Raw genomic sequence first — 144,179 nt, forward strand, 5'->3', positions numbered from 1 at the left:
GGTTGACCTCTTACCATTAAATTCAGAAGCTGATAGGGGATCTCTTCGTTCAGTTTAGACTTTGAGGAACAAAATGCCTAATGCACTAAGAGTAGACCGATCCCTATCTTTTCCCAGTACTCTTGCCCTAAAGCTATTTGTTGTGTTGTGTGGTTTATGAATGATTGCCTGTTTGACTCTTCCCACTTGTCGTGTAATCCCTGCATATGGAAAGCTACTACATGCTGAACGATTTTGAGGGTCCTTTCAGCAAATTCTATAGTTTTAACTGTGTGACTAAGTACTTTCTTTTGTCCTGAATCTTTCATTGGATGGCCCTGGGATCTAGTATTATGAGGGAGAGAAAAACATCTCCACCCCCCCCACCCCCACAATTTTATACAGCTCTATCATAACCCCTCCTTACTTACTCCCCCCTCCCACCACTAAAAAGCTCCAAATGTTCAACCTTTCCTTATAGGGGAGTTGCTCCAGCCCCTTGATGGTTTTGGTTGTCCTTTTCTGCACCTTTCCCAGGTCCACAGTATACTTTCTGAGGTGTGGTGAACATTATTACACACCATTGAAATTGCAGGTATGCCATAAGATCTGGATAATGGCATTATGACATGGGCAGCTTTATTTTCAACCCTTTCCCTAGCAATCTCTAATTCACCCTTTTCACAGCTGTCGCATCCTGGGTCGATATTTTTATTGAGCTGCCCACCCCTGCCCCCACCACATTTCCTTCTTGTGCTGCCTCCGAGGGGCTCCCAACCTCCTGGAGCAGCTTTTTAGTGGGCACCCAAGGCTGCAAGGAGACGTTGATTGGAGTTGCAGGCAGAACTCTATATTTAGGATGCTCCCACCCAAGATCCCAGCCAAAACCATTCATTTTGTGAATATGATATTGAGTCCTACTATGTGAATATAAATGGAAGTTTTCTGCACTTTGATTTCAGCTAGATGCTGGTGTGCCAGAAAAAATAAGCCTCATTTCCAGAGATGAGAAGAGTGTACTTGTGGTGACGTATAGTGACCTAAAACGCTGCTTTGAAAATACTTTTCAAGAACTGATTGCAGCCGCGAACGGCCAGTTGTAGTACTTGCTGAAAGCATGCAGGACGTTGCTGAAGAACATAACTAATAGCAAATTGCACTACAGCTGATTGTCGTCATCTCATTTCACTTTTTGGGAAACAAAACAGCAGGAGATGTTGCACTTCAGTCAGGTACACTGTTACTTGAAGGGAAGAATGTTTTTGCTTACCCTTGAGCTCTGGCTGCCATTGGAGGCTTTATCTGTGAAGAATTTATTTTAAAATAAGGAACACATCAGGAGTATGGTGTTCCTGCTTTTATTTTTTCCACTCGTATATGCACTAATTTTAATTTTTTTAAGACTTTTCTGATCTCTGATGTTTTGCCACATTGGATACTTACTAAGGGAATCTCTTTGCAAGGACATTTCTGGGATTTTTATTTTTATTTTGCCACTGAATATACTGCGGAATTTATTTGTTTTGATATTATTTGCACCCCAGAATACTATAAAGGACCAGGTGAATAATTTCATAGAAATTGTGTTCTGTAAATTTACAGTGTAGCTTGTAACCTCTGTAAAACCGTGTCTTATGCCACCCACTGTTAGGTTCACCAATCAAAACCAGAAGATGCATATTTTTTTAAAAAGGAAGAAAAAAAATCAAGTTGTGTATTATAGAAATATCACATGTAAAATCCCCTTTTATTTGGCTGAAGCTTTGTCTAAGCAAAGCAGCACCATTTTGAGATCTGTAACTTTGAGAGCATATCCCAATTGCTCTAAACACAACCAGCGCCTTTTAAATAAAATACCTGTTTGTATATTTTCCTGCTAGTCAGATGCATTCACATTTATGCAATTTTTAATAGAATTTTTAAAAGGAATTGTGTTACAGACCTGAGGATTCGGGAGTTTATTCATTTAATTTACTTACGGTATCCTTTTTTTGTATAAAGTTTTGTTCTTTGAACCACAGCTTTATTATGGTACTTTACACTGGATACAGATACAAAGACACTGTTTGGAAGATTAACTACACACAGCAGTTGTCTGGCATCAAGAGCTTTTGAAGTTTTATAGCCTGATTCTGGAAGAATGGTGGTCTGCTGTGCCTTTGCAGTCACTGCTTAGCCCAAAGTAATATTACTTTTGATAATACTCAACACATGATATTCAGTCTTCAAGCCTGGGATTTCTTTCCCCCCAATTAACTTTCTGATACTGGACCTGCATTTGTCCGCAAGCTTGGGTATTCAAGGGAATTTGTAGTGGAACACCTACACTTTGATACTGAAGACTGCCAAATACGTATAATTTTCCCCCTTTCTTAAAGCGGTAGTGAAGACTGTATATCTGCATCCTTTTCCCAGCACTGAATGTTTTAATAGCACTGGGTGCTCACCATGAAGACAATGTGGAAACTCTCTCCAGAAGGTGTCAGGACAGACTCAAAGCACTTGCAACTGATGTTACTGGCACCCATTTTATTAATTCTCAATATTTGTAATTTCAGGTGAATTTTTAATAATTCTGTCCAGTTTTATAAGCTTTAATGATGACACTCCTTTAGATTTGCCTCAAGGAAAGCAGTGCTCTTCAGAAGGAAGGCTGTGGAAGACTAGGGACACCCGTTGCGCCTCTAAATGAGAAATTGCAGAGCCTGCGGCTTGGTAGCATAAATAAAATCAGTTGTTTTATCTGGGGGGGAAACTAAATGGAGCATAATGTTTAATATTGAGAAGATAACAGTTGCCACACTGTTGTTCTTTTTTTAATGTCCAAAGGAACAGGGACTTTGAGATACGAACCTGGCAACCAGTCTTTTATCATTCGCTCATGTATATGAGGAAGAGCAGCTGTCTTTTTATATGTTTTTGAAAAATCATATTGTAATTCTTTTGTACAAAAAGTAGTACTTGTATTCTAGAAGAAATATTGAATGCTTAATTTATATGCGGGCTGAGGCTTTTTCTTTTTTATTTTCCCCACTGTTGTTTTCTTTGAAAATGAAAGGGATCATCTCTTCAGTTGCGGGAATTGTGAACTTTTGACAGATTATTTTGTGGACCAATATTTTGGGAAAAGCAAAAGCGGGGGTGGAGGTGTAATGCAGAGCCTTCAATCTCATCCTTGCTGTACCAACAAGCCCACCTCTGAAACGGCAAGGTGCATTTTGCTAATTTGTCTCATTCTGTAAGTGTACATTGCTTTAGCCCCAGTAATCTCAGGACTTGGTTTAAGGTTAAAAAAAAACAATAATTTTGAAATAGAGAGCAGAGAGCCAATAAGTTTCCATAAGTAAACGCCATCCAAGAAATATCTGCTGTTGGGTAATGCATAGAACACTGTGGAGTATTCTTTGTTTTCATTTGGTCTGTGTTTTGGAATTTTCTGCTTTGGTGTTTTTTTGGGGAGAGCCCTTCTACTCCAATATAATTCCATTTAGAAGGCTGTCCAGAAACTAGCATGTTCCATTCATTGAAAGAGTTATGTATGTAATCCCTAAAACAGCGCAGCAATGTTTTTCTTAAACAAGGCATTCTTTTTTCATGCGGGGAAATGATTCTGACCTTCCTATCTTTACAGCTGAAAGCACAGAAAGGACAACCTTTTGAAATCATGTGATGTTAGTCCATTTAAATTTTCTTACCTGTTCTTAGGTTGCTTGTTTGGGTTTTTGTTTTTGCTACACTGTAAATACTTTATTCGGGGTACATAATGTCTTTCTTTTCCTTCTAATTTTCCCTTGTTCCAGTAAAGTTTTAGACGTGAACAGCTTCCCCTAAAAAGCACCAGTGTTACATTCTGATGTCATGATCCCACTCTGTGTTACCTTTTAATCTTGTTTTTCATTCTTTTCATGTGTACAGCAGTATTTTTAATAAAGAATACCAGAAATAACAGAGCCTTCTTTTGAGCATGCAAAGGTGCGGGTATTGTGTGCCACTTCTTGTGTACTTGACTTAAACTATTTTATGGAGTTGTTTTCTTCATATTTTACTCCACCCCACTCTAATGCAGGGTTTGTGGAACAGTGTTTGGCTTGCAAGCATTGTTTATCTGGTGTTCAGATATAGTATACAGTCTGGAGAGAACAGTTATGTGCATTTCTTGCTGATAGGCCAATGGCAGAGCTGTTCTGTTGGTTATCAAACTGACTCCAGATGCTGAAGTAGTTCGAGCCCTATGAAAAAAATGCTTTTTAAATAACTTCCACTTTTGTTTGAGCTCCCATATCAGATTGATACATTTGGCAATTTACTTCTTGGAAAATTACGCATGAGTTTTATGTAGTTTTCCTCTCTTTTTTTATTTGAACTATTAACTGGAAAAAATATATATTAAGGCATGGTCATGGCCTTTGTACTCTCAAACCTCCCTGTGGTATGTTTTATATAAAGTGTAAAAAGTCATAGAACTTTGTACAATTGCATAAAATTGCCAGTATTCCTTTTTCTTTGCATAAATTCATCTGGACCACCTGTTGCTTGAAATGAATTTTGCTTAGAAAGTTTATTTTGCAAGTAGGCTAAAATGAAAGCTGCAGCAAGTTTTGCTTCATACTCTTTTCTCTGGCAGTCAGAGGGCAGAAAAACTTTAGGATCCTGCCAGATATTTTTTTAAACCTGCAAAAAGTCTGCTAGACCAGTTTTCATCTTTACACCTTCTAAAAGTGCATGCGTTGCCTTGCTGTTCATTGTCCCTGGGTTTTCTTTCTCAAGCTGGAGTGTGCTTAACAGGAGAAGCTCTAAGGGCTTCACCTTGTGTAATATTTTGTAAGCATGGGGGTTGCAAAAGCATGCTTGCACATCATACTGGCCCATGTGCCAGAGGATAAGGCTTGTCTTCAACTCCTTTCTACAGCTACACACGATGGCAAGCACACCTTTCCTGCTGACAGCTTTGAATTCAAACAATGCCTTGGGCAAGTACAGAATTCTATGCATGCAACTGCATATAGACCATGGAGAGACAGAGAAAATCACCTTTAGAAGGGCCCAATGATCCACAGAATAAAGAAGCATCTCTTTATCACACTACCAGTGACATCTTGAATTCATCCCCTCGAAATAAGGTCAATCTTCTGTCAGGCCTTGACAAATACTTTGGCTACTTGAAATTGCTGCTTCAAGCCAAAACCAACCAATTCAATAAGACACTTCTGCAACATTATTGTTTTGCTTGTGTTCATAATAATTCCATAATCTCTCAAATGGAGCTTGGAAATAAATTTTATTGTGAAACTTTAGGAAGCATATGTAAAAATAGACGGTAAAAGTTAAGGCACAAGTAGGAGATATTTACATCCAGTTATCCTTACCAAAGTTCATTTTAAAGAATGCTTTTTAAATTCCAGTTTTTTTAAAGGTTCGTTAAAAGCATTAGATCTGAATATAAAAAAATATTTGTTTTTACAACTACTAATGCCCTACATGAAAATAAGCCCAGGAGTTTCACTCCTCAGCTCTTTATAGATCCATTGGCTTTAATAATAGAATCATATCTGAATAGTTGGCTGATGTTCCATCTGATGAAAGAGCACAAAGGTTACAGACTTATGGCTTTAGAAACTGAGTGTTCTAAAATTCCCCAGCACCCAAACACTCTTCACTCTATTGGCCTTGATCCAGCTAAGGCTAATTGTGACAAATTGTCATTGAAACCAAGGAATCAAGTTTAGGCATAACAAACCTGGAACAGCAGGACCAACATCAGCTGCTATTTAAAGAACAGCCATTGTGGTAGCTTACTGGTCAACCAAGGCAGTGGTTCACTACCCTAACTACCTGCCCCTTGGCAAAATGAACCTAGCAGCACACTCTTAGCACTAAATAAATTCAATAATTGCAATAGCAGCAGCACAAGATTCAACAGGTATTTCAGACAGTGCAAAGCTGCAGCTGGATGCAGGTTTTATTGCTGATTAGCTACAGCAGGTTGGCCTGATGTTTTCTACCTCTGCTGTCACTTGCATCTGGGAGTATAAAAGCAGGCTATAGTATAATAGATACATAGAGAACTGTGTGTTCTCACATGGGAAATACTAAGATGCTGTGCCAGGGAGTCCCCAGTATTGCCTCAAGAAAACCTGAATCCTACCTGTGTTTATTGTGCATATTTACTTTGTGCAGTGTATATGTTGCTTCAGCAAGCTACAAGGTAATGAGCTATGCAGGGAGCTGAGGCCCCAACACCCTCTGTATGGTTTTGAAATGTTTAATAAGGTATTGCAGAGCTACCCTTGCCACTGGAGAGCCAGTGTGGTGTAGTGGTTAAGAGTGGTAGACTCGTAATCTGGTGAACCGGGTTCGCGTCTCCGCTCCTCCACATGCAGCTGCTGGGTGACCTTGGGCTAGCCACACTCCTTTGAAGTCTCTCAGCCCCACTCACCTCACAGAGTGTTTGTTGTGGGGGAGGAAGGGAAAGGAGAATGTTAGCTGCTTTGAGACTCCTTCGGGTAGTGATAAAGCGGGATATCAAATCCAAACTCTTCTTCTCTTCATTGTTTGTGTCCCTGTTACATCTGCTTGAACTGTTTCTACTGAACACACTCCTTCAAAAGCTGAAACAATTCCACAGCAGCACGAGAGCAAAATGGGTATGTATCAACAAAACTCTGCGGGAAAAATAAAAGTGCAATCTCCCATAAGCATATAACTAAGTAGACCAGAAGCAGCTTCTAGCCTGGTCAGCATCACCATCCTCCCATAGCATTGCCTGAGACCAGTGTAAGAATCTGTATTTAGGAAGTGAGAGAAATACAGTCCACAGGGGTCCCTCCCTCCTTGCTGTCCCCTTCTCACATTTGAATAGTTATTGGGTTCCTGCTGTTGGGTGGAAGCTAGTGCTACAGCCCAGAAATAACCTGTACTCTACAGGGGTGCTGTTGGGTCAACGAGTAGCAGGAAGGAGCGTTCACTATTTTAAATGGTGATAGTGGAGAGATGCAGCTCAGTGGAGGAGGAGCTGCTTTGAGTAGTTCAAATTCCTTCCTTGCTACACTGGAGGAGTGGAATAACGAACCACCGAATTATAGCTGGGAGGAGAGAAGCCCTGCATCTGCTTCCCTTCCCAGCTGGTGCTGCCGCGGGTAAATGGCAGAGTCACATCGCTGATGTGGCCGCAGCTGGAACTGTAAACCTTTGGCTTTGTGGTGTCACAAAGGACAGACTCCTTGCTTCGGCTGCCAGAGAGGAGGCTGTAAGCAAAAGCAGACATGTGTTAGATTAAAATTATATATCATTAATATGTTTCCACTATCCTCACCACTACCATAGGGCATGAACTTGTTTGGGAACTGCATTTAGGATTTCTCAAAACAAGACTCATTTTTTTTCTTTTTCTTTATTAAAGCAAGTCTGACCAACTTCCTTACTGTCCATTCACTGCTTAGAATAATTCCTGTTAATACAGCCTTTTAATGGGCAGGCCCTTATTCTCTGGACAGGAGCTAGGCAGAGGAAGGCGGCTAACGCAACATGGCGGAGGGCAGGAACAAAAATGACGCTCTTGCATCCCTCCATTGTCATGTTGCCATTTTAGTATCCTGATTATGTTACGCTGAGTCATGAAAGGGAAGGGGGAAGCGTGCACCCTTCTTGCTCTGTGTCTGCTGCAGTGCAGCTTTGAGCAGTAAGAACAAAATCCACACCTCGCCCCCAGCTCTATAATGTCATTTTTGTATATTGCTAACTCAAACACAAGGCAGGAACCAAATTGAACTATGACTGCAGTGCTGTGGGAGGGGAGGTGTAAATCTTCCTCCTTTTGCAGTCTTCCACCTGCCCATAAAAGCCACCCCATAGAACAAGATATACTCATATGATACTCAATACCCATGGGGCAAACAGCAGATGAATGGAGAGTGGTCTTTCTCGTGAAAATGGCTCACAGGAATAGGGTTAACCCCCTCTTTAAGTGACCGGTTCAATTAGATTCCTAGCAAATGTTACCACTTTGTGTCTTGTTGCATCCACAGCCTGAATAGTGTTGAAATCACATACCCAAAGAAAGTTTGCTTTTGTTTGCTGCCTGTCCATGTAAAACGCTTCAGTTCTTCTGAAGACAGCACCATCCCACTGTCGGCCTGGTAATCCTGAAAGAGAACACACCTTCGGTAATACAACTTTGTTGCTTCTGTGTTAAAGTTTACTACAGTTACACACTCTGAGTAACTCATCATCTACATGGCCCTAGATTGACTTTTTGGTAAAAGTGTAACCACGTAGGGTGTCCAACAACTGTGCAAAATGTGTACCTGTGTATGCAAAGAGTTGAGTTTGTACACCAATATTCACGTGTAACATTCAATGGCCATAAAGTCTGTGTACACAACAGCTTAGCTGTACAAATCAACAAGGGCACACCCACAAATACTCGTATATGTTTAGAGACAGCTTGTACCTGTATTTCGGGTAATATGTGAACAAGCCTTAAGTTAGCTGCAAGAAAAGTGTATGAGCAGTGGTAAAAAAAAAAAGTATAATTGTTCCAAAAATGTGATAAATTATCAAATTGGTAACTATTTCTTGGTTGACAGTCTTCATCCACTGAGATTTAAGTAGGGCTGCACTTTTTAGTGTTATGGTTTAGCATATCTTTACATATCAGGTGTTCTTGGAGTTCGAGTGTTGACTCAGTTACAAGCTTCAGGAACACAAAAAGGAGACCAGGCTCGCGGAAGCAAGTTTTACATATGCCCAATTCTTCTCTGGCTCAGACTAAAGTTCTTAGTTTACCTATCCAACCACCTCATGTCTCATTCATCAGCCCTCTTCCTTCCATAAATTCGACTTGGAGCCCCTTCAAGTCTGTGGTGTTTTTTGCAGGTGTATTCTGCAATGTGTTGGGCTCGTAGCTTCTTGCTGAAATGCTGTAACTTTTCATCCCACATATGTTAATTTTTTTGAAAAATAAAATTTTATTTTCAGTTTTTCTTAAAAATATTTTACATAAATAGAAATCCAATATTACAATACACAAAAATATTCTGTTTCCCCCTCACCCCTTTTGTGGTTTCTTATTTTAATTCATAACACTGCATTTTCTTTGTCATTCTAATTATTAATTACTCCTTCAAATTTCCTTTTAACTGTTTGGTCTAAATTAATCTTGCCGATGAATTTATGTGTGTACAATGACATTTCAAATAATTACAAATTTTCCCCAGTCACTGATAAAGTTTTTCATCCCACAAACGTTCTGGGTGTGTGTGTACATGTCCCCTTTTGGTGTTGCATAATATACCTGCAAAAAAAGCACCAGTTTGGAAGGGCCCTGCCAATAATAGCGCATTAGTGGTGGATTTACACTAGACTGCCTCCTCCGCTGCATTGGTTATTATGTGCTGCTTTTGCCACGTCGTTGCATTATTGCCATCTGGAGGGGGCACTCTTGCACAACAAAATTGGGCAAGAGAGTGGGGAAACAACCCAGAACCTTTGTGGGACAAAAAGTTACAGGATTTCAGCAGGAAGCTATGAGACATGCACTGGTTGGGAATGAAGCAGTATGTCCAAACCTGAGCCTTTTGCAGGCACAGAGAGCACTGGTGGTTTTTGTAAAGAACTATGCAGAAATTCTGGTTTTCGTATGCTGGCTGTTTGGCCTTAATAATAAACATTCAACACCACCGTGAGCACAAATCACTGTGTATGCACAATAAAAATGACATTGGGAGGCGCCCACTCCATGTTGTGATTTGAGTAGATGGGGCAGTGATCCAGCTACAATTAAAAAATTAAAGAACCATTTTTGGTTCACTGCTAATAGCAGTAGAGAAGGCCACCATAGCAATGCTACTTTTAAACTTGTTACACTTGCCATATGCCTCAACCAACTTTTGCACAGCAAAATGAGTCGCTCCTCCCACAACATCGGCCCATCTTGGAGGAAGATGACCACAAAGGACCTGTCGTATTCCTCTTTAGCTCAGCAACACAAGGCTGAATCTCAAACTGCAAACACCACACATTTTAGTAGTTTGACTCTGACTTACATCACATCCAAGTTTGCTTTTGGGTGAAAGTTCCTCAAAGGTCTTGACTTTCATTCTGAAGGCATTAACATATCTCCTTGAAAAGCAAGCAGAAGAAAAAGCTTGTTAGAGACCTCGAAACAAACCCTATATGTACATTATACTCTTCCTACCTGTGAACATCTGAACAAGGGTGAGAAACTCTCTTAACTTTATGGGCAGGACTTAACTAAGTTCTTGCATGAGCAGAATGAGATCCAGTTGTGCAACAGGACTTGGCCCCCATCTTTTCCCTCACATCCCCTAAATCTGTTCTGGATGGTTGGGGAAATTTTAGGGGGCATGCACAAAATCCATGCTGCTAGTCATTACTTTGCTATATATCTTGGTAATCCATCATACCCAGTGTTTTCGATGCTGGTGTAATTCAAGGCTGGTACTGAATGATTTCCCCTCGCATGAGGATTAGGGGAAGTTGGAGAGGAATGGTCAAATTCAGGATCCGCTGATAATATAGTATTCAGAGGGATATAATCTTTGCCATCCTACGTAAACAGAAGTATAAAAATTATCAAACAAACGGGAATAGTGTAAAAAGAACGCCAAGCACTGGAGTCCACAAGCTGCCTAGGGAGTCCATTCCACTGTCAAACAACCATGACCTCCCTGAAACACCACAAACATGGTGCACACTGCATTTTGCTGCTTGCCTGCTTTACGTTTGCTTGAAGTAGATCTCCCAATCTCTCCACCAGCTCAGAGAATCTTGGCCTTTCATTTGGATCCCCTTGCCAGCAATCCAGCATGATCTGATATCTGCCAAAAGCAAAAGACAGTGTATCATGAGGACTACTTCTATGGCTCACACTTGGACAGCAGACTTCAGATCTGGGAGCCACCCTTAACCCAAATTTGCAACATGGGATCCATTTTTAAATTATTTTCTATACACATCCACCCCCTCTCTTTTCTCTCCTACTTTCTAACTTAAACACTCTGATTTTATGTGCTTCAAACAAAATACAGAAATGGTGAAAGTGCTACCGATACCCCCAGAGTTCAGAGCATTTGTGTGCCTTGAAGATCCATCAGTGCCGTGCCATAGAGAACACATCCAACCTCTTGCAGTATTCCAGGCATTTCTACAGAGTTAAGCTACATAGAGTTAACTGTTGCAGTTTTAATTATTTTTCATAGGATTTAGGTTCTGAGGAAAGTGAGGAAGAAGTCAGTACAGTTATGATGAAACTCCTGCTTTTTCATTCTTCCTCTTTCCACATGTGAACGATGAACAAATACTTAAACTCCTCACAAGGCTCCATAGCTTGGTTGCTCGTTTGCCAGACTAATCTCAGGGCTAGAAAAATCTCTGTTGCATTGAAATCTCAAAGCTTCTCTACTGCAGTGTAAGCCCATTATCTCTTGCCCTCCAAGCACCAGTTACGCCATTGCTCACATCAGCCTTTCATGTGTTCGAAAGGTTATCAAGCTGCTGCTTCGACCTTCTCTGGCATAAGCCAAACATCAGGAGCCCCCGGGAGCCTGCATCGCAGATCTCTGCCCCCAATCTCTGATAACCCTTGCTGCTCTTCACTGATTCCTCTCTCAGTTGTTATCCACACACCCACCCCAAAAAGCACACAGGCCTCACAATAACCAAACCAGAAAGTTTCATTCTGTAGTTTTGCCATCATAGGACTATTAATAAATATGGCTGAACAGAGTGACTGTGGAGCATCAAAGGGGGGACGGGATGTTGCACATCTCATGTGGTATCTCTTGAGAATCCTTGCTTTTATTTATCAACCTCCCCATCCCACTTAAGATAGAATTAATACTGTGTGGGCCATGTCTGGTAGATTCACAGATGCAGGGCTTAGGGATTCGTATGCGTAACAAAGGAGGGTTCAGTTGGCTTCAGATGGGAATTTTAACCCTCATGCAACTTTTGGCCTCAGAATTGAGGGCTATTGTTGTTGCAGTTATGACATTTATAAAGTTACATCTGACCCGGTGTGTGTGTACAAAAATACAGAAAAAGAAATAACAGGGAGGGAGGGCCCATACTTGAAGAAGAAGAAGAAGAAGAAGAAGAAGAAGAAGAAGAAGAAGAAGAAGAAGAAGAAGAAGAGTTTGGATTTGATATCCCACTTTATCACTACCCAAAGGAGTCTCAAAGCGGCTAACATTCTCCTTTCCCTTCCTCCCCCACAACAAACACTCTGTGAGGTGAGTGGGGCTGAGAGGCTTCAAAGACGTGTGACTGACCAAGGTCACCCAGCAGCTCCATGTGGAGGAGCGGAGACGCAGACCCGGTTCCCCAGATTACGAGTCTACTGCTCTTAACCACTACGTCACACTGGCTCTCAGTCATGCATGTGCTATGCATTTGAGATGCTAGGGAAGTTCTTCAGACTAGAAACCTAACTTGGGAGGCCTGTAAAAACCCCTTGCAAAAGAAGAGGTGAGTTTTACAAGCCCCAAACGTCTTCTCCTACATAGATGAAAACCCCAGCAGGAGAAGACATCCCGGCTCCACCCAACTTCACACAGGTATGTTTCTGTCATTTGCCTCACCTGTCCCTGCTGCCTTCCCCATACCCAAAGGTCGCCCCCATTTTTCCTACCACAAAACACATTCCCCTGTCCCACCAGCAGGGAGCAGCAACAGTAGAGAAAAAAATATAGGTCTTTCCCCCCCATCCTCTAACAGCATGGCAGGCAAGGAGGATTATTAGAATTGTGGTTCTTCCAAGGTCTCCTGCAAATGCACCTGGATTTAAATTAATTTGGAGCCTGTATTCACTAGGATTCCTAATACCACTGATCCTAACGGGCTGAAGGGTCTCTTGGTGTCATCATATCGCATTGCCATCCATTTGGATTTTTCTGGGATTATCCTGCACATAAGCGGTTGGGAACCTCCAATCCATGGGCTTCAAGATCAGCCCAGCAATTCATTTTTGGGGCACCACACCCATCTTTCTTAGCCTGACGTCATATATGACATCAAGCATGGGAAGGTTCAAGAGGCAGCTGCTGCAAGGGAAGGCAAAATGTAGCACTTCTCGAATTTGTCGCTTTTTTCTTTTGCTCGGAACAGGAACAGAGAAATGGAAAAAGCACAGGATTTTGCCTGCAAAAGAAGAAGGGGCAGTGCATTCATGGTGCACTGCCAATTTTTCCTTTACGGCCACTGCTTGAATTCAAGCTGATGATGCAAAGGAAGACTCTTCCTTTGATGTTCATGCTGTAGCCACAAAGAACAAACCATCCTTTGCAGCCATGGCTTGAATTCAATCCAGTTGCAAAGGAAGAATTGGGAATGCAACTGCAGATTGAAGTTATGTAATATCAGGTGAATGAGAGGATGTGTGGCCTCACCTGTCAAAGTAGTTTGTGGGGGTTCTGGCCACTTCTGGGGCTGGCCCTCTGGCTGAATCCAATTTCCCAGACCCGACTTACAGAATCATCACCCCCAAATTGTTTCGATGTCCCTTGCTGATATGTTCTCCATGAATGTGTCTCCATAGGAATTGCACAAAATCATTCTGATTGTGAGAAGCGCACAGGAACTAGTATACATTCATCCTAAATTGTGTGCATGTGGCCCTCCATGCTGTCTGGAGCTTAGGGGAGCTGAAGTCCAAAACATATGAAAGACCACAGCTTAGGCACCCCTGCCTTAAATCCCAAAACCCAGAGAACAGATCTTAAGGATAAGTTCCTTTAAGGAAAAAAACTAGCTGAAGGCTTAACTAAAACCAAACCCAAATTATGTTTTTAAGGAAAGGGGGGGGGAATGATTCAGGAAGGGGTGAATGAGAATGTGGTGCTTAACCTTTTCACCACCTACAATTTCTCTGTTCCAGTCCCCCACCCTAAAACTAGGTTAACTATCTGCCTGCAGCAGGGGTGGCTAAGCGGTGGCTCTCTAGATATTGTTGGACTACAACTACCAACATCCCTGACCATTGGGCATGCTGGCTGGGGATGATGGGAGCTGGAATTCAACATCTGGATGGCCACAGATTAGCCACCCCCAAATGAGTACCCAGTATTTGTGAGGGTATGAACACATTTGAAACCCTATGGCACGAAAAACAACAGGGGGAAAGGGTGATATCAAGCATAGAAGTAACAGGCTGGGAAGGTTTATGCACCTCTTTCCCAAATCCTATTGTTCTAAATTCCCAAAGCACTTTTTTTTATCCTAATGAAGGTTGATGGCATTTTGTTACATGTGCACACTGGTTTGGTTTGTCCCAAAGTAATGCATGCCAAAAATGATACTGTCCAAAGCACACGTACATCTCTGGGGTTGCAACATCTGGGGCTTTCATTCTTGTGCCTTCTTTTAACTTGTTGAAAAAGTCTTCATCTATCTGAAGACCTGGATAAGGAGATGCACCTAAAAGAGAAGAATTTTTTTTAAAAAAAAAACACTTTGAAATTGGAAGGAGAGAATAACAAAGGAAACCACAGACACTTCTGACATGTGAACCTTTACAACATTTAGAGACTGAGTGTTTTCTAAATCGAGTTGCTAACCTGTGCGGCCTTCCAGAAGTTTTGGACTCCAACTCCCATCAGCCCCAGTCAAGAGGCCACAGGCCAGCCACTTTCCTGCTCTAGAGTAAGCCTGAGATCTATTTTGCTTCCCACCACTCTTCTGATCTGTTTGGGTGATGGGCAATGAGTTCTGAAGTAACATAGGGGCATACTATTTTATATATTATTTTCTTTTAGCTTAGCTTTTCAATTGTTCATCCTTTCTCAGCGTAGTAAGAGTTAATTATGAGGCAAGAGCAATCCCAGCAACAAGTAGGCTACTAAACAACCAAAAGACTGTTTGTCTAAGGAACTGCATGCATGGACCAATTTCCTCTGCTGTTGTGTCTGCCTCTTCTACCATTCTTCTTTGATGAATGAAATTGCTGCTTCCTTTGCAGGACAGATTTTGTATCCTGCATTTTTAAAAAAGATTATTACTATTATTGTTGTTGTTGCCTTGCTCAGCATTTCCATCCTAGATGGCATGCTCACCCGAAGATGATAATTTCGGTGTTTGTTTGCCTGTGAGGAAGCAGCTGTGAATGGCAATGGCCTGGCACTGTGAGATCCGTGGGCTCATTGTGCTTGTGCTGGTGGAGGTTGCTTGTTTGTTTCTTATTAAATTTGCATCTCACCCTTCCTCCCAAAGGAGCCCTGGGTGGCAAACAACAAGTGATGAAACAATAAAAACATCTTAGAATGCTTTAAAAAAAAAAAAAATTCCAGTACAGATGCAGACTGGGAAAGATCTCACAGACTTTATCGCTTATTATGGCCTGCAGAGAAAAGTGCAGGAACGGGTAAGATCTATCTAAAGAAATATTACACAGGTAGATAGATTATCTGACAACAATTTTTAAACCTCTCCTTTCATGTGTCCTACTCTGGTTCCCGTCATTGTAGAGGCACATGGTTCATAGTTTATTTGCCGTTTACAAATAATTGCCATATTTTGTGTGGCATAATAAATACTGATTAACGGACGAATACAATACCACAGTTCTGACGTGAGCAACAGTGAGGTCACTAGATCTTCAAAAGCACAAGGACCTCCTCCTGCCCACCCATGCATTGAAGAAAGTGGTGTTTTTCTCCCCTTTTCCAGTCAATACCCCAGCACTGCATCATAACCAGCCTTAGAATCTTCCGTGCTGAAGGAGCAGCCTGCAGTGTGGCAAGGGAGGAGGCAAGCTGCCTCTCAGAAGCCACACAGCTAACAAGGGCTTACTGCATCATTGCCATTCCAAGGCCTCCTAGACACTGCCTTTCTGGGTTCTGTAAAATGGGGTTAAGCATACAGCAGGTGATTTTAGATTGCACAATTAAAGCAGGGGCTGGGAGAGAAGGTAGGGCAGGGTCCACCAGACAATTTTTGATGGGCCCCTTTACTGCCTGCTAGTTGCTGCCATTCAGGTGAAGAAAATATTCTGAGGTCTTAAGCTCTTGCTTTCTATAGTCAAAACACGTTGGTTTAACTTCTACTAAAACATAAGCAGATCATTGCAAGCCCGTTTCCTATATATAATATTTAAGTTGCAATCCTTAACACACTTAGGTAGGAGTAAGTCACATTGAACTTGTTGAAGATTACTTCTGAGTAGCATGTACTGTACAGGATTGCACTGTTAACGATGAACTGGGTACCGTATCCAATTGATTTTGTTTTCAGAGATCTTAGGATAGGATCAATTCACTTTTTCTTTAAAGAACAACTTACCTAGAGAAAATATTTCCCACAACAGTACTCCATACGACCAAACATCACTTTTGGTACTATAGATTTTATCAAATATAGATTCTGGTGCCATCCATTTGAGGGGGAGACGTGCCTGTAACAAAATCAAAGGGAGGGCCTTACTTTTCAAGCAAAATGAAATTAGCTGTAGATAGAAATGTAAGTGTTTTACAGAGATAGAATTATTGTTTTAGGCTGCACGTGGAAGTTGCCTTCTGCTCACAGAAGGGCCAGAGAGTTGTGCTAGAAAAATGAGATTAAATCCAGAGTTGCAGTTTGTCTTTTACATACAGTACTCCACTTTGACTTTAGAGATTTGGCCAGTTTCAAGCCAGCCATCACAAATATAAGGACTATAAACTTGGTTTTCAAAAGCCGAGAGTCTCAGGAAGCTCGGTTGGGTGCCTGGTGCCAATTACGTTCTTTTTTCCTGCATTTCTACAAAAGCTAAATACAGACAGCAAATTAGTAGGTATGCTGTGATTTCCACTGTATTAAAGAAATGTGCTTTGCATGTGCCTAAAGTTCCTTAATGCTGCTCATATATTCTTCCAGAACATCAAGATCTTTTTTTCAAAGGGGAAGAAAAGTTTTTTTTAAAAAAATTGGGTTTTATAGACAAGAATGTTATACAAATAAGTATACCAAGTTTTCTCATGTCATTTGTATATCACAAAAATAGCATAATAAATCTACAACACGTGTTTCATTATTAGTGGTCAATGTATAAATTCTTGGTTTATGAATTGGTTTAAACAATTAGGAAGAAGAGAGGGGAAGGGGAAGGGGAAGGGCAAGTGACAGGTGGCAGGTGGGGTGGGGTGGTTATGCTTCTATTATTTACTTAGTGTGTGGGGGGGGTTGTGTCAGCGTTACTTGTATGGGTTCTCTTACTATTCACTTGTTGTATTTCCTTGGTGGTGAGAGAGGTTGGGGGCTGCTTAGGGTGTGGTTGGCTGTCTTTGGTTGGCTGTAGTGAGAACTGTTTTTGTGTGTAAGTGGGGTGTGAGTGTGTATTTTTGATGCGTATGCTGTTGGCAGATTCTTGTTGTTGTCTTGTTGGGCTGTGTGTGTGATAAAGGGGAGCCATACCGGGCTGAAGGCATCTTCTTCTATTTGTCCCCGTGCCTGTTTCAGTTCATTGGTTAGTTTTTCTAATAAGGCTGTTTCCCATACTATTTGGGAAGAAAAGTTATTTCACACATTCCAGGGCTGAGTCCTAACAGTGCCAACAAATTCTTGAGCTAAACCAATAGATTCTGGGGGTAAATGACGATGAGCCATAGCTCAAATTAAGCCCCACTCCATCCCCAGTGAAGAAACAAAAACTTCTATTTCTTTTGCAAACAAAGTTTAAGCCTTTTTACTGGTTGGCCTAGCGAGGTTAGCCAAGAAACAAATATCAACATGTAAACTATTCAAAAAAACAGAGCTGGCGAACATTTCCGAGCATTGTTGTGGAGGATGCAAACTGTCACAGCGCATACAACTCATCTGGATCGCTCATCTTCACATAAAAAATGTACAATCACTTCCAGGGGCCTTTTAGAGTGCAGAGAATGTAAACATTTAGAAAAGTTCTCCGTGAGCTGTTCAAAATGATAAACAATGGGGCAAATAAGAAGCATGCTGACTTACATCGCCTTTTCTCACATAATCAGGATTCTTATAAATATCTCTTGCAAGGCCAAAATCACAGATCTTCACAACATTGTTTTCAGACAAAAGGACATTTCTGGCTGCTAAGTCACGATGGATGCACTACAAGAAAACATTAAACAATCTCATTGCTGATCCCAATATGATTCTAGAACACAAAGCTGAATCTTTTCCATGTCCTTTTAAAAAGCATTAACATACATGTTTATGTTTTTAATAGCTCAGTTTACATTTTCTTCTGGAAGTTACCTAAAGTTTACACAGAACTACCATAATGAAATGCTAAGGTGCTTTCCAAAGAAACACTTCAGAATCTAAACATGTGTACCTTTAATCTGTTGAGTTCTACCAAGGGATAAGTCAGACTGCTTTAGGCTTTGTAGGTAATGCATTTGGAAATACATAATAAAATCCAAAATCAATTAGGACTTTGTATAGATTTAGATAAGCATCTACCGGTATTTTTCCTACCACATGAGAATTTGTAGTGGAGTCCACATTAACCAGGCCTGTTTTCAGAGAGCCAAACTGAACTGAACAGAAATCTGGACCAAATCTTTAATTTTCCCCAAACCAGAGACTTGTATTTCTAGAAACACATTTATTTGCAAAAGAAGAGCTGAGATTTATTAGATGCTGTGAACATTAAATCATCTTTCTAGAGATGAAGTACTATGACTGCTGGGTTGGAATATTGTTTAGGGGGGGTTGTTGGTGGGGGGGTTGCTGTTAATGATATGAATTGTTTGTATATTTTTAGAACTTTTTATGATTTATGTCAAAATGGTTCAGTTTGGTTGTGTACTTTTTGATGTGTTTTAGTCAGTTATGACTACTTTTATTATGTTTGTGATTATGCAAATATTTTTGTTGTAAGCCGCCTTGAGCATGGTTTTTCCTGTGGAAAGGCGGCATACAAATAAAATGCTGATGATGACATGCAACAGTCAGCGAAAAATGTCCCACGCAGTGACCCTAACCACATGGAAAGGTGATCATCTGTGCCCTCCTTTACAGAATACAGTTGTCTAGCTGAAGGGCTACCCAGTTCACATCCCATTTAAAGATGAAGAACTGTAAGCAGCCAGTGCCTGGACAGCAAACTAAGAAGGGGCGTGCACACCTGTCTGGTAAGAGGAACTACATTTCTATTTAAATTATAGTAATCCTTTGCAACTGGACGCCTTCATCTGCCCCAGCTGCAACAAAACATGTCTCTCCCATATTGGCCTCTACAACCACAGCAGGCACTGCAACCTTCCAATAGTTTGACTTCACTCCCATTGTCTCCCGAGGCAGACGGATGCCAGCAACGGTTTCCATCTATGCTGATAAACTGGCATTTGCGCATTTCTCACGAAGGCATATCCTCTTTTCTCTCCCTCTCTTTATTTGGCGATGTGGTAAGTGGCCACGCTAGTGGTGACAAGGCATACTTAAGCATGTTGTCAGAGGCTGCAGATGACCATATTCCTGCGTGTTTATTAGTGGCTATTTATGTGGTTCCTGATCACCTGGATCTAACCCCAGGCAGAGGAATAACTGCAATGGATGAACAAGCCTTTTGTTTCTAGTCAGTTGTGTACGCTATGAAGACATGAATAAACATGCATTTATTTATAGGGAGAGCCTCAAAAAGAAAACTGTCCTTCCTTCCTTCCTTTAGGAGTTCTGGGGAACAAAACTGCCATTGAATCACAGAAACCAGTTTGTCTTCGCCATGATGCAATTTCCCTGATGCAGTGAGATGCAAGGAAGATGAGGAGCAGCCTGTGCTTCCTATGTGCAGCAAGTTTCCCAGAGTGCGGGGAAAACCCCTCTTTCTCAATATAGTTTCAGGGAGTAACACAAACATTTTGTATTTAACAAACAGAAATATGATTCTTCGAGGCGTTGTTACATCACAAACTTAAAGTGGTACAAGAACTACCTTGGGTAGTGCTGTGAAAGGGGTTTGGAATCTATGTATTCTTTTATGCCAGGTGGCTAGGGCATGCCGTATGGATAGGTGGCTAACAACTAGCAGTTAAAATTGTGCAAACCACTTAATTTTTTTAAAAATATATATTAGGTGGTGGACATATGCTTCTAATGTATATATGCCTTTAGGGTCACTGGCTCCCTACTCCACCCCACCCTACCCCCCAATAAGGACTCTGTCTTAACAAACAGGCAACAATTTAAAAGATGCATTTTACAAAGGTGACAGAAAAGCTGCACCTGTTGAATTTCTGTCTGTCGTGCAGCTATTAAGGGCATAGCTCCTCTGCCAGGAAAAAAGGCTAGAGGGCAATATGGGGGTAACATTCCCAGCCTATTATACAGTAGGCTGTTGGAAGCATAATGCATGCAAAACATTGTTGTTGTTGTTGTTCAGTCGTTCAGTCGTGTCCGACTCTTCGTGACCCCATGGACCAGAGCACGCCAGGCACGCCTATCCTTCACTGCCTCTCGCAGTTTGGCCAAACTCATGTTAGTAGCTTCAAGAACACTGTCCAACCATCTCATCCTCTGTCGTCCCCTTCTCCTTGTGCCCTCCATCTTTCCCAACATCAGGGTCTTTTCTAGGGATTCTTCTCTTCTCATGAGGTGGCCAAAGTACTGGAGCCTCAACTTCAGGATCTGTCCTTCTAGTGAGTACTCAGGGCTGATTTCTTTGAGAATGGATAGGTTTGATCTTCTTGCAGTCCACGGGACTCTCAAGAGTCTCCTCCAGCACCATAATTCAAAAGCATCAATTCTACGGCGATCAGCCTTCTTTATGGTCCAGCTCTCACTTCCGTACATTACTACTGGGAAAACCATAGCTTTAACTATACGGACTTTTGTCGGCAAGGTGATGTCTTTGCTTTTTAAGATGCTGTCTAATGCAAAACATTACCCTGTTATTATTAATTTTCCAGAGGGAAAATGCACAGGAGGAAAACTAACCTTTTGAGACGATAAGAACTCCATGCCTCTGGCCACCTGAAAACTGTAAGAAATTAGATCTTCCATGGTGAGGGGCCACTTGTAAAATTCATCAGAATCTGAAATCAATTCAGCGCATACGAGGTTAACATGACTTTGTGCTGCCCACAGTACAATGGAGTGCCTGAAACTTAGTTTACTAGTGAGAACAAAAAACAATTATTAGGAAGTGTTGAGCACTTCCCCAAGGTTAAGGAAGAGACCATAGAAACAGTCACACATCTTCCTGTCCGATTGAGTAACATTGTAAATAAGCTTATTTTAAACCATCTTTTCTTGGATCTGAGTATCTCCCAAGGATGTTTATGAGGGTGATAAATGGGGAAAGAAAATGTCAAAGATGCAGATCATGCAGTAAAAATATCCACAGGCTGCATAGAAAGAGGAAGGAATTAATACATACCCTCCTCTTCCTCTTCCACATCACTTAAACTTTTATCTTCCTGAAATCCAGAGCTTGCTAGGCTCTCTCGACTTGGGACGCTCTCCAGCCTTTTTTTCTTACCACCAATGGGCTCCACATCCTTCTCCTCTGTCACCAGCTCTCCTTGAATAGAGGCATCCTTCAGAGAAAAGGAGAGGGAAAAATTGGCACAAGATGGAACAGAAGATATTCCAGCCAAAGTTAAGCACTTTTGAGCCCAGCTGATTTCAGCAGGAAAGTTAAGCATGTGCTTTTATCCCTCCTGTTCAATATATGTATTTTTATTAAAGATCTCCTGTTAAATAAATGTAATCCAAAAGTGCTTAACTGTAGCTAGATTGTACCCCATGGAGTTTGTGGTCTTTCCATTCAATTACTTTTTAAATGTGCTGGTGAGGTCCTGGGACAATGTCCCTTAGAAAATGATTAAAGCAAGGGAGTGGAACCACACATCATGTAGCCAGCTTCTCCTGCTGGAAATATACCGGTACTTTAAATTTTACCTTTCGCAATAGGCTATTTTCTGCACACACCTTGCTGTTCTTCATCCAGGCAAACCAAAGTTCAAGGACACATTCCAGCCAGGCAAAGATACTCAAGGGGTGTGTGAAGTAGGGGGGTGGGAGGTAGAGCTTGGGGAAAGGAGAGTCCTATCTATCTCATATTTTTCACTTTGATTTAAATTTAGTGGAGCCAAGAGCAGATGGATAGAATTGCTTTGGTGGCCAGATCTGGCCCATGGGCAAAGGGCTGATGTGCATCTGGAGTTGTACTCCTGCTCCACATTTTTGAGTTAACGGTCTTGTCCTATGGCTTCAACACTGCGCCTATGTGCAAGGATAGGAAGTCCCAGGGTCATGTTGCATAGAATTGCACTTAGGCTGACCCAGAGATTACATATCCTTCCTTACATATCCAAAATACATCGCTGCTGAACCCTGCAATGAAGTCTTGCACTGGGGAAGGTACAACCTTATGAAATTCTTGAGTTACTGCATTGCTGCAACAACCTGGTTATTTTTCTATATCTGTACATTAAAGCAACTCAGATTTGCACTGGTCAAAAGGCATTTGCACACCTGTTCCTATTTGTACTGTGCAGCAAAATAAAATTAATTTGATTATTTCAGTCGACGGTGAAATGAAAAAATAAAACACGGCATTTGGGGACATTACCTTGTTGGAAGAAAAGAAACTCCTTTTGCTCTTAAGGTAGCTTGATAAATTTCCATATTTGCAATATTCAACTATCACCATTAGTGGCCCTGTGAACAAGATGATAAACATTTTGGTGGGGAAAAGTGACAATTTTGTGTCATTGTTCAAGTGCCTGTTTCCAGCAGCACAGCAGAATTACTTAAATCAGAATGCAATTGAAAGAAATTCATAATATTTCCCCTAAAGTCCCTACTCTCGTCTTTGTTTCACACCGATTGCTAGGAAAGTTTGATCTGTGTGTGATTTAATTCAGGCCCGCATCTCAAAAATGTATTTTCACACAGTTGTATCAAGTCATGGTTTAACTCTTGAAGTTAAAACAAGGACGAAGCCCAGCGCATCTTAGCATTAAGAACCATCTTTCCAGCCTGTGATAAATACAAAAAAGTAAAGCTATATTTTAAATAAAAGTAAATAAAATATAAACCAGAACACCATGTTTTTGTCATAGTTGTCCGTACCTCCGTTTTTTGTGCAAGCGCCCAGCAGATTCACAACATTCAGATGATGACCGATATGTGTCAAGATCTTCAGCTCAGTCATCAGAGCTTTATACTCGCTGGCGGTGGCTCCTTCTGCAAGGCCAAGCAATATGGTTTACTTATTACTTAGGGCACTTCTTACCTGGAGATTTCTTGCCCTGGCTCCTGTCACCACTTGTTGTTGATCACCAGCTGCATTCTTTTGGTTGTGAGGATGCTTTCAGCTAACCTGAACCCTAGGCAGGAACAGCACTATATGTCCAGAAGCCTGTAACTGCACCGTTTGGGCTGCAGGCTGCCGTACTTCAGTCCAGCTCAGAGTACTGATTCCTCTAGCTCATTGTTGTCTACATGAAACTTCTGCAAACTGGTATCCTGCAGATGTTCTGGACGACAATCCCAGGTTCCCCGACCACTGATTATGCTAGCTGGAGCTGATGGGGGCTGTATTCCAAAATGTGGAGGGCACCAGTTTGAGGAAGGCCAGTCAAGACCAACTGGCAGCATCTTTCTTGGCTTTCAGGCAGCAGCCTTACTCCACTCTGCCTGGAGGACCTAGGAACTGAACCTGTGAGCTTCCGCCTGCAAAGATGGCTCTCTACCATTGGGCTATGGTCCCTGGCTCAAATGGCAACAGGATTTCAGCTTTACTACAGATGCAGGACAGCTGAAAATGGTTGCCCACACAGTCTGGACACTACAAAGTGAAAGCGGAATTGTTCTACACCATACGTACCTTTCAGCATTTTTACAGCAACTACTTTGTACGTGGGTGATTTTTTAATTCCAAAAGCGGCTGCTTGTACTACTTTCCCATAAGCACCTCGTCCAAGGGTCTTTCCTGCATCAAAAAAAACAAATCATAGTTGCTGGTTAGAGAGACATCATCAGATAAACTCATAGTATTAAACTTTTCGTTATGTTTAAAGTTCTGACTGGGTGAGAATACACGGAGAGCTCCTGAATTTATATGCAACAAATTATACCACTTCCACAGACCTATGCTCAAAGCAATTCACAATATAAATGAAACCCTAAGTAGTCAAACAAATGATGGAAGTGTGAGCACAGCTGCAAAAGGGGGGAGATTATCACACCTGGCTGCTTCTGATCCAGAGCCTTTCAAAGTAATTGTTGTGTTTTGGGCTGTGTACACATCATATATTTAAAGTACACCCCCCCCCAAGAATCCTGGGAACTGTTGTTGTTTGTTTGGGATTCTGGGAAGTGTAGTTCTGTGAGACGTTAACTACAATTCCCAGGATTCTTTGGCATGGAGAATGTGCTTTAAATGTATGGCGTGTCTGCATTCTTAGGAATAACAGAAACTGAGCCACGCCAGCTAAGATATATTAACTTGCTAGAACTGGTCTGAAAAATCCAGGGGAGTAACTTGCAAGAGTTGGGATACAAGACAACAAATATTTAACACATATAAGCTTATGCTTCAAACTTAGCCCACTGTCAAACCCTAAGAATGACATTGTAGCGATGGCTATGCTGCCTCAAGGCAGAGGCTGTATTAACAACCAAAATGTTGCAAAACTGCTGCAAAATTCTGGCATGAAGCACTCTGCTGCTGCTGCTGAAAAATGCCACAAGGCACAACAGTAACCACCAGTGCTAGCTCTTGTTTCATTCATTCATTTCTTCTGCAAGGATTGGAATGGCCTTTAGTGCTTGTCTGGCACTCTGTTATGTCATCCGCCTCTTGGTCAGAGATGGCCTAAGATATTTTGCTGGACAGGTCAAGAAATTAAATGGTTGTAAAATAATGGAATTTTGCTGGCCTTTAAGCATGCCTCCCATAATCTACTATTCCCATTGATATTTGCAAGTATTGGGATGGGGGGCAAATTCCAGCTGGGATCTCGGCAAGAGCAAAGGATTAAAGCTACATCCCCCCAGCTACTTATTTTTTAAAAAAGACATCAGCTACATAAGTGCAAACTAGATGGCAACATCATACTTAGTTTGGGCATTAGACCAGTGTTTTTCAACCACTGTTCCGTGGCACACTAGTGTGCCGCAAGATGTTGCCTAGTGTGCCGTGGGAAAAATTGAAAAATTCAAGAGAATTACTTTATATATGGTCAATATAGGCACAGAGTTAAATTTTTTAACATTTTCTAATGGTGGTGTGCCTCGTGATTTTTTTCATGAAACAAGTGTGCCTTTGCCCAAAAAAGGTTGAAAAACACTGCATTAGACCATTTCTCCCAACCTAAGGGTTGCACCAATCAGATCCAAGCTGGACCTTTCACTTTTCCATTTTGTCATCTCCCTGCTTCATTAATTTCCCTTCTTTCCCCTGATTGGACAGGGTTGCTCGGGTTTTACCACATATCAGGTGAAGACGTGTGGTAAAATGTGTGTTCATCTGATCATCTGTCCACCTGGATTCACAGAATCACGAGGACATCAGTAAAGGGAAGGGGATAGAGGGCACAGAAACCTGTTGCTTGTGTTGCAGTAGCCTGATTCTGTCATGGAGCCCTCAGGACCCCCATACAGACCAGGCATCCATCTGTTCTAAACATAACTCCTGAAAGCTCAATGTTTTCTGAGAATTTTGCATTTGTTTTGATCAATAATAGTCCATTTACTTAGGACATTGGAATAAGCAACTTGTAAACTCTCTCTGTACTCAGTAAAACACCACAGGGGTATTGTATTCGGACACTGGCATGTTTTCCAGATATCTTTTCCATCTGAACAATCTCCGTTTCATGGAAAACTAATAAACCTCTCCCCACCCCCCACCCCGCTTTAAAAAGCCTCTAATATTCTGGTTTCAGTTACATTATGTTTCAGTGCCAAACATTGGCTCCTAAGAACTTGTAGAGAGTATTTGGATATTTGAATTCTTGGACCAAATTCTCATCACTTTACAAGCCACAGAAAATCCCTCCAGCAGCTTCAGAAGATAATGGCACACAGAGCAGCGTTATTAGGAATGTAAGGTGCAATTTATGTCCCACTGAAATCTATTTTCCCCTCCCCCCCCCCTTTTCACCTGGCACAGCAGTACTGAAAGCGGGATCATGTCTATTGGCCCCAATACTAGCGTGAATATAAATCGTCATGAATACACAATAAAGAGGACATCTGGAAGGGCAATTGAAAAGCAGAGCAAGGGAAAATCAAAGGCATAAGGTCTCGCCTTAGCCTATAATAGATAATCCTAATATTTAACTCAATCTCTTAGGGGTCATGTTACTACTACACAGGCTGGTTTTTCCCCACCCCACAACTCCAGGTTCACTTAGGGTAACTGAGATCATGAAAAAGCCACTCTGAGTTAGGGGGAATGTTGTGTGTGAGCAGCTTTTTGGACTCCAACAACTACACTCTTTGAGGGAGCCACACACACACACACAGAGAGAGAGAGAGAGAGAGAGAGAGAGAGAGAGAGAGAGAGAGAGAGATTTGCTCTTTTTTCTTAAAACAAGCTGTAATTCTTTCAATGCAGACAGCGCTTGTTATGCCACAATTAAAGATCCAATTAAAATAAAAATCCTAGGTGGGGTAAAAGAGCTCCCTAGGTTGGGTAGTACACTCAATGATTCCACACTGGCTACAGGGCTGTGCAAATTCAGGGGGTCTGTTTTCTGCTTGACACAAAGCTATTTCCTGATTGAATAACTGAATGGTTAGAGCGCACTGACATTTTTAAAAAGGCCTAAATTGGAGGGGGGGGGTTGATCTGCCATACTGTTTGCAGCTTAATGGGTATCATATTGTATGCTTACAGCCGCCATAAGCAAGGGTAGCATAGAACCCTTTGCATATGTTTCTTCTGTAACCATAGTCATTTGTTTTCTAAATGTTTGCAATTTGATATCTGTTGCAGAGAGCCAAATTCTGATATACCGTATTTTTCGCTCCATAAGACGCACCTTTTTCCTCCTAAAAAGTAAGGGGAAATACCTGTGCGTCTTATGGAGCGAATGGTGGTCCCTGGAGCTGAATTGCCCAGGGGCCAAAAGCAGGTTGTGCTTTTTATTTTACAAAGAGAAAAGGGAGTGTTGAAAGGACCCCGCTCAGCAGCTGATCAGCAAGAGATCGGGAGAGAGATAAGAGTCCCGGCTCCCTTTCAGCCCCGCCCTCCTTTGTTGAATGTGCTGCAGAGGGAGGTTGTTTGTTTCCCCAGGACATGTGACTGGCTGATTAGATTATCTGTCTGGAAACAGTAGAAAAGGCTCCCTTTCCTTAAGATTTTTCAGAAATGTGAGTTAAACCCCATAAAAATGGGGCTTTTCCTCTTTGCTTTTCCCCCTTTGCAAAAGCTTTGCTTTTTCCCCTTTGCAAAAAAGCTGCAAAACCTTTAGCTGATCCTAAAAAAACAAACAAAAAAAACCCCAGGGCTTTTCCCTTTGCAAAAAAAGCTGCAAAACTTTTAGCTGATCCTAAAAAAAAAATGCCTTTTGCCTTTGCAAAAACAGCTGCAAAACTTTTAGCTGATCCTCAAAAAAAAATGCCTTTTGCCTTTGCAAAAAAGCTCCAAAACTTTTAGCTGATCCTCAAAACACAAAAAACCAGGGCTTTTAGAGGAGGAAAACCAGAAAAATATTTTTTCCCTTGTTTCCTCCTCTAAAAATGAGGTGCGCCCTATGGTCCGGTGCGTCCTATGGAGCGAAAAATACGGTATACTCACACTAGGTTAATGGCCAGCTCACATCCTGAAGCTTCTCACACCTTGTGTAGAGACCAGCATATGTAAGTCTAGCTACCATTAAAATCTACTTTACATCTGAATGGATGCCATCAAGATAATGGGGGGGAACTTTGAGACAGGAGGCAGACAAGGATGGCCAGTTGTAGTCATTGCCCACTAGGATTGTATTCCTTCAACTTTTATTAAGCAAATAAGCAAAGTGGGAAATAGGCAGGAAACTCTGAAATAAATTCAACGGAACAATAAAACCATTGGAATTATAGTAATTGCTCATCTCAAAGCCCCCCTCCCTTCTCCATTAGATGACATTGGATTAAAAGCCTTAGATTCTCAATGTTTAGTTAGCTCTCCTAGCTCCAACAAAAAAAATTACTCAGAACTCTCAAAGCTCCAATGAAAATTCTACTCAGTGCCCTCAAGGAATCCAAAAATCATTCTGCCTGAAGGACAGGTATACCCTTCTTTCCCCTTCTCCATTTCTTAACTTGCTTTCAACTGTGGTTTCTATGGCAAAATTGCCACACTTTCTTTCCTGTAGGCTTTCCTGTAGGTTAGATTTTTCACTCTTTAGATCAAGGTGTGCATACATTGTAGGATTTGCTATCCGATTTATTTTTGCTGTCTTCATTTCATATAATAAACCAAGCTTTATTTATTCCTTTTGTGTAATAACTTCTTGTGGGCATAAGATTACTAGATATTTCACAAATGATTAAAAAAAAATGAAAAATTAAAAAATGAAAACGTATGAGATTTTACAGAGCTAATGGAAAAGTTGGAGAAAGAATGACCGATAAAAAATTATCACTAATCACCTAGCAAAAGGAAGATGGCCAGCCCTGTTAACACTTACTCCCATGTAGAGACAAGGAGTATTGCCTTCAATCAAGTCCTTATGACTTTCCTTGCCATCTGAGACAGTTTCCAGATGGGAGAACTTCTCCTATATAATAAAACTGCATATGGCTAACATTATGCTAGTGCTAGTTAATATATATTTCTCATCCAATGAAAATGATTGGCAGATGATTCAGGACAGACAAAAAGAAGTTACTTCTTCACACAACACCTAATTAGTTTATGAAATTCACCACCACAGGATGTGGGGATGGGATGGCCAGTAGCTTTAAACAGGGATTCGACAAATTCACAGACTATAAGTAACAATGGACACTTAAAAAGCCAAGGCTGCTATGTTGATCCTTAAGCAGGGGGTGGTGGTGGGGAAGAGTCAACACTCACAATTGGGCAATACCTTTATTAGGAACAACCGAAATGTCACTAAACCATAAGCAAACTTTCAAATGCTCCAAAATGCTTCATCAGGCCAGGTGCTACAAAGAGTTGGGAGTGGGGTGGTGTGGGGTGGGGAGTACAAAAAATAGGTTAGATGTCCTAGCAATGAGGTCTGCATTTAGACTCGTTTCCAAGATGGAGACTGGAGGTTGAATTAAACCTTTCTAGGTGCTGCAGATGGTGGAGGTGGAGAAAGAAATTCAATTCAGTTCACATTTAAAGGTGACCCACCCAATTTGCATTTTTCCAAAACAAAATGCAAGCCAAACACAGCCATCCTCCGAAATTTGCATTTCTCCAAATTTAGCAGTTCAGTTCTCCAGCCAAGCGATGTGCACAAAAATGCACACATGAGGGTAAAGTGTGCATAAAAAGCATACATTCATGGCAACAATGCATTGCAAAATGCTTTGCAAAAATATGTATACATGGCAAACTTGCATATTAGGAGAAATTTGTAGTCAAATGCTGATGAATTTTCACAGAACATTTTTTAAATTGCAAACTGATGTGGAAATGTGGAGAACTGAATTTAAGATGGGAAAAATGAGAAACTAAAATGGACATATTCACACCCATTCCTAGGAATTCTGACAGGTTTTACCTGCAGGTATCAGGTTACATAACTAACTTTTTAGGATAAAGGAACAATAGCTGATCCAAATTTTTGAAAACATATAGCCTGGCTGTTACCCAGATTAAAATTTGGAGGCAGTATGCCATTAAATAGCAGTTGCTAGAGAGAGCTGTTGCCTTCAGTTCTGCTTCTTGGTTTCTGAGAGGCATCTGGATGGCCACTGTGAGAAACAGCATACTGGAATAGTTGAAACATTAATCCAATCCAGCAGGACTCTACTTGTGCTCTTATCCCCATCTCCACTTGATAGGAAGAGGCCAGGCCAGCCTTGCAACCAGTAAGTAGCATTTCCAGCTATGGGAGTTTGTTGAAGAGACATGAATTCAAGTTTGAACTTTGGTATCTGAAGAACAAAGGAATTGTTAACAGTGTGTCTATGCGTATGCATCCTGTGGTGGGGTAGGGGATGTGATTATTTGAGAAGCTTTTGGTGAACTGAATATATTAGAGAAGGCCCTTCCTTTGGCTACTTTAGGCTCAAATCATTTTAGGACTTTGAAGGTTAAGGCTGCCACCACTGGAGTGCTTGCTGGGGCCACATTGTCTGGCTGGTTCTGTTGTGGCACTGCAGAGCTTCCCTTGCCACAATCAGGAAGAAACTGTCAAGGAAGAAGATGGGAGCTGTAACAAGGAGGAAATTGCATGGAAGACAGCTCCGACAGAAAAAAGAGGATCAGAATTTTGAAGCACTGGAACTAAGAAATCACTTTTATTATCTGTCCAATGAGAGTGGTTCTCAGGATATACCAAGATGGGAAAGGAAGACTCTCAAGCCCTTCAAGGACAGAGATGATTCAGCCACTGACTGCAGGAAGGAGGAGGACAAGGGTGGTGGTGCTTGGGGACTTCCTACTGAGAGGTACAGAGGCAGCTGTGTGCCAACCGGACCTTTTTGTTCATGAAGCACGCTGTCTGCCCGGCACACAGATCCAGGATATGAAGGACAGGTCACCAAGACTTTTCAGGCTCACTGATTATTATCCCTTCTTACTAATCCACAAGGAGACAAATGGCGCCACAAGACACAACTATGAACATATCACATCTGACTCTGAGGCTCTGGGGAGGAAGGTGAAGTACCTTGTGGCTCAGGTGGTGTTCTCGCCAACTATTCCTGTAAAAGACAGAGGACTAAAAAGAAAGAGAAGTATTTCATCTGTGCAGACAGTGTCGACAGGAGAGGGTTGGTTTCTGGGAACACAGTACAAACTTCCTTAACAAAGTACTACAGGCAGGAAATGGGCTGCACCTCATGAGGACTGGAGAAAAATGTGTTTGGCAGAAGCAGGACAAACTTGATCAAGAGGGCTTTAAACTAAATCCATGGGGAATGGAGACAATAGCCCAAAGGTAAATTCAAAGATAAGCACTAAAGATAGAGACTTGGGAGCTACAGGAGAGGCTGGGGAAGCTGTGGCTGGTGCCAGGCAAACTCCACAGGAGAGACATTGAAGTAAAATATCCATGGGTTTCAGTGTGCAGAGGATGGGAAATAAACAAAATGAACTTGAACTCCTCGTACAGGAAGGTGAATACAGCTTGATAGATAAAACTGAGCCTTGGTGGGATAACTCCCAAAACTGGAAATGAAGCAACTGAAACAGAAAGGGAACGTCAACAAAGTGTACCCCTGCACATAAATTGAAAACAGTGGTCATGGTAGCACTGCAAAAAGAACATGGAAAAAAATGAAGAAATTAAAATAATGTTGTGATTGGAATCTATGATATAATGTTGAACCAAGGGGAGGCTGTGGATGACCCTTTCCTGAAGCAAATTGTAGAAGTTTCCAACCAGTGGCTAATGTTCCCTTGTGACAGAGAGGGTGGTGGCCTCTCAGCAGCTTTCAGTACCATTGACCATGGTATAGTACAGCAGTGGAATGACTCTGTGGAATGATAGTTGGAGGCACTGTAATACGGTTATTCCACTCTTATTTCTACTTCTGTAACGGGTTGGATGCCGGAGAACAAACTGAGAGTGAATCCCTATGCAACCAAGGCACTGTGGATTGGTGGTTCCTGAGTCCAGGAATTGGGGGAACTGCCTGCTCTAGAAGGGGGTTGCCCTCCCATTGAAGGAGCTGATTCATAACTTTGGGTCCAAACTTGTCACTGGAGACACTGTTGTCTTTAGTGGCTGACAGTGTCTTTGGCCAACTTCAGTTGCCTCACGAGCCATGTTCATCCCTGGATACAGATAACCTGGCCATGTTAATGCATGCTCTGTAACATGCCATATCTGAAGGTGTCCTGGAAGATAACTTCGAAACTGCAGCTGCTAAACTCTTAAGTGGAGCACTGAACTGGAGCCGCAGGACACTGGTTCTTAAGTAACTGCACAGGCTTCCAATAAGTTTCTGAACTGCATTCAAGATGTTAGGATAAAGCCCTAAATGAAGAAGCACTTCTTTTAGTGTCCTGTCTGATCACAAAGATCTTCTGGAGAGGTCTTCCTCAGCATCCCATCTTTGGATGTTCCACACTATGGGGTATGTAAGAGGGGCCCTTCTCTGTAATGCTGTACCACTTGGGGAATGCCCTCCACTCTCATATCTGTCAAATGTAAATCTTGTTTAAATTTCAGTGCCAGGTTAATGTCTGGTCATTTAATCAAGCTTTGAGTAATAATTAACCCCACTAAAGATTATTTGTTGTTTTATTGTTTATCCACTCCTGATCTCCTATTCACAAACTGCCATAGTTTTAGAACCATAGTATAAGAAACTGTTCTAGGGTATTAATACCTTGATAATCCCAGAAACTGTAGTTCTGTGAATAATTCTTGTTCTTATTTAATGAATTTATACCTTACTCTTCCTGCAAAGGAGGGTTAGGAATCTCTATTAAAGAATTCTCAGTATCCTTGCCAAATTATAATTCCTCATGTTCTTTGAGAGAAGCTATGACCATTAAAAGGGTATAAAATCCAACCTTTCATTCAAGGCATTTACATACCTCACTTAATCATTAGCATTTCTACAACCACCAGTATAGGAAGTTGTAAATATAGGCCCTAAGGACATTTCATCAGTCATGTGAATCAATGGATGAGAGAAGCACAAGATGATTTAGACTTTTAGGATCCATGATTAATGAACATTGGGAGAAGGAAGGAGATCTTGCTCACTGACCCTGCTCCCAACTTCCATGTGTTCACCTCTGGAGGTCTGAATAGAATCTATGCTCATATGTAGACGCTATTGAGAACTTCACATCAATGCATGGAGGGTGGGAATGGGGAGGGTGGGCATAATCCACTGGCTACTTCACATGTTATTTCACATAGCTCTTAATCTCAAAGTTGTGAGCTCGAGCCCCATGTTGGGCAAAAGATTCCTGCATTGCAGGGGGTTGGACTAGATGACCCTCATGCTCCCTTCCAACTCTACAATTCTGAATCCATGATTCAGTAATTCATCATCTGGGAATGAATGTCTGGAAGTCAGGCTTACCCTGCTCACCCTCAGCCCCAGGCAGTTACTGAACTAAGACTAGGCTGCAATCCTAAATATGCATTCCTGGGAGTATGTCCCAGTGAGCTCATCAGTGGAACTTATTTGAGTAAGGTGCTGTTAGCAGTGTTACAAATTAATAGACTTGACTGGTTGACAATTTATAGCTATACATTACAATTTATAGGCCTGATAAAGAAAAGGTGGAAAGTGTAGAAAGAAAATATGTGTGAGACTAAAAAAAAAACTTCCAACAACTAAACAAGAACACGTCGTATTTACAAGATAATAGCAATACAAGCTGCCAAGGTCAATGAGAGGTTGGACTGACTTCCATGTAACTGGGACTTGTCCAGGAGATGATTTAGCAAACATGCTGCACCCAGCCAACTTTTCAGAATCTGGTTTTCATTCATGATCACAGCATTCTTTCCTTGTTTATGCCATTCCACCCCCCTCCACACACACATTTACACTGCTCCCACTCCAGATTTGTGCCTCAGCTCTTACATGCAAGATAGAACTTAAGGAACTGAATTAACTAGTTCCTGCCAGGGAGAGGAATTCCATATTGCATGCTCCAAGTACCTGGTTTGCCAACAAGTGTACGTTGGACAGGGAGCTATAGTCAAGGAGGGGTCCCTGGCAAGTACGTCTCTCTGGTACACATGCATGTATTAGAAAACATGTTTTCTCTCTTCACACTTTGCATGGCTGAGATGTACCCTTTATACCAGGCTTCCTCAAACTCGGCCCTCCAGATGTTTTTGGCCTACAACTCCCATGATCCTAGCTAGCAGGACCAGTAGTCAGGGATGATGGGAACTGTAGTCTCAAAACATCTGGAGGGCCGAGTTTGAGGAAGCCTGCTTTATACAGTCAAACAGGCACATGCTTACTTACGAGCAAGACAAAGAGGTCTGTACGCTTTTGAATATCAGTTGCTGCTGTAAACTGGAGGAGGAGAAAGTGCTCTTGTGTTCAGGTCCTGCTTACAGGCTTCCTATATAGGCATCGGATTGGTCACTGTAAGAACAGGTTGCTGGATTTGATGGGCCTGGATGTTCTTATGTTAAGACCCATCAAATTGAATGGGACTTACCGGTACTTCCTTATATGGGGCACCAAATAGGACAGGTGGGCAGGGCCACCCACCTGCCAGTCACTTGATTTCATAGTGACATCACTGTCTGGACTGATTCCCTTTTATGTTTGGAGGCCAGGGCACAGGTTTGTCTAACTGTTTCTAGGATTTTTGGTCCATGGGTGTCTGATACCCAAGAGGAAACAGGTAATTCCTGTGACACAACTATTCCTCAACACTTCCGAATGCATCCCTTGGAGGAAAACAGTTAACTTACGAATTGGTTATGAAACAATGGTGACCAGTTTAGTTCTGCCCCCCAAAAGGGATGAATTGTGCAGATGCTGTAATCCCTACATCTGGATTCTAAATGCTTCTGCAAAGGCCAGATAGCAACAATTGAACTGAGAGTTATTTTTAAAGCAATTCCGTTTCAGAACAAGAGGGCAACAGTAACAATTAAGGGGCATAATCTTGTTTTCAGAATAAAAACAGTATCCATTAATTGGGGGGGGGGGGAGTTGATAAATAAGAGCTGCTTTGCAGCATTAATCTGCAGTGTTAACCCGCTGCTTAAATCCGTCTTCCCCACCCTGGTGCCCTACAGCATGAGCAGTGGTCAGGATTGACGGGAGTTAATGCAAGGATATGAGAAGAGCCTGCTAGATCATGCCAATGGCCCATCTACTCCAACATCCCAGACTTGCTAATCAGATGCTATGGAAAGCCCACAAGCAGGACTTGAGTGCAACAGAACTCTGTACACCTGCAGTTCTCAGCAACTGGGGATCAAATACGCAGTGGAGAGAGAACATAGCCATCATGGTTAGTAGCCACAAATAGCCTTATCCTCCATGAGTTGCAGTCTAGCAACATCTGGAGGGCACCAGGTTGGGGAAGGCTGGTTGAAACCCACGTTTTATTATTACCAACCTAGAATCGCATGCAATAGTAGAGAAAGAAACACATGATTACCCAGTTTGAGCCTTTCCCGGGCGAACTCCCATTTGCTGGCCTCATAAGGAAGTCGTTCACATTGTTCATCTAAGGGGACTTCTTCGGGATCCATTATGATCGATAAATAATCTGTCTTTATTTCGGAAGAATAAGGCTGGAAAATAATGTTAAGGATCCCCAAGTCACTACAAAATGCACAGCCATCCTGAGCAAGTTCTCCTGGCTTGGGTCAGGAAGGTGATTGGTTAATTGGATATGACTGCCTGCACCTCTTGCCATATGGATATACATTTCATGCTCCAATGTACAATCTGTTAAAGATGCTTCATTTTAACATTGCCATTTCCCCCCCATTCTGGTGATATTTCCACCACCTTCTCTCATATATATATACTGTATTGCATGCTTGATTTCGTCAATTAAATCCATATGAAGACCTCCTCAAATAATTGCCATGTGACAGAGATTCCAGTCTGTACTTTCAGTTGAGTGTATTTTCAGAAAAATGACTAACTACAAGCTCTAAAAATAGCTTTGGCAGACAAACTGTACAAAAGAAAATACTGGCATATGCAACAGATGAGTTCAGCTGTCAATGCTTGTTGCTTAAAAAAAAGTCGCCAAATGCGGGTTGAAAGTTGCGCAAGACTGAGATGTAATCTGCGAAGTATTCACCAGTAACATTTTGTGTACACATTTTTCAAATGTTCAAGAATTCATATTTCCCTGTAGGCTCTTGCCTACGCAATATTATTTCTCCATAGTGATGCCTAGCAAGTAATTTAGACTCATTAGGCTTTTAGAAGGATTAAGGCTGCAATCCGATGCATACTTACATGGGAACAAGCCTTCTCAAACTTGGGAGAGATTTACTTCTGAGTAAATGTGCACAGGGTCAGGCTGCCTATCTAAGATTCAGCGACAAAGGGAGCAGTTTCTTTCCTGTCTTAATGGGACGACCTGAATTGCCTTTTAAAACAGCTAAAATTAGTGCATATAAGCTGTTACCTAGCTAAGAATCTCCCTCAAGCCAACACAAATCAGCACTGAAGATTTATCTTACTTTCAGTAAAAATAAAGCACAATTTGAAATAACACATTTATAACGTGGATAGTTTTGAAATTATTTCACCCCCATAAGCCAAAAGGGACACTGTCAGGTCCATCCACTGTCAGGTGGCTGTTTCCAGTGGATGCCATGTCAGTCTGGATTTCTACCTGTGGTGAAGCATGAATTCAGCAAGCAGCCGGGTATGTGTTGACAGGAATAATGTATGCTGTCATTCACAAGACAGGATGGTTACCTAATATCAGGCTGTCTCCTGACCTCTTCTGTGACCACTGCTCTGCAGTGGTGGACATTTAGTGACAACGTCACTGCTTCACTCCTTGCCAGTGTGAACTGGCTGTCGCAATGGATATAGTGTGGGTATGCCATTCACCTACTACGACAACTGGCAGAGATTCACGTCTTTCAAAAACAGAAAGCAGTTAAGGATATTGTTGCACCTTAAGACAGGGGTCGGCAACCTTTTGGGAGGAGTGCGCACATGTAGAATAACTGTTATGGGGGGGGGCATAACACAAAAAGGCATATCCCATTTGGAAAACCAGAAGAGTCTTCAGTGCCAGTGCCCTTGCCCTCACCTTTTTTAGCTTACGGATGAAGAGCGTTAACAGAAGCCAGAAGAGTGTTGCTGCCACGCAAGTGCATGTCAGTGTTATCAGCTCCAGGTTTGAGCTCTCTGAAATTCCTGAAAAAAATAAAATCACAATTAAAATGTAACACTCCGATATACCACAGTTGTTACTAACTCCTATCATGACATTTCTCTGAGACAGAGAAACAGCACAGTGGATTCTGCTGCACAAGTAACTACTGTTGCATTTGGGAGAGTGATAGTCTGCAAAGGTTACAGTGTGATGTAGTGGTTAAGAGCGGTAGACTCGTAATCTGGTGAACCAGGTTCGCCTCTCCGCTCCTCCACATGCAGCTGCTGGGTGACCTTGGGCTAGTCACACTTCTTGAAGTCTCTCAGCCCCACTCACCTCACAGAGTGCTTGTTGTGGGGGAGGAAGGGAAAGGAGAATGTTAGCCGCTTTGAGACTCCTTTGGGTAGTGATAAAGCGGGATATCAAATCCAAACTCTTTTTACAGGTGGGTAGCCGTGTTGGTCTGCCATAGTCAAAACAAAATTAAATAAAAAATTTCTTCCAGTAGCACCTTAGAGACCAACTAAGTTTGTTCTTGGTATGAGCTATCGTGTGCATGCACACTTCTTCAGCCAAGGCTTTGGTGCTGGGCAGGAAACAGGAGAGGGGCACTTCCGGATTCTGCAAGTGACTGAGCAGTCATGTTTTCAGCTAGCTCTGCACTGTAAATAGTTATGCACAATAAAGTAATCTTTAGTGTAAGAGGACTCATGAGCAACACAGTGGTATATCCTGACAGGTATTATAACAACATGGGGCATATGAAATGTGACCTCAGTCATGTGAAGGCCTCTATTCTGTGAGCAAATCCTGTGTCACTGGGATAACATTTAAAAAATCCAACCTCAGGAGCTGATCACATAGTTTTTTCACTTGGCTTTCTCTTAACATATAGTGCCTGCATATACACTATAACTATAAAGCACATTCAAAGCACCCCAAAGAATCCTGGGAACTGTAGCTTACCCCACATCAGAACTACCATTCCCAGCACCCATAACAAACTACAGTTCCCAAGATTTTGGGTGTGTGTGTGTGTGTGTGTGTGTGTGTGTGTGTGTGTGTGTTGTTAGGGTGTGTTTTAAAGATATAGCATACACAGCCATAGTTTGTTTGTTTTACAAATTTATTGAAAATTTAAAAAACAGTTACCGAACATAAAGTGTTGTTTGTCTTCTAAGACAACTACATGAACAGATACTAAGTCTTGTATACTAAGTCTTGTATTCACATGGCATCAAAACAAACTTGAAAACTCTTTTACATTGTAGATCATCCACAGGGTATAACTTGGATATACCAAACGAATAGCTGAGGGATTGTAGATGCCCAGGGGGAAAAACTCCCAGGACTGGTTCCCAGACTCTGACAATTCCTTTCTTTTACAAACCATTCTCTCCCTTTTGCAAGGCTCAGAGCAACCACAGAAAAGCAGGTGCCTATGCATCTCATTGTTATTAAAACAATGAATATTAATAATCAAATGGAGATGCAATCACAGACCCCTGGGCTAGCCAGTCATATACAAGTAAGTGCCTCTCATCTGTTCGGGTGTGCATCTAATCAGCAATTGATTACATGATATCTTAATATCACTCAAGATCCATTCTGATGATCACATCCACTCGCAACCAATGCTCAAGGTCCATTTGCAGGACCATTTCACTGTACTTCCTGGGGCAAGGGTGGCTTAAGCTGGCCAGATTTCTAAGGCTGTGACAGCATAACCATACTAGTTTCCATTTTCGAAAGGGAAAAAAATGTTCCCCTTTTCTTTTTGCTGCAAGGCTCACGGTGCAGACTCCAATATGGAATCAGTGACTGTCATTACACCACAACAGAAGCCTCCTTACTTCCCTCCCACTTCCTCCCCAGATGTAGCTGCTTGACAGCCTGAGCGGCCTGTAAACACTTGAAAGGAATTTCCTAATTCCTGTCAGGCTGCCCCATAGGGTGTGAAGCGTCATTATATCTGTCCTCAGACTAATTAATCGTTCAACACATGAGAGAGCTTAGTCCAAAATTTCCCTTCCTTTGCATGAGGCTTAGAGAGGTCAGATTGGCTGCTATAAAGCCTGGCATTGTCTAGCATGTTAGATACGGATCAGCCCAATACGCAGTAGGGTTTGGCCATCCCTTCTTCGTACCAGACTGCTTTGCTCTGTTGAAGGCAGGACCCCGGAAATTCAAGAGAGCTCCCACCCCCATTTAGAACTGGCTGACGATGTTTCCTGCTTTCTTCCTGCTTCTTTGTTCTTGGACTAATATGCTTAGGAGCAATGGATTTCAGCCATCTTCCACTCACGTCTGAGCCCACCATTTAAATCCTTTGAAGTAACTTAAAAGAAAAAGACTCTTTGAATAACATGAGATTCCTACCAGGTATCTTATTATCAGTCAAGCAGAGTAGAAATACATTTGAGTAAATGTCATGGAGCCAGCCAGCAATAAATCACACAAAGTAAGTGAAGTTAACTATTTATCAGAAGAAAAACAAGGTCTGCTCAGGAGTGCCAGGCCTAATGAGCACAGCAACTCTTCTTGGTAGGTCTCCCCCCTCCGAGGCACTTGTGGAGACTGAGGGTCCCTGTCTTCCCACAGCTGTCTAAGTCTCCTCTTCTCCTGGGTCCTTCCCAAGCAATCAGAGGCTACAGCAGCATGCCTGTCATTGCTTCTGCCGCTTCATACCTCTCCTGGTCCTGGGAGATCGGGGGAGAGGAGCTTGTCACAGCAGGATGGGGAGACATCCTGGCTTCTTCACCAGCCTGACTCACCTCTGCCTCTTGGCCTCATTTCTCTCCTGCCTCCACTTCTGATTCTTATTCTGGACTTCTCTCCACCACAGACTCTTCATGCTCACTCTTCAGCTTCCAACACTTCCTCCTCTGAGTACCCTCCCTGTTCTCCTTCTGACCACTCATCATTTTCCCACCACCAATCTCTGGGCTCTGAGTCTTCTTCCATTGGGGCTCCCCTGCTGGTGCCTCCCACCATTCCTCTGTCTCTAGCCAGTCCATGACATCAATCTTACCTTTTTTGTTTTTTTAAAGACAGATTTTTAGCTACCTTCTTTTCTCTGAATTTCTTTAAAATCAGTTCATTTTTCTCTGAATCTGCACTGCTATGTCTTTTGGTTTGACCTTGATATATTTTGTTTGATATACAGGTGAAACTTGAAAAATTAGAATATCGTGGAAAAGTCCATTTATGTAAGCAATTGTTTTCATTAGCTACTGGAGTTTAATATATGAGATAGACTCATGACATGCAAAACGAGATATGTCAAGCCTTTGCTTGTTATAATTGTGATGATTATGGCGCACAGCTGATAAAAGCCCCAAAGTTGAAATTGTTAATTTGGGGTTCTCGTCAGCTGTATGCCATAATCATCACAATTATAGCAAATAAAGGCTTGACATATCTCGCTTTGCATGTCATGAGTCTATCTCATATATTAGTTTCACCTTTTAAGTTGAATTACTGAAAGAAATGAACCTTTCCACAATATTCTAATTTTTCGTGTTTCACCTGTAAGTTTTCTGCACTTGCACGACTGACACTCAGATGATTTGAGGGTTTTGGTAAGATAACGGAATCATCCCTGGTGGCTTGGGGCAGAAAACCGCTCGGACCCATGCTTTCTAGGCACAGGACAAGCGGAAGTGTGGGTGAGCCCTCAGATTCCCATCTGCCCATCTCAAAAGCAAAAGCAGCCCTTTCCTAAGTGGTTCTGTGAGGTTAAAGCCTGAAAACATCTCAGGAAAACATACAAATCAATATATGAAGGAAATACAGTGAAGGGGAATGGATCAGCTCAAACAACCAAAGGAGCCTAAATCTGGAAAATATTAGAAGCCAATGAGCACGCTGCACCGGAATATTAGCATCAAAATATTCCCTCCATGCAATTCCTGCAATCACCATAAATATTTCTGAAACAAAATACAGCTTCAGTTCTTACAAGCAAAGCACAAGCTTCAGCTTGTGTCCTAAAAATACTTCTGTAAAAACTCCTTCCATGCCTCTTACTCCAAGTTTCTCTTCAAATGTCATTCCAGTTTAGGACTTAATAAGAGCATGCAGCAAGGAAGAAAAGACTGGCAGAACTAGTTTGGAACATGATTTCCCAGGTTCTCTTCTTGCTGCTCAGGCATCCCAGCTGAGCATCAGTCTTGGCAAAGGAAAGATGGATTATTAATGTCTTCCTTGTGGGGTCCTTGGCTAGCCCAAAGGCCCGTGATGCTTGTTTTTAAGCGAGTCTTCAAACCACTGCTCACATTCTGGATATCTTTCAGCTTTTAGTCACTGCATCTCCAAGACAGGATCTCGGCAAAGTAATAACTTGAGCCTTATTTGTTGCCAGATATTTAAATTAAATCCCATTTTTCCCTCATAAAGAGCAGGAAAATATTAATTCCTGAGTGTTTATTAAGGGAGGTAGCAGCCGACAGTAATTCCCAGTCATGTAAACAGATAGCCTTTTTCTGAGCCAGACTATTGTTCCATATAAATCACAAGCATCTAATAGGGAGGCTGCTAACACATCACCAAAAAGCATCACCAAGGAAAAGAAATACAGATTTGTATAACATTCTGTAAGTCTATGTAAACTAGAAACAATATACTATAATTTAAATAGAAATATAATACCCCTCACCATAGATGACCTGTGTTGAGTCTCCTATCCAGGTGCAAAGCCTTGAGGGGCAACTTCAAGGACCTTGCACTCTCTCCCTTCTGATCATTCTTTACCTTTAAACCAGATCTGGACAAGACTTGGGATGTAATCTGATATTAACATGACTGTTCATTCAGCTTTCCTGAAATCAAGATTGCAGCTGGGAGGTACTTCTTGATCTGGTCCTGACTCTTGATGTCTTCTATGCTTATGGGTAATTCTGTTGGTCTGCTACTTATGCTGTTTTTAATGTGCATTTTATATTGGATGTCCTTTAATAATGTTTTCTTAAGATTTTTTTAAAAAAACTTTGCTTTGTTAAATGTGCATTCTGTAAAGGTAAAGGTAAAGGGACCCCTGACCGTTAGGTCCAGTCACGGACGACTCTGAGGTTGCGGTGCTCATCTCGCTTTATTGGCTGAGGGAGCCGGCATACAGCTTCTGGGTCATGTGGCCAACATGACTAAGCCACTTCAAGCAAACCAGAGCAGCGCATGGAAATGCCGTTTACCTTCTTGCCGGAGCGGTACCTATTTATCTATTTGCACTTTGACGTGCTTTTGAACTGCTAGGTTGGCAGGAGCTGGGACTGAGCAACGGGAGCTCACCCCGTCGCGGGGATTCGAACCGCCAACCTTCTGATCGGCAAGCCCTAGGCTCAGTGGTTTAACCCACAGCGCCACGCGTGTCCCTGTGCATTCTGTAGTTGACCTCTTTTGTAATGTTTTATTTGGAAATCTTTAACATAATATTTAGTTTCCTGTAAATTATGTTCCTTTGAACATATACTTGACTTTCTTCAGTAATGTGTTATTCTGAATTGTTTTATTTGATGCTTTAATGTAGGTTGTAAGCCACTTTGAGATTTTTTTTCTTAAAAACATAAAGTGTTATAGAAATGAAATGAAGAAGAATAATATTGAACACCTCCCAGTTTGCTACAGTTTCCATTTCGTAATATTGTTCTTTCAGTTTCCTGAGCTTCCTGCTGCAGTGAGTTTCACAATCCATTTTAAAATGTTCAAGCCAATTTGCATAACAAGGTGCCAATTTATGAAATCGATTGGGTTGTTTAAGGTTACTTGGGTTGCACGGATGAGACTCTTACCTTTGTACAGTGAGCTACATTCCACCCACACAGAAGTCAGAGGCTTCTATACATGTACACATACCGATCTCCAACCTCTAGGCAAGTAAGAATAATAAAATCATAGAATTGTAGAGCTGGAAGGGATTCCAAGGGTGTTCTAGTCCAATACCCCGAAATTCAGAAATCTCAACTAAAGCATACATGACAGGTGGCCATCCAACCTCTGATTAAAAATCTCCAAGGAAGGAGAGACTCTCACGGGAGTCTGTTCCACTCTCTAGCAGCTCTTACCATCAGAAAGCTCTTCCTAAGTTTTAGTTGGAATCTCCTTTCTTGTAATTTGAACCCATTGGTTCAGGCCCTATCCTGTGGAACAGAAGAAAACAAGCTTGCTTCATCTTCCATTTGACAACCCTTGAGATAATTGAAGATGGCTATCATATCTCCTCTCGGTCACCTCTTTTCCATGCTAAACATACCCAATTCCCATAACCGAGGAAGAATAGTGTGGTACTATTACTTCCTTTGATTGGGACACTATACTTCTGTTGATACAGTCTAGAATAATATTAGCTTTTTGTTGCTGCATCACACTGTTGACTCATGTCAAGCTTGTGGTCTACTGAGAGCTCCAGGTCCTTTTCACATGTACTACTGGCAACTTGGGTGTCCTCCATCTTATATTTGTGCAGCTAGTTCTTTCTGCTCAAGTGCAGAACCTTACCTTTGTCCCTGTTGAAATTCATTTTGTTAGCTTGCACCCAGTTTTACAATCTGTTAAGGACATTTTGAATTCTGATTCTGTCTTCTGCGGCATTAGCTACCCCTCCCAGTTTGGTGCCATCTGCAAATTTTATGAGCATCCCCTCAATTCCTTTATCCAAGGCATTTATAAAGATGTTGAACAACAATGGGCCCAGGACAGAACCCTGTGGCACCCCACTTGTCACTTTTTTCCAGGATGACGAGGAACCATTAATGAGTATTCTTTGAGTTCAGTCCGTCAACCGGCTACAAATCCACCTAACAGTTACCTCATTCAGCCCACATTTTACCAGCTTCCTTGTGAGAATATCATCGGAGACTTTGTCAAAAGCCTTGCTGAAATCAAGATACACTATGTCCACAGCATTTCCCTGATCCACCAAGTTTGTAATTCCATCAAGAAAAGAAATCAGATTGGTCTGGCATGACCTACTTTTGAGAAAGTTTATAAAGGTGTTGAACAACAGTGAGCCCAGGACAGAACCCTGAGGCACCCCACTTGTAACATTTTTCCAGGATGACAAAGAACGGTTAAAACAAAATAAAAAATATAAAAAATTCCTTCCAGTAGCACCTTAGAGACCAACTAAGTTTGTTCAAATCCACCTAACAGATATATTGTCCAGTATCCATTTTACCAGCTTCTTTGCAAGAATATCACAGCGGACATCCTTGGGAATTCCCTGTCTTTGAAGATCCATTGAGCAATGTCTTGCTTCCTTTCAACTTCTGGATGAAAATATTGCTACACACATGACCTTTGTGTGGCTGCTAAATGAACCATTTTGCTACTGTTCAGTTGTATTATTGTAATATTTTTGTGGTTTTATTGTGTATGTTTTTTAAATCCTCCGTTTAAATTTATTTGAAAGCTTACTTTAATGGGAAGCTTACTTTAATTAACATGTGTAACAGCAATTATACCGCCTCCTAAGATAATTGCTAGACAAGGGTGTTTACAGTGCAATCTTCTACTCAAATGTAAGTCCGACTGAATTCAACAAGGCCTATTTCCAGGTAAGTAAGGTTATAAAAAGTTCAACTGAGTCCTACTCTTCATTCATCTCTTCTGGATACAAAAATAGCACCTAGTTCTATCAGCAGAGAGACTAAATAATTTTTAAAGGAAATAAGGAGGGCAGACAGTTTCCTTCCTGCTTGAATCACAAACTGTTTTTCAAATCTTGTCAAACATAGGGACAACCCACGGATGTAATTTCCTTGAAACTACTGGGATTACTGCTGTGTGAATTGTGCATGCACTGGTCTCACAGTCAAATGCATTGTACTTTTTTGTACACTAGTCTGCCATCTTCCAATGAAGTGTGGACTCAAAATGTTGATGATTACCAATAACAATAAATAATAAACTGAACACTCCTGGAAGAAGTAAAACCTATGAACACTGTCCTACATGGGCGTAGCCAGGATTTTTGTTTGGGGGGGCAGGTCTTTTGTTGGGGGAAGCAGGCCTTTTGTTGGGGGTGGGGGAGAACCTCAGTTTGCTATGTATTTTTATTGATTTATGGGGGCAGCTGCTCCTCCCTGCCCCCCCCCGGCCATGCCCATACTGACCTGTCCCCTCCACCCTCTTCCAGTCTTTTTTTTTTGTTCTTTAGTTTGACTTTTTGTTGATAGGGTTGTGCTGATAAAACCTGATAACATTCAATTAAAAATATTAATAGAAAAGAAATTGGGGTGTTCCCAGGGCAGAGCTCTTATCAGGGGCTCAAACTGATGCCAAATTGAGTTGAGGGGCCTTTGCCCATCACTTTACAGGGCTACCACCAACTCCTCCCCTTTGCATCTGCTATAACACATAGTAAACTGTACCCTGTGTCTTCCTGACAGCACCTTTGCATTTCTCTATTCCATGGGTTGCTGTTGGCAGGGACATGGAAATAGAAAATGGGGCGTGGTCAGGAAATAAGGTAAGTTTTACTATGTGTTTTAGAACGGTAAAATTATACATAGAATGGTCGTTTTCAGCAATGGCCTCATGTTTCCTAAAATGTGTAATGTACCTTTCATAGAATCCTAGAATTGTAGAGTTGGAAAGGACCCCAACTCAACAATTCTACGATTCTATGAAAGGCACACTACACATTTGTTTTGTTTTGTTTTATTAATTTTATTCCATTTATGAATTGTTTCCCATAAAATAGCATGGTTAATATTGTAGATCTTTAATTTTGCTGGAAGTACCTTCTGGACAGGGAACATCTACCTTTCATCAATGAGCATCATGTAAACTGCATCCTTAAAACAGGGATGAGAAACCTGTTTTGTCCACTCCAATATTGTTAGTGTGCAACTCCCACAATCCCTGATAAGTCCATGCTGCCTGGGACTGATAAGATCGATAAGCCTCTGAGGGGAAGCGACACAGGTTCCCTATGCCTGAGTTAGAACCTTGGTGGAAAACTGAGGGACTATCTGGGTTCTTTAGCCACTGTTGCTCAATAGTGTAGCCCAAATCTTTTGAGGAAGAGAGGGATCTCACTGTAACTAGAGCACACAATTAGACTGTAAGTTTTACTGACACAATATGTTACTGAAGATGAGAACTCAGCAGGATTTTTTTTAAAAAAAGAGTTAAATACCATTAAGACAAGAGTAAAATAACTCTTAAATGTATTTACCACCAATTGGGCAAATCTTAAGTTGGATCAGTCAGCTCAGTCTACACTGAAATCAAAGACACAAAAATGACAAATATATCTCATCCTGGCCTCTAGCAGACTGGAACAGGAAATGAAGCAGATCGACGTCTTGAAGGAAGCTAAATATACTCACCCTCCTTCTACCCTGACCCTACGTTTGTTGGGTTGCAGCAAAGCTTATTTTCAGGTCAGTATAAACACATTCTGATCTAGCATTTCCCTTTGGCTTCCTTTGTGACCTAGTGCATTTCCTTTAGTTAAGGCTTTGTTTGAAAAATAGTGCAGACAGTCAACAAGCCACTTTACCTGTTCCTCCAGGAAGAGCGAGATCTCTTCCATGAAAAGCAATGGGGACTTCTGAGCAGATCAAAGAGGAAAAACAAATCAAGTAAGACATATGCAATGCTTTACCTTGTATGGTGACGTAAGCTGAACTCTCCACTGTTCCTTTTAGGTTGGTAGCGACACATTGGTAGCGTCCAGCATCATCCTCTTGCACTCTTTCAATCAGTAGACTCTGGCTTCCTGGCCCTAACATTATACCTGTGGAGTGAGGAGTATTTGAAATGAATTATAACAGTGCACAAAGAGGAAGGCTTGTCTGTGTAACAGAATCATCTTCTGTAGGAAGCAACCCGAAAAGAAAGCACATTCTAAGAAGTCTCTTGTGATATTGCCTCTTTTCTAGCCTTTTTCTATAGTTAGAAATGAAAGAGGTTTATTTCATGGGCAGTAATAACTTGGAGGTCAATGGCTTGAAAGCTTCTGGTGGGTGGTGGTGACTGGTGATACACTCACCTGCTTTGAGGCAGGGGTTGGGGGGGGGGAAGGCTGAAGAAAAATGGAAGGTAGTTAACAAAGGAGACAGAAGTCTGAGGATGCTTCCAGACTGCACCAGGTTAGTGAAGGCCACTTGCTTTGTAATATTCTCCCATATATACAGAACTCCCTGTGCACCTTTTGGACTGTATCTGTAGGTTTCCCCCTCTGTGTCAGATAACTGGGGTCAAATAAACGTTGTTTACTTTTTATAATACATGGAAGATGGATCTTCCTCAGGAGGTTGTGGACTCTCCTTCCTTGGAGGTTTCTCAGCAGAGGTTGGGTGGCCATCTGTCATGGATGCTTTAGCTGAGTTACCTACGTTGCAAGGGGTTGGACTAGAAAGATGACCTTTCCACCAGTAAGACAGTGGGGCCACAGGAAGGAAACAAGGTCGGAAGGGGGCCACGGTCAAAAAAATGTTGAGAAACATTGGTCAAGATTGCACCCTGTGCCTTGTGGAGCTGGGCTAACACTGCCTGATGCTGCCAAGGGGCCCTCGGCCGCTCAGCAGCAACAAACGGCCCCGCTCCATTAGGCGCTGGGATGGATTGCACCATTTGCGGAGTCAGGCCCAAGCTGGGCCCAGCATTGGCAGCATCAACAAGCAGCTCCAGCTCTCACAGCCCTACCCATTGTCACCCTGCCATTGCACTTACCTAAGCTGGGGGTTCTGGATGGCGGGCTCTACTGGTCAAAACGGGAGCCTCAGCAATCGCCCTCTCCTGCCAGAAACAAACCAGGACTGCTCCAAGAAAACACACGTGGCAAAAAGGAGCGCTAGGCCCTGGTCGGCCACTCCCTAACCCGCTTTTGATTGGCCAAGCAGATAGCCAGCCAACCAGGATTTTTAAATTCACTTTTCATTTCCCTCTGTGGTGCTCTAGTCTTGTGTCGTGGCCCCCCCCCATTTACACAATTTTCACCAGTGGCCCTCTTTGAATATCCTGGGGGGGGGGGCCATACGCCACCCCCCCTCCAGTTGGGAAACGGTCTAGAGGAGCCCTGAGATTTTGCAACTGGAATCTCAGCCTACGTTGTTTCCTTTGAGCAAGCTACAGCTACTTTGCAACCGGCACACTCTCTGTATGGGAGCGCCTGAGCCTGTCCCTTTCCTGCCCAACGTATTTAGTAAATAAATAGATTTTACACAAATGGTGCAAGACGCTGAACTCTTTCCCCCACAAGGAAACTGACCTTGTGGTGGCTTCCCCCAGAGCTTCTCACTGCCTGGGAAAATGGGGTGGGAGAATGGTACCATTGTAAATGTTCTTGTATGAGGAGACTGGCCTTAAGGAGTTGCCTACGCTATTAAATAGCTAAAAATAGGCGTGGGGGTGTGTGGCACTGGTCATCATGGAGGAAATATGCTATGAGAAGACTCTTCCAGATGTTGCTGCTTTCTCCTCTTTCCTCAACGTAGGCCATAATGATAATGTAATTGCAAGGCAGACATAGCTGTCATTTATAGTATGAGCATGTTTTACAAAGCAGTAGCAAACACACTCCCCATAACACATGTTGCTCTTACTGTTTGTTTCCATAAATACACCCATATAAAGCCCAATGCACGTTGCTGATGTTCTACAAATAATAATTATATATTGTTGACATAAACCACAGCAGCCTCCTCTGTTAAGTATGTCACACTCTTGGACACTCTTGCAGCCTGATCCTTAGTAGTTTGCAATGCTGCTGATAACGCATTCTAAGCTTGAGAAGTGAATATTGTATCATAGAGCTAATCCAACCCTCTGCCAATGCAGGAAATCTGTGTCCCTGGTAGTTGTCCATCTGTTTAAAAACCTCACTCCCCCTTGTTTGATGGTTGCTGTTTTGCTGTATTCGCACTATAAAAATAATAATTCTTATATTTATTGGATGACAGGAAATCTAGAAACATTTTAAATAAAATAAATGACTGGGATGCAGTCTTTGGTCATGCCCAGAAATTTTTGGACTGTACACTTCAGTGTTAAGTGGGGATTTCCCACCCCCTCAGTTTTTTTAAAAAAACCCTGCTCATAGAAAACTTGCACCTGAGGGAAAATACAGGCTATAACGCTTGTCACTGAGATACTAGTTCTCCATGAGGAAGGATTTTCTGGCTGGGGAAGGTGAGCCTTCAATCTTGCAATACTCCATATCTTCCAATGTCAAATTATACTTTCCAGTGAGTATATCGATCTCCAAACTCTGACAGTGTTCTAGGCGGGGGGGGGGGGGCAATGTGGTGCCCCATAAGCATTATGCTTGAGGATAACTGTCAGACTTATGGAGGCAGTCAAGTTTCTTTTTATATGCTGGCGGTCAGGTTTCTTTTATTGGGAGGGTCTTTGGACACTTGCCTGCCAAGAACACATTAGATCTAAGCATTCTTGAAGTACATTTAAGGCACTTCCAGATGGCAGGTCTTCCAGTGATTGCAGGGTGCCAACACAGGAAGTGCGGGAGGAAGTTGCTCATAACTTGTTCTCTGCAAGCCACCCTGGAAAATGTTCTTTGAAGGGTGGGATTAAAAAAAAAATCTGCCATATAAAAACAAACAAGATGTATAGCATGGGGTTTGGAACAGCGATGGCTGGCTTGGTGCTATTGTCACTGCGTTGATCAAAGCTGGATCTGCCAGGAGGAAGAGGGAAGCAGATGATTCAGATGGCTTATTTTGGATGCAGTCAAGGAGCATCAAATGGCCTGTACTCAGTCTATTGTACTTTTAGCTTGGGCCTGTATGAGAGTGCAATTTGGATATTCTACATAAGCACCAAAATATTTTGGCTGGCTCCGTTGTTGAAATGAACTATACCAGTGGTCCAAACAGGAATAAGTGCAGCATCTGTCTGACCAGCGGTTATCACTCGCAAAGGCACTCAGGTTGCTGTGAGGAGCAGTGGCCATCTAGTTCTAAGAGTGGATAAGCCTAGAGATGTGAATTGCAAAGCAGGCACCACGTCACTGTGTCATCTAGAAATGAATTATGGCGAGTATTGCACTCACCTGGCTCTTGCTGTAGCTGTGCGTTGTTTTTGAACCAGGATATCTGAGGTTCTGGCACACCATGAACAAGGCACTCCAGACTAACAGAGTGACTGCTGTTGACAACCTGATCAGTGAGGTTCCGCAGCAGGTACGGTGCTTCCTGAGCTACAAAACACATTGACACATCAGTTAGCATGTTTCTATACCCGTGACCTCCTCCTTTAAAAATACTAAAATAAAAATAAAAATCGCTTGTCCTATAAAGCTATAGCTTTTTCAGCTGTTTGATACTTATTTCTGTTTGATACACACACACACACACACACACACACACACACGCATGCACAGTGTACATCTAAGCAGTTGCTGTAGTAGCTCAAAGAGAATAAGAGTTTCAAAATAGACCAAGTGATGCCTGTTGAATTTGTCCATGTTGTTTCTCTGGGTACATGGAAAATAATATCCTGAATAGACCTTGGTTCTGTAGACAGTATCACTCCATAATCAATCACTACTAACAAGAGGCAGCAGAATACAAATCAGCCAAGCTGGTTGGTGCTTTTATTCAAAATTTGAGGCAACTTCTCTACAAAGAAGAATGCAGGCTTTTCTTTCCAGTTTGAAATGTGTTACAATTCTGGAAATATTTGCTAGCATCATCAACCCAAAGGGTTGCTCTACTAGAGGCACAATAGAATACTGTCTGTCTGTATTGTAAATGTGGTTTGGATTACTGTACTATTATTTAGGCTGCATACACACCATACATTTAAAGCATGTTTAAAGCAAATTACTTCCTCCATAGAACCCTGACAACTGTAGTTTACACTATCAGAGTTATAATTCCAAGTACCCTTAACAAAACTACAGTTCCCAGGAGTCTTGTGGAAGGCAACATTTAAATAAATTGCATAAACTATATAATAATATAATATAATATAATAATGACAGCTATCACTTGAAAACTAAACAGTACAAGCAGGCCTGGGGTGAGAGGCCTTTGGTTAGTTCAACATCAAATAGCCAACAAAAAAACAAGTGAACATCATAACATTGCAACAGGTCAATATGAAGCCTTCAGTGGACTGGAGAGGTTGTTTAGTGAGCTTTGTGAATTCTGCAGCTTGTGCACCTCTCAGAGTAGCTTTACCATTTTTCATCCCTTTTAGTAACATCTGGTTACTAAATGTGTTTTAATAATAGGCTGCCCAGCACATTTAGGCATATAATTCAAGTGCCTTATTCCACACAAGAACCAAGTATAGAATCAATTTGTTTTCAGTGTTCTCTCTGCATAATATGGTTTTGTTCTCCACATGCGCATTACCCAGTCAGTCACCATGTGGGATGTTTTATGGCAGCAACCTCATAAAATATAAATATGAAAAAGATACTAATCTAATTAATTAGCTTTCTATCTTCCAGCCACTCCTCTCATCCTTTGTGGTTGTCTTTCTTCTTAAGCTGTTTTGAACAGCCATCTAGCAAAGATATTTTTCTATGATTGATATTTCTTGTGCCAATTGTGACACAACCCATTTCCACTCAAATGTCCTGTTCGTGTTAATTGATTTAACTACAGATCTCATGAAGATAACTTGCTGCACATGTGGTCCTGAAAAATCATATAGGATCCTGGAATTCTCGCTCCTCTAAGTTCCTTTAGTTCATTTTTCAGGTGCCCCTACCAGAAATCTTTTAGACAATGTTCACTGTGATAATAAAGAATGCTTATTGGTAGAATAAGATGTTGGTAAGATTCTTTTCATTTTGGCAATAATATGCTGCTGTGTGATGTGATCAAGGTCAGAACTGCGCTCACTTGGCTACACAATGGCTTTTCCTCTCTTTGTAGGAGAGCTGCACTCCTACAAAGATCTGATGAGGCTTTCTATCATTAATTATGACAGACCAATTATTTGGAAGAATAACCATTTTTGTAAGCTTCCTTCTGTCCTTTTATATACAGCCTGTTAAAAACGTAACATAAAAAATAGTTTCTAAAAATAATCCCAGTAACTGAACATTATTTCTGCCAAATATTGTGGTACTGATCCTGTGTCCAGCTAGATTATAAACTGCTTGGTGTAGCATAACCAGCAGCTATTTCGTTCCAGAAACTAGTATGAAGTGTAGTTACAGAGCACTTCTTCACAAATGATCAAGACACCCTCCCATGTTTTCTCCTTATTACTTTCTTTTTTGCAATGGATTGTGGAAGTTTATATTCTGTTGACCATTAATTTAATTTCTGTTTCTGCCAAAGTACTATCTATAAAGGCATGATAGTTGAAAATGTGTTTGCCAAGAGAAAAAGATGAATGAACCTAACCACATAGGCAAGTTTTGTGTTCCATGGGTTTCTACAGAAAACAGCAAAACCAAGACACTTGAAACAGTGAAACCATAAAAAAACAGAGGTCACAAAGTCTGTATGTTATTTCTGATTAATTTTAATTTGTTTATAGCCATACACATGTTTTCAATATTGAAAAACGCTTTCTTGCTTAAAGATAAGGTTGCATCACTTTTCACATACTTTCTATTAGGCTATTGCCATAATTAGCCGATTTGGAAATGCTTGATTAAGGCAAGAAATCATGCTTTCCCTTACTCCTACTTCTGTGTTTTATGAATGTAACAGACTGGGAATTCACAAGCACTTCTGACTAGCTTAGCCTCTTTTCATTTGACCTTATGGTAGAAAGAAACCTCTCTTCGATTTCACTTGCAACCATTTAGTCAATTTTGCATACAATTGACAGGGACCTTCTGTATAAATTTCAGTACAGGAGAAGTTCAGAAGGTGCACTGTATCCTTTAACTACGGAAACATGAATGGAATTGCAGAGGGAGTAGAAATTCCTCTGCTACCATCAAATTGGTGGACCTAGGCCTTCGGTAGCAAGAAGAAAATTAACCCTGAGACAGAAAAAAAAAATACCTCATATAAATATGACCAACAAAGAAAACATTAAACATATCTTGGCTCCTTTTTGCACAGCTCATTTCATTTAACAATTGAATCTCTTTATGAGGCAACTTATATTATCAGTTGAATTACCGATTATAAGTCAGCAAATACACATCTGAACTTTTAACATGCACTTAAAGAAATACAAATGTAATTTAAAAGTATTCTCCACATCATATATGGGAATTATAAATCATCCAACAAAGAACAAAATCCATCCCTTTCCAGTGCAACTGCAGTAATCAGTATTAGCAGTGGTATCTATGCATCAGTTACAATGCAAAAAGGACTCCTCTAAACCCCTTTTCTTAAACATTATTATTGAGGTTCTTTCACACATTCCAACATGGGTGGTGATGCAGTAACAATCATTCAAACTATTGTAGCACATGGTTGTTGAAGCTTTGGCCAACTCCAAGCTATGGAATTGCCAGGATACCTTCCTTTCCTTAGGATTTGCTAGAAGGCTTTATTTATTTCCACAGGTGAGTATTGTGCTCTAACCTTTCCATTAGACTGTAAATCAGGCTTATATGCTTGCTATTCCCATTCATCCTGTGGAGCTGGCTCAGAATCAGTGCTTGGTGGATTGAACCCAACGGTCAGCAGCTTCTTTCTCTTCTTCAAACTCCTAAACTATAGTTTTCAGGCTACTACAAATTCATAAAGTCCTGTCATTGCAGCCTACTTCTCGACATAAAATATTTTCTGACATATAACTTCTATAGAGATGGGGCTCTCTCTTCCTGTTTTCCTCCAAGAATGCACAGTGAAATACACTTGCTGACACTGGAATGCAGTTACCAATAATCGGATTGGCTTTGTAACCGTATGAAAAACAGCAGCAGAAAGTTGCTTTGCAAGTATGCATATTGTTTCTGGAAGCTATCATGGTAATATTGAAAAAAGATCTACTGTATACAAAAAGGCTATAGGTGAAATTTCAAGATAGGAACAATAATTCTTTTCTTTACCCTGACAACTTCCAGGTAGCTAATTGTTTTCAAATCATTTTAGGCTCCACGTAACTGGCATGATGGGGAAATGCTATTGTTTACCAGTTCACACTTGACAAAAGCAATTCCCACGTGAACGACAAGCTTGGCTGGGGGACACGGTCCTGCTACCTTGAAGGAGGAAATGGGTGGGTGAGTTCTCAGGCACCAGAAATTGTCATGTTGTCACCCTCTGTTTTAATAGCAAAGCCACTTTTGTTCCCATTTTTGCTGTCGCTATTGTGATCCCCACATGCTTGGCTAAAAGAATTCTATATAATAATTAATCATAAATGAACGCCCCTCCAAATATAATAGATATGCATTGTAAAAAAATAAAATTATCAGATCTATTAAAAATAGTAACTTCTTTCTTATACAGATTTTATAATACACAGAAACACCTTGAAATAAAACCACAAAATAGAAAGACAAGGAATGCTTAAAAGTAACAAAAATTACTTTTAATTCTTCATCAGTAGTTTAGTCATTTTTAAATCCCCATGTTAAATCCTATTATCATTTGCATATGAAAAGCAATGGTGTGTGCATGTGTATAAATAATATATATCTCCTAAAAGCCTTCATTTTAAATTTAGATTTGAACAAATACATTAAACATTTTTCTGTGATGACTGGAATCTCATCAATAGGGGTAAATGTGGTGATTCTCCTTTATAAAGATAGCTATAACAACTATACCATAATGAATCAGGAAAGAGTTTTCCCACTGATGTCAACACACCTTTAACAGTAGCACTGTGATTTATTTGAAAGGGAACCAAAGGGAGGGCACTGGGAAAGCTACCACAGCTTATTTGTTCAAAGAAAGAGGGTCCAACTCTAGTGGGTTTAAATATTCTAATTCATGCAAACAATACAAGAGGGCTGTGCCTTATTTCAACATTTTTATTTCTTATTCTGCATCCTCAGAGCCTTCCCTGAGAATTGTTGGTTTTCTTTTTTAAAAAAGATTAATATATTTAGTGTAGAAAAATGATTTCAAATAAATAAGCATAAGAACTTGCTCAGCAGGCAATATTTATAAATCCACAAAGAGCAGATTGAAGTAAAAAATACTGTAGTCCAGTCAATCTCTCGAACTGAGCCGTGCTTATTCTGCACTTTAAAGTTAAGTTATAAAAATGTCCAATGTTGACCCAAGCCAGCAGTTTTTCTATTTTTTTTTAAAGTGTTTTCAGTTTATGCAGCTTTGACACTTAGGAGGAGGTCGAAATCAAAGCCGAGGAGAAGGTAGTCCAAAGTTTTTCATTAGCACTTGGTGGGAGACTGCAAAGAACAATACAACATAACACACAAAATTCAGTTCAGGGGATGGGGAAGTCTTCCAAATCCCAACTTCCATATCTTTGTCAAAGCAGAACATATCTTCCTGAGCCAAATGCAAGCCCAGGTTTGGGGGTTTGTTGTTTACTTTCTCTCTCTTTTTGGTTCATTTTTGCATGGCTACTCCTCCTATGTCCAAACCTCCCATTTTTTTGGAAGTGTACAGCAGTAATCAATCGAGATTATATGAGAGAACTTTCACTTTTTAGTGAGTCCTTTAATGGTTTATGTTGTGTTGTGTTGTACAATCATTCCTTGCGCTCTTAAATGTGCGGATCCGTGAGAAAACAGCCTTTTTGTTACAGTGCTCACCTCTGACTGTAACGTCTTTCTCTTGAAGCACTTCTTCTCCAGTGTATATGTTCCTTGCTCGGCAGGTGTACGTGCCTGAATGTTCAAGTGAAACATTCTTGATGCTGAGAGTGAGACCAATGGAGTACTCCTTAGTGGCTGCCTTTTTTATTCTTGTTTGGTTGTTAACTGTCCTTGGTAATAACCAGGCAATGTCTTTGTACAGAAATTTGTTGGCTAAACAGGACAACACCAAGGTTTCTCCTTCAATTGGTGCTTTCTTTAAGTTAATATGGAATCCATTTGGCACATCTGTCAAAAAACAAAACATACTTTTTATTCATAAGGCACAGTCCACCTTCTCCCACACAAACTCATCTGAAGCTAACTCTTGCTCTTCCTACCAAGGAAACAATGAAAGGGGACCATGATTTTGAGCTTCTCAAAGGCATCTGGTTTGCTCTAGCAGGGGTCTTACATTCTTATAGAAATCCTTCATCCATTTAAGGAATGAATGTAGTTAATAAAAAGTCACCTATTGCTTTCAGGATTCACCCCATCCAGACATGGAACCTGGGGGCTCCTTGGAGGAGAAAACAAGAGGAGCATGGACCTCAAGCAGATCTCACACCAGTGACCAGCAACCCCAAGGAGCCATCAGATGCAGACATCCTTGCTCCATAACCAGGGAGTCTCACATCACTTGGCCAGCTATTGAACTCTCCTTTGTTAAAAATGTCTAATTTCTTAAGAATATCAGATTCCATTGTGGGTTCAAGGATCAAGTTGATGGTTAGCATTAGGAGTGAGGGCCTCGTGACTCTGTGAGGATTTACAGAGAGTTCAAACTCATCTTCAGCTTTCTCTTTCATAATAAAAACTGGCGTCTAATCATATACGCATAAAATTTCCTTTATAGCCTCTGTATAACTTTAGATTACCCCTTTCAGTAGCCTGATCAATATTTATGCCTTCATTTGATTAGATGAGCATTTGAAATGGATTCTAGATTACCGTACATTTGCTATGTTTACATTATTATACGGATCTTAGCATAAGTAGCAATGGCACTGAGCTAAATTCTGAGCTACACAATATATGGCCTAATGTGAAAGCTACATCTGCCTGCACAGGGATGGGGAACCTCTGGGCCTCCAGATATGCTGGACTACAACTCCCATCATCCCTGGCCATTAGCCATGCTGCTTGGGGCTGATGGGAACTGGAGTCCAACAACATTTGCTGGATTACAGGTTCCCTTTACCATATATATAATGTTACGTAGCTGATGAACAAACAAGGTTATTGCACACAAAGATCAATCAAAAGCTAAGTGACATATCTATGTCTAATCCTGACACAATGTGCACTTCATTTATTATATTTATTTATTACATTTGTATCACCCTTCAACCAGAGATCACAGGACAGTTGATAAAGTAACTATCATAATGTTAAAAAATACTGTCTGGTTTAAAGAGATAATTTGGTATACAGGCTATTTTGAGACATAAGAAACAAAGTGATTTTGGAAGACGACATTACACTAAGTTTCTTCTTTAAAAGACTCTCCTGATTTATAACCACCTCATAGCATTTGTTGAAAGCCTGAGAAAAAGCGGGATAGCGCGTGAGTGGCTGGAATGATGTAAAAGAGTTTTATTTACTGTAGTGATTTGAAACTTCCTGTGGAAATAGCTCCCAGGTTTCCTGATGGAAGATTTTGTTTATCTTTGCCAAGCACCATCAGGAATCTCAAAATAAAATGCCTTTAGTGACACTGGTCAGCCAGGAGATAAGGCTTTGCTGTTCCTGTCTCACCCTCAGTAATTGCAAACACACCCATGGCCCTGCTGTGTGCCAGCAAAACAACCACAAAAATTAGGGGAAGGATCAGGCTTATATTGGATCTAGTGCTTCTACCCTGTGGTCAGAATGTACACATGTCCCAGGACATATTCATCTGGTCCATTTTACAGGCCCTAGAAGACTGAAGGCTTTTTTTTGCCCCAGATATGTTCCTGTCCCCTTCCTGGCATTCTCTGGTGAAGCCAGTCTTCAAATGAGAACAAACTTGAAAGTTGTTGAAAAGCTAACAGCTTCTAGCAATCAGTCTAGCCCTGAAGTATCTATTTTGAATATACTGAAAGGAAATCCTTTTTAGCATCCTGGCCTTTTGTTCACAGCCATCAGCATTTTGTACTGGCATTAGTTTAAAGGTGGTGTGTGTGTTTTTGTGGGGGTTTTTCTCCCTCAGCAAGAGCAGTTGACTGCAAGGAGAAAGTGGTAAGCTTGTTAGAACAACCAAGTGCTTTTCTCATGCTGCAAAGTAATTTCTTAGTTCAGCCCCATAATAGATCCACATGAGTATGTTCATGGATAGAGTCCAGCATGCATCTGCTTTCTTGTAGGGCATGTGAGACCAAGGCTCGTTTAATATCACATTAATTGTACCTCACCTGTTACAAAATAACTAATGTTTCTTTCGTCACTTCCCACTTTATTGGAAGCTATGCAACTGTAGATTCCGGATGACCTGGATTCAGCCACAACCAATATGCTAGCAGTCTGTTAGGGGAAAAGAATAGTTTTAGTTCTTATCCGTTTTTAATAATTATGTTTCAGTGACCCTCCTGACTACTGACACTGATACGATTCAGTTGTTCCGTTAATTCAGTGAAAAGCAGTGCAGCAACTAGGAGGTGCCACCATCATATAAAGCCATGGAAATAATGGAAACATAACAGGAAGGCAGCTTACCCAGGAGACCTTTATATTATCAGAGTCATTATATTCTGAACATTTAGGATTTAACATGGATTTATCTCATTCTCATGATGTACTGATGACAGGTTACAATAAATTAGGTGTGGCACTGTGAGCTGTACCCCACAGGATGCCCAGAGGTCACTCAGCCAGCCAAGGGAGTTGGCAAGAAAAATACTGGAAAATGTAGATACATGTGTGCAACAGAGTAGAAGTTAATTCTTAACTTAAAAAAAAAATTACTATTTTGTATCCTGGTTTTAACATATTAGATGCAATCATGGTCAGTAGCAAAAATCAGCAAAGTCAGGCACTGGCCAAGGGCCAAGGAGCTCAGAAGACTCACAGACATAGGTCTGATCCTGATGAAGTATACATTTGGTTCCACTCACCAGCCACCCTCCTCCCTACTGGTAGCCCAGGACCAACATGTTGGACATGAAGGCATCACTCATGCAGATTATAAATCACTTGTGTGGAGCCCTAAGATGCTGTCACCATCACCTCTCTGTTTCCTACAACAGCAGAGTTTGGAAGCAGATTATTGCACCTGAGGCTGTGAGGGTTTATCCATACTTTATCTTGTCTCACTGCAATGTATACTAAGAATCCCACCCCTGCGCTACACATAGTTAAATAGGTAATTCAGATGGTGTTTTGCTTTGTTGTTGTTTTTTAAACAAAATGACATGCCAAGTATATAGAGCCCATCAAATTTTTTACAACAGGGATGGGGAACCTGTGACCCTCCAGATGGTGCTGGCTTGCAACTTCCATCATGTCAGACATGGCCATGCTGACTGAGACTAACAGGAATCAGGGTCCAACATTACAGATTAGCCACCACTGTTCTATAACAGTGTAAGAAGGAGATTCTGAGGACAAATCTCATGTTGTCCGAAAACAGGAAGGGCATGGGAATGAGAACAGACACCCATTCTTAAATGAAGCTCTTGTATAATCTTGCTAACACTCAAATACTAAAATGTGGCATACTTCAAACTGGTATTCCGGCTATTTCCTCAAGGATAGATCTCGTTCTTGCTCTGAAGGTTTGCTTACAAAGCAAATGTTTCCCTTGTTTGTGATTAGCCACAGATAAGATGAGCAAGTAGCTAACAATGGGAGCAATTATTTTGTAGCATAAAACTCTCAACATCACACCTAAGAAAATCAATCTTTCATGTACTTGTATCTGGGTAAGTTTTTTAAATGCCAGCTGGTTGACATTTTAAAATACATTCTGGAATTCTGAATGCAGATTTCATTATTAGCCATGCTAATATTTCCACTGGTCTGGGAATTCAGCCATTCCCCTCTTGCCATCTCAGAAAATAACAGTACTTTTTGTGTAAAAAGAAACAGTTGTGGCTCTAAGCAGAAGAACAGTGGAGGGCGTACACATGGGAGAGCACAGCTCCAGGATGTTTTTTTCAGAGAGACAGCAATGAAGGCATGTCCTGGGGTGCCAAGATAATTGGAAGACACTCCATGTTTTGGCAAAATGAATGAGGTGACAATGAGGCTTTGAATGTTATTTGTTAAAGATTGGCATATAGGAAGTCAGAGAATGAGGAAAACAATTGAGTGGTGGTGCTGTGGTCTAAACCACTGAGCCTAGGGCTTGCCGATCAGAAGGTTCGAATCCCTGCGACGGGGTGAGCTCCCACTGTTCGGTCCCTGCTCCTGCCCACCTAGCAGTTCGAAAGCACATCAAAGTGCAAGTAGATAAATAGGTACTGCTCTGGTGGGAAGGTAAATGGCGTTTCCGTGCACTGCTCTGGTTCGCCAGAAGCGCCTTAGTCATGCTTAGTCTGCAGACAAACGCCGGCTCCCTCGGCCTATAGACCCCAGAGCCATCCGCGACTGTACCCAACGGTCAGGGGTACCTTTACCTTTACACTAGAAGTTCAAATGGCAACACTTATTTGCAAGATCGTTAGCATTTCTAATTGAAGCTAAATGAATAGTTTGACTACAGTTGCCATGCATTAGCAGCCTCAAGGCTGGATTACTGTAATGCTCTTTATGTGGGGCTACCCTTGAGGTTGCTACAGAGGCTGCAGCTAATGCAGAACATGGCAATAAGGATGGTTGTAAGAATAAACTATTACCAGCATGTCCGTTTACAGTAACACCTTATCTGGGGGATCTACACTGGCTGACCTGCTACTAGTCCATATAAGACTTGATGCAGCTCAGGGCCAGGTTACTTGAGAGACTGCCTTACAACTTACCAGTTGGTCACCGTGTTTGTAGGAAGTTTAGTCACCTAAGTCCCTAAAATGTCAGAACCCTGATCCACAGTAACTTGGAGAAGGGTTTCCAGTGTGGCTATACCCATTTTGTGGAACAGCATCCCTGTCAAGGCACAACAGGTTTTCACCATTCTGGAAACAATATATATTTTTGTTTCAATAGGTTTTCCAGCTGGGTGAAATGATCTATACCTTAGGTGTTTATACTGAATTGTTTTAAACCAAGTGCCTTTTTTGCACTGTTTTTAAAGCTATTTTTAGTTCTTTTCATGTATATAGTCTTGAGACTCATCTAGAAGTTGCTTCATAAATTAATAAAATAAATGAATAATAAATACATTTGAGCTGGCTGAAGAACTTCTGTTAAAGGTTACCATGTTTTTCCAATTGAACCTGCACAGTAAGAAGTAAGCACCACTGAGGACTGCAGTCATGGTGACCCTGATAAATTGAGTATTATTTCCCTAAAATGGATCAGCACAGGTGCCTATATTTTTGGATTCTCCTTTGGGCATGGCTTTGGAGACTGTCACAATGATCTCCTACATGTCAAAATTTACAATTACACCACTGGCTAATAAGCCTGATACTTCAATATATCCCATCCCAATGGGATTTCACTTCCAGCATTTAGGCTGCATACACACAACATTGAAAGCACATTATTTCCCCCAAAAGAATTCTAGAAACTATAGTTTGTTAAGGGTGCTGAGCATTATAGCTCTGTGATGGGAAATTGCAGATGCCGGGATTATCTGAGGGAAATAATGTGCTTTCAATGTATGGTGTGTACATAGCCATAAAGGAGGTGTCATGTTAATTTATAGCACAAAAAGACAAAACATACCCTGGGCATGCTGGAATCATTCTGCACTGCTGTGATATAAACAAAGAAGACTCTTGCCTACACAAGTCTCATTCCAATATGGTAAGACACATACTGAAAAGCCAAACACCTGAGCAGTCATAGACATTTAGTCAGGTTTTATTGTCACCTTCTGAGTTGTTTCTTGCATAGACTCACAGAGAAATTTGACCGGTGTTTTTACATGTTAGGATTAAATTGGATTTTGCTTAACTCCGTCTGCAACACTAAAGTCTAACAAACTTTGGTTAGAAGATGAATTTGATATCTCTTCTATCCCACATTAACAATAGTCAAACTTGACACAAATAGTCTCAAAGGAGAACCAAACTTGCCAAATCACTTCTGATCAAAGGGAAATTTCCATAGTAACACTCAGGCTGGTAAGCCACCCATCATTACCCTTGCCAAAACATTTTAAATGTCAGAGCAAGTTCAAAACTATGAAAGCTTTTTGTTTTTGTTTCAATAGAATCACTCATGTCAGAAAAAAGCAGTTAGTCACTGCCATCTTTGTATCACCCCCTCCTCCAATGTTCAGATGTGCCAGTTGAATGAATCTCTACTGCTCTACAAAAAAAGTATGTTAACTTTTGTCAAGTATTGTTTTAACAACTGATAAACAAGAAACAAAAGTAGAAAATCCCACTAGGGCTTGCAACAAATATCGTTTAGCACCCGATTTGGGGGAAGTCATTTCTGCTTAATGTACTTACAGGTAGGTAGCTGTGTTGGTCTGCCATAGTCAAAACAAAATAAAAAATAAAAAAATCCCTTCCAGTAGCACCTTAGAGACCAACTAAGTTTGTTCTTGGTATGAGCTTTTGTGTGCATGCACACTTCATGTATCTGAAGAAGTGTGCATGCACACGAAAGCTCATACCAAGAACAAACTTACGGTAGTTGGTCTCTAAGGTGCTACTGGAAGGAATTTTTTATTTTTTATTTTGTTCTGCTTAATGTAGAATTAGGTTCCCTGATATCTGTAGTTTCTTCTCAGGGGTGGATCACTTGAGAGAGGCCTTCCACCTCCCTTTTTCCTTCCGTGACTCCATCTGTTTCAGCTCCCTCTTCCACTTTCCACTTTCTACACACTCTCTTCTGCTCTAGGCTTCCCTACCAACATGGAATTAGACCACATGAAGAAAAGCAGAAGTCCACATGCTTTAGACTATTGATTTATTGTTTCACCTGATGTGTAACTATTCTCTCCCAAAACACTATCATTTGCTCAAAAAAGCACTTGATTCAGCTAAGTCAATATAAGTTTGAACATGCTTCTCCTCTTTTTAATTGTCCTCTAGACCAGTGTTTCCCAACCTTGGGCCTCCAGCTGTTTTTGGACTACAATTCCCATCATCCCTGACCACTGGTCTTGCTAGCTAGGGATCATGGGAGTTGTAGTCCAAAAACAGCTGGAGGCCCAAGGTTGGGAAACACTGCTCTAGACACATAGAACAATATAATACACTACCAGGAAGCACCAAAAGAGGAAGCACAAGCGAATACAAAATGGACCATATGCAAATCACTGCCATGGATATTTTCCTGGAGCATGTGTCGTCTGCTGTGCCTCTGTGTGAAAATACTCTAGCATTTTCCAGAATTGCCTCACCCTGGATAAAATTTCAGATTGTGTTGAAACCATCCCCAACTGTCTCTTTTGTAAAATAATCTTCTCTAACCTTCAGATATCCTCAGGACTCTTATCTGAACCCTTTCCAAATTTTTGTGACTACCAAAGTAGCACCGCAGCTATTAACAAATTAACTTCAAAGCCAGATATGTGGGAAGTGGTGCAGAATAGTGTGCCTTGGAATTCAAAGTTGTTTGGTAAGGTTTGCAGTACTGATGGGATTTGATATCATGTAATAGTTTGTTCAATTTGACACATGATGTTTCTCCTATCCAGTCCCAGACAGCATCAAAATGAGAATTTAAGCATCAAAAGAGGCTTCTGCTGCTAATTATTAACAGCCCCTTATTGAGTCACCCAAAGGCACACTACCTTATGGGACCAATCTGCTATTTGCATGGATAGCATGGCCAATATCCACAAGAACTGTGAATAGAATATGCACTTCCGTAATGTGACAACACTACAACAGAAATAAGTTGGGATTTGATTTCTGAAACCTCTTCTCAGCTGTGAAGAGGCTTCCAGCAACTAATCATCCAGCATTAACAACAGCTTATAGTAAGAATACCCAAAGTTGAAGTATTTTATCTTTCAAATTACCATACCTTATTCTTTCCCTCTATTATTGCTGTTTTCTGTGTGATGGTTTCGATTCTGTTTCCAGTAGTGCTCCCAGGTTTCAAGATGAAAGATCTCTCTGGATTGGAGCAAAATTCATACCTATGATGGGAGCAATGAGAGTGAAGCAAGAGTGAAGTAGGACATCAAACTGGTAAGTTATTACAGACAACGGGTTGCAGTTGGGGCCCACTGCACAGGCTTAATTATGAGACATCCACAGCTAAACTTCTTAAAACATTGGTTAGTTATACACTGTAGCATAGATTTAAGTTCAAGATTTGAATTTTATGGTTTATGCTATAATCTGAATTTTATCCCTCACACAAATCTGAGCATGTTTGAGGTAAAGTGTAATATGTGCATTATGTGCCTTATGTAACCTAAAGACATGTGCAGTATGCACACACAGAGAGACTACACAGTGGGCACACCACTTACACAAGGGTTCAGTTCTGGGGGGTCTGTGCACCAAGGCAAAATTATACAAAATCAGGAACACCCAGAACTGACTCTCCTTGATGTGGAGGGCTGCTTAGCAGGAGGGCCCTGTGAGCTTTGCAGGCCCCTCTTGTGACCTTCCCAGAGCTCTCACATCTCCTTCCCAAAAACTGGTAAGGAAGGCACCACCATGATTACTGGGCTTTGGAAAGGTGGCACAAGGGCTTGGGGATGCTGTCAGAGCCCTCCCACTCCTTTCCCAAAGCCCAATAAGCAAGAAAAACTCACTGGGGATGGGGGCAGGAGAAAAATGAATACCCCCCCCAACCCGCGTATAAGGTTGTGATTGTGTAAGCAAGTTGCAGACTTAATGTGTTTACCAAAGAAGGGTTTTAAAGCTCAAGTAAGAAACGTTTAAAATATGAAATCTCCGGTTTCTTTAACTGATTTAAAGTTGCAATCGAAATTATTCAACTCCCATCAGGTTTATTATCAAATTTTACAGACTTTCAGCTGTTTGCAATTGAAATAGCAACACAATGGATGCTTCAAGTGGTTCCCCCAAATTCAGCTGAAATTGCAACTTATAGTGGCTTCTCCAGTTTCACTATTTTTCAACCCCTTCATTGCGAGCATCTTTAGTACTTAGTAGAGAAGCCTTTTGCAGCTATGACCTGCTGCAAGCAAGACGCATAGCCAGACAGCAGCCTCCGGCAGCATTCCTGAGGAATCTTAGCCCATTCCTCATGAGCAACATCTCCAGTTCAATAAATATTGGGTCTGCATGCTGCAACCGCCTTCTTCAAATCCCACCAGAGATTTCCTATGGGGTTCAAGTCAGGTGACGGATGGCCACTGCAGAACCTTCCAGGACTTCTTCTGCAACCAAGCCTTGGGGGGATTTGAGGTATGCTTAGGATCATTGTCGTGTTGGAAGGTCCAATGATGCCCAAGCGTCATCTTCCTCACAGACAACATGATGTTTCCTCCTAGGATTTCCTGATACTTCAATGAATCCTTCCTGCCTTTCATACACTTCAAGTTTCCAGTGCCAGAGGACGCAAAGCAGCCCCACAGCATCACCAAGCCACCACCATGCTTCACTCTAGGCAGAGTGTTCTTTTCAGCATATGCTTCATTCTTCCTCCTCCAGATGTAACGCTGATCCATGGGGCTGAAAAGTTCCAATTTTGTTTCATCGCTCCACAAAACAGAATCCCAAAACTTCTGTGGCTTATTTATATGATTTTGAGCATACTGAAGCCAACTTTTCTTGTGCTTTTGGGCCAGTAGTGGTGTAGAGTTCTGGCATGGAAATCTGTGTTTAATATGTGCCTTAATGTGCTCACTGAAACCTCAGTGCCTGCTGCCACCAAGTCTTGCTGCAGCTTTTTTGCAGTCATTTGAGGATTTTCCCCAGCCTGCTTCTCAGAAATCTGGTTGCTGCCGCAGATAACTTCCTTTTTTTTTGCCCGGTCAAAGTAGTGTAACCAGTGTTACTTTAACTTTGAACTTGCGAACTATGCTTCCAATGGTGTCTCTAGGAACATTCAGTGCCTTCACTATCTTTTTGTATCCTGCTCCTTGTTTGTGAAGGGTGATGATATATTCTCTTACCTTTTTGAACCATTCTCTTCACTTAGCCATATTCCTAACATGCAGCCAAATTTGACCCTCAGCAAACCCAGCTCAGGTATTTCATGTGTTCCAGCTCAAGCACACCTGGTGCAACTAATGAAGCTCTTGATTAGTTGCATCAGATGTGCTTGAGACAACACCTGTTGTATTTGTGCAATTGTGAGGGGTTGAATAATTTTGATTGCAACTGTATATCCCATTCTATTGCTTAGAGTGACAAACAGCAGCTTTTCTAAATGTTAATAGTTTGTCTCCAAGGGAGCTTTCAATCTAAGGATCTATCCAAAACCTTATTTAAACTCTGTTGTGATACAGAAGGCCTGTTTGATTTCTGGTCAAGTGTGTGAGACTGGGATCCAAATTGGCAGTACTGTATTGGGACCTGGACAAACGTGTAGAGTTAACAACCAGATCTTTCTGTATAACTGTCTATGTCTCATAAAAACATCTGTTAGTATTAAGACAGATTCTCCCTTCCAATGCAGACTCTTTTCTTACCATGAAAAACTTGCTTACATTACTCTTTCTTTTGTTCCATGGTTTCAAAAACTAATTAGCAACTTTAGAATAGCCCTGTTCAGGCATTCATAATAGTCAGTTTTAAAGGTAAAGTGTAAAAGGATCCCTGACCATTAGGTCCAGTCGCACACGACTCTGGGGTTGTGGCGCTCATCTCACTTTACTGGCCGAGGGAGCCGGCATACAGCTTCCGGGTCATGTGGCCAGGCCAGCATGACTATGCCGCTTCTGGTGAACCAGAGCAGTGCACAGAAACATTGTTTACCTTCCTGCCGGTATCCCTATTTATCTACTTGCACTTTGTGCTTTTGAACTGCTAGGTTAGCAGGAGCTGGGACCGAGCAACGGGAGCTCACCCCGTCACAGTGATTCGAACCACCAACCTTCCGATTGGCAAGCCCTAGGCTCTGTGGTTTAACCCACAGCGCCATCCACATCAGTTTTAAGTAAAGGTAAAAAAAACGGTAAGGGACCCCTGGACGGTTAAGTCCAGTCAAAGGCTGTGCTCATCTCGCTTTCAGGCCAAGGGAGACAGCATTTGTCCACAGACAGCTTTCTGGGTCATGTAGCCAGCATGACTAAACCACTTCCGGCGCAATGGAACACCATGACAAAAACCAGAGCTCATGGAAACACCATTTACCTTCCCTCCACAGTGGTACCTATTTATCTACTCACACTAGCATGCTTTCAAATTGCTAGGTTGGCAGAAGCTGGGATAATGCAACGGGAGATCATCCCATCGAGTGGATTTGAGCTGCCAACCTTATGATCGGCAAGCCCAAGAGGCTCAGTGGTTTAGATCACAGCACCACCCGCATCCCCAGTCTTAAGTAAACATATGAGGGGGGCTGTGGGAATAAGCACATAAGCTATGCCTGTCATCATTCTTGTCTTCTTAACACTGGATGCGAGCATCTGAAGATGGCTAATGTCTTCTATTTTATATATATATACTAAATTTGGAATAAAGCCCCACAAATTGTGAAAATATGGAAATTTATGTCAAAACATTTTAAATGTCTTCAATCTTGTAGAGGGGAAGGAGAATGCCACAAAGTATTGTTGATTAAGAAATTTCAAGAGTGGGTGGGAATGCTGGTTGTGTTACATAATATCCTGGCTCTTAATCTGCCTTGAACTAATTTATTGTCTTAAACCTAATTTGATGCATATGGTAATAAGTCTATTGGAATGATTGTTACATTGTGTTCATCTCTTTACATTCTTTTGGAGAGGGATTCTTGTTTTGTTTAAAGCTAGGTGTCCACAGTTCCGCTTTGAATGGTACTGCTTTGACTTTGGATCAATGTTTTACTTCTCAAGACCTGGGTGCAAGCTTCTTCAAAACAAATGAATCAAATTCCCGCACCAGTAAGTTACTTTCATATGTAAATCATTGCCTTCAGAAAAGTAGGATTTAAAACCACGAGTTTGTGATCGAATAGCTGGCACTGATCAAAGAAGTACCAATCCTTTCCTAAGGCATTAATTTCCTCAGTCCTTTATGTCACTGAATGAAAACAGCACCTGATCGTTTCATGTAACATGTATCATAATCATTATATGCAGCATCCATTTGGATAGCAGGGAACTCGACATAGAACCCAGCAAAACAAGTGAACAAGGTTACTACAGTAGCACTACTTGACTGAATGTGCTCTTGAACTGCTGAACTCTTAGCAAAACCTCCCAAATAGCTTTTGAAAATTACATTCTACCTTTCCCCCCTCAAGTAATTTGTTTAATTATTTTAAAACACTAATTCTTCAACTGCCCCATATTTAATAAGGGTTTAAACCCCCTATTAAACATCTGGTTGGGGGGTCGGGTAAAGGGGGGGGAGGCCTTCTGCTTCTCTCTCCTCACTGCCAGACCATCCAATTTTGGCAGCCCAGATAGCTCCAGGTGGACTTGATCTGACCCAGGGTGAACTGAGGCTGCTTCAACTCAGTTCAAATCCCAAGTCAACCCAAATAGGCCTGATTTGGTTCAGGATCTGGAATTTGGCCAGATCCAGTGCACAGCCCTAATTTCAGTTACTACTACCGTAATATATAAAATAGTCATTTTGACTCAGAATGTTATTTTAATGCTGTTTTAGTTCACTGTATATTAGTGTTTCATGCTTTTATTTTGTAAATCATCTTGAGAAGGTTGTTACTTCTAAAGGGAATATAAAAGTATAGGCAATCCTTGTTTTGCACAGGGGTTACATTCCATATCCCCGTGCATGTTGGCGTGGCCCACATAAAGTATTCCGCCTTGCCCCCACCCCCATTTTGCCTGCCCCCATTCCATCCTGATGCTTTAGTGATGTTTTCGGGTCACTTCTGGGTTTGGCGCTGTGCACACATGCATGATCGCACATCAGTTGGGTGCAAGTAAATCAATCGTTGCCTTTTTTAATGGGATTTCTTTTGCCAGTTCTCCAAGATTCTATGAAAATGGTACGATTTCCCTTATTTATTTATTTCAATGTTTTCCACTAAAACAAAGATGAGGAACTTGTGGCTCTCCAGATGTTGCTAACCAACAACTTCCATGATTCCTGACATCTTGACTGGAACTAATGAGTTCAACAACAGTTGGGGGGCCACAGATTCCCCATCACTGCACTGAAACTACCGAAAGCATGAGCAGTTTGAAATAATGTCCACCCGCATCTGGTAACTATCTCATTATTACAGTCATTCATTGCATTTATTAGCCACAAGATAATCTACAGATTTCCCTGTGTTAGACTGATCCAGGGTCAGTTTGGGATACATAAAAGAACACAATTTTAAATAAAAGCTTGTTTCACAAAGAATTACATCAGTTCAGTTACTGAAAACTGTTGCTTGAACTAATTCATTCACAATGATCACTAAACAGAGGAAGAGCACACACTTTGCAAACATTAGGTCTCCATGTGAATTGCAGTAATTATCTATCTGTGGAAAGCATACCCAGGAGACTGTACTAACCTAAATGGACCAAAGGTCTGACTCTTATATAAGACAGCTTCATATGTTCAAATTAGCTAAAATGCCTCAAAGAACATCTTTAATGCATTAGAAGATTCAGAGTATGTTGCTATCAAATAAGAGGTGCTGATGTAATTGGGGAAAGCTCCCAGAACAGTTGCGCATGAATGCATGTACTTTCTGAATAGTATCCACTCAATGCAGAACTTCACCATTGATTACAATACACTTCTGATAAAAACACATCCAATCAATTAAAATCAAATAGTGAAAAGCTTAAGTGCAATGGTTTGAACCAAGCAGAAGGCAAACAGATAATGTAGGACCAAAATTAAGCTGCTTTAAGCTCCTTTAATTTCATCAGGAGAGAGTTGAGCACGTTACTATCGCTGTACAAATCTATAATAATTCTACACACTGAGTGCATAGTTTACAAATTATGTTTTTTTTTAAAAAATTGCCCGTTTGTTCCTTATCCACAAGAAATCCCATAAAATCCCATAAAATAATCATCTATATCAAAATACAAAATACTAGTTAAAAATACTAAAAATAGAAGCTGGATCCAAACAGCTACTTTCAGTTACCCAGAGGGTTTGATCTGCCCCTTTTAAAATTCTGGTTGTGGGGGGTAGAACTGGATAACATACAATGAAGGGTAACAAAAATAGGTGACAACGACAACAAGGAGGCTGCATAAGATGACAATGAAATCTCAATAATATTAATATACCTTATACTTAAGAACAAAATTAAGATTTGACATAATAGGGAATTTTTTAAATCCTTTTTTTTGTTTTGGCAAGGGGGGCAGTTTTCCTTTCCCATCACATTGCTAGGTTCAAAAAAGGTCAAGACAGAACTACCAAAGGATATTATTTTGCCTTAAAATATGTAACATGCTTTAATGACAATCTGTGGTCTTTGACATATTAGAAATGGAACTGAAAGCTGATGGAAGCTGGGATTAACCAGGAGAGAATAGCCAAGTTGGAGAGCATGGAAGGGACAGAAACACCTCCTCTTCTTCAAGGGAGCTCAAATGTGTAGGAGATGTGATCTAGGGTGGCCGTTTATAAATTACAAAGAATGTGGAAATGCATCACGCCCAAAATGGTCAAAAGAGGACACCAATTTGCATACAAGGTTATATGAACGGTTGCAATCACAAAAGTAATTATTCTAATTTAAATAAAAATGCAATCCATCTCACCATAGTGAGGAAAACTGTGCCTAGGTAATCTGTGTATCTGTTCAGTCTGCTGTCCAGGTAAAAGGTAAAGGAACCCCTGACCGTTAGGTTCAGTCGCGGATGACTCTGGGGTTGTGGCGCTCATCTTGCTTTATTGGCCGAGGCTCCCTTGGCCAATAAAGCGAGATGAGCGCCACAACCCATGACTAAGTCATGTGGCCAGCATGACTAAGCCACTTCTGGTGAACCAGAGCAGCGCATGGAAACGCTGTTTACCTTCCCGCTGGAGTGGTACCTATTTATCTACTTGCACTTTGATGTGCTTTCGAACTGCTAGGTTGGCAGGAGCAGGGACCGAAGAATGGGAGCTCACCCCGTTGCGGGGATTCAAACCGCCGACCTTCTGATCAGCAAGCCCTAGGCTTCAAGGCCCCTGCTCTCCCTTCTTATAGTTCTTTACCTTTAAAACAGTAAGATATATGATGACAGTGTGGACGGAGAACATGGATCTTATAGGTCTACAGTCAGTTATTCATAAACTAGCCAGGCTCTGTCCAAGTAAGATCCGCCCCAGAACGTTCTGCTGGCACACAGAAAGAGATGGGGTCAGAAAAGAACACTGGGAGCTTCCTCACATCCCAGTCCTCTCACAACTGAGAGCCAAGCTAAAGTTGTCACATCATAAGGCAAACAAGGTCTGCACTCCTGGCAAATCATTGCAAAAAGGGTGTGTATGTGAATTCTCTAAATCTACTTATGGAGATGATAGCCAGGACCGAACCAAGACATTTTGACACTTCAGGCAAACCACAAAATGGTGCCACCACCTGACCATGGAAAAAGGGGAGAATGATGATCTGCATCAGGAACAAAGGGGAGAATAAAAATCTACATCGGAGACAAATGGGTGAGTGAAGCTCTAACCTGGGAATGAGTGGGGGTGGGGGATCAAATCAACCACACCCAGGGATGAAACAAGGCTTTATTTCCTCTGGGTCAAAGACCCAGTTTGGCAACCCTCCACACACATTTGCGTACACACACGCATAGGCTGGGACCTTAATGGCACCCCTCTAGAGGCTTCACTCAGGGCAAAAAAATGTGGCAAGCCCCACACCATAGTTGCAGCACAGTTGAAGTGGGAATCAAAGGATATGCTTTTGCTCTGAATCACACCTGGCAAGTGCAGACCCTAGGAGACCCCAGATGGCAGCCCCTACCATTTCCTCCCTAGGGGTGGGAGGAAGCAAACAAACAGCGCTTCCTATTTGCCAAGAGGCCGTTCTCGAGGTGGCATTGGCAGGGTGGCTAAAGCCAAGGAGGCGGCAGATCTAGCCTCCAAGGAGTATGCAGCAGTGGTGGCATAAGCGGGTGAGGCTTTCCTTGGAGGACGGATCTGCTGCCCCAGTGGATCCTGCTACACGAGGCAGTCACCTCACCTTGCCTCATGGGTGAGCCGGCTCCGATTACAGCTAAGGCAATATTTGAACCAATGTCTTTCTTGTTCATAGCTCAGTAGCCTTGCCACTGCACCAGCTTTCATATTCACGTCTTCAAATTTTAATATTGTTATTTCCAATTCAGTCTTCTGAGGTTGTTGTTCTGACCTTGCAGAACTGGTTGGAGGTGCAAAGTCCCTTGATTTTTATTATGTGGTGCTTTGTGGCAAGTATTTGTGTCAAGTGCAGTTATGTGGGAGATGATAGATTTCTGTGAATGTGTAAAATCCACCATGACTTATTCCAGTTTCACTATGAGTCACCTAGAAATATTGCAAAAATGCATTCATTGTGATACTTAACATTGTCAATCATGGCAATTAATTATCCATGTATTATAAATGGGTCATCCTGTTTGCTAATCAGAAGCACGTATTAGCTCACAGGGATGACTTGTAGCTGGAAAGTATCCAAGAAAAAAAGAGCCGTGCAACAAATGGTGAATATTCAAAAACATTTGAGGATTGTTTAAAAATCCATATCAACAGCAATCATTGATTATATTATTACCCTGCACAACATGGAAATTGTGTACTGTAGACACAGTGGACACAACATATGCATATTAGTTCACAGAGTTTAGTTAGAAATGTGAATCACAAATCTCGCTCTTACTTTGCTGCGCACGCAAACTTGCATGTGTGCATGCTTAGGGATCTGATGGCCAAAATTAGAGAAGCAAGCTATCACTTGGGAAACCAGAAGTCATTAATCCCAATTTAGATTTCCACAGATATTTCAAGAAAGGGGAAGGAACGGTCAGAGCTGTTAATCTGACACTCCGGTCCCCGTCCCCCCCCCCCCGCAGGCACTTGCTGTGTAGTAGTTTTGGACATTTCCAAAGAAGGATCCAATACATTTACTGTGTGTTGGTGTTATAAATCTGTGTATGTATTCCGTATGTCACTGAACCTTAAAAGTGCTTAGGACATAGATGAGCTATTGAGAAGAACTAGAGGACAGAGGGAGGGTGGGGGAAGAAAGACGGTAAGACTCTAAAGGATACATCATACACTTAAGGAAGTAGATTGTGCCATGTTTGAAGATGCAAAGATAATCACTGTGCTGGGAACCGTCTTATATACAGGAGGAAGCCAAACAACAAGAGGAAAGCAGTGTATGCTCCTAATTTCGCACAGGAAGCTCCCAGCACCTCCTGCTTAAGTTAGATAAGAAAACTCCCATGGCCTATTCTGGACAAGGCCACTGTTATCACCCTTAGCTTCACACTGTCCTGTCCCTACTCCACAATTTGCTCCCTTAATGAGATCTTACCTCCATTTGCTTGCAGCTTGCCAAGCACAATAGCATGATATATTTATAACTATGGAGAGGGAAGTTTTCCAAGCTAAGAGTTTACTACATGTCACCTTGTCAATTCAAAATAAAAAATAGCTTCTTGATTGAAATGAGTAGCTTTATTACCACTAAGTCATAGATTCAAATTACTGAATGGGTTTGGATCACAGGGAAATGTATAACTGCTTGCCTCCAATCTAGTCTCATTATATACCTCTTACTTTATCAGAACAAAATTTCAAAAAAAAGAAACAGTCCTGGTCTATACAATGCTATGGGGGGTAATTCCTTCTTGGGTAATCTCTGGCTGCATTGGCACACAATGCTAAGCCAAGGTATGTACTTTGTAGAAACTATACATCAAGGACCACCTCTTCCACCTGGACCCTGAGATCATCCTCTGAGGCCCTTCTTTGTGCACCTCCTCCATGAGAGGTCTGCAGGGTGGCAACACAAGAATGGACCTTTCCTGCAGTGGCTCCCCATTTGTGGAGCTGGGCCTTCATTATACACCTTTAGGCACCAGGCAAAAATGTCTCTCTTCTCCCAGGCCCTAAGCTAACTGAAATCCAATGCCTTTTAATACATTTTTGTTCTTATTTTCATTATGTATTTTGTGGTTTTTATATTGTGATTTTATGTTGTGAACTGCCCTAAGATATACGGGTATAGGACGATATACAGATTTAATTAATTACCTTAATAATATCAGACTGTGGGAGGTTAGACAACCTAAAATATGAAAATAAATATAAGATGTTCCCCACAATGAAGGGCACTTGATAAGTTTAGAAGAAAGCACAGCTATATATCAAGCATGGAAAGAAAGCTAGAAGAGCTCCTTTCCACAGTATTTTAGTCTGCCCCACTTGCAGACCTATTGCTTTAATTTTTTCATAACTTTTAATTTCAATTCAATTTGAATCATTCTACAAAAATTACAAGGACATAGTTGGCACTCCTGCCAGTGAGTGACCTTGGAATGGCCCAAGTTGTCAGTTCACATGTGCCATGCCAGGGGACCTATTTTGCCAGAACTCTACAGTGAGTATTTCTGAGAGCAGACTGCTTTGGAAAACCACTTTTCACCAAAGCATCAGTGCAATTTTTCAGAGTACTCCCTCTGAAATTACACCGTTTATGTGAGCAGAACTGCATATAGTAGCCACCTGCACCAGCCTCAATACATTGCAGCACTGGCAGTCAAACCAAGTCACCTTGGCAGTGTTCCAGTAAAGGTCTGCTCTTTCTTTAACCCTACGCAAGACACTAAACCTCTCAGGGCTCACTGTAGCTGTTATGCTCCTTTGCTTCCTGAATCAATGAGCTAATGTTTCTAAATGCAATGAGATGACATGTCCTACTGATTACAGTACTCAGCACCCTGATGTCTGGTGCTTCAGTGGACTCCACCATGCAGCTAAATACAGTCTCCTGCAGTTTCCCAGAAACTGCTATGTCGTTTATACTCTTTTGTGCATGGATGATCATTATATACAACCAGCTAAATGCTAAAGTTTAATTGATGGGAGTAGGAATGAAGAATTCTAGTCCTTTCTTCAATCACACTCACCTATGATTGCATTTTATTGCACCCTTTTGCAAATGAGCTCACAATGGCTTACATGGTTCCCCATCCCTCTTTTTACGTCCCCCTTTTTATGCTCACAACAACCCTGTGTGGTAGTTTAGGCTGGAAGATGCTCGCAGGCCCAAAGACATTCAGTGGCTGAGTGGGGATTTGAGCATGAGTCTTCCTAGTCCTATGCCCTCTGACACTCTAACCAAACTCTGATGCACTTCAATATATATATATCAAAAATGTGTATAAAAATGTGTATTTTATGATAAAATGCATACAAAAATGTGCATTTGTTTTTTAAAAAGTTTAAAATAATGTGCATTTTCATGCGGCTAAAAAAAAACACTAAACCATAGAAGTTACAGAAATTGTATGCAATACATATGAATGAACGCAGACAAAACTGATATGAACCAGAAATAGACTGATCTATTCACCCCTAAGTCAAACACATCAGAACATATATCAAAAGGAGAGAAGTTGAAAGGGGGGAGATTCTGGCAGTGATCCCAGAAGCAAACTGCCTGCTGTCACATGACGAGGAACAGCCCACACCATTGGCCCTGGCATCCCATGAAGTACCGTAAATAATGTAATGTGTGTGCAAATGGTGGTCACCCTTTTTATGTAGTATTGGGTTACTTTAGCTGCCAAAATTTAACCAGTATTTGTACGCAGTACAGACCCTCAGTCTACTCTCTCCACAGCGAACAACACTCTTTATATGAAATGCTTACTATACAAAAATGGGTTTGATGCTGAGCTTCCCCATGCAAATCCATAAGGATGGACTCATTGGGTAAGACCTGCTTTGAAAGAGTTCTGTCCCCCTGTTGCTTTGTCTCTAGTCTTGTAGTTAAGATATGTATTCATTCTGAATACAAGTTACATTAACTATAGTGGTTGTTATGAACTAGGTTTTTTTTTATTACCCATGGAACTAAGCCACTTAAGATAACAGCCATATGAATAATAGCATCTTATGGCAATGAATCCCATACACTAATTCCCATACACTAAATGTGCACTACATGACTATCTCTTTTGTGTGTTTTCAACCTACTACCAATCAATTTCATTGAACAATTCCACTATCTTGTATTCTAAGAGGACAGTGGCTCTATTTCCTCTTACTGCATGATCCGTAAATCATTTTTCTGATGCCCAACCTTCTTAACAGTTTCTTTAACATGTAAGAAACTAGGAAGTTGAAATACAAACACAAAAAAAGAATGATATTGAAACATAAAATTGAAAACAAGAGGTTAAAAAAAAGCAAGCAAACATTTTACAGTTGAAGTGCTAGTTTTCCTTATCAGGTGAAAAGCTGCATCCCTTGAAAAAATGTATAAGTGCTATTCAATTATGTGCTAGGAAAGGCTAGTATCTTCTCCATTCATAGGGTTCAGCCAAAATAACAGCCAAAACAACTCACTTAGAACCCAAGGCAAATGGCATCCGTGACATTTCCATGTTTTTTTAATTTTTGAAAAGCCCAAAGAAGGGAGAAATTACTCTGCCTTGAAACTGCTTTAAATATGTGTCCCATTCCAGGAAAAACGAAGAGTGAATATTGTTTTTAATATTAAGCACACAAATAATTTCAAGGTCCAGGGAGGGGAACTGATTTCCCACCACAATTAACACATCTGCTGTGAAAACACCAGTGACCATTTGATGCTGCCCCAAGTTCTGCTTTTCTACAGAAAGCTCCCATATTCTTCAGAGAGATTTTTCCAAAAATAATAATAATGAAAGTTTGGGTCCTAATCAAGCTGCAAAACTGCTTACAATGTGATTTGTGGGCTCCCTCTGACACTGTTTCCAGTTTTAAAAGGTAATTTGAGCCACCCAGAGAACCATCTATTGCACAGAATTCCTGGAGCTATGGAGATAACGAAGTATTTTAATGTACAATCTCCCAGAGAGTGGCAGCATGACATCGGGTCCTATCCATGTCATGGAGAATTACAACATTTACATTGTGCATGGCAGCAGAACAGGACCCCGCACACTAATCCACTCCTTTAGGTCATAGGAATTACCCTTTAAAAACTGAAAAAAGACTCAGAAGAAGGACTGCAGATTTCAAAGCGGACACTGGATCTGATCTGGTCATTGCTCTAAGTGGTGCAGATCAGAACCAGAGTTCACTGGATTCCATTTCCATTTCCATTTCCATCCCTATCCCTAACCCTAACCTGTGCTTTGTGCAGAGAATCTAAGCAGACCATTAAAACAATTTCTCCACAGCATTTAGCTATCTTTGCTACATTTTCCCCATCCAAATTAAATCAACCCATCAGTGACTCTAGGAAAAAGACAGCAACAAAATTTATCCTTCTACGCCTTTATGTTTTTATGCTTCATCATCATTTATTAGACTTGGGAAATGATGATGATTTAAAGCACATAGTGATAGAACTTGGTTAATAAAGACCTTGGTTCAATGGAGACACATAAAGAAGCCTTTGACAAAAGTTTCAAGCATATTAGTTGGAAATAATTGGCTGCTGTATTAACTGTGACAAGAACAAGCAATGCAAATTATCATCACTATGTACAGAGAGGTCAATGCTAGTTCCAGTTCTCCAGGGTTATTATTAACAAGAGGCAAATTGCCACAGTCTCCTTGCTTCCTGTTTCATAGAATGAAAGTTGCTGTTCATTAGAAGCTACCAAAATCTGATTCATAATAAAAGGCCAGGGCATATAATTACTTGCTTTATCTTACCATATGTTTAGTCTGAATAAATGCAAATAATTTATTACTTGAATTGTTTTACCTTTTCCTATTTGCCTAAATGGAGAGGGCAGAAATCTCCTTTCTTTTCTTTCCACAAACTTTTTTATTTTTTTCATACCCTATACTTTGTCCCATCTCTATAAAACACATGTTTCTTTTAAAGCTATATGTCAACTGCAGGACTTGGTTCTACCTTACATGATGCTTCCTTCACTGCACACTAAAGAAGTTTAAATATGAATTACATGTATACCCAACTAAAAGACTCCTTTACACTACAAAAGTGGCATAAAGACCCTCTCACCTTGATCTACATTGCATTCACTTGGAAGGAATTCCCATTTATTTCAAAATAACTTATTGTCTTGGGGTCCATGGCAGATGGGGCAAGAATGGCAGGATCCTTCAGGGGAAGATGAGGACCATGGAATTGGAAGTGGGGAGAGTTCAGGCAGTGATGGGAAGGAGGGTTCTGCTGTTGAAAGATGTATCATGAGGAAAGAGAAGCTGGTGGAGTCAGTCCCAATCCACCACTAGAGAACTGCCTCCAGAGAGCGAGCTCCACAAAGTAGCTGAAGAGGCGGTTGAAAGATCAGCAGAGCCGGCTGAGGTGGAGAAACAGAGGCTGGAATCCATTACCAAAGATGTGCAGTCATCTGCATGAACAGACCCAGTATCCTCTTCCCCACCTCCAGAATCACTAACCTGCAAACTCAAGTCTTCTGCCTTATGATGGGAACCACACAGATGATCTATGGATTTTTGAACTGTGTATCTTGTATTGTGAACTGATTCTGAGACCCTGCGCTGACTTCTTAAAGAATGCTTTCTGGTTTTCTTGAGCCGTGAGTTTGAGTACTGTGTCCAAGAGTGGGAGCCAAGACACTTATGTCCTAGTAGCCTTGCGGGCAAATTGCATAAAGCAAAAGCCTCTGAAAGTCACTGATGTGTTGTCCCATCATCCTAGACAACACTTTTCATTATCCTTTACTATTGACCATGCAGGCTGGGATGGATAAGAGTTTGAATGTAGCAGTCAGAGGGCACCATGTAGAATATCCTTGTTATTCATGTTGGTTGGGCCATTGACTACATATAATAAAATCATAGAATTGTGGTTGGAAGGGACCCTGAGGATCACATAGTTCAACACCCTGCAGTGCAGGAATCTCAGCTAAAGCATCTATGAAAGATGGCCATCCAACCTCTACTTAAAAACCTCAAATGAATGAGAGCACACCACCTTCTGAGGGAGTCTGTTCCACTGTCAAACAACCCTTATTGTCAAAGTTATTCTTGACATTTAGTTGGAATCTCCTTTCTGGCCTTCCAGTGGAACCCTCCCTGTGGAACGCCCGTCCATCAGACATCAAACAGATAAACAACTATTTGACTTTTAGAAGACATCTGAAGGCAGCCCTGTATAGGGAAGTTTTTAATATTTGATGCTTTATTGTGTTTTTATATTTTGCTGTAAGCCAACCAGAGTGGCTGGGGCAACCCAGTCAGATGAGCAGCATAAAGATAATAAAATTATTATGATCATTATTATTATTGTTCCTTTGGTTCGGGTCCACAGCAGGAGAAAACAAGCTTGTTCCATCTTCCATGTGACAGCTCTTTATATATTTGAAGATGGCTATATATCTCTGCTCGGTCTCCTTTTAGCTAGGCTAAACATACCCAATCCCTCAACCTTCCTCATACAGCTTGTGACTAGGGAAAGGATGCCAAAGGTGTGTCCAGTGAGTGTGCTGGATTTTCAGGCACCAATAGGACCAGACTATTACCATTATTTCATATAAACATCGACATTCTTAGTGCACCAGATTTTCATATGCTCTTACCTTGAACTAAACCAAGATTTGGAACCATCACCCTACAGGTTTGGCATGGTGAAAGCAGAAACACACACACACACACACACACACACACACACACACTAATGATCTTTCATGTTTGCAGACACCCACAATTAAATTTGGGCAGGTCAATACATTTCTAAACACACACAATTAACACTTGTTCTTGTAATTTTGCATGCTTCATTAGTATTCTAAACTACATTGCCTCTCAACAGCTACCCAAGCACATACTAATGATTCTGTCATTCAGTCTTTTCTTTAATGCCACTTTAAAATAAGTAGTAAAGATTTGTAATTAGACTGGCAGACTATGTTCATATTGAAGGTGATAGGAATTTGACCATTTAGTCTTAGCAAAGTAGTAATGCTGCTAAAACTTCAGCAGTATCTATATTTCTAATACTTTGCTAAATCAAATCCAAATGAAATCAGTGGAGCTCCACAAGTACATTTACTGGACAGAGCTGTTGTTCATTTAGTCTGTGAATATGCAGGACATCTTTCTCGCTGATTTTGTTGAAAGGGTAACAAAAGTTGTCTCTGGACCAAACTAGATGATCACAAAATATATAGCATGCAGCTACAAATTACGTTTTTCTCATGTAATTAAAAGTGGGGGAGGGGGGAATCTTTATTGAGAAGGCAATAAATGGGGAGAGGATTATCTATTTCCAAAGCACTTCCCAAAGTTTTTTAAGAGCATTAGGGGGAAAGGTCCTACTTGAACTAATGGAGAATTTCCCCCCAAGTCTTCTAGCTATTCTGAAGAAGGGGTTATTATTTTGATTGCGCTGTGGAGGGAAGAGATAAGCCTGTCCACCCCATGTGCTTCCTTCCTGATAACAGTTAGCCTCACTGTTCAAGTAGTCAAGTAAAGGGGGGAAAGGCAAGTGTGTGGCTGCATGCTATGCATTTAGTGAACATTTAGTTTGGCCCTCTGTGGGAAAGTAGATGGATGGATTGAAAGTTCTTTACTGATTTTGAACCCAGTTGGTATCTATATAAGATATGAACTGATTTCATATCTGTTTTGTTCCTGTTTTAAATTTGGTTGTTTGTGTGTGTAGTTTTTCACATTGTTTTTATAAAAGCAAATGTTTTCACTCTTTTTATTTCTGCAACTGTTCTCTAAAAGGTAAAGGTAAAGGTACCCCTGACCGTTAGGTCCAGTCGCGGACAACTCTGAGGTTGCGCGCTCATCTTGCTCTATAGGCCGAGGGAGCCAGCGTTTGTCTGCAGACAGCTTCCGGGTCATGTGGCCAGCATGACAAAGCCGCTTCTGGCGAAACCAGAGCAGTGCACAGAAACACTATTTACCTTCCCGCTGGAGCGGTACCTATTTATCTACTTGCACTTGGCATGCTTTTGAACTGCTAGGTGGGCAGGAGCTGGGACCAAACAACGGGATCTTACCCCGTCGCGGAGATTCAAACCGCCAACCTTCTGATCGGCAAGCCCTAGGCTCTGTGGTTTAGACCACAGCGCCACCCACATCCCAAAATGTTCTCTATATGATTTTTTTGTATTGTAAATTGCTTCAGGATGCCTCACGGGAAGCAATTCATAAATTTAATAAATAACTCTGTTACAGAAAATGGATGTTGTGGATGACCAGCGGTTCCACAAGACTGATACAATATCTGCACAGGAGTCTCCACATAGATTGATGCTTGCTTGAAGATATCACCAATCAATCTGGTGATAATATTGTAACTGCAAATCAACTTAACGAACCCTTTGCATAGCTACTAAATTCTTCATTAAGAAGCAATTGTTATAACAGATAGAAAAAAAGTTGTTCTAGCATGAATCCCCCTGCTAATCTATTTGCTTTTTGTAGGACATGCTTCCTAAGAAGAACACTTGGAAACTGATGCAAAGCATTTTTTCTAGATCTTATGCGAGATAAACAAGTCACAGTTCAGACTAATCACTGGTCATCTCACATAGGCTGATATTATTAGTTTTCCTGAGAATCCAAGTCTAGCTGGGCTCTGGCTAATGTCCAAGAGAGTGACTTGGAGCAACAGAAAGCTCTTTCAAACACTTCTGCAGAAGTGAAGACCACACCTTTATTATCTCAGGACAAACATGTGAGAAATGTTCATGTGTTGTGGAAAACATGAAACTACAGCAAGTGCCTTTGAGAACATGCCCTTCCGACGACAAAAAATAAACCACAAGAAAATGTCGTGGACGGGATAATAAGGACAGGCAAAAAGGAGGAAATGTCTCATCCTTTTGATCTTCATCCCACACCAGGGCTTTCAGCCTCAATGGATTTGTCTGTGAGAACAGCCACCCCCACCCCACCCCCACCCTGTCTGGGTTGCAAAGCACCCAATTTGAATATACACTGAAGTGACAGCTGTCCAATCCCTATGAAAGTTGTGAAATCCTAAAGGTGTAAGCCTCTACAGGAACAATATGTGGCTCGGGAAGATTCTTGCCAAGACCTGTTCCTTTCCTGGGTTCAAGGTGGTGAAGAGTTCACCCATCTATGATAGTATCATACAGAAACCCAGCCAGATGAGCGTGGTATAATAAATAAATAAATAAATAAATAAATAAATAAATAAATAAATAAATAAATAAATAAATAAATAATAACTTATTGATATTGTTATTATATCAGGGCCAAAAGGAGTGTAAGAGTGCATGTTTCTTTCCCTTTAGCCTCTGAAGCAATCTCAGGGATGACAGAGATCCTCCCACATGGTTCCTGAAACTGTGAAGGGGTAGTCCCCTTCTCAATTCAAAGCATCATATGGGTTTGGCTCCTTCCTTGCCTTGCTCAACACCGATCTGCCCCAGCCAGTATGGTAAATGGTCTGGGATAATTAGAGCTGTAGTTCAACAACATCTGGTTGGCCACAGGTTAGCCACCCGTGCTCTAAATGGAGGTGGTAAGCCATATTTAGTCCTTTGCCTCTCCAGAAAGCTCAGAGTACAGAGTGGAAATGTGTTGGTTCCTTCACATCCCATGAGTGTGTCCACTTATGCATCATCAAAAAGAAGGAATTTGCATACAATGTACTAAAATTTTAAATAAAAATACAATGCTTCCAATCATAGTGGGAAAGGCTGGAACCCATGTGCTTGCTCAGTCTGCTGACCAGGTTCTAACTGCTGATAGGCAACTTCAAGAACCCGCACTTTAAACCAGACTTTCACTGGACAGCCCTTCGAATAGAGGACACCTTCAAACAGAGGACTGTCCTCTGTAAAGTATGAGACATTGCCACCTTCCACCCCAACAACAGCTTTACACAGGGTTGCTCAAGGGATAAATCTAACCTATCTATCATCACGCCATCAGAGTACTAGGTTCTTGAAGCCAGCTTCCTCCAGCAGGCCTCCAAGCTACCCAGTACATTTGGGCTATACCATCTCCCCCTTCTCTTCTGTCAGGGAACATCCTACATATGCATACTATAAATGCCAATGTCAATAATTCAAAGTATGATTTGTAGCTTTATAACCACAAATTGAGTTACAAATATTGAAGGAGACTTCAGACAACAACATAAAAAGCTAATGGCAGGGTATTGCAAACAAGAAACTAAAATGATCTACCTTGCTGAGGAATTTGTCTGTTGACAAGGTTGCCAGGTCCACTTTATTGTAGGTTGAGGATTACCATACACAACGCAAGTTAGGATTTGCTTACTTCCCAGTTGATGAAGATTAGGACCAGGAATTGATGACACTTTTTCATAGATCTGAGGTTTCACTGTAAAATAAAACCAGCAATACAAGAAAAAACCATCAAATTGTTGAAACAACATGCACCTTATTATCTTTAAAGGTAAAAAAGAAAGGCCCTCAGCTCTTAGGTACTAATGCCGTTGCCAGGCTGAAGTTATTCCAACTAAGAATACAATCCTTATTATTGAGCTATTGGGTTGTCTTTGTTTTTATTATGTATTTTCTGTTTTTTAATATTGTTATTTTATATTGTGAACCACCCTGAGATATACAGGTATAGGGCAGTACAGTCATACCTCTAGATACGATCGCTGCGGGTTGCAAACAGTGTGGGTTATGAACGCGCCGAACCTGGAAGTGCCGGAACAGGTTACTTCTGGGTTCGGCAGTTTGCGCATGCGCAGATGCGTCAAATGACATCACGCGCATGCGCAGAAGCATCGAATCGCAACCTGTGCGTGCACAGAAGTGGCGCTGCGGGTTGCGTTCTGCTCAGGATGTGAACAGGGCTCCGGAACGGATCCCGTCTGTATCCAGAGGTACCACTGTATGCAAATTTAATAAATAATAAAATAATAATAAATAAGTCATTAATGTAAATTGTGTTGTCAACTTACCATTTATTCTCAGAGTGACTGTCAAGTTTTTATACAAGTTCCATTGCTGCGTGCTCAGCAATATAGTGTACTTTCCTGCGTCTTCTTCAGCAACATGTTTTATGATTAGTGAATAACCTTTAATTATATACCGGGCACACATTTCAGCTGCAGGTAACCCATCCTTCAACCTATTAAAAGACAACCAAAATTCATAATTCTGCAACTATTTATGTATATTCCACAAGAAGTATCAGTCAAACATAATCTGTGCTCAAGAAGCAAATTGGGCCCCAAAGCTTATAAATGTTTTAAAACAGTAACGAGAGGGGGTTAATTACATCTTACAAGGAAAGGGTGGCTGTTGATAATTAACATTCTTTCCACACACCTCCTTAGTAACATTTGGAAAAAATATATGTGTAATACAAAGTTGTTGCATGCTGTATTTCTCCAGTCTCTAAAAGACGGCTAATAAATTAAGAGCAGTTGCAGGGAGACAATCAAGCGAGGTGTTTGAAGAGAATGAGAAACATGGGCTAGCTAACAGGAATTCCTGTTGGTTTCTTCTTCTTTTCAGGGCTCCAAAACTAAGGTTTACAATGAACAGCAAAGCTGAATACATAATCAACCAACCAACCCCGCTTTAGTAACATAGTGCTTTCGGAGCACTTGAAATATCTGCACTGATCCCTAAACAGCCTCGGTCCAATATATCTGAAGAAGCATTTCCACCCCCATCGTTCTGCCCGGACACTGAGGTCCAGTTACAAGGGCCTTCTGGCTGTTCCCTTGCTGCGAGAAGCCAAGTTATACAGGGAACCAGGCAGAGGGCCTTCTCGGTAGTGGCACCTGCCCTCCCACCAGATGTCAAAGAGAAAAACAACTACCAGACTTTTAGAAGACATCTGAAGGCAGCCCTGTTTAGGGAAGCTTTTAATGTTTAATAGACTATTGTATTTTTTATATTCTGTTGGAAGCCACCCAGATAATCTTATTTATCAAGACTTTTCTTAAATTCTTGCAGTTTGAGTGGGTTCATTGTGTTTCCTTGTAGTGTGTGACTCATAACACACGAGAGGGTATCTTTGTGTCGTTTTTTAAATAGAATAATGCAGAAATTGAATGAACTTGTAAATGGACGCCTATAAAACTGACATGGCCCAGACATAGACTGATTCGTCCTAGAGATAACCCATGGCATGCAAATAAATATACATTATTTTATCACATTTTTCTCTAGTGGGGAGCTGAGGCCACTAATTGCTCTAACTGTGAAAGAAGTCCATCTATACGCTTTGCATGTTCCAGAGAACACAACAAAACACACAGAGTAGATGAAATGCAAGTGTTAAAATATATGTGCAGCTATGCTAAAAAAAAACAACCCTCCAAAAATAAGTATTGTGAACTAGCACTCTACATGCATGTAGGGAATTGTCCTATTCAGCCTTGTAACACAGCATTTAACAGTAATTAATTCAACCACAGCCGCTGACATTTACAATTATTTAAACAAAAACAAAGACGAAAATGAGATCAAAATTGATAACATTGTTTTCTATTAAAATTATACCAAAGCACTCCTTGAAAGACTTCTTAAGATAGTGTGCAGAAGTTGTATAAAACAAGTTTAGAAAGAATGGGTCACCAAAAATAAATATGTCATCTCTTAAGGCCAAACTAAATGTGACATTAAATGTGTTGCCATCTGCCTCTCCCTTGCCCCCTCCACAGTTAAATATCAGCCATTGTGGGGAGTGGGTTCCTGCGTGGGATTGTGACAACTTTTATTATTAAGACAAATGGCCTTGCAATTAAAATGCTAATGGCAGGTGAAGGCTTAGTTCAAGGTTGCTTTTCAGGCTAAGATGGGTGAATCCAACACAGGGTCTGCCAGAGATTCATTTGAATCCAAGCTTGAACCTTAAATGTTGCACGTGTTTGACTCGTGCGCGACCGCGTATACATGCAGCACCAGGAAATAATTAAATGAATCGGTTTAAATTGCAAAAAAGGGCAAAAGTGACCCCCCAAAGAGTGGGGGAACTGCAAAAAAGGCGCAAAAAGAATGGGGAAATGGCCAGCAAGCCCAAGAACCTTTGCAACTGCAATCCCATGAGCCTTTGCAACAAACTTTGAGGTCTGTGGATGGTTGGAGTTTGTTGTTTCCAAATCATCCTCCAGCAATGAGGAAGACTGAGCGCCACCACTGCCACCATTCATGCCAGTCTGGTAAATGCTGCTGGTTTTTTAAAAGGGTTTCCAAAGGTTTAGAAGGTGTTTGCAGGCTTTTTAGATCGTGTTCCCCACTATATGCAATTTCACACTTATGTGTGGTACCCGATAACATAACCCCCACCTAAGTGGGGAGGTGCCTGTATATTATACCAATTGCCACAGGATTTACTTTTGAATAAGCACACTGAATACAGTAACTGCAGTAACTCCCTGCCTTTGCCCCAAGACAAATATGCAACGAGGTTGCCATATTTCAAAAAGCTTAAATATATTGAGTTTTGTTTTTTGTTTTTTGGCCAAAGTTGTTGACATTTTTCTGACATTCAGCGATTTCTATCCAGACACTGTTTCCAATGGCCGGCTGTGTCCGGGAAGTATGGCAACCCTAAGAGAAATAAACATGGCTACTTCGTAAGCTTTCAAAAAATGCATATTAAGAGTAACAAAAAATTTATTCCAAGTCCATTTCAAGGGCACGTTTAATTCATCTTTTTATTTGGAGGTGCAATGTATAATCCTGAGCAAGCATGTTATATTTCCAAATAAGTAGCTTCTTTCTGTATGCAGAAAAAAAAGTGTAATCCTACCATACAACCTCTGGTGTAGGAAATGCTTTCACTTTCATAGAAAGTCGATAGGACTTCTTGCCAGATATAACGTCCAGTACATTTTTTCTTCTATATTTCAAACTGATGAATGGTTTATCTTAAAAAAAATCAAATAAAATTATGTGTTTAAGATAGTGGTTCTGGACAAGTATAGACAAGTAGAAATGAAGCCACTTGATCACACAGATACCGGTATAACACAAACTGGGACAGATGGGCCATTCCATGAAAAATGAGCCTGATAAAAATGCTAGATGAGCGCTGGACTTGGGTGAGGAAGATTCCAAATGTGCAGTCTAACCATTTTTTTAAAGCTAAAGACAAAAGAAGTTTAGTTTATGGACCTTCTTTTCAAAAGTCCACCCACGTAGTCTTCACAGAAGTGTTCAAGTTAAAAGTTTTCTGATGACTGTCAAAACACGTGACAGCATTTTTTCCTTAATTTTGTATCGTTAAATTTCTTAGACTTAATTTCTGATTGCATAGTTGTAACCAATAAACATAGATTTAAACAGATATGCTGAGTTTATCATTGATTCACCTCCCAACTCACAGTTTTTCCATAAATCAAACTTATCTCAAGCTCCATGTCCTTTTTTTGTCCCACCCATGACAATACTTTAACATTTAATAAAATTGTCAAAAATATCTATAAAAATAATTTAAAAATAGTAAAACGTTCAGTATCTTATTAAGAACATAGTTTAAATTTTGGTTGTTAATTTTTATGTATATTTACATTGTTACACATGTGTGAATACCAAAAAACATGGTCCAAGTGTCCCACCCGTGACAATGGAATGGCCCAGATATAGCACAAACTGGGACAGCAACCCTGGTCTTTTACAAAAAGTAATCTATCACTAAGTATTCCATTCATCGCCCTGGAATATTAATATCATACATTCTGCACACATATAATGTTTCTTACCATAAATATGAACAGTTGTTTTAACTGATCTCACAGATAGGCCACTTGTCACATTGCAGGTATACTCTCCTTTATCAATATCATGGACTTTATCAACAACAATAATACTGTAGAATAGATTGGGTTCATCGTTCCTTGGTATAATGCTTTTAGTTATGGTCCCTCTGTTGCTTGCCTAGACAGGAGAAAAATGTTTACATGGAAAAAAGCTATTAACACAGAACTTCTACCTCACAGGGTTGTTGTGAGGACAACATGGTGAAGGAGAGAGTCATCTATGCCACCTTGTGCTGCTTGAAGGAAAGGTGGGATATAAATATAATGATAAATAAATATAAAATAAAATAAACTGCCATTTGTAGTTTATTCAAGTAATGCTAATTTAACACTTTACAAAGCCCCATTGTGCTGTGTGTTTCACAATTTCAAACAAAGACTATTTCGCTGCAGTTCAGAAGACCAGGCAAATACCGCATTTTCCCGTGTATAAGACTAGGGTTTTTTCCTTTAAAATAATGTAAAAAATTAGGGGGCGTCTTATACACAGGGTAGTCTTATGGATGGAAAAATACGGTACTTCATATAGAAAATTAATTTCTGAAAGGGGCCCACGTATCTATAAAAGAGAAAGATACTATATAGTATTTGTTATTGATGTCTAGGTATTAATTACACTAGCATTAACCTCATCTGATACACTAGCAACCACTTCCAATATTTGTAAATTTTAATAGCTGCTTCTCTCCGGGAATAACAGGAAACTGCAATGCTCACAAACAGCACAAAGAAGATGATGGACTCATAATCTGAGCATGGTGGTAAAGGATATACCAAAGGGTAGCAGTCAGGGTGAGAGTTATTGGGAGACAGCAGCCAGTATATTGGGTTTGACTGTGGCTGTTCAGACCTTTGTGCAGCCACGAAGCTCAATAGTAAGGCTTGGCTATTCTCTCTCAATCTAAAAGGAGAGGATGGATAGAGAAATATAAAATGAGATGGTGATATCCTTGAAACATATGAATTGGCACCACACACAGAGGATCACATTCTTGTACTGTGGGCATCAGGTGCTTTTGGCATTAGAGGTAGAAACTACAGTACATATAGCTCCCTCCCTTCTGGCTAGTAACAACTTCCATCTAATTAACTGACAATCTGACACTCTTTTCTTAAGCTAAATCAATATTGTGGTAGGGATGGTCCTGTTGGAAGTTAACTATGAACTGTTACCTTCCTCTAGCCAAGGTGGTGTCCTCCAGATGTTGCTGGACTCACAATTCCCATCAGCCCTAGCCAGCATGACCAATGGTTAGGGGTGATAGGAGTTGTGCTCCAACAATATCTGTAGATTCAGTGGCTACTACAGTAACTATCATGACTTTAATATTCTTGCACGGAAATCAGATGGGTGAGCAGTTCCCACGTGTTTTTCACCAATGGCAAAGTTTAGCAAGGTTTACTTTGGATTCCTGACAAATACTTTTAAGTGGCAGCTGTTTGTGTGGATGCTCCAGAAATGAAAGCTCACAACTGCTGTTTAAAAATAACTGTTCACATAAAAAGTGAGATCTTGGACATATGAATTGTAATATTTTCCTTAAGGTTGAGTTGAAAAACTGTCTGTTACTTCAAGAAAGATGGCAAAAACGATGTTTTCTTTAAAAAGAATGCTCTTAGCTGGTAATAAGTACCAACATCATGAAATCTAATAAGTTTCATTCATTCATTCATTCATCGGTTGTTATGAAATCAACACAAATGCATTGTGTAAAGCTTGCTTGGTCATTCGAGCGGGAAACTGTAAAAAAAAACACACAAAAAAAGTTCAAGACACTAAGATCATCCCCAGTGCTATTTTTCTAGAAAAAGAGGTGCCAGAACTCCCCATGAACACCTCCTTCATTCTCTTAGAATGGCAATGGCACCCATCCAAGAGGTGCTAGAACTGAGTCCAGTGAGTTCCAGCTGAAAAAAGCCCTGATCACCCCAACGGAATGTAAAATATGGGAAGTGCCTCATTCTGTGGAATTCTATTTTTAGAACAGAGCAAGAGTACCCACCTCACCAGGATAACTCCATGCGATCTGCACTCTTGTGTTCCAGGCGGTAGTGATTGTACAGTTGAGGACAAGCTTGTCTCCTTTTAATAACTTGACTGGTCTTGAGGCATTTAACTGGACACTGCGGATTTCATTGTCTACACAAGACATCAAGAAAGAAAAGTGAATCCGATAATTAATCAATTAAATAACTGAAATTACTGACTGGGGAAACCAAAAGATACTTACTCATCCTGAATGTCAGGTATTTTGTGCTGTATTCATGGCCATTAATACTTGTTTCACAGCTGAGAAGGCCTATGAATTTATATGTTGCATTTGGTATTATAAAGCCCTTTGTACTATCCCAGATTATTGTCTTTCCATCAGGAATGATGTTATCTCCTGGCATCTAAAAATGAAATGAATTCATTACTTCTTTTTATTGCTAGGTGCTTCATCCCTGAAATTAATGAATGGTTAATTTATAAAAGAAATTTTAAAAGTTCCTGAACATAACTAAACATCTATATGAATATATTACTCAGAGGGCTTCCAATAGCACTTTTGTCTCTTAACATAAAAAAATGGTGTAGAATTTCACTATTTCATGGTTCCCCCCCCCAAAAAAAATTCATTATTCATAATTTTGCAATAGCAAAAGGGATTGCTCAGGCTTCCTGTTGACCAATATGGTTCTATCAGAGGATGTTCTTCATTTGCAGATGCATGATCATCACATACCAGAACACTATTTTTGCCTCTAAATTGGCAGTTGGGGGATTTTCTAATGTTGACAGCAGTCCATTCCAGACAAGAAATAAACCTCATAATATGGGAATTTGCAAACACACACACACACACACACACACAGAGAGAGAGAGAGAGAGAGAGAGAGAGAGAGAGAGAGAGAGAGAGAGAGTGTTTTGATATGAAAACATTTAAAGAAGGAAATCCAGCCTATTGTAATATATGGTGGCATGTATATTTGTCAGCATGTCTGTCACATCACAGCACGACTTTGAAGTCACAAATGAGCACACGCGTGGCTTAGTATGCCCTAATGTTCCAAATTCCAGTGGCTTCTCTATGTAGAGCTAACTACAGAGGTCGGCAAGACAGACACCTGCAAATGGCCTCAGAGATCAGCAATATCCACCACCTGCTCAACTGTCTGTAAACTAGGGGGTAGCCAACATTGTGCCCTCCAGAAACTGTGGATTACAACTCCCATCATCCTTAATGGTTGGTCAGCTGGGGCTGATGAAAGCTGTAGACTGTAACACCTAGAGGGCAACACATTGGCTATCCCTGTTGTAAACTGTTATCATCTCATGGCTTTGACTGTGCCAGAAATGAAAGCATCTTAGAATCATAGAGTTGGAAGGGACCCCTAGTCCAACTCCCTGCAAATCAGGAATCTCAATGCATGGTTCCCTATCTAATTTGAAACCATACTGGACCTTGCTTGGCTATGCAAATGTGCTAGCAGTTGCACCACTGGGCATGCTCATGCAAGATCTTAACTTATCCAGGCATGGCAGAGCTCAAGACTGTACCTATGCACAGGAGACCAAAGTGAAGAAGCAAAAAGACACCATCAATTGCGCAGGAAGAGTATGCCAGCTTCCCACAAAACAAGTGAGGTGCTAGAGTGGGAGGGCATTGAGGTCGAGTGCCTTCTAGCTGCCTCTCTGCCCAAGTGAGCACCTGTTGTGCGCATACCAGCTATGTATTGAGTCATGCCACCCACATGAGGAAGCAAGGTGGCAGCAGCAGAGGCTGCACACCAAGGCACCCACGGAGGTGAGTCACTTCTGAATCTCCAGGGCTCACAACAAAAGAAATTTTATGCTCATAATGTTAATGAGGGGGGAAACTATGGTATTATTTTCAGCAACAGGAGCAGAAAGTGAGTTCAATACGCTTATACAGTATCCAGAGTGCATGGGGCAAGGGGGCTAAAGATCTTGTTTACACACCTACCTCCCCTTTCACTGTAAATTTAAGAAATCTCTACTCATGTATGGAAACTAAAGATTGATTGCTGCTATACATAGTACAAGGGAACCTGTGACCTCCTTTTAAAAAGTCTAAAATCCATATACTATTGAAGCATAACAAAGATTTAAACATCAGATAGTATTCAGATACCACAAGTCATCTATTTAGAAGGCACTGAGGTGATGGAACCTGTCTTTACACTGGTTCCTTTGACTATTGCTGTTTTAAAAAGCAGCAAAACATTATTTTATTTTAGTTTTGTTTATTTCATAAAATTTATATACCACTTGACCGTTAAAAACCCCTCAAAGCGCTTCACAAAAAGAATAAAACCATAACATTATCAGTAAAAACCATAAAAGCAACTATTTACTGTAAGTCATTCAAAACATAAAGCCAACAATAAACTAACAACAGATTAAAGCATATAACCCTCATTCTACACGTCTGGGTAGGCTTGTCTAAACAAGAATGTTCATGTCAATAGCCAAGGTGTTCCAGAATATACGGTAGGTGCTAACACATTAAAAAAAAAAAAACAATTATCTCGGGAGTGGAGGAGCAATTGGGCTATAATGAAGGACGTTATACAAATTTAATTAATAATAATTATAATAGTGCAGCATCCAGCACTTAATCTGGTTGGGCAACACCAGTTGTGGGTCAACTATACTCCATGGTATGAAAAGAGGAGGATCTTGGCACCCATTGCTAAGGTGAAAATATATACACATAGGGGTGCTGGGACTGGTCACTGAGCTTGGAGCTTTTGATTTAGACACTTCTGAATCAAAACCTAGAAATCTGCACTGACTGTGACAGTGGAGACTGCTAAGTATACTATTTCTTCTTTCATAAATTCAGTGATCATGGATCACAAAGATCAGAGTTGCAAAGCAAGTCACCTCCCTTCATTCTGTTATTTCCCCAGACAGAAAAAAAAAGTTTTAATAGAATGAACAACAATCACAGCTAACACTAAAGTGACACAGTGGAATATAGGCTACTTCCTTATCTTTACAGCATCTCTGCTAAGAAGCCATAATAACAATTCAAATGATGGGAGGAGTGTGTCCTGCACATACAAATACTTAATGCCAATTTACAGCCTGCTGACTGACTTTCTAAAGTGTCTTGAATTCTAGAGAGCCTATTGTGGTTACTGCTGCTAGATATACCGTATTTTTTGCTCCATAAGACGCACTTTTTTCCTCCTGAAAAGTAAGGGGAAATACCTGTGCGTCTTATGGAGCGAATGATGGTCCCTGGAGCTGAATTGCCCAGGGGCCAAAAGCAGATTGTGCCTTTTATTTTACAAAGAGAAAGGGGAGTGTTGAAAGAACCCAGCTCAGCAGCTGATCAGCAAGAGATCGGGAGAGAGATAAGAGTCCCAGCTCCCTTTCAGCCACGCCCTCCTTTGTTGAATGTGCTGCAGAGGGAGGTTGTTTGTTTCCCCAGGACATGTGACTTGCTGATTAGATTATCTGTCTGCAAACAGTAGAAATGGCTCCCTTTCCTTAAGATTTTTTTCAGAAATGTGAGTTAAACCCCATAAAAATGGGGCTTTTCCTCTTTGCTTTTCCCCCTTTGCAAAAGGAGCTTTGCTTTTCCCCCTTTGCAAAAAAAGCTGCAAAACCTTTAGCTGATCCTAAAAAAAAAAAAAACCAGGGCTTTTCCCTTTGCAAAAAAAGCTACAAAACCTTTAGCTGATCCTCAAAAAACAAAATAAAACCCAGGGCTTTTCCCTTTGCAAAAAAGCTGCAAAACCTTTAGCTGATCCTAAAAAAGGCCTTTTGCCTTTGCAAAAACAGCTGCAAAACTTTTAGCTGATCCTTAAAAAAAACCAAAAACACAAAAAAACCACAAAAAAACACCCAGGGCTTTTAGAGGAGGAAAACCAGAAAAATATTTTTTTCCTTGTTTCCTCCTCTAAAAATGAGGTGCGCCCTATGGTCCGGTGCGTCCAATGGGGCGAAAAATACGGTAAACATTTCCCTTTTGATCCTTCAACTGATTCATCATTGCATATACAGACAATGACAATAAGAGGCATGCATAGCCCACTGTTTCAGGATATTCTGTTGAAGATAAAAAGTTTCCACCAAAGTCATGAATGTCTGCAGGAGGATTGGGAGGCATTCATTTTATAGCGCAATTGTTAATGCTGACTTAGCAATGGTGGTAGATGCATTGGGAGGAAAAGTTTCCTTTGACTTAATATGTACATCTTTAGGAACATTGGATCCATGAAGTGCAACATTATCTACCCTGACTAGAAGCAACTCTCCAGGGTTTCAGGCAGGGGAGATTCCAAGCCCTATCTAGGCCCTTCTGTATACAAGGCCTTCCTGAGCCTAGACCCTTCTCTATACAAGGCAGATTCTCTGCCACTGAGATACAGCCCTTTCCCTCTATCTATCTATCTATCTATCTAATCTAGGCTGGAGAACCTGTGGTGCTCCAGATTTTGTTATACTCCAAACACCCATGATCTCTGACCATTGGCAAGGCTGGCTGGGGCTGATGGAAATTGAACTGGAATGCAAACAGGATTTTAAGGATCCAGTACAATGTATGCGCTTTGGTCCTTCTCTCTACCTGCAAAGGGGGATACAAATTTGCATAAAGTTTGTATGTGCTTTGTGCCACATGCAAATTTATGCGAATCTGCATTTTGAGGGGGCAGAAGTCACACACAAGTAATAAGAGGCTTGAAAGACAGAAAGTAAACAGATGAAACATCACCATAACAGCATTTCCATATTAGGAAAGGTTTAGCCTATTCAATTTCTGTCTGTCACATAACTGTTAAGACACAAGAACCATATTTCTCCTCCAATGTCAGTCCCAAATCATGCAAAGTTCTCAGGTTTCACGAGCTGCAAAACAGTTATATTACTGCAGGTCTTTCCACCATCAGTACAGGAATAGGAATGATATTTCAAATGGGGGTGGGCGGAGAGATTTACAACAACCAAGATTCAGAAAAGATGCTGGTGCTTGGTTAAATTCAAGATTACATTGTTATATAGTACACAGCACATTCCTAATATAAGAGCATTTGTTGTGGTTATTTATTTATACTTCATAACTACAGCAATGTTATCAGCATTGGACAGTCTCCCTTTTCTTTTGTTTTCCTGAGCAAAAAGGGTTTGAGTCTGTCACACAAATATACCTACTTAAATGTTTATCTCAGCAGCAACAATCTACATCCCAAGTTGCTACCACAACCAACTTAACAGCCACGTTACAGCTGTATTTCTCTAAAAAAAAGAACCAACACAAACTGGCTCACAACAATGGATTGCATTGCAGGGTTGCCATATGCTTTGCAGGGTTTAAATAATCCACACTCTCTCAACTACAGAGTTTACTTGCAACACAGATGGACTAATGAAGGACTTTATTTGCATTAAAAAAATTAATGTTTACATTCTCAGAAAAAAATATTATGAGTTGTAGCCAATGCTCACTTGTAAACAGACAGAAATTAATAGGCAAGGTTAACTTAGATTTCAGTGGGTTTACTTGGAGTTTGTATGTGCTTTGTTGGATACAACCCAACATTTTTTGCATGAAATGACTTATCTGCTAAGCAAAGGATTGTTGCTCAGACAACTAAGAGGAATTCATGCTCTTGGTAGCTGAGGTTTAGAGCTATCTTTGCTGCTACTTTTTGCTTTGTGTGGACATCACAGTTACACTAAAATACTGCATTTCTCAATTGTTTTCTCTGGACAACAATCACTTCCTTACCAGAGCAAAGCAAAGAATGGCTTCAAAATAAACCAGGAAGTCCTTTTTCCATTGTCCAAATTGATAGAAAAAGTAGCCACATATGCACCAGAGAAATCCATGACTTCAGAATGGAAATTGTCTTAAGAAGGGACTTCCTGGTTTAGTATGAAGCCTTTTTTTTTTTTTGCCTTCCACAGTGCATGTGTCAGCCCAGTTTTGCCAAAGCATTCCATCAATCACAACTGTGATTTCATACATTGGCTAAAAATACTGCAAGGTGGGAATAGGGTCATTTGTCATGAAGCAATCACTATGTGCGCACATTTTGCTTCATAATTCTTGTTATATATTAGAGAATTACCGGGTAGCTTTAAAAAATAAATAAAGTTCATTGTCTAAGAAATTGGTTCCCAATTAGGGGTCCAGGGACCCCTGAGGGTCTGCAGAATGCACCCAGAAAGTCCGCAGCCCCATCCCTTGCCTCCCCCACCTATATTATTTTCATTTTTGCATGGTAATATCACAAATTTTATGGTCAGTTTTGAAATCACAATGCGATAACAATTTTGACCCGGCAATACGCAGCAATATATCGCTCCTCCCGTGAGGGAGAGCATCGTGATTTATGCTGAACATCATGATTTATGTTGAAAACCAGATATCACTCAACCCTAATCTGTTTTTTAGTATACCTAAAATCCTTTGCTTATAAGGGGCTACCTCAAATTTTGTTCAAAAAATTGCTTTGTGCAGGTAACTACCATAGAGTTATCAAAATTTTCAAAAGTAGGAGGTCCATGGCTTGGCTTTTGAAAAACAGGGTCCTCAGTAATTAGCTAATTGGAAACCACTGATCTAAGACCCACCCCCCACTGAATCTGGATCCAATACAGCAGTACCATCTGTATAAACACACCCTTTTGTTGGGGGTTGAGTCCCAAAACATCTCAAGGGCTACAACTTCGAAAGGATGCATGCAGGCCACCTGAAATCACTGGGTAAGCACTTCAGCACACTTAACATAATTTTAATAACTGAACCACCTATCTGTAAACTAAACCTCAATATATTTCATTGGCTTTTTACTTAGTTTACTGAGTTGAAAAACATTCAAACTTACTGTTCTTAATTTTTCTTAATTACCATACAGCTATGGAAAGCCCCCAGATATATATATATATTTGTGTGGTAAGGTGGTGAGTGCATTTTTTGTGACAAATTGAAAAGAAAATTTTTGAGGAGGGAAGGAGGGTTTAACGTGGGTATGTAAAATCAATTAAAAGAAAGTTATGGGTTGAAAATTGTTAGCTAATGTGCCGTGAGGTAAATACGCAGCTGTAGTTGATCCGAAAGTGGTCAGAATAAAAGAAGCAAGCTTATCCTGTTATTCAAAACAAGTACACAAAGCTTTATATATATATATATATATATATAGTCAAATAGCTTAAGCAACTCCCATGCTCTGCTCTGTGCATTCACAGTTTCACTTGCTGGACCACAAACAACTTGCTAGACTACAAAGAACACTATGAGAAGTATGTAATTTCTTAGGCATGTCTTCAGAAACTCTCTAGAACATGGCAAATATAAAAATGGCTCTCATACGTTGAGACTTGTGGGTAGTAGGTGTGATTGTATGTTATTCAACAGTGGATGTGTTGGGAAGAAAAATAAAATACACTTTTAAAATCTTTGTTATACATCCAGACTGATGACTCCATCAGAAGTGAGGGACTGAAGTACAGACAGTGGGAGGATGGAGACGTCATGGGTGCTAGACAGCATTCGGTCATAGGATGAAGTGGAAGCAGATGGAGCTGTGTCATGCGGTTACTTCAGCAGAAGGCTGACAGGAAAATGAATGCTAAGCCCAGACGACAAGATAACTTGCATTTGTTTAGTGTAATAAGAGTTCAAATTGATTCCAGTGCGTTTGCATTTGACTATTTCCCCCCAGGTCTTCTGTTAGAACTATATTCTGTAAACTGTTGCAGTTGGATTATTGTGAAACAAATGGACTCCTCCTCTGACTGGCTGAATGGCTGTTGTTCATTTATATCCTCCTCTAGAGGGATGTGGCAATCAAAAACACCCCATGAAATATCACCACACAAATTGGCTCTTGCTCGCCTCTTTTTGATGCCTTAATACAAGTTTCTGCTGTCCTCCTTAAGTCTGGCTACATTCTGCACAGCCAATTTTTTTGCTTCAATTTGACACTAGTTCTTTCAATGGAGGTAGAAACATTCACTATACTTGTATAAATAAAAACATTACTCAGCTGCATAAATGGGCCTTCCCCAGTCTGGTCCCCTCCTGATGTTTTGGCACTCAACACACGGGGATCAATGGAAGTTGTAGTCCAAAATATGTGGAGGGCACCAGGTTGGAGAAAGTTAGCATAAACACTGTATAACAGATGTAGGAAGCAATCCAGTTTTACTTAGCAAAATCCAAATACCATTTTTAATGTAACAGGAATATCTGGTACTGTAACTCTGCATGGGATGATAAGTTCTTCTCCATAAAAAACGCGTATCATATCTGGCAGGTCTCTGTTGAGCTTTACAAACGGACTGTGTGTGTCTGCAAGAAGAATAACAGAAAAATTAAGTCACAACGAATGACTTCAGTACACAAATGCAAACAAGACCATTATACAATAGAGAATCATGGACACTTACACCCATTGAATTGTGGTTCATGTTGTTAAATCAGTATGGGACATATCTGCCAGCCAGAAAAATGGGCTGGCTTGAGGAATTTAGGTCAGTGTGTGAAACTGTGTAGCTGGAGCTATGCATAGACCTGAACAAGCGACATATTCAGTGAGAAGCGTTTAATGGTTGCCAATTCTTCACCACACAAGGTCACAATAATTTATTTTGCACATTCTCTCCCCCCCCCTCACATCTGAGCAACTAGGAATCATTTCAATATATTGAAGCCAAAACCCTTACAGCCAAATGTTTTGAAATCCACCGTATGCATCTCCACTTAATTTCTTTCATTGAGTTTATCTACTTTGGGAACTATATTTGCAAAACAATTTTTTCCCTGAAAATCTGTATGTTTTGTGCTTTGATATCTTATTCATCTATCTTCTGCCATATAAAGTATCTCACAATGCAGTACTATACATGGGAAGCCTACCCAGTCATGTAATTTTATTATGTCTTTGAGGTTTAAAGCTACTGATTTTATTTTATTATTTTTTATAATTTTTATTGCATAGTTTTATTTTACAGGAAAATTCAAATTAACGAACAACAGAAGAATAACTTTGTTCCCACATAAATTTCCAGCTTGCATATCAAATGTAAGTAAATATCTTATCCAATGATTTATCGAACCAGCTCGAACCAATACAACATTTTAATAAAATTAAATACAATACTTATTGGTTGTTTGTGTCATATTTTCATCCTTCTGGACCCATTACCTTTTACCACATCCTTTTTTAATGGGGGAAAAAGAGAAAAGGAAAAAAAGGGGGGAAAGGAAAAAAAAAGAAGAAGAGAAAAGAAGAGAAAGAAAAAAAGAAAGAAGAAAAGAAGAAAAATAAAATAATAATACTAAAAAGAATAAGAAAAAAAATAAATATTATTTTAAAAAAGAAAAAAAAACTAAAACCTTTTTATCCAACTTCCTGGCCAATCCCTTTGCTTCAACTAGGTTTCAGTTTGAATGCTTACAACACAACACTTTCTCGTATGATTACTATCCAATGCATTCTGCGAAATTTGTTTACTCCACCGTCTTTCCCTTATCTTACTTCCCTTCCCTTATTTCTCAAATGCTGGCATACTAACAAAACTTTTGTTGTATTTTAGCACATAATTTTTGTAACTTTCCCATTTTCCAATAAATCTTTGCTTGGTATTTCCTCTAATACTATTTGTAAGTAGCTATCAGTAGCTTTAGAAATAGTAAAGCTACTGATTTTATTTCTATTTCAATAAATACAGTGGTACCTCGACTTACGACGATAATGCGTTCCGAAGGCGCCCTCATAGGTCGAAATTTTCGTAAGTCGAAAGGCACTATCTCCGAAGGGAAAAAAATTTCGTCGAGAAAGCTGCATTAAAAAACTCATAAGTCGAGGTATCGCGCCGCCGCTTTCCCTTCGTAAGTTGAAAAATTCGGAAGCGGCGGCCATTTTTTCCATTATGGAACTCATTTGGAAGTCGAAAACGTCGTACGTCGAGGAGCTTGTAAGTCGAGGTACCACTGTATGTCCATTTGTTTCTAAAGTTTTACTTTATCCATATTTTAATGAATATTTTCTATTGTTTTATGTAAACCACTTAGAAGTTTTGCTGACTTCAGTGGGGCTTACTCCCAGGTTAGTGGGTATAGGATTGCAGCCTTAGGTTGCTAATTGCTCTACAGCTATTGTGACTGCCAAGGACTTCTTTGTTTGTTTGTTTTAAGAAGAAGGAGGACAAAAAAATTGCTTAAGTATCAAAACAGACTAACAACATTTCCTTTGCAAGATGATCCAAGGAAAGACGAAAAGTTATCCTGCTTCTACAGTTGTAAAAGAAACACTTTTTTTTCTTTGCAGGGGCTACAGTTATAAAGGGGGGGTCACCAGCTCTTCATATCGCCAGTGAAATGCTACTTGTTACTACTCCCTTGAGACTCATTCATCCTTGTCACAAAATTAAAAGCTATTCTCCAAAACCAGCAAACTTTGCAGAGCAGTTTCCTGTATGTATAACCTGCAGGCCATTTTAAGTATGAGGAAGAGCTGCCCTAAAGATTGACCGTAGTGTCTGCAGACACAGTGTCACCACTGGCTGATGCCAATAATGTACTAGTGGGGGGAGGGGAGTCATCTTGAGCCTTGCATCCCTTTTAAAGAGAGCGACAGGAAACCAGTACAATATGTAAAGAACATTCTAACTTTAACGGATACATTCATGTCACCAGTTCCACACTTGAGGTGACAGTCATGGGCCACTGAATGGCATTGTCTTTCTCCAACAATACTAATAACTGTATATATTCAAAAGTAATTTTTCCTTCCGCTTACAAACCACAGCTACACATTTAAACACATTTAAACACAAACAACCTTCCAGATATAATAATCCCATGTTAATATATCTGTAGCCTTCTTTGCTATAAAAAATAATAAAAAGTAACAGAGTACTGAACTCAAAAACTTTGAAGGGAAGAAGAACGGAGGCAGTTTTGAAGGGATGCAACACATTTTTCTTTTCTTTTTATTCCCTGGATTTTTTCTAAAAAAAATTCCAACAGGAGTGAAATAAATTACACCAGCTCCAGATCTGCCAAACTTTGCCACCAGTTCTGGAATCAGATCAGGGGGTGGGAGTGTTTTGAATCCTGTAGAACTCCAGCCTTTGCCTACATACCTCCACCATGCATCGCTTTTGCCCTCCCCAGAATTGGAGCTCTGAGACTGGGCAGGCATGGGCTGTGCACCTTTCCATACTCTCACAGAAGAGGCATACAAGCAGGGGCATAGCAAGGGGGGGGGGGGTAGGGGGCGGACCGCCTCATTTTCCATAATGGAGGGGGTGACAAATTATCAAGGAATAATTACTGCCCTACTAGGGCAGTTCATTAAAAACTTTTAAATGCCTGCTCCAAAGGTCTTATCTTACTATACTAGGGATTATATAGCTATATATGAAATTTCATGCATATCGGTTAATATCTTGACCCTCCTCCACCAAAATAGGTGTTTACTTGGCTGTTTTCCTATGTCGTGAAGGCTGAAATTTCAGTTCAGTGGAGCACTTACTGTTCCCAACCCTAACCCTGTGGAAAGCCATCTAATTAGACTTTAATTTGATTTTGTGATGTTTTTAGGAGGTAATTTAATTATTGTTTGATTTTATACCAATGTTATGTATTTGATGTTAGCCACCCTCAGCCTGACTTTGATTGGGGAGGTCGGGATATAAATAAATTATTATTATTATTATTATTATTATTATTATTATTATTATTTGTTATTATTCTTTTGTAAGAAAATATGAAATAATGTAAAACCATTTTTGCAGGGGGGGGTCAATGGGGTGGGGGTGACAAGAAATTTACTGCACCGGGTACCACCTGACCTTCCTACGCCTCTGGGGGGGGTGACAAAACATTTTTTGCCCCCGGGTACCAATTTACCTTGCTACGCCCCTGCATACAAGGTCAGAACTCCCTCTCCAAGGGCAGACCCTTCTCTCCACCCGTAGACAGGCAGAACCAAAGAATCCTATGGCCCCTGAGACAACCTCCAAAGAACCATAAGTTTGCAGGCCGTTTATTAATTTTGTGTGTGTTTTTAGTACAGATAAACCACTTTCCCTCTTGCTCACAGGTTACTGACCCTCCCACTTCCCAGGTGAGTAAATTACTATACGTTGTTTACTAAGTCAGAGGGATAGGAGAAGAAGCAAAGAGGCAAGAAACTGAACTGTAAGAAACTGGAGATAAAAAGAAAGTAAATTGGGAGCATTTCGATGGATAATAGATCTTCTAATTAAGTAACTATTAGATTTTCAGGCTCTAGGCAGAGGGTTGTCATAGTCCCTATCATAAACTTCCAGGTATATCAGCCAATTCAGCACTCTTCTTGACATCATCAGGGAGTTCCACTCTTGTTGTGAGCCCAGGGTCCTGTTTGCAGCCTAAAGCCTTCCAAATGTTTTCCTACCTTTGATTAAAAGGAATATGCATCACATTTTCTAGGACAGCAGCTTTTTAATTTTTTGTCTGGAGGGTTTTCATAACCTTTATTTGATTTCACTTTCCTTTCCGTCTTAAAACATGGCTTTAAGGGATATAAAATACTAACCCCAGGGGTAAATTATTTCATTTAGAAGGAGATAGAACTCAATCTTGTACAGAAAAGAAAGGAAATTCTCCATGTTCAAACTTGGATGTTACAGTTAAGAACTCAGCCTTCTATATAATATTAACTAAAGAGTTATATTTTATATATATTAAGGTAAACAGTTATTGTACTGTATGAAAGAAGGAGGGATGTGGTTAAGTGCATGTATGTCAATAATTAAGCTAAGTCTGTGATATTTTGAAAGGGAAGTGTGGTAAGTTGAACAAGTACAGATGAGTTTAGACAAGCACCCTTGGGAACTTTGAGGGTGATTGGCTTTCCTGAGCCTTGCCACTCAGGATGACTGTTGAACTTGTGTGCAGGATACAGTGCATCTTTGAGGCTAACCTGCCTTAGCTTTCCAGTAGCACCTTAGAGACCAACTAAGTTTGTTCTTGGTATGAGCTTTCATGTGCATGCACACTTCTTCAGCTACCCACCTGTAACTTCTTCTTCGGCTACCCACCTGTTACTGCCTTAGCCTACCAGAGTTGTGGGACACCAGGAAGAGGTGGCTCAGGAAGGCCTATCTATTCACCTGAATGGGTGTGATTCAAGGAAAAGGGTAATAACAACTTATGCCCCTCCCACTGGGGAAAGGTGGCTCACCCAATTCAAGTTACAGGTGGGTAGCCGTGTTGGTCTGCCATAGTCAAAACAAAATAAAAAATTCCTTCCAGTAGCACCTTAGAGACCAACTAAGTTTGTTCTTGGTATGAGCTTTCGTGTGCATGCACACTTCTTCAGATACACTGAAACAGAAGTCACCCAATTCAAGTAATCCTATAAGTGAGTTAAGAGTTAGTTTCCTAAACCTAACCCTTAAAAGTTAGTTTCCAGCCACCATAATGAAATGAACGAAATGAAATGTGACCCTAGTTGAAACCCATTTATCGGGAGTATTGTCTCATTATTTCTAATTGTAAAACTGCTTGTAAAATAGAGCTGTTTCCTTAAGGCCATGTAAACTTTTGTTATAAAGATTTCAAAGTGGATTTGGTTCACATGAAAGGTGCAAAATTTATATTCCCTTTTAAAGTCTTCATTAATCAGATGGGCATGCTGTAGGCAGTCAATAATCTTTATTTTATGTTACTCATTAATCAAATATTAATATTCATTTTTATTTAGAGGCTGGGGGAGAGGACACACCAAAAATATATATAAGAGAAATATGCAAGTTAATCTATGAAACGTAGCCAACATCCATGATTCTGAAATGGTACACTATCACCCATGGAAAGAGAAATACATGAACACCCTCTTATGCACCCTGTGAAAGATCACATATTTCTCTTTCCCACTGGTGACAGTAGGAAAACCAAGCAGTCGCAATAATCAGGATTGTAGCCAAGCACTATAACAGGTTAATGGATGTGACTCAAGCACTAACCTGATAGTAAAAAATTAATTTTCTAAAAGCCAATTACAGTACATTGTTCTTTGACATTCCAGTGCTTTTTCTGGCAATGGGGTGGCATTTCACACCTTTTGCTTAAAAACGCACACACCTAGCAACAATAAGGATATTACTCAATATATATATTTGATACTGTAAGATACGGTTCATGCCATATTCTAATCATTTAATAGACACATTTCTGGTACGCTTCCTTTCAGATAAAGCATGCAAAATTCCACATGCCCCAAGTCTTTCCTGTTCTTTGTTTTTTCTTAGGCTGGTAGATAAAATGTTAACTCTATTTTGCATTTTGAACTGCATTCCCATGGTAGCCAAACGACATTTGACATAGGAGATCTGTGACTGAATCTCCCAATACCTTTTTTAAATCTGAAAACATCTGAAGGGGATCCAACTTGGTCTGGGGGCAATAGCACTGTGGAAGATGATATAGAACCCACACACACACAGTTTTGTTGATATAAATCATATGCGCCTATTTGTGCAACCTGAAGCTGTTAATAGACCAAGTGCAGGGGAAAGCAGGATGCCATTGCCCAAATTCATTTCAAGTCTGTTCTAGAGCAGGGGTGGCTAACCTTTTGCAGGCCAAGCACTGCACTTGATCCATGGCTAACCCTCCAACAGTCACATGTCAAAGTGGGTACAACCAAAATGTATAAGTGGGTGTGGTGAAGGTGTAAAGTAGGCATGGCAAATTTTATTTTGAAAAGGAAAAATGGGGGTGGGCAGAGGGGAATAAAAACCACAGCTTATCATAGGATCACACCACAGGGCCCATAGGAGTGGCTGATTCCCACCCCCCTTTATTTAAAATTGTAAAAAATTGTGGAGGACACAAAAGGCTGAGGCATCAAGGCATGACAGTGGAGGACCCATTGGAGCAGTGAATATACATAGAGAGAGATAGAAAGAGAGTCTTTGTGGGTCACAAAAAATCTTTTTGTTGGGCAGCTCACAGGTCAACCACCTGTTCAAAAAGCAAATAAAACCAGAAAAGGCTGGAAATCCGATTACAAATCTCCTGGTTCATGTCTGTTTTGGCCCCACAACTTCAAACACATTGCAATACAACAACCCCAAGTGCTTTCAGTGGACCCAGATGTTCAATTGATGATAACATGCTCATTTAGATGTAGATCCCTTTGCTTATTAATTTAATTTATTAATTTAGCATTTCAGAGAAGTATTTTTCTTAATAAGAAGGAAAAGATAATTGGGATCTTACCATTAATAAATACATATATTGTTGATACTGTCTTCTTCCTCACAGCACTTGAAGATGTATACTTGCAGCTATAATATCCTGTGTCACTTGCTTGAGCTTTGTTCAAAGTCAGGCTACTACAGAACTGTTTGCTGTTCCTTCCACAACTATATGGAATTATATTCAGTCGTTCACTGTCCTTGCTTAGACTTTCAGGCAGAGACCATGAATGAGCCACTTCCCCACTGCAGGTAAGAAAGCAAAAGCAAAAGCATAAACAAACAAAACAATTACCGGTATGTTTGGCTACCACTATATGGCACCAATTCCCAAGCCTTAATCATATGGCATCTAGCATACAGTATTAAGGGTGCTCCACCTTAATGTTCTCTAAAAGCAACATCATAAACAAAACAAAACGAAGAACTATTAAATAGTTCCTTTCCATGCAGAAGGCGCCATGTTCGATCCTCAGCATCTCCAGCTAAGACTAGGAGAGGCCTCTGTTGGAAATCTTGGAATCATAGAATTGTACAGTTGGAAAAGTCTCTGAGGGTCATTTAGTCCAACACCCTGCAATGCTGGAATCTCAACACTCAGTCCCCTATTCAATTTGAAAAGAACCACTGAAAATCAGTGCAGAGCCAGGCATAGGCAAACTCGGCCCTCCAAATGTTTTGGGACTACAATTCCCATCATCTCTGACCACTGGTCCTGTTAGCTAGGGATCATGGGAGTTGTAGTCCCAAAACATCTGGAGGGCTGAGTTTGCAGACAATACTGAGCTAAATAGACCAATGAGTCTGACTCAGTATAAGGAAACTTCCTATATTTCTTCCAACAATAATTCCTTCTTGCAACCAACTAGAAAGAAAAACCTATTAACCACAGACCAAATTCATAAAAGGTGCACCCCAGATGATTACCTGCACATGATGCTTAAAGTATCTCCTTCTTGTATGACATGCTGTGTTCCTGTTATATTTAGCTTTGGACCTTTCCAACTGGACCCCGAACTAGAGCCTAGAAAACAAGGAAAACCCAGATTATTAAAACTGGTGGAATAGCTGATGGGCTTTGTATCTATTCAAATTAATATGTTTTTAATCTAAGAGGGCTTCTGTGTTTTCACACAGAGCCAAATTAGCCGGGATGCCAAACATGCGATTGCTTGAATGGCTTTGTAAAAGTAAACTGCAGGCACAGTGGATCTGGACCTGGAAATTAGTAGCAATCAGCCACCTGATTAGTTATATTGTATATTCACCTGATACTCTATTGTTCTGATCATTTGATAGATGTGACAAAATTTGCCTCACTATGTGGTCAAATGTTACAGATTACTGTTAACTGTAATCTATACTTCAGTAAATCTACAATTTTTTGGCATTGTAATGACCCAGAATTTATTTATTTCTTCATTACAAAAATATACCACCTTTATCTTCCAAGGATCTAAGGTAGTGTACATGGTTCAAGAGATAATGCTATGCAGATTAATGTCAAAACATAAACATTCATTCACCTCAAGCAGCCACAGGTGAGAACTAGGACCTACAGGTGAGAACTAAATGCAAGGTGGGGACAGGGAGACAAAGTACCCTAGAAGGAACATGTGTCCCGCACCCGAGGCTCTACCCTTCTCTAACACCCCATGCACTATATATCTATATCTATATTCACACTGGTAAATACAATGCCATTACTGACAATACTTTTAAGTGTTCTCTTATGCAACTTTCTTTTTAAGAGGGCTTGTGGAGCAAACTTGTCAGCCATACTAACTCAACATTCATTATTTCATTATATTCTACATTCAGATTTATATATCCACATGATAAACTAATTTATTATGTATAGTAACTTGCAAAGTTACTCATTCAGGATGCAGCAGATATACATTTTTGAGACATGAAAAAAATTAAAGTCATGAAACTCTCAGATGTTAAGACAGCTTTGAAGAATATGTCAGACTGAAATGCACATGGGACAAAATCCTTAAGTTATTCAGTGTAGGGCTTGATTTTTTTTTTAAGTCCACTACAATCAATAGAGTGTTTAGATTCATTTTACACAGCTTCTAATCAGGCTGCTTATGGTTTAACCTGAATGTTTGCTTCAATAATGACTGCAGGAATTCACCCAAGAACAGCCTATCAGAAGGCAGCCCTGTTTAGGGAAGTTTTTAATCTGTGACATTTTGATGTATTTTAATATTTGTTGGAAGGCGCCCAGAGTGGCTCGGGGGACCTAGCCAGATGGGCAGGGTACAAATAATAAAATAATAAATAATAATAATATCACTCTCAAACAATAGGTAACGGGATTAATCTTCCTATGAAGGCAGAATCAGTGAGGTATCAAGAGAAGCGGCAGAAGGGTTGGAACGGAGCAGGGTAGGGATGGGACATAGAAAAGAGAAAAGCAAGAAGATAACATGTTGAGTACAAAGGAAGCTTCCCCTTCTGCTCACAAATCACTCTTAGACCTGGTTGGCAAGGAAAGCTAAACCATAGCTTAGCCATATTCAAGCTTTTCCTCTCTTCTCTCCTTCTTCAGCACGACCACAGGAGAATAGAAATATAATGCCATTGTTGACAAATAACTCTTAAGTGTTCTCCATTTAATTTATTCCTTAGCCACATGTTCCAGGAGGGTAAAGGGTGGATTGCAAGTTCCTCCACCCACCCCTCTGGCTTCTAAAGCAAGCAACTGGATGATACTACGCAATGCAGTCCACAAGAGGGAGAGCATCTATCTGGCCAATATCAGGCTGGCAGCGCCGGGTTTGAGACTACAAAGCTACTCTGGAGAAACCCCTTCTCGGTTTCACAACAGCAACTACCGGTAAGTCATAAGGCAAAATCAGAAGACTGAATCTGTGCCTTCTGCAAGTGATTCTCTCCCCCTTGCAGGCTGAGCTCAAGTCAAATTGCAGTATGGCAGGAGCACAACTACATCCAGTTAAGCTGATTGAGCACAGCTGCTATGGTTTGCAATGCAGATGTACCAACATTAGGACAGAGGCAGATTTAGGGTAGCATGACCTGTTTGGTTGCACTGGGTGCAAAGCCTTGGGGAGACACAGGAGCCGCCACAACTATTATGTAGAATGGAAGCCAAGAAGAGGGGGGTGCCAAATTTTGAGATTCCAAGGTTTGCCACTGATAAGGAAGGAGTAGACGTGTGTGAGAGGAGAAAGGCTTAGGACAGGAATATAAGTAGGCAAAAGCCATATGAAGTTGGGTGTGTAAGCAGGAGGAAGGGGGTGGTGTATGCTTGACAGTGAGAAGGACCTGAGAGTGACATGGAATTGCCAGAGAGATGGGGCTGGGAAAAGAGCACAGAGCGTGGGTGGAATATAGCAAATGAACAAGGCAAATGCTCATTTGAATATATTTATTTATTTTATTTATTCCATTTATAAATCACTTCCTATGAAACTTCTGTAAACAATTAACAATATAACAATATGCTGACATGTGTTTAAAGCTGCCCGGCATAATTTTGCCACAGTGTTGACTAAAGTGTTCACTTTTTAATTTAATGTTGTTGTATTTTTGTGATTAAAAGAAAATATGACATGAAAGAAGGGCCAATGGAACTGTGTGTGCTTTAGATAAATAGCCGATTTGGATTCCTGTGTAATGAAGGCAAAGCAGCTTCTAAAAGGGGAAGGTGCCTTTCTGTAAAGTGTGTTTGTGAGCCATAGCACAATCTTCTCAGGTATCTGAATGTGAGTTAATTATTCAGCCAAGGCTAAATAGTTTCTCCTTGGCAGATCTCTTTTGCATGGAGCACCACACACCATAAATACACCTCTGCTCAGGACTCTGCTAGGTGCCATTGATTTCCCCCATCCAATGGGTCAAGGCATTTTAAAGTTACTTTTACATCTTTGACTAACTAGAGCAAGATCCTTTGAAATTTGTCATGCAAATTACTACCACCATGGTTCCAGTTACAGGTGGGTAGCCGTGTTGGTCTGCCATAGTCAAAACAAAATCGAAAATTCTTTCTAGTAGCACCTTAGAGACCAACTGAGTTTGTTCCTGGTATGAGCTTTCGTGTGCATGCACACTTCTTCAGGGTATCTGAAGAAGTGTGCATGCACACGAAAGCTCATACCAGGAACAAACTCAGTTGGTCTCTAAGGTGCTACTAGAAAGAATTTTCGATTTTGTTGTTACTACCACCATGGTCACTTCCAGATAGCTTCTTTATTGGTCATTCATTCTGATTTGTTTGCCCAAGTTTGCAGGGAGGTTAGACAAGGCCAGTTGTTTACTGAGCATTCACTTGGATTTGTTGGACAATGTTGCAATTGTTATCCCACACATTCAAAGGTATTTCCCCATCACTTTCCTTATCACAAAAGGTCTGAGAAGCGAGTTTTGTTGCACAAGAGAATCAAATCAACTTTAACTGCACAACCTGAATCAGTACAGTATGACTGAATCCCACCCCCCCAAATACTGAAAGTCTGGAGGTGCCCATGTCCTTTAAAAACAGAGTCAAACACCTGTATTCACAGACACAGAAAGATATAGCCACACATATTTTAAATTATTTACACCTGAATCCTGTGTGTGTTTATTGAACTACGTTCAATAAAGCTTACTTCCATACAGTAGCAAGAGGCAGCTGTGTGCACCTGACCTGGCAGTAGAGTCAGAATAATAGCTTGAATTCACACACTTTAGTCTGAACATGGATGTTAAAATAAAACCTAATAAAATATTAAGTAGTTGCTTCCTTTTAGTTACTGTTCAGTAACAGTAACTAAAAGGAAAATTTGGAAATAAATACATCTGCTGGCTGGTTGTGATTAATTTTGCTACAATATATCAATTCAAGAAAGCCCTTAAAATGAGCTTTGATTCATTCTTAATCAATACAGAATTGACTTTAAAACATATACAGTACAAGCGTTCTCAACACATTAGAGGTTGAATTCAGCCTGAAACACTTCAGAGAGCTGTAGTTGCTTGCCCACCCTCCCACACATACTTATAGAAGAGTCAAGACTCAATCATACTCATTTATATCTGCATTAATTTGTGATCATGATCTTTCACTGAAGCTATCAACTCATTATCATTAGGAAACTAGGGGGAGGGCTTTGTTTTTTTATTATTATTATTAAAGATTTTCTTGATTTACAAAAGTGTGTGCAATGTATCTCTCGTATTTTTTCCATGTAACATTTTTACAAATCAGTTTTGGTTGTTGAGACATTAGGGAGAGAAGGGGGAAAGAGGTGGGTGGGATGGGGAGATGGGTGGGGTGGAGTGGCGATGTTTCTATTTTACATAATATATGTAGAGTTTGGTGTCAGCGTTGTTTGTGTAGGTTCTCTGTTGTTCGCTTGTGCTCCTTTGGTGGTGAGAGAGGTCGGGATTGGCGTAGGGTGTGATTGTTCATTTGTGGTTGGCTTTGGTGATCTTTGGTTTCCTGTGTGAGTGGGGTGGGTGGGTGTTTTTGATCAGGTTAGCCATATTGATTTGTATGCTGTTGGTAGATTTTTGTCATTGTCTTTTTGGGCTGTGTGTGTGATGAAGCGGAACCATACCGGGGTGAAGGTGTCTTCTTCTGTTTGTCCCCGTGTCAGTTTCAGGTTACTGGTTAGGGCTGTTTCCCATACCATTGGTCCATGTTTACTCCTGACAGGTCTTTCCAGTGTCTGGTTATGATGTTTCTAGCTGCTGAGAGTAGATAGATTGTGAGTTCCTTGTGTTGTAAGTGGGCATTATTGTCTTGGAAGATGTTTAGGAAGACCAATTCTGGGGTGGTTTCTAACACTTGCTTGGTTATTTTACATATTTCTCGTATGGTTGTTGTCCAGAATGATTGGATTTTGGGGCACTCCCATCACATGTGGAAGTATGTGCCTGTGGAGGTGCACCCTCTCCAGCATTTTGGTGAGGTTCCTGGTTCCTGGGCGTATGGGGGGGGCTTTGTAGCATTGATTTATTCTATCACAATTCACTGACGTAGACAATAGGTGGGAAGGGACTAACAAGTACAGTATGATCAGAACTTAGAAACATAGAGCAATCTACAGCCTTTTCTCCAACTAGGAGAAAAGGCTGTAGATTGTAGTCTCCAACCATGTAGTAAACAAAGCATAGTAAACAAAGCACTACCACCCCATTTCCCCAGATTGGTAGACGGTTACCAAAGAATGAATAACTCTCAGCTTCTGTGGTGCCATCAGAAAAAAAACTTGGGGGCAGAGGTCTAGGACCCTACTCAGGAAGGCTCCCAAATGCCATAAGGCTGGTTTACCACCTTTTGAAGTAAGTAAAGTGATACACATTACCATATAAATAGGCCCCCTAAATGATATACAGAGTTTAAAATCACACAACTGCACCACTGCTTAGCTTGCCTCATGGATGGACCTACAAAAACACGAATGTCTCGTGGCAGTTAAAGGTTTCTTGGTGTGCTTAGAAATTAGAATTCACACCATAAGCACACAACAAACAGCAACTCATTTCTACCTGGGAGGATTATCATATTTTGATTACTGCTTAGTAACCTGAAAAGATGGGTACATAACTATATGGTTGAAGCCACAGACTTCTGGCTCTTCACTTAATTGATGCACCATGTTACTGCCTCAGGCAACTATTCATCTCTCCATCGGGAAGCCCAGGTCAATTTTTTAAAAAAACCATTTAGAACAGACACCCTATTAATACACTGAGTAACCTTTACTGAAGTCATTAATGAGAATAATGTACAGTATTTATCTTTTTGAACAGCAGTAGACACAGAACTTAAAACCTAATGAATCTAACATTTCTTCAGTGGGAAATGAAGATATCTATTATAAATCATTTCCACAAAGTTCATTAAACATGCCTTACATTATTATTATTTTTACGATTACCTGCTAGCCAAAGTGAGCAATTCAATCAAACCAGTGCTACTGGAGTATGTATTATATACATTAAGAAATGCTTCTTACACAGGTAGGAGGGCGATCAACATCTCTTAATAGGAATCTCTAATTTCCACCATTCTAAGTTTCTTTTTCTCGCAACAAGGCTCATTTATTTTAAGTATCAGGGTGAGAACTGGTATACAGGAGTCAGTGGGAGTATACAGGAATGCTCAAAAGGTAATAAGCATCCCATTGAATGACTTAATAATGTGCAGTTAGTTGCATTCTTAGCGGATGTGATTTGCTCTTGCTGAATGGCAAGCTCACCCACTGAAGCTTGGAGGGGGGGGGGAGATGGATGGCAGGACTGCAACCTGGTTAAATAAAATGCAATCGATTAATCATATGAGGTTCTGTGGGTGACTTGAAAAAAAAATCTGTTGATTAAATCAGAGCCAGCCCAAGACACTTTGGCACCTTAGATGAGCCACAAAATGGCACCCCTTTCCTCACTAGGGAAGAGTGAAGATTGACAACAGGAACAAAGGGGAAATAAAAATCTGCACTGGGATCTGCTGCTCCTGTGGATCCTGTCACCTGAGGCAGTCACCTCACCTTGCCTCATGAGTGGCCAGCCCTGGATTAAATATATAGCCTGCATTTCAAGTGAGATTAGAATGCTGGGGAAGTGTGTTTGTGGTGATGGTATGAATGCAACTCATAAACACATATCCAAAGTGATGGGCAAGTATTTTGCCATTTTACATTGTTTTAACTGCTTTATTATACTTTTAGTGTTTATTTATTATTAATATGCTAACATGTTGTATATAATTAGCAATAGAAATGATGCAGGTATAGTCTATACTCTGGCACGGTGCTTCCTTTTAGGGAGAAATCCAAAATTCAAAGTCAGCTGGAGGTTTGGAATAAGCAAATCTCCAGCTGAAGTCTTTTGTCCCGGCTCAGCCACAGATACACTGTGTAAGTCTTCCATCCCAACTCAGCTGAGGCCAGAGTAAGTCCCATAAAGGGGATGTTCTAGGGGTGTGACAGGAGGAGATATACCCAACTCCAAACTCCTTTTGGCTCAGTCATGTGATCTAGCAACCCAGCAAAAGTTACATTGGCAAAATGGGAGTTTGGAATAGGGGTAAATTGCACTGGCAGTACTTAAGGTAAAGGTAAAGGCACCCCTGACCATTAGGTCCAGTCGCGGACAACTCTGGGTTTGCGGCACTCATCTCACTTTACTGGCCGAGGGAGCCGGCGTACAGCTTCCAGGTCATGTGGCCAGCATGACTAAGCCGCTTCTGGCAAACCAGAGCAGCGCACAGAAATGGCATTTACCTTCCCACCGTAGCAGTACCTATGTCAAATTTATATCACTTCAATTGGCATGGCTTCACTTCCCCCAAAGAATCCTAGGAATTCTTAAAAATATAGGAAGCTTAAGGAGGCTGCTTTATAGCTCAGTACTGTCAGTGGTTCCCAAACCTTTTCTCTCTCCCATGTATCACTTGAACGTTTCTGATTTTTCACCCTGTTGTAGCAATTGTAAGACACTGTACTAGGTCATGAATGATTTTAAATTGTATTTGTACAGACATGACGCAGACCGCTTGAATGAAGTTCATGGTCCACTGGTGGTCCACAGACTATGGCTTGGGAGCCTCTGATATACACTGACTGGCAGAAGATTTCTAGATTTCCGAGAGCAGGCATTCCCAGCTGTGTGTGGAGATGCTGGGAATCGGACATGGAACCTTCTGCATGGAAAGCAAATGCTCTACCACTGAGCTGAAGCACTTGATTGACAAAGTAATGCGAATTCTCAAGTGACACAGCGATCCCTAGACACGTGCACCCTCAATGAAAGAATAAGGAAGAGGAAATGACAGTCAACCCCACTGAATTATGTGGGGCAAATACACTCATCATTGTCTGACTTTCTCCAGATGAAGTGACAAAACATCCACAATTCTTAAAAATATTATTTGTAGGAATATTTCCTGTCTTCTCTATATTTCCTTAGTTTAAAGAAACAAACCTTTTCATTGTACTCTGAAAATGAGGTCTGTCAACCGAAGCCTTAGTTGTGCTTTAAATCCTCAGCTCCTTCAACCTCACTTTCTTTGCTATAGTTTGCCCATAAATACTTTAATCAATATGTATAGTATCCAGCACCTCACATAAAATGTGCAAAAGGGTCAAGGATGGTTTTGAAAGGTAGCTGATACTATACCAATACCTATGGTGTGAACACAGCAGTTAACCAGCAACTGCTGGTCTTTATAGCATGCAGTGCCACAGGAAGCTATTTGCTGTTGAGTATTTGCTGTCATTCAAGAGAGTGTACAAATTCAAACCCCAGATCTTGCCATTAATTAAAATTCTAAAGTAAACGGAACACTTATGAGTACCACCAGTTTTATTTCCTTTGGCCTGCTTATTGCATTTCCTAGCTACTGCAATTACAGAAAAGTCTTCCAAGTGTTAGGAGTACCATGCAGAGGATATTTGAGTGTTACACTGACTCCCATGCACACTTCCAGATCCAGCACAAACTGGTCTTATTTCCACCAATATTTTGTTCTCATACAATGGTCCTTACATGGTCTGTGTACTGTGTACTTGCCTCTCAAGTAGCAAACTTCTACATATAGTAAACCAGCCTGCTCATTTTGCTGAGAGGGCCCTGGACTTCTGCCCAAAAGTCCTGCCCTGATGGCACTACTGCTCTTATATCCAAATCTTTTAATGTGTGACCTTTGCTTCTCAAGATCCACCACCCTCTTCTGTTCCTCTGAATTAATCTGTGACTATATTACTACATAAATGAGGAAGCTACTTAAATAGTAAATATTCATTTTAAGGTACAGTAGAGCAGGGGTCAGCAAACTTTTTCAGCAGGGAGCCAGTTCACTGTCCCTCAGACCTTGTAGGGTGCCGGACTATTTTTTTTTGGGGGGGGGGGATGAACAAATTCCTATGCCACACAAATAACCCAGAGATGCATTTTAAATAAAAGGACACATTCTACTCATGTAAAAACACACTGGTTCCCAGACCGTTCATGGGCCGAATTTAGAAGGCAGTTGGGCCCGATCCAGCCCCCGGGCCTTAGTTTGCCTACCCATGCAGTAGAGCAACCCCAAGCAATCTGCCCTTCTGTTGTGTTAGGCAGATTTACTCTTCTATTTAGCAGCAAATGACCAAATCTCCATCTCTGATCTGCTTGCCTTGCACAGGAATCCACATTGGTTGCTGAACACAAACTTCCACTTGAGATGCCCTGACTAATGCTGTGGAGAGGAGTTGTAATATAGATAAGAGTACACAGACATTTGAAATACATAGGAAAAAACAAACCTGGTACTTGAAAAATGAAGTTTTTCAAATAACACTTGATGACACTAAGGCCAAAACTGGAAAATCTGAAAAAGTGTATCAGTGCCAACCCTATATAATATTGTTGGAAATAAGTCCACTGGAACTTGTTCTAAGGAAACATACAGATAATTGCAGCCTAAATCCTTTTTAACCCAAATTGTCTTCTTGAAAAGGTTTAAAATGTTGGTTTAACTCTTTGAAACACTCGATATATTGTCCTGAATGTAAGTTTTATTGCTTTATTTCGATTGTTCTTAGAATTGTGCAACCCACAGAAAACTTTCTGAACTTCTATAAATCTGCTCCAATGTCTCTATGAAGTTTGGATCCAAGAAAGGGAACTCAATACAAGTTCTTATGGACAACTTATTGTGATGCTCACAAACATGCAACTGTGCATGTTGTTATACATTGTCTCTAAACACAATGCCTGGCAGCAAGTCTGGATTGGCCACTAAATATATATTCAGTTCACAACCAATTGCATCTTCTTGATAAAACCGAATATCCATATTTCTAATGGCCACTAGTCACAGTGGTTATGTTCTGCCTCCTCTGTTGGAGGCAATATGCCTTTGAATGCTAGGAATCCCAAGTGGGGTGAGTGCTTTTGCACTCAGATCTTGCTTTCAGACTTTCCATAGGCAACTGTTTGCCCACGGTGTGAATGGGGTGCTGGACTATACAGGTCACTGGCCTGATCCAGTAGGTTCATGTGTTCTTAAACACTTATTTATCACATATTAAGATTTTGCTTGCTAATAATAATCTCAACTATGCAGGACACTACAGACTTAAGTGTGGTGCCTGTTTTATGTTCCGTTCACTCTTTGTTTCTATAAAACTGAATCATTTTAGCATACACACACACACACACACACACACGGATTTCAGCAACTTTTGTCAGTCACAGACATAGAATATCACTGTGTATGATCATCCACCCATTAACTGTCACAAGCATATTAAGAAGCCACAAGCTGCTTATTGTATAAAAATCAAGTAGAAGAAATGTTCACAAGATATGAGATTAAGGACAGTTTTTGTAAGTGATGCTTATTTGTGTTTCCAATACCTCTAACTCATACATAAATCCTACATCCTGTTTAAAATGATCTGATTCCTTTCCTACATTAATAGCCTTCACCAGCAACATGTTCCAAACTACAGCCATTTTCGTACATGACATTAAGTAGCATCTTTGAACTTTTCTTGCACCATTTATGCCATTGTGAATTCTGTCCATGCCAGATACAAATCAGAAGTGAGCAGTTTTTTCAGTTGAATGCACATCCTAGTCCAGTGTTTTTCAACCTTTTTTGGGCAAAGGCACACTTGTTTCATGAAAAAAATCACGAGGCACACCACCATTAGAAAATGTTAAAAAAATTAACTCTGTGCCTATATTGACTATATATAAAGTAATTTTCCCACGGCACACCAGGCAACATCTCGCGGCACACTAGTGTGCCGCGGAACAGTGGTTGAAAAACACTGTCCTAGTCAATGTAAGTTTTATTGAAGCAAAAGAACTGAAGAAACAATGTAATTGCGCGCGCGCACACACACACAAATATGACACTTGTGAAAACACCCCTACTATTGCACTGGCTTTCAGATAAGTGTGCACATGACTTTATCCCAGTTTCTTGGAAGCAAGCTCCATTTCAACCAGTGAAATTTGCTTCAGTTCAATACTTCCGTTGAACTGCGTTGCATATCTGAATACCGAAAAATACCATATAATTGCAACCACTCTCTTAATCGCTTTATTTGTAAGAAAACCCCTCTGATGTCAGTGCTCCCTGCTCCCAACAAAGCAGCCTGATTTCCAGCGGTGCTGTCAGCAGCATATTTCTATAATCCAAACCGAATCAGTAATGATGAGATCCCGCAGGTCAGTTTCTCAGCCACATCCCCAATCTCCACATAATTGCAAAATGCAATAGTTAAGTAGCCTACTTTAAAATGAAGATAGATTCAATGTTCTGTATAGGTTAACCGGGAGCTAGTCCTTTAGAGCACCCACGAACAGTTCCTCCCTTCAAGACACTAGGCTTAGAATTAAGAAAACACTTCGCTGGGTTGGCACAGAAGAGAAAAAAGGCGTCACCCTTTTAATTCAGCATCAAATCCCACGACAATCACATACATGCAGAAACTCCTGCGTGCATAAAATTCCAGCCCCGGTACTCCTTTTTATACACAACAGCCCATGCCTGGATCCCGCCAACCCTTAGCTTCCAGCATCATTCCCAGCCCATGTCAGGAAAGAAAACGAGTGTCACTTTCTACGGGAAGACCTTTGGATTCTCCAATCCCCGAGCCAGTTCTGCTTTGTTTTGTTCACCTGGCATTTTCCTACCAATAAAACGCTCTGGGACTCTGAGCGACACCAGGCATTTTAGGTCCGCGTCTTTGAAGGGCGGATGGTCCGAATGCGAATTCTTTTCCCAGCCGCAGTGCAAGGCTGGGACCATCAGAGCAGAAGTTAGTCTGCTCCTACTATATCCACAATAGGAGGGAGAGAAGGGAGGGGTAGGCATGCACTGACTAGTGGAATACTGGAGAGGGCTATTAATTTCTTTAAGAAAGGAGAACCCTTCGAAAAATCCACGTGGAAAGCCCAAGCAGCTGGTTGCAGAGAGGGGTGTGGAAGGGCCGCTCGCCCACTGGGAGGGGGTGGAACGCGCATCCGCATACAAATGGTGCGGTTGGGGAAAGCCCAAAGGAACCTTCGTGGAGAAGCCTCAGTGCCGAGAGGCTGACCTGATCGCATAGGACTGGAGCGTTCATTCCGCCCCTATTCCGCGTGGCCAATTTTGGAAGCGATTACTTTTTCCAGATTATAACTTCGCGGCGGCGGCGGGAATTGCGGAGCAGCCTGGTCTGACAATCAAAATCCAAGAAGCTGGTTCTGGGGGAAAGCCCTTATTCAGACGGAGGATGCCCTTCCTGACAGGTTTCCAACGCCCCGGTCTCGTTTCTGCGATGGCAATGACCCGTCGCTTAAAAACCAAGCGCATTTTAGAGAAGCGAGTGCAAGGTGTCGCAAGGTAAGCGCGCCCGCGCGCTGCGCTACAACAGCCTTGGAGGGAGCCGGAACAGGGACACGCTGGCTGGATCCTGGCAAGACCCCGAGGGCTCTTTCTCTTGTGCGTTGTCCTAAAGCCCGATTCCTCTCAGATCCCCGTCCGCAGGATCCAGAAAGGCGCAAAGGATGGAGCGGCGCCCGTGCGCCCAGGGCGGAGAAGGGACTTGCCGGCCCGCCGCCAGCAGAGCACTTACCTGCCAGAAGGAGCCAGCAGTTCAGCAGCCCGCCCAGCACGGCTCCAGAAAGCCCCCAACCAAACATGCCGCCCATCCGAAGCACGCCGATCGCTGCAAGGGGGAAACTAGCTGCTCCGAAGTGAGTCCTGCTCCCTATCTCGCCCAAGGTCCGGCTAGCCCCGGCGCCGCAGAATAGGAACTCTCCCTCCTCTCGCTCTCCCCTTCCCTCCTCCGCAGACGGAGCGGATCGAAAGCAAAAGGTAGTATCCGAAGGGCGCTCAGCTTGCCGGGCTCGGCCCTTTTATAACCTCCCCAGCCCACATCCTCCTTCCCAATCACGCCTCCACCCCCCACGTCACTTGCCCCCCCTGCTCGTCTTCTCTCCCCCCACCCCACCCCACCCCATTTACAACAATACCTTCGGCCGTCCCCGCTTCCTGCCTCGGGTGAGATAGTTAAGATTGGCCGGCAGATTTCTGAAGGGGAACGAGGAGCACGACTTCTCGCCTCTGGCACGCTTCGCTCCTGATCGGATTCCATTGCGCGGGGAGGGGGCGGGGAGGTGTTAAGCACCCACCCCGGTTGTAGTGCCAAACTGATCCCGCCGTGCGGGCGCCGGGTGGGTCGATAGAAAATCGCACAGATTTATTGGCAGTTCCGTCCAACAACTGCGCCACTCTTAAGCAGAGGACTTCGCAGAAAGTGGATATGGCTTTTTGTACAATGCTTCTGGGAATCGCCTTTAAAGACTGTCATTTTTCACAGTCTTCCCCGGATTTCCACAAAACTGGAAATGTTCAGGTTTTGTACGTAGGAATAATTGCGAGACGCACAACGCAGTGGAAGCCGGGGGATGAACCAGGTGAAAAAGTCCGTTTAAATTTGTTTGGGGAACTAGTTAAAAGCGTAAGAAAAGCCCTCTTGGAAACTGACCAAAAGTCAATCGACCCGAATAGCTTGCTCCTCACAGCGGCCATTCAGATGTCTCCAGGATACCCCATCAGCAGGTCCTCCCTAACGACTGCTGTGTCTTGCTTTGAAAAGTGGAGGTTCTATGTAAGCAGAGTGGTAGATCTTTTGCAGTTCTAGGGGGCAGGAAAACGGAAAGCACGCAAACGACATAAAACTGGAAGGTATCTGTCCTATCTTATCAACCGTTCCTCTTGAACTGCAAAGTATTGCCCAATCTGCGACCCAACTGAATCCGAGACCAAAACTTCTATTTATCTATCTCAAAAGACCGAGGTTCCTCAAGCGCCAAAGTGAGGCAACTATATCAGCATTTGAGGAAACTTCCTCCTCCAGGATGTTTAATCCCGGAGATCAATATCGCTCTCTGTGACTTCGTACCTAGGCGTGTGGTTCCCAATCGCTTCTGAGGCTAGGACAAGATCATCACGATCCTCTGTAGGCGGAGTCTGGGGTCCCCTCCTGCGAGCAGCTACCGCAGCCTTACGTTTGTGTTTGTAAGAATTCGTTCACGAACTCTTGTCAGGTTGGGCGCTGCAACATGAGACGGTTCAGAAGCGTCCCCGGGAGCAGCTAACACGACTAACAGCAACGCTTAGATTTAACTAGCTAAATGTCGATCATAGACAATGGGCAACTTGCAATCACAGTTACTGCCTCTGCCGTGCCTAATTATAGCTATAATCTGTTATAGGTTTATGAACTAGCAGGATAAATGCTATTCTAAGAAGTTTGTTTGGTGATACAAAAATACTCTTTCCTCCTTCATTATTTTATTGCAATGTGGGAAAGATAAAGGATAAATACAAAAGCAATTTGAGGGGAAATCTCTTCTATAAAGGGTGTTCAAAGTTTTCTTATTTTTTTGCTCATCTTTGAGCAAGGACATTTTTTAAAATGTGCTATGCTATAGTAACAGATGCTTATAATCTATGAACATATACCACTTTGAGGGTGCTTCCAGGCTATTACTGTTTTTGCATTGCATTCAAAATTAGGTCATGCAGTTATAGCTGATTTGGAGGGCTTGCACAACAAATGTGCTTCCCCCAATGACTGGACTTTTGCAGTATGAGAAGTGATGGGATAATGCACTGGAAAGCATGAGAACACTTGCTTCTATATGACATCATCTAGCCTCCCTACAAACTAAAAAGATAAATAAATAGCCAACTCTGTCTAGTCTCCTTGCAAAGAAATCAGAATGAATGCTCTATAAACAGGTGGCCTGGAAGCACCCTGAGTAGTGGGAAGCAGCTAAATGTGTTTGCAAAGCTACCGGTACCTAAACAAAACAGCACATGTAATTTATCCCATTGGCACTTTTATACTATTGGCATTGGATGATCAGATGTGACCTCTCAGTAGCTAATACTTTATTTGTTCCAATCACATGTCATCATGAGAAGTGTAAGCTATGCTCAGTTTCTAACAATGTAAAAACACAGAGAACAAAATGATCCATTCTAGAAGCACTTCCTGTGCTTTTGCGTAGCTCTTGTTCATTTCAGTAGGGTTTCCTCAGCAGAATTTCCTGATGTCTTGTACCCTTGATACTATGGATGATATTGAAGTAAGGGCTCATTCACACTTTGCTTGTCTTGTCTCGTGCCTAGAAAAAAATGTTATATGCAAAAGGTATTGGAAGAATCCTACCCTGAGTTCTGTTTTCTCAAGCTTGAGCAGCAGATTTTCACAGAAATTCTTCTGGTTATTCTAATTTTAGATTACTGCATTTGCATGCTATTTCAATATTGTTGTTGTTGTTCAGTCGTTCAGTCGTGTCTGACTCTTCGTGACCCCATGGACCAGAGCACGCCAGGCACGCCTATCCTTCACTGCCTCCCGCAGTTTGGCCAAACTCATGTTAGTAGCTTCGAGAACACTGTCCAACCATCTCATCCTCTGTTGTCCCCTTCTCCTTGTGCCCTCCATCTTTCCTAACATCAGGGTCTTTTCCAGGGAGTCTTCTCTTCTCATGAGGTGGCCAAAGTACTGGAGCCTCAACTTCAGGATCTGTCCTTCTAGTGAGCACTCAGGGCCGATTTCCTTGAGAATGGATAGGTTTGATCTTCTTGCAGTCCATGGGACTCTCAAGAGTCTCCTCCAGCACCACAATTCAAAAGCATCAATTCTTCGGCGATCAGCCTTCTTGATGGTCCAGTTCTCACTTCTGTACATTACTACTGGTCTACTCCCATACATTTCAATATTACCAGTTATTTACTTCAAGTACCGGGACTGCATGCTTTATTACAGGCATATTGGCCATGACCATGCTGAATTATGGATTTTGTGATCTTGAGGTGGCATATATGGCTAATTGTTCTAGTGATATAAGGATTGCTAAACTTGTTATTGTTGCAACAATACAGTGATGTGGCCTTGAAAGAGTAGTACAGTATTTTACAAAATTGCAAATATATTGAAAAAAATATAATTCTCTGCCCTGAAGAACACATGGCCACAACAATTGTACGTGAGCAAGATGTCTTTATGCAGATTTCTCAATATATATTATTAAATATTAGTTAATGTATTCCCACACAACACACCTGCTAGGTAAGCAAACATCATCATCCTAATTTACAGAGAAGGAAATGAAAGCACACGGAAATTAAGCAATTGGGCTAACATCACAGGAAGTTAGTGACAAAGCCAAAAACAGCCCAAATCTCCTGAGTCCCACAAAACCATATTGAATCAGGATTTTTTTTTTAATGATTCAGCTTTCCAGTTTTAAAAGCATTGGTTGGAGTGTTTCCTGAAGACGTGAAAAACTCTTATTAAAATGTAAAAAAACAAAAACCCTTCTCGTCATTGTAGGACTGGCTGATGGTCCTACATCTTAGATTCATATCCTGTCCTTGATACTGGCCAATAACAAATATCTCAGAGGAAAAGAACAAGAAGCTGCAGGGTTCATTTTTATTGATGTGAATGTTATATAAGGATCCTATTCTCTATTTTCAGAATTCCCAAACATTATTATTATTATTATGGAAAAGCTGGGAAAATGTGATTTCTATAAAGCCTTAATCTTACTTCTTTCCCATCACATAAGGAAATCCAAATGCTTTTCCTTGTTTTAATAATGAGAGATAAGGGCCCATTTCCCAAAAGGAATTAAAGATGGGAAGGAACAGCAGTAGAGGATAAGCCCTAATCAGATCTTTAGATGAATTTCCCAACCCAAAACTCTTACTTCACCAACCCTACTTCCTTTCAAGTTCCATGACTTCCCATGTGATAAAGATCCAGGAGTTGCTACAACTCTCTCACAGCTCACTGCTGAGGACCCAAGCCTACTGAAATTTCAGTTGAAACATCATCCACCACAAGAAACAGGTCCATGCTGAACAAGGAACAAGGAACAAGAAAAGGCTCATATTCAGAAACTGAAAAAGTTAGGAGAGCATAGAACAAGTCACATTCTTACCCACCTTTTCATGACATGTCGAATGAACCAGGAGGTAGCAGAACAGTTTCCCTCTAAGCAAACATATACCAGCTGTATCACAAATTCAGGTTTGTTACCAGCACCTGTTGATGTAGGACAAGCACATTATGAGGACCAAACTACTCCACTCACTTATTTTTCAAATAAAAAGCACCTGTGGTCCACCTGATAAATATTGCACTCTTGATGGAAACCTCACACCAGTTTCCTGATAAAAATAGTGCCCTTCCTTGCTGTTTGCAGTGAAGGGCATGCACCTTCAGGAACAAATAGCAAGAGGAGCTACAGGATATGTTCAGCAGCAAACTGGCATAGGGTCTGATGAATCTTAGTTGGCAATGCATTCTACAAGATGGTTACTACAACAAAAAACTCCCTGGTAGCCAGCCACTGGGCACCACGGATGAGCTGGAGTAGTACCGTATTTTTTGCTCCATAAGACGCACTTTTTCCCTCCTGAAAAGTAAGGGGAAATACCTGTGTGTCTTATGGAGCGAATGGTGGTCCCTGGAGCTGAATTGCCCAGGGGCCAAAAGCAGATTGTGCTTTTTATTTTACAAAGAGAAAGGGGAGTGTTGAAAGGACCCTGCTCAGCAGCTGATCAGCAAGAGATCGGGAGAGAGATAAGAGTCCCTGCTCCCTTTCAGCCACGCCCTCCTTTGTTGAATGTGCTGCAGAGGGAGGTTGTTTGTTTCCCCAGGACATGTGACTGGCTGATTAGATTATCTGTCTGCAAACAGTAGAAATGGCTCCCTTTCCTTAAGATTTTTTCAGAAATGTGAGTTAAACCCCATAAAAATGGGGCTTTTCCTCTTTGCTTTTCCCCCTTTGCAAAAGGAGCTTTGCTTTTCCCCCTTTGCAAAAAAAGCTGCAAAACCTTTAGCTGATCCTAAAAAAACAACAACCCAGGGCTTTTCCCTTTGCAAAAAAGCTGCAAAACCTTTAGCTGATCCTCAAAAAACAAAAAAACCCAGGGCTTTTCCCTTTGCAAAAAAGCTGCAAAACCTTTAGCTGATCCTAAAAAAAGGCCTTTTGCCTTTGCAAAAACAGCTGCAAAACTTTTAGCTGATCCTTAAAAAAAAAACCAAAAAAACACCACCCAGGTCTTTTAGAGGAGGAAAACCAGAAAAATATTTTTTCCCTTGTTTCCTCCTCTAAAAATGAGGTGCGCCCTATGGTCCGGTGCGTCCAATGGAGCGAAAAATACGGTAGTTCAGATGATGACCAGAACAAGCAGGGAATATACAGAAGATGGTACTCAAATCCCATGCCACTTAGGGTTTTAAATGTTAGCCCCAGTATCTTGATTTGAGTTCATACAGAGAAAAACAAAATTGATGTAAAATATTGTGCAGCAATCTGCACAAATAAAATAATAATAATAATAATAATAATAATAATAATAATAATAATAATAATAATAATAATTTGTACCCAGCCCATCTGGCTGGATTTCCCCTGCCACTCTGGGCGGCTTCCAACAAAAATCAGATACAAAAATATCACACATTAAAAACTTCCCTAAAAAGGGCTGCCTTCAGGTATTTTCTGAATGTCAGGTAGTTGTTTATCTCCTTGACCTGTGATGGGATCTCAGTGTCCGGGCTGAATGATGGGGGTGGAGACGCTCCTTCAGGTATACAGGACTGAGGCCGTTTATAAAATAGGTGTAATATAGTTAAAATGCTTATAGTTAAAATACAGCCAAAATCCTGACCTGGCTGTGACATTTTGCACCATTTTGCTGTGGCATGAATGCTTTTTAATGGCAACCTCACATGAAGCATCCTGCAGTAATTTAAACCAGAGGTAACATATGGATAACCACAGCAAATGTGTTAGGAATGGTCATAATTGGTAAATCAGCTGAAGCTAGTAAAAGGCCCCTCACTATTCAGTTCACTTCCACACTGAGCAGCAGTGCCAGATCACCAAGCAGATCCAATAAGGCTACATTTTTATCTTTCTCACAGTGCAAGTCACCCACTATGGCAATCAAGGCAATTTCAATATCACCACCCCAAACCAGGCCAAAAGCCAGACTGGATGGGATCTACATAATCAGTTTCATCCACAACCTCACAACCACACGTTCAAATAATAATAATAATAATAATAATAATAATAATAATAATAATAATAATAATAATAATAATAATTTATACCCCACCCATCTGGCTGAGTTTCCCCAGCCACTCTGGGCAGCTCCCAATCGAGTGTTAAAAACAAGACAGCATTAAATATTAAAAACTTGATTGGACTAGTTATTATTATTGGGGAGTAAATTTGCGAAAGATATCTCCGTTTGAAGTGTCGGTCTCTGCACTCTGGCTTCAAGAAAAATGGCGATGAAAAGTTTAAACCGAGGTGAAAAACAACTCCCACAAAAGGAAGAACATAGAGACAGGAACTGCAATTTGACACCCACTCCCTCCCCCTCCTCCACTATGTTGAACTTTGTTTTCGAACTTGTTTTGAATTCTGGATTAACGGATGAACAAAGGCTTACTGAGCTGAGACTGGAACTTCTTTATCGGAAAGTGAAAGTCTTGTGTGGGGATTTGAAAAGAAATTTACTACCCACAGAGGAGGCTTTTAAAAGTTTTGACACTTTGGAAGGAAACCTTGGCAAGGAGCTGAGAGGGTTGCTTGAAGGATGGAGAGAAATGACAGGGCGACTCCGGGAAAAGGATTCGTTTTTTGGGGGTGGCAGCCCCAAGACGATGACAAGATTTGTTATATCCAGACCCCGAGGTGTGAGCTCGGGGGCAAGGGACAAAGAATTAAGATATTTACAAGAAGAAGAAGAAGAATGGTTTAAAGAAACGGAGCAGCCGAAAGAAGATGAGTTGGATACCCTGAAGCTCGTTGCAAGGAGTGTTCTGAACTGTGCCTGGATCTGTGGTTACTTGGGAAAAGACGGTAATTGGGAATCTGGCTCTGGGGTCACTAGGAGAAAGACAATGGACAGAGGGGGAGTGGGGTGAAGTATTAAGTAAAATCTAAAATGGTTTGCTATGGTATTCTGAAACCAGAGTGTGAAGACTGTTAGTTCTATTTAGCTTTTTTGTTTTTAAATAAGAAAGGAGATATTTAAAGTTGTATGTTACTAGCAGCAGGTTAAAGGATAGAGGAGTAAGTATAGAATTTGATAAGAATAATTCATGAAGATTTATGATGATGTATTACTATGATGATGTATTATTAGCAAAACTAGTATAAGATGAAATATAGACTAAGTTGAGTAAGATGATTGCTGTATTATATATATATAACTGTGTTTAACTTTTAGAAGAAGTGGTTAAAAAATAGATCAAGGATATAAAACCGAAGGTGAAAAGGCAGGGGAAGTCAATGGTCAAGATTTAGAAATAGAAATTTTTTTTTCAGGAAAGATTTAAATAAGAAAACTTGGCAATGTTTGTATTTGTTTTATGAGTGTATTTGTTTTGTATTTGTATAAATGTAGGTGTGGGTGTGGGTATATGTTGTTATAAGAAAAAATGTCAATAAATTCTTATTTTAAAAAAAAAATATATTAAAAACTTCCCTTAACAGGGCTGCCTTCAGATGTCTTTTAAAAAATAGGATAGCTGCTTATTTCCTTGACATCTGATGGGAGGGCGTTCTACAGGGCAGGCGCCACTACCGAGAAGGCCCTCTGCCTGGTTCCCTGTAACCTCAATTCTCGCAATGAGGGAACCGCCAGAAGGCCCTCAGCGCTGGATCTCAGTGTCCGGCCTGAATGATGTGGGTGGAGACGCTCCTTCGGGTATACAGGACTGAGGCCGTTTAGGGCTTTAAAGATCAGCACCAACACTTTGAATTGTGCTCAGAAACATACTGGGAGCCAATGCAGATCTCTCAGGACTGGTGCTATGTGGTCCTGGCTGCCATTCCCAGTCACTAGTCTAGCTGCTGCATTCTGGATTAATTGCAGTTTCTGGGTCACCTTCAAGAGTAGCCCCACATAGAGCGTATTGCAGTAGTCCAAGCGCGAGATAACTAAAGCATGCACCACTCTGGTGAGACAGTCCGCGGGTAGGAAGGGTCTCAGCCTGTGTACCAGATGGAGCTGGTAGACAGCCACCCTGGACACAGAATTAACCTGCACCTCCATGGACAGCTGTGAGTCCAAAATGACTCCCAGGCTGTGCACCTGGTCCTTCAGGGGTACAGCTACCCCTATTCAGGACCAGGGAGTCCCCCACAACCACCCGCCCCGTCCCCCAAGAACAGTACTTATGTCTTGTCAGGATTCAACCTCAATCTGTTAGCCGCCATCCATCCCCCAACCGCCTCCAGGCACTCACACAGGACATTCACCACCTTCACTGGTTCTGATTTAAAAGAGAGGTAGAGCTGGGTGTCATCTGCATACTGATGAACACCCAGCCCAAACCCCCTGATGATCTCTCCCAGCGGTTTCATATAGATATTAAAAAGCATGGGGGAGAGGACGGACCCCTGAGGCACCCCACAAGTGAGAGTCCAGGGTCTGAACACTCATCCCCCAACACCACTTTCTGGACATGGCCCAGGAGAAAGGAAGAGAACCACTGTATAACAGTGCCTCAGCTCCTAGCCCCTCTAGACAGCCCAGAAGAATGTTATGGTCAACGGTGTCAAAGGCCGCTGAGAGATCCAGCAGAACCAGGAAACAGCTCTCACCTTTGTCCCTAGCCTGCCGGAGATCATTGACCAATGCGACCAAGGCAATTTCAGTCCCATTGTAAGGCCTGAATCCCGATTGGAAGGGATCCAAATGGTCCACATCCTCCAGGTGTGCTTGGAGTTGTTCAGCCACCACCCGCTCAATCACCTTGCCCAAGAATGGTAGATTTGAGACTGGGCGATAGTTGGCCATATTGGCCGGGTCTCAATATCTTTTTGTAAGAAGCGGTTTAATGACCGCCTCTTTCAGCGGGTCTGGGAAGGTTCCATCACAGAGGGAAGCATTCACCACCCCGCAGAGCCCATTGCCCAGCCCTTCCCTGCTCACTTTTATTAGCCAGGATGGGCAAGGATCAAGGAGACAGATGGTCTGTTTCACTCATCCATGCAGCCTGTGCACATCCTCGGAGGTAACAGATTGGAATTGATCCCATGTAACACGACTAGACAGGACTCTAGCACTCTCTCACTCCAGCCCTGCTCCCACGGTGGAGTCTACCTCTTCCTGAATCTGAGTGACTTTATCTGCAAAAAAACTTTGCAAAAGCATTGCAGGAGATCTTGGGGTGGGCTAAATTGTGAATCACCCAAAAGAGTCTCCTGCTGCTGTTTTCTGCAGATACAATAGATGCAGTGAAGAAGGTCCTTTTCGCCATCACCATTGCCACTTGGTAGGCTCGACGTTGAGCTCTAACCCGTGTCCAGTCTGATTCAGAATGAGTTTTCCACCACTGGTGCTCTAGCTGTCTCAACGATTGTTTCATTGCCCTCAGCTCCGGGGGAAACCATGGGGCTGTCCAGGCGCCATGCAATCTGAGAGGGCGCTTCAGAACCAGACAGCTAATAGCCCTGGTTAACTCCGCATTCCAGCGGGCCACCAGGGAATCAGCTGAAAGGCCATCAACATGGGATAAAGATCCCCTACCACTCTTGGGAAACTGATTGGATCCATTAAGTGGCGGGGTGGACCATCTGAATTGGTCCCCACCTCCCTGCAGAGGGAAGGGTCGCGGAGAAGTCCAGTTGCACCAGGAAGTGATCTGACCATAGCACTTCTTTTGACCTTGCCCAGATATGTAACGGAGGGATAATTAGGCCAGAAGGGTCTGAATAGGATGTTTTCAATAAAGTCTGTACCACTGCCTCTTATAGGTAAATACCCCTCTCTAAAAGAGGTATCTACTACTTCATATTTAGGTATACTGGATCCAGTACACTGGAAGTACTGATTCAACAAGCAAAGGTGGACAAGGTCACAGGTGGTCAATAAGGTGATTCCTTCTGTATCATGAAAATAAATAAAAACAGTATAAAACAAAACAAGGTGATCCAATAAAACAGTCTAACTGGAGTCTCCATAGATTCATAGAATTGTAGAGCTGGAAGGGACTTCATTGGTCGTCTAGTCCAAACTCCTGGTTCTGCCTGTATTTGAAATCTAACATCTGCATCTTCTCTCCAATACTCCAAATATTATCTAAATTCTACCATGTATTAATTTCTAACATTAACTAACTAGCAGTTATGGGTGTCCTTGCACCCCCAAACTCTGTTATCCTAGATCTAGATCTATAACAATAGACATGACCACCCACATGCACCCAGGTCTCAATTATGCATTCCAGGGTTAATGGGTTGATCTGACAATTAAGTTTTGAATAACAGCTGATTTCCTTTTCACTGAAGAACCAATGGGAAATGTGTAGGGCAAGCCCCTTGCCAGGGAACCACAAATAGAGGAAAGACCAAATTAAGTATTAGCTGTTAACTATCTATAATTGTGGCTATATGAAAACACAAGTAAAGCTTCCAGTCGCTTTCCTATGGCTGCACTGGAGGAGACACACATGAGTGTAAGACTCATACACTGAATGCTAAGCCATAGTTTACATTCAGACCAGGTCAGTGTGTGTTTACCCTTTGCCAAAAGATTGAAATATGCCCATTTGTAATGGGGATTGCAAGTATTTCCTCTGTATGATGAATTTCCAGTATATGTGGCTCATTAACTACTTAGTAGAAGAAGTGACATTCAGCCACTCAGACAGAAAAATAGTAATATTTGTATTTGATTTGTTATACTATTAGTTATTAGTTTTAGTTGTGTGTTGTCCCATTTAAAATTACAATAAAAATGTAACATATAGAAATAAGCCCATGTGTTCATGAAGAAAACAACAAACCAATTTTTCACCCAACTACTGTATGTTCATAAAGTGAGGGGTGGGGAGTTAACTACAGACAATCCTTGTTTTGCATGGGTTTATGTTCCAGACCTCTGCACATGTTGGTAGAGCACATGTAAGCCCACCCCACCCCTTTTTGTGCATCCTTATGATATTTTGGGGCTACTTCTGGGTTTGGCACCGTGCATGCATGCACAATCACACATCATTTGGACACGCCTAAATCAGTCTTGCCTGTATTACAAAAAGTAAATCCTATCAGCGGTTCTGGCTCATTATAGAAATCTCTGGGTTTTGAAATTAGTTGCTTAGAATCTGCTATTGAGTTAGTTATCCACGTATTAATATGATTTTATACTGGAAACTGAAATATCTATTTTAATCTTGCTGTTCCTTTCCCAATGTTTATCTTCATTCGAAAATATAAAGCAGAATCTTATGATAGCAGGAAGAGTTTAACTTATTATTGTGCATTCAGTTCAAAGTGGGAAGTAGAACTGAACTTTAATAAAGCAATCACGTTATTTCCACCAACTGAGTCAGAAAGCCCAGGAAAGCAAGATCATTATCCAAGACAGAAATGAGAGAAGTGTCTACTGACTTTTTCAGTTTTAGTCTGGTTTTTCTCCAAGCTTACATGACCTTTTATGAAGGAACAAAACTCTGTTCCGAGGGATAAAGATAAAATCAATCACAATGACATCACAATGAATAGTGGGGGGAAATATTTCTCCTATGGTGGCCATGTGTCCCACATTAACAGAGGACATTCCTCCATTTGAATGGTTTTCAGAGGACAGTTGTTTATTTGAAGGTGTCCTGTTTGTGTGTTTGTTTGACTGGCTGTCTGGTCCAAGTCCAGTTTAACAATAAAGTACCCTAAGAAGCAAGAGCAAGGGCCTGAAGTTGCCCACCAGTTGTTAGAACATAGACAGCAAGCTTAAGTAGAAAATGGTAATGGCTGAAGTAGTCCTTCAACACAGTTATATAGTGATAAATAAGCAGAGTCCTTCCTCCATGTACATTCATATAGGATTAGGTTGTTAGGTATACTTTCTTCAAGTCACTGCCCTCAATGGTAAAAGAGTAAAGCATTTTCAGAGGGGGGAAAAAGGATATAAAATGAATGCTGATGCTGCTTCCCGTTCCTTTTCCAGAATCAGAAAGCCAGGTTTCCCGGGGTGTGTCCTGATTAGCAATAAAAAGGGAAAAGCATGATCCAAGTTAATTTTCCAGCCCTAAAAGGAAATGGTGTTTCCTGTATTATACAAAACTGGTGCCAATAAGACTGACACAAGAATCTATTGTCTTTTTAACAAAGCTGTGGTAAGAAATGATGCCTGTGAAAATAGGCCACGGCAGGCAACAAGGAACTTTTTAGAGTGTGAGAGATTGACTGAGTGAGTGAGTGTGCGTGCGTGCACATGCACACAAGTTCCAAGGATCAAAAGTGGAGAATACACCTTAATCCTGCGTGGCGAATGTGGTGTCTTTCAGATATTGTTGGGATCACAACTCCTATCATCCTTGACCACTGGCTATGCCAGCTAGGGCTGATGAGAGCTGTGTTGTTGTTCAGTCGTTCAGTCGTGTCCGACTCTTCGTGACCCCATGGACCAGAGCACGCCAGGCACGCCTATCCTTCACTGCCTCTCGCAGTTTGGCCAAACTCATGTTAGTAGCTTCGAGAACACTGTCCAACCATCTCATCCTCTGTCGTCCCCTTCTCCTTGTGCCCTCCATCTTTCCCAACATCAGGGTCTTTTCTAGGGAGTCTTCTCTTCTCATGAGGTGGCCAAAGTACTGGAGCCTCAACTTCAGGATCTGTCCTTCTAGTGAGCACTCAGCGCTGATTTCTTTGAGAATGGATAGGTTTGATCTTCTTGCAGTCCATGGGACTCTCAAGAGTCTCCTCCAGCACCATAATTCAAAAGCATCAATTCTACGGCGATCAGCCTTCTTTATGGTCCAGCTCTCACTTCCGTACATTACTACTGGGAAAACCATAGCTTTAACTATACGGACCTTTGTCGGCAAGGTGATGTCTTTGCTTTTTAAGATGCTGTCTAGGTTTGTCATTGCTTTTCTCCCAAGAAGCAGGCGTCTTCTAATTTCGTGACTGCTGTCACCATCTGCAGTGATCATGGAACCCAAGAAGGTGAAATCTCTCACTGCCTCCATTTCTTCCCCTTCTATTTGCCAGGAGGTGATGGGACCAGTGGCCATGATCTTAGTTTTTTTGATGTTGAGCTTCAGACCATATTTTGCGCTCTCTTCTTTCACCCTCATTAAAAGGTTCTTTAATTCTTCCTCACTTTCTGCCATCAGGGTAGTATCATCAGCATATCTGAGGTTGTTGATATTTTTTCCGGCAATCTTAATTCCGGCTTGGGATTCATCCAGTCCAGCCTTTCGCATGATGAATTCTGCATATAAGTTAAATAAGCAGGGAGACAATATACAGCCTTGTCGTACTCCTTTCCCAATTTTGAACCAATCAGTTGTTCCATATCCAGTTCTAACTGTAGCTTCTTGTCCCACATAGAGATTTCTCAGGAGACAAATGAGGTGATCCGGCACTCCCATTTCTTTAAGAACTTGCCATAGTTTGCTGTGGTCGACACAGTCAAATGCTTTTGCATAGTCAATGAAGCATAGTCAATGAACATTATCTGGAGAGAGAGGATAATCTGCCCTAATCTAAAACTGAAGCAGCCACTAATATAGTCATACTCTCAATGCTCTAAAATAAACATTAACAGTACAATCCCATACATACTTGCTTAGAAATTAACCCTGTAAAGTTCTGAAACATACTCCCAGTTAAGTGTATACAGGCACCTCCCCGCTTGTGTGCAATGAGCATGCATACAACCACTGATACACACACTGTTTTTGATGCTGAAAGGGTATGGGGCAGGAGCAGAGCAGAGCAGGACAGGGGTGGAATGCGACAAAACAGGCTTGTGCATGTCCTGCTGATGCGTGCAGCGGCCAGGAACAGAACCCCTGTGAAAGCAGGAATTCCCTTGTATAAGACTGCAACCCAATTTCACCTTTGGGGTTTGATTTCACTGTCTAAGAACCATTTCCCACATTATAAGTGAAAAAATAACAGTTGGTTCTCTGATAAATGTATCTACATCAGGGCCGTCTCAAAGGGATCGTGCGCCCTGGCGCGACGATCCCTCGGCGCCCCCGGTGGGCCGCCTCTCCGCCCACCTCCCTCCCGCGCTGGCCGCCCCTTGGGAGGGGGGGTGGGCGAGCGGGGGATGGGGGCGTGGCGCTGCAAGCCGGCCACCCTCCGGCGCCCCAGCTGGAGCGCTGGGAAGGGCGCGCAAAGCCCCACGCTGCTACAGCGCCACGTCCATCATCCCCCGAGGGGCGGCCAGCGCGGGAGTGAGGTGGGCGAGCGGGGGATGAGGGGCGTGGCGCTGCAAGCCGGCCACCCTCCGGAGCCCCAGCTGGAGCGCTGGGAAGGGCGCGCAAAGCCCCGCGCTGCTCCAACGCCACGTCCATCATCCCCCGAGGGGCGGCCAGCGCGGGAGGGAGGCGGGCGAGCGGGGGATGAGGGGCGTGGCGCTGGAGCGGCGCGGAGCTTTGCGCGCCCTTCCCAGCGCTCCAGCTGGGGCTCCGGAGGGTGGCTGGCTTGCAGTGCCAGGCCCCTCATCCCCCGCCCCATAGGGGCGGGGGCAGGTTGGTGAGGGGGCGCCCGGTATGCCGGCGGGCTCGCGGGGGCGCCCCTGGGGGGCCTGGCGCCCTGGTGCACCGCGCCACCTGCCCCTATGAATGAGACGGCTCTGATCTACATGTTTCCAAACTCCTGTAACATTCACACTTTAGGTGAACATAATAGGCCAGATTGAAGGAATGGGTATCATCAGCAGAAGCCTACACAAAGACCTCTGCTAGTGCAACAGTGATCCCCGCAATGCTCCCCCCACATGCCCCCTCCCCGCTGGTTTAAGGGGGTCAGAACAACCTACAGAACAGTGTGCAGTGAAGGAGAGGAAGGATTGAAATGCTTGCACTGATAGACCCAGTGTGTGACAGCTGCGAAAAAGACAAATTCCACACTAGGGATCATTAGGAAAGGAATTGAAAATGAACTATTGATATCATAATGCCACTATACAAATCTACGGTGCAAACACATTTGGAAACCTGTGTACAGTACTGGTCGCCTCACCTCAGAAAAGATATTGTAGAAGTGGGGGAAAAGTTCAGAAAAGGGCAACCAAAATGATCAAGAGGATGGAGTGACTCTGTAGTGAAGAAAGGCTGAAGTGTTTGGGACTTTATAGTTTAGACTAGAAGAGGTATGAGGCAACATGATATAAGTTTACAAAATTATGCACGGCATGAAGTGGATAGAGAAAGCTCTTCTCTATCTCACTTAACATCAGGAATCACAAGACAGAGAAACCAGTAGGAGAACACTTCAATCTCCCAGCACATTCTATAAAAGATTTCAAAGTAGCTGTCTTAATACAAATAAATTTCAGAAATAGACTGGAAAGAGAAGTGGCTGAATTGCAACTTATCACCAAACCTAAAACCATGGAGAAACCTGGTCTGAACAAAGACATTGGATTCTTATCTCATTATACATGACAAAGCTATCTTAAGCTATCTCACCCCTTGCCTTTCCCTGCAAGACTAATTACAGCCGTTAAGAGTCGTCAACAGGTTTTCCACACCCATCAGCTGATCACCCATTCCCACCACCCTTCTGAGTAATACCCCTCCCCACTCCCTCACTATATTTAAGGATCTGGTGAGTTCTGTTTCAGTGTATCTGAAGAAGTGTGCATGCACACGAAAGCTCATACCAAGAACAAACTTAGTTGGTCTATAAGGTGCTACTGGAAAGAATTTTTTATTTTGTTTTAACATTAGAACTCATGGATATCCAAGAAGCAGAAAGTTGGAAAATTCAGGACAGATAAAAGAAAGCACTTCTTCACTCACTGCAAAGTTAAAATATGGAACTCGCTCCCATAGGAGGCAGTCATGACCAACAACTCAGATGGCTTTAAAAGATGACTGTATAAATTCATGGCAAAGACTACCATTGGCTACTAGCCACTTTGGGTACTCTCTGTCTCCACAGCTGGAGGCAGGAATGCTTCCAAATAACAGTTGCTGGAGACCATGAAGGTGAGAGAGCTCTTGCGCTCAGACCCTGCTTGAGGGTTTTGCACAGGCATCTGGTTTTTTCCTGCTGCTGCTGCTGCATCACACTGCTGACTCATGTCTAAAACCCCTTGATCCTTTTCACATGTACTACTGGCAAGCCAGGTGTCTCCCATCTTATACTGGTGCAGCTGGTTCTTCCTGTCTAAGTGTAGAACCTTACATTTGTCCCCATTGAAATTCATTTTGTTAGCTTGTGCTATCTGCATATTTGATTAGCATTCCCTCAACTCCTTAATCCAAGTCATTTATAAAAACACTGAAAAACAACAGACCCATGACATAATTCTGTTGCACTCTGCTTTTTACTTTTTTCCAGGATAACAAGGAGTCATTAGTGAAATACTTAATAATACTAATGGATTGTTTTAAACATGTGCCAAAAACAGAGATGTAGCCCTGAGCTGCTCAAACATGGCATTAAGGCTGCTGATATATTATTATTAAAGGTAAAGGTACCCCTGACCGTTAGGTCCAGTCGCGAACGACTCTGGGGTTGCGGCGCTCATCTCGCTCTATAGGCTGAGGGAGCTCTGGTGGGAAGGTAAACGGCGTCTGTCCGCAGACAGCTTCCAGGTCATGTGGCCAGCATGACTAAGCTGCTTCTGGTGAACCAGAGCAGCGCACGGAAACGCCGTTTACCTTCCCACCAGAGCGGTACCTATTTATCTACTTGCACTATGACGTGCTTTCGAACTGCTAGGTAGGCAGGAGCTGGGACTGAACAATGGGAGCTCACCCCATTGTGGGGATTCGAACCGCCGACCTTCTGATCGGCAAGCCTGGTTTAGACCACAGCACCACCCGCGTCCCATTATTATTATTATTATTATTATTAATTTCATTTCTATGCAGCTTTATATTTTAAAGAAAAAATATCATAGCGGTTTATAACACATTAAAAAATCAAATAAAACAATCCAAAATAAGACAAATTCAGGCTTCAAGGGAAATATTCCAGATCATTTTCTAAGTGACATTTTGCTTTCCCCATATTTATTTGCCTACTTAATTTAAATAGCTACCCCATAGCAGAATAACTCTAGGAAGCTAGGACCAGGACGATCAGGGCCCAAATCCCCACTCAGCCACAAAGGCCACCGGGCGACTCTGGGCCAGTCACAGGCTCTTAACCTACCTCACAGGGTTGCTGCAGGCACCAACTTGTGTGTGTGTGTGTGTGTGTGTGTGTGTGTGTGAACCATGTACTCCTTGGAGAAAAAGATGGGATATAAATGCATTAAATAAGCTCTTCTGCTTATCTGCTTAAGAAAGATGGGGACACACTTAAAGAAAATCTCCTATCTATATTCATAGATCTAGATCAGTGTTTTTCAACCACTGTTCCGCGGCACACTAGTGTGCCGCGAGATGTTGCCTGGTGTGCCGTGGGAAAAATTGAAAAATTACTTTATATATAGTCAATATAGGCACAGTGTTAAATTTTTTAACATTTTCTAATGGTGGTGTGCCTCGTGAATTTTTTCATGAAACAAGTGTGCCTTTGCCCAAAAAAGGTTGAAAAACACTGATCTAGATCATTCCCTGAAACAGAACTCCATAGAAAAAGAAATCAAAACCAACTATTATAACAACCCATACAAAAAAAGGTGAAATGGCAAATAAGTAAGTACCGTAAGTAAGTAAGTAAGTAAGTAAGTAAGTAAGTAAGTAAGTAAGTAACAACAACCCCTTTGGGTACAATTCACCATTTGGTGCATGGAACATACCATTTTGAACACAACAACAATCGCTCATTGTGGGTAACTGGTATATTCTAAGTTTGGTACAAAGGGAATCTTGGTGTCTAGTCCAATGTTTTAAGGCTAATAATCTAATAAATAAGTTTACAATATCATAGTAAAAAAATGCATGTTTCTAAGCTCCACATCCATGTAATTTAAAAAATGCAATATATTTACCTAATCATTTTTGTTATTTATGAGTTTACTGCTGGAATATGCTAATTAAGGTAATTTAACTGCTTGATTCATTGTGCACACCCTTATTTACTGTGTTATTCTAAATTGCAAGCCATTGTTAGATTAACCAGTTTTAGAAGTTTAATGTTGTATGTTGTACCTTGTGTTTGCTGGCCAATCTACAAGTAAACTATTATTTTCTTCTCTTATTTCCAAAATGCAATGCAAATGTGGGGAGAAGAATTACAGTTCCTCAGAATTGACAAGAACATTGTGTTAACAAAGTAGATTATTTGCTGGAAATGATTAAAAAATAAACACTACTACAGTTTAGAATGGGGGGAAATGTTGAATGCAGAAGAAATTAGGAATTTCAGTACTAAAAAAAATACCACTGGGCCACTGAGGTTGCACCATGCTAGTGAAGAGGTGTGGGATGATGAGTGGGTGCATTAAGTCCCTCTTCATGAGGCAGATACATTTTTTTAAAAAAAAATGAAGCAAAACTTCAGCCTCTGTTATAGTGAGTCATGAACCATGCGGCATTTGTATGGGCATGATGCAAAGAAAAACTCAGAAAAAGACATGCAGTTTCTCTTTCTCTCTAACTCAACCCCATCTGTGTTTTCTTTTTAAATGGTGCAATAGAAATAGAAATAGAAATAAATTTTATTACGGTCGAAGACCAGCTCTTAATGGTGCAATATAAGATTTACTTTAAAGCTTATGATCAGTACAGTTGGTGGAGAGGGAAAGCATAGGAGGCAGAGGAAAGATTTGTCAAGATGTTGTAGCCATGAAGCAAATGTCTATGCCAATTATGCAATTACATATGTATTTATTTACTGTATGCATTACTTTGCCATCCTTCATCCGAGGATCACAGGGTGGTTTACAATATAAAAACACAAAAATACACAACATAGTAACAAAAACAATAACATCCCCTGGCACCTATAGATATGCCTGCAAGCTGACCTCATGGTAGCAATATCTAGCTGAATTGTTCTGGAAATCTCCTTCATTTCACAACGTGTGCAACTTCTTGCCTGATAAGAGAGTTCTAGAGAACTTGGAAGCTTCTCACATTTGGGGGGCTTTTTGGTTGCAGAATCTAGAAGAAACAGATGTTGTAGAGTTAGCCAGGCTGTATAGATGTAGATCTGAACGGCATCTGGATATACCGGTATGTCACTTTAAGCTTTCTAAAGGAAGATATGTGTGGCAACCAGATCATTATTTGCTTTCATTTACAGTATTCTGCCCATAAGCAATGGATCTAAACTTTATGAAGGCATTTTGCAGTATGTGCAAAATGGTTTAGTTTAAAGTATTCTACTTTTCACATTAGGAGAAAAAATTTAAAAATACAGTGGGTGCAGTACTGGTAATGAATGTGATGTCATGGATACAACAGTGAAACCAAGAAGTGGAACCACATACAGTAAATTACAACAAAGACCAGTATGTATTTAGACTTGGGACTCCTATTTTAAGGCAGGAGTGCTACACTGGTTTCCTGTTGCTGAGAAAAATATCTTCACCCTTCAGAACCTTCCACTATGTTCTACATCCGAGTTCTATCTCATCTCACTGTCATTGTAAATTCATGGGAATATGTCATGCATTTTATTGGTACATCATAAACAGTAGGGACTGTGAAGTCACAGTACCCAGCAATATAACAAAGATACTGCACTGTATGCATGTTGCAGCAGTGGATCATTATTAATTTGGGTCTTCATGGGTCTTGAGAATTTTGATATACTGTTTCAAATATGTTTCAAAGGTTTCAGAACCATGTAATAATAGATTATATCCTTTCTGAGAATACTTGTTTAAATAGTTCTATTAGACAACAGTTCTCAAATCATAGGGTTCTCCTCTCATTGCTGAAGTAGAGAACCACCCAAAACATTGCCTAGTTTGGGCTTGTAAAAAGGATTGGCCATTTTACCTAGATTATTCTGATTAATGCTCTGACAAAACCCTATGCTCTCTTCATAGTCCAACATGTCTAGAAGAAATCTAACCCTAACTCACATATCCCTTTTAGGGAGATGCTAAAGATGGAAGTCTGTGAAATATGAGACTGGAAGATTAAGCTTGCAGTCATATACCTATTGACCTAACATAAAGTTCCACTAAACTCAGTTCTAACATGGTGGGAACATTGCTGGCAATAGCTTCCCAGCTGCCCACACTATTGGCAGGTACAGCTGTCGTCTCAGCAGTGACAGAGCCCACTGCACAACCTGGAGGAGAGACACTTTTGCCTGTTATACTAGGCAATTGCTGTTTCTTTAAAAGTATTATCTGGGTATTGGTGAAGATGTGTCAGTGAATATAGATGTGAATAGTTAGAACAACCCTCAGCATGTCTACATTTTTCTTCTTTCACATGCAAAATACAGTGGTACCCCGCAAGACGAATGCCTCGCTAGACGAAAAACTCGCAAAACGAAAGGGTTTTGCGAGTTTTTAGTTGACTCGCAAGACGAATTCGTCTATGCCTGTTTTTCGCAAGACGAATTCGTCTGGCGAGGTACCACTGTAAGCTGGCTTACCTTTTCGCTCTGGTCGGGAGGGGTGATGTCCGCGTCCGCCATTTTGGATCGACTGTGCATGCGGTCGATCCAAAATGGCAGACGCGGACAACATCCCTCCCGACCGCAGCGAAAAGGTAAGCTCCGCTGCCGGTCGGGAGGGGGCCGTGGGATCGTGCCCGATGTCGGGCATGATCCCACGGCCCTCTCCCTCCTTCCCGGAGCCCCGCCGCTGCGTTTTAAGACTGCAACGATCGTTGCAGTCTTAAAACTCGGCGGCGCGGAACTCCGGTGCCGGTCGGGAGGGGGCCGTGGGATCGTGCCCAATGTCGGGCATGATCCCACGGCCCCCTCCCTCCCTCCCGGAGCCGCGGAGCTGCGTTTTAAGACTGCAGCGATCGCTGCAGTCTTAAAACACAGCACCGCGGAGCTCCGCTGCCGGTCGGGAGGGGGCCGTGGGATCATGCCCGATGTCGGGCATCATCCCACGGCCCCCTCCCTCCCTCCCGGAGCCGCGGAGCTGCGTTTTAAGACTGCAGCGATCGCTGCAGTCTTAAAACACAGCACCGCGGAGCTCCGCTGCCGGTCGGGAGGGGGCCGTGGGATCATGCCCGATGTCGGGCATCATCCCACAGCCCCCTCCCTCCCTCCCGGAGCCGCGGAGCTGCGTTTTAAGACTGCAGCGATTGCTGCAGTCTTAAAACACAGCACCGCGGAGCTCCGGTGCCGGCCGGGAGGGGGCCGTGGGATCATGCCCGATGTCGGGCATCATCCCACGGCCCCCTCCCTCCCTCCCGGAGCCGCGGAGCTGCGTTTTAAGACTGCAGCGATCGCTGCAGTCTTAAAACACAGCACCGCGGAGCTCCGCTGCCGGTCGGGAGGGGGCCGTGGGATCATGCCCGATGTCGGGCATGATCCCACGGCCCCCTCCCTCCCTCCCGGAGCCGCGGCGCCGTGTTTTAAGACTGAAGCGAGCGAACAGCAGCGCTGCTGTTCGCTCACTGCAGTCTTAAAACGCGGCTTGGCTTGGCTCCGGTGCCGGTCGGGAGGGGCCCCCGGACTTTTTTTCCGATAGGAACGCATTAATTAAATTTTAATGCGTTCCTATGGGAAAAGGTGCCTCGCAAGACGAAATTTCCGCAAGACGAAGAGTCTTGCGGAACGAATTAATTTCGTCTTGCGAGGCACCACTGTACCCTTAAACAAAGATTAGATCATTTAAAGTATTCTCTCACATTGGTTTGTTTGTTTGTTTTTTAATCATCAGAAAGAGTCAAAACAAAAACACTGACCATATGTGTTTCAGGATGTGAGCTGAGAAATGAGAATAAATAAATGTGCAGTCTTGCACAACTTAACAGTGGTTTGCCTCAGCATGCTCTTTAAAAACAGTGGGATATCTAGTCTCAGCTTTTATCCAATAACATTTAGAAGATACCCCAAACACCCTTCCAGTAGACCTCAAAGAATCCACAGGAGACTAATAGCTGGCTCTTTATTTTCCAAAAATAAAAATAAAAAAGCACTGTCTTATTAAAGAAGAAAGGATGATAGCATTATGTAGTTTACTTTGGCTTTTTAGTGTGGCTTTTTAGTATGGGAAAGAACAAAATAGAAGTGACCCATGCACACTGATGTACAGAGAAGTATTATTTAAACATATTGTTTTAAAATGAGGACACGTTTACTGCCCTGTCTTGTTCTCTGTAATATAAGCAGAGATTTGAACCCTAAAAGCTCAAGATGCCCAGTCCTTTATCACTTACCTAATTTCCCACATCTACCATAATATACATCTTCTGCTATACGTGTCCATGTTAGAAGAACAAGACTCTACAGATATACTTCTATAACTACTGCATGCTATATACAATGGTACCTTGGTTTACGAACTTAATCCGTTCTGGAAGTCCGTTCTTTACCAAAGCATTCTTAAACCAAGGCGTGCTTTCCCATAGCAGTGGGGGACTCAATTTACAAATGGAACCCACTCAACATGTTCTTATTCCAAGGCAAAGTTCACAAACCAAAACACCTACTTCCGGGTTTGCAGCGTGCTTAATCCAAGTTGTTCATAAACTAAGCTGTTCTTAAACCAAGGTAATAATGTCTGAAAAGCAATAAATCTCCTAACTGGGTAGAAACAGTAAAATATTTTTCATTTGTAAAAAAACTGATGGCATTTGTCATGAAAGTTTTGTCTTCTATTTATCACATTCATGTCACTTCTGCTCACTCTTCTTCAGGCTCTATCAATTCTTATCTGTCCTCAACAGGACTTGTAACTTGTTTGCCTCATTATCCCTTCTTTTGGATAAATCACTCCACTTAAATGCACCAGAATGAACACCATCTTTACTCATGAATGCTGCATAACCTCTATATTCAACAGCATCTATCTATCAGAGAAATCATACGTGTTTTCTTAGACCAGGATGTAAGCTGCACTGTGTTCAATAAGGCTTACACTAATACACTTGTTTAGGATCCATGCCTAAACCCTTTTTCTTAAAGTAAGAGGCACACCAGTAGGCTCCATGTCCCACATTTCGATCAAAAGACAAAACCACAATTTTTCTAGTAATTATGGCATAGTGACTGGAACTCTGTTTACTACATTTCATATTTTTATCTCTTATGGAAGTATCCCAGTTTTAACATCCCCTCCAATAAATGAGTCAGCAAGACTCAAGTGTCTGTAGAACTATGATTATTTCTAAACTGCAATTCATTTAGTTTAGTTATTAGAATACTTCAAAATATACAATAGTTTTGAACATTAAAAGTTTTAAATATTTGAATCTGTGTTTCTTTCATTGCTGTTAAAGCCTTTGGCTCAGATACATTAAGGTATCTGGAATCATTTTGGAAATCAGGAATGAAACCCACAAAAATTATCAGCAACCACATTATTAGTTAATGTCTCTTAAATTGCTGTTATCAAATTATTAAATGTTACTTGTTAATGAAAGTTACTAGTCAAAATTATTGTACAAACATTTTCACAATGAAAATAAGTAGTGTATCTGAATAATTAAAAGTGATTGTGTGAATCTGAAGCAAATGCGCATTTACTAAGGGTATACATTGGCTCTGGGTGTACCACAAATTATGAGGCAAATGAATAATAATAATAATAATAATAATAATAATAATAATAATAATAATAATAATAATTTATTATTTATACCCCGCCCATCTGGCCGGGTCTTAGGGTGATTTGAGGGAAATTACCATGTTCCCAAATCAGATTGCAAAGTGTCTTGAGGCAGATCAAGGACTCCTTAAGCTTCTGAGTAGTTCTGTGGCTATGCTTCTAAAGAAAATACCCATGTCTGTTTTTTCCTCAGGAGAAATGAAATCAAGCTGATTTGGGAAACACCCTAAGAAATTGAGTAATATTTTGTTTTGACAGACAGATCCAGCTGTTAAATCACAATAATTATTTTCCCAGGGCACTCCCAACCATAGTGATCTGGGGGAGGAATGAAAAACTGACCTGGCTGTATGTCTTTTTCCATGCAAGTTCATGAAGAAGTCTCCATTGTATCTCCAAAAATCTATAGAGAGGAGGAACAGAAGCCCACCCCATAGCAACAACCCTTGGTGGTAAAAGAGTAATTGCCAAGGAGCGACATTTCCTCTACCCCATGTATCTAGGGGATGTGATTTCTACTGTAGCCACCCCAAAATGATAAAGTCTGCCCTTTGAGGAGAACAACTGAAGCTATCGGTCTGAAATTTGGCAAGCTTCATTCCCTCAGAAGAACATTGTACCCAATTCTGGCAGAAAATCAAATTGTTACAGACTTTTCCTTCCTTGTACACTGCTTCAAAGATATTTGTTGGGAAATAGTTTATAAATTTTAAATAAATAAATAAATAATCAAACTTTGTAAATTGCCCTGCATGAAAGCCCCTTGATGTTGTTGTTGTTGTTCAGTCGTTCAGTCGTGTCCGACTCTTTGTGACCCCATGGACCAGAGCACGCCAGGCACGCCTATCCTTCACCGCCTCCCGCAGTTTGGCCAAACTCATGTTAGTAGCTTCGAGAATACTGTCCAACCATCTCATCCTTTGTCGTCCCCTTCTCCTTGTGCCCTCCATCTTTCCCAACATCAGGGTCTTTTCCAGGGAGTCTTCTCTTCTCATGAGGTGGCCAAAGTACTGGAGCCTCAACTTCAGGATCTGTCCTTCTAGTGAGCACTCAGGGCCGATTTCCTTGAGAATGGATAGGTTTGATCTTCTTGCAGTCCATGGGACTCTCAAGAGTCTCCTCCAGCACCATAATTCAAAAGTATCAATTCTTCGGCGATCAGCCTTCTTGATGGTCCAGCTCTCACTTCCGTACATTACTACTGGGAAAACCATAGCTTTAACTATACGGACCTTTGGTTGTCTTTGTCCATGGAGTTTTCTTGGCAGGGATACTGGAGTGGGTTGCCAGTTCCTCCTCCAGGTGGATCACGTTTGGTCCAAACTCTCCACTATGACCTGTCCATCTTGGGTGGCCCTGCACGGCATAGCTCATAGCTTCCCTGAGTAATTCAAGCCCCTTCGCCACGACGGGATTCGAACCGCCGACCTTCTGATCGGCAAGCCCTAGGCTATGTGGTTTAGACTACAACGCCACCAGCATCACTATGTCATATTTAGTTTGGCCCTAAAATACTGTATTTCCTGTACTTTTCTATCTACACTTATTCTAGATCTAAATGTTTCTGATCTACAACATTTTTACATTCATAGAATACAATTAAAAGACCTGTATAATGTATTGTGGTGCTGAAACAGCAGCAGCATTATCAGCACACAGTTAGCATTGTCAAAGGTCAAGCACATTTAGCTACTGAGCACCCTCTGGCGATCATTTGCAAATATTACACTCCCAGTATTTTGGTTTCATGGTTTCAAGACAGGTGTCTTGGTGGAGTGAACTTCATTTGCTC

At 41.3% G+C, this 144,179-nt stretch overlaps 2 protein-coding genes across 5 annotated transcripts in view; one reads left to right on the top strand and one right to left on the bottom strand.

The window, feature by feature from the left end:
* Window positions 1–1,851, top strand: part of PAN3 (poly(A) specific ribonuclease subunit PAN3) — a 55,678-nt gene extending 53,827 nt beyond the window's left edge. For all 3 annotated transcript variants that reach the window (XM_033146419.1, XM_033146420.1, XM_033146421.1), the window contains one exon: window positions 942–1,851. In XM_033146419.1, the coding sequence (XP_033002310.1) occupies window positions 942–1,082 (141 nt within the window). In that variant the 3' untranslated portion in view covers window positions 1,083–1,851. The remainder of the gene's footprint in view (window positions 1–941) is intronic.
* A 4,643-nt stretch (window positions 1,852–6,494) lies between these two features.
* On the bottom strand, window positions 6,495–118,563 carry FLT1 (fms related receptor tyrosine kinase 1). Of its 2 annotated transcripts, XM_033146422.1 has the most exons (30): window positions 118,296–118,563; window positions 105,649–105,745; window positions 104,744–104,967; window positions 97,692–97,816; window positions 89,735–89,897; window positions 89,507–89,643; window positions 87,447–87,621; window positions 86,495–86,612; window positions 83,688–83,857; window positions 82,939–83,095; window positions 63,600–63,714; window positions 57,926–58,034; window positions 55,488–55,778; window positions 49,878–50,024; window positions 46,470–46,601; window positions 36,797–36,903; window positions 35,168–35,303; window positions 23,780–23,884; window positions 23,023–23,136; window positions 22,520–22,608; window positions 21,323–21,482; window positions 20,881–20,978; window positions 17,929–18,051; window positions 16,273–16,384; window positions 14,313–14,412; window positions 10,712–10,817; window positions 10,404–10,546; window positions 10,023–10,098; window positions 8,029–8,120; window positions 6,495–7,223 (listed from the first exon to the last, which is right to left on the bottom strand). In XM_033146422.1, the coding sequence occupies exons 1-30, from the start codon at window positions 118,369–118,371 to the stop codon at window positions 7,022–7,024; spliced, it is 3,999 nt and encodes a 1,332-aa protein (XP_033002313.1). In that variant the 5' UTR covers window positions 118,372–118,563; the 3' UTR covers window positions 6,495–7,021. The 2 variants fall into 2 exon arrangements, 1 of the variants encoding a protein (XP_033002313.1); XR_004426422.1 differs by lacking the exons at window positions 6,495–7,223; window positions 10,404–10,546.
* Between the last annotated feature and the right edge of the window lie 25,616 nt (window positions 118,564–144,179).

This window comes from Lacerta agilis, chromosome 4, assembly GCF_009819535.1.
Source record: "Lacerta agilis isolate rLacAgi1 chromosome 4, rLacAgi1.pri, whole genome shotgun sequence".
NCBI lineage: Eukaryota > Metazoa > Chordata > Lepidosauria > Squamata > Lacertidae > Lacerta > Lacerta agilis.

Bases quoted from the DNA above. Each gene is read 5' to 3' on its own strand.
- FLT1 (XM_033146422.1), bottom strand. From the start codon at position 118,371: ATGGGCGGCATGTTTGGTTGGGGGCTTTCTGGAGCCGTGCTGGGCGGG. The intron at 20,979-21,322 runs GTATGTATTAAT...AATTGATTTCAG, and splicing joins TGTGGAAGAGGAAGAGGAGG to ATTCTGATGAATTTTACAAG. The intron at 10,547-10,711 runs GCAAGCAGCAAA...CTGTTTACGTAG, and splicing joins TTCAAGCAAACGTAAAGCAG to GATGGCAAAGATTATATCCC.